The sequence below is a fragment of the Homarus americanus genome, unplaced genomic scaffold (assembly GCF_018991925.1).
Source record: "Homarus americanus isolate GMGI-L3 unplaced genomic scaffold, GMGI_Hamer_2.0 scaffold39675, whole genome shotgun sequence".
In the NCBI taxonomy this organism is placed as follows: Eukaryota; Metazoa; Arthropoda; class Malacostraca; order Decapoda; family Nephropidae; genus Homarus; species Homarus americanus.
In genome coordinates, this window is record NW_024736071.1 from 10,899,335 (window position 1) to 11,043,513 (window position 144,179).

Genomic DNA, 144,179 nt, shown 5'->3' on the forward strand with positions numbered 1-144,179 from the left:
TATCAATACTGCACTGTACTGTACCATCTTTATATAAAACTAAAAACACTAACATTAGGAATCACAAACACCAAGATTAAATCAAATGGGCTGAGAAAGAGATGAAAAGTGCAGGTATTTTAAGACAATTTCTCCAGTGATTACTGTATATATAAAACTGCAATTAATACACAGTATAACCCACTGATGCACACAACTGCTGATTGGGTCAATAAATGGCTGAAAGCGAGCTTAACATACACCTTTACTAAACCCCAGGGCTGGCATACCCATCAGGGCATTTCTCAATTTGCTCAAATTCAGTTCTGTACATATCATAATCAGGTTTATGTTGGAATTTAACAAAAAAAAAAAAAAAAAAGTAATATGTCTACCTGTATACTGTATTGGAAAACAAAATATTACCATGTGAAGAACTTTACCATTGCTGAGGTCTCCAAACCTTTCAATTTAAAAAACCCAACTTTATACGAGGCACTCGGAGCCAGTGACGAATCAACCAAACCCCTATTTTTGTTTAAACTTGTCCACTGAGTATTTCTCTACCATATCAGATGGTAAGGAAAGGGCTTTTCATCTTAGCATAAGGGCCAAATTCTTATTGAAAAGGTAGTGTTTCCCTACCTTACAGGCTGGCACGTGGATGAGCTACCGAGAGGGACCCTTGGAGCCAGACTAACGAATATACAGTCAAACATAGCCAACCAGCTGTGCAGGATGGCATGAAATTACGCGTTCAGCCAATCAGTGTGTAGGGAGTGTTGTATCCTGCTATCTATCGTGTGTTTACGAGTGTTGGAGTACTAGTCCCCCATCCCCCAGTGCAAAGCACATGTGTTTCAACACTTCCTAGGGTCAGTAGTATTTACATTATACAGTAATGTTATACATTAATAATAATGGTAATTTAAATTTTATCACAAATTATGGAATGTGGTGAGGATTTAATTTTGACTTTTTTAAAACTTAGACCTGACTGATTTAAGATATCATAATCTAAAACTAAACTAAATTTCCAATTATATGACATTCAGAACACAATAATCCTAAGGTTAGTTACCGAGATAGGAAAAAAAGTGTGCAAACTTCATATGGTTCTAGCACAAAACATGATTTGGGTTGATTCATTATTCTGGTTTCAAGTGCCTCTTGTGTGAGAACACTAACTGATAACTTTACTTTTTTTTTTTTTTTGACACTGACCCTAAACGGATCTAGGTTTGAGCAAAAAAATATGAGATTATGGAAAAGACCTCTTCCTTATAAGGACATTCACAAAGCCCCAACTGGTATATTTTATTTATGCTCAAAAGTTATTCTGAGAATTTAGGGCCAAGACTAGAAAGCAAGGCAGGCAATGTAACTCCACTACCGCAAGGAGTAACCATCTTCAGTCATTCCTACATCACTGGCTTACCTATTTAGGGCCTGGGATATGTTACAAGGATGGTTCAACTCCTGATTACAACACCAGGTAAAGACTATTCATTTATCATGACCTGAGATACTGGTGTCTTACAGGCCGATATTTCTATACTGCTACTACATTTCAATGACCTTGATAGTTCTGGTATTAAATACAGTAATCCCTGAATATAACACAGCCCCCTCCCTAACACCCCCTTTCCTCCAAAACTCCGTCCATGTTGCATGGCCCTGTTTTCTGTGACATACCTATGTGCTATGATACAGTTAATAATATAATAACTAAAACAGATACTATATTGTAATATTATGCAACTGTACTCGCCTAACAATGACAGAACAATGCCACAAAGAATAAGAAGTTTGGAGTTTGCACCAATGACCTTCATATTTTACATGTCTGGTTTTGAGACTTCTTGAATTTCTCTGAAACATTCCAAAGTCATCATTACTACAAAATTATTTTCAGTACATGACTATTATTATATCACACCAGCAGGGTGACATTAAGGTGACTCTCACGTGTGTGTCAGCCCAGCCACTCGTAAACCATGCCATATGCATGTACAGTAAGTCCACGTTTAATGTTGTTTCGTTATAACATCGCTATTCTTTAGACACCCTTGATTCGGATAGCATCCCGTCGATTCAGTATGTCGTCGTCACGGACTAATTTGTACGGCGCTACACCCTCTCTCATCTTAGTGCACTACGCTCGCACCCACAGAGCGTCATGGTATCCCCAAGCGTCGCCAGTCTTTGTTAAGCTTCCACAGCGTTGGTGAGTGTTTAAGTGTTTTTGCCCTTAATACTGTACTCTAACCATTCAAAATGGTTTCTAAGCGCCCATCAAGTGCTACTGATACTAGTGTTGTGAAGAAGCAATGTAAGACCAATTAGCCTTGCTACGAAAATGGAGGTTTTAAACCGGGAGGAGGAGCCACCCGCCAGGTCTCAGTAACTTGCCACCTTCCTCCTCCCCACTACCCACCACACACTCACTCCACCACCTCCGTCCATCAGTGAGTACAATACAAAATTTATTTTATTTATATATACAGGTATACTATTTTCTATAAAAATGCCATTGAATTTCTGTATATGTAATGTATTTTACGGGACAAAGGGAGGCTGGGGAACGTAACTCCCGAATTTTATCTATTCCTTATGGGGAAAATTGATTCCATTAACGTTGATTCCGTTAGCATCGCAGTTTTCAGGAATGGAACCATGACGTTAAACGAGGACTTACTGTTTCTTACTCTCCGCAAATCTTCATACCTCTTCTGGTTAGTTTTTAATGTTGTTTCCTTTTTGATTTGACTTTATTCCAATAATACAGGTATCCCTCACTATAAGACCATTCAAGATATAAAAATTTGCTGATACGAAAGTCCCAAATTTTCACCTCTTTTTTGTGTTCAAAAGCTTCCCCCATTTATACAAATTTGGTTCCCAGCAATAATTTCAAATCACACGCCACGGGAGTGCAGAGACATCTTTCCTTCTGTCATTCATTGTGTGTGAAGTGATTTCTTTTTATGTGTGAATTTGTGCCATTCTTTCATTATTACTTTCGTAATGGCATCCAAGCTACCCGTACTAAACCGAAGAAAATATGAGAGGCCGTGACTCTTGAGACAGCAGTGATAAAGTGGACAGCCCTCCTCCTTACTTGGCCCACCCCTCCTCACCCCCTTGTGGTGAGCCCAGACAGCCCTCCCATAAGGTAATGTACCGAAGTTATACAGTATTTTATTAACGTTTTTAATGTGATATATAGTAAATTACAATAGTTGTGTACTATATATCACCAGATAGGTAGGTTTTTTTTTGTTATTCATGAGCTAATTTCACGTTTTTGTGGTATGATATTGGTGGTTTCTTGTCATTTGGGAACCGAACTCTATTTTTCCCAAGTGTTCATCTACTTGCTATACGAAAATTCACTCAACAAATGGATTTTCAGGAACGTAACCCATTCGTATAGTGAGGGATCCCTGTACATACAAGTACTGAAGGTTGATTACTCAACATTTATAATATCATCCCTGATGAAGCACACACACACACACATACCACATCAATAACTCTTATTTCATCCACATTCCATGAAAAGTCAAAATCATTTATACCTGACATATTAACATGCCAAAAATAGAAACTACATCAGTTAACTTGTTTATACCCCACAAGATCAAGGTGTAGAGAGTGAAGGGATAGTGGCTTATGTCTCGGGAAGGTTCAGATGGTACAGAATAAACCAAGCTGGAGACGTTCTACTACTTTCAGTTTACCATCACAGATTGCAAGCTTAAGCACTCATTTTCACTTTACACCACCAATTGTCCCTACCATGCATGCTGTTGAAATGGAGAAATACTACACACAGACAAATTGATTAAAATGAGTCAAAGTACACAATCTGCAGAGTAATGTTAGAAGAATGTGTGATGACCCAGTTCTCATCCATATTATTAATTTTCCAATTATCTGTTGGAAGAGTAATTAAACATGTGACATTGATATGAACTAACAAAGTTAATGACTTACTATATGAGAAGTAAAAAGTTTTGCAGATTTTTCCTTAAAAGTAGGGATGGACCCAATAAGATTAAGTTCATATAGATTTCAATTTAAGTGAGTGTCACTTCAGAGTAGACATACAGTACTGTATGTAAAAAACCGATTATTCTGAAACAGAACTAATCTTTAAAATTCAGTTACTCAGAACACCAATAGCATATTAGTTAAGGGAACCTGATCCTTCTCTCCAATTGGTTTGAACTGTACTATCAATTACTGTATCTGAAAAATGGGCAGTTACAGTGCACTTTCAGTCCATGGTTGTTTACATATAAAATGCAATTAATAAGTGCATTATCTCAAAATATTCCCACACAGATAAGAGTAATCCATCCACTTTTGAACCCTTCTTAAGATACCTATGATATGTAGGGAAGTAATCTTCAACAGAAGGCAATCTTTTCATCCATGTTCATTGTTGCTGTCTCTGCTTGTTCTGGGGTCCTGGGTAGGCTGGCCACAAAATATTAACAATATGCTTACTACCTTACCTTGAGAAGAGCTGCAATTAATTTCCTGCATTATATAAAAGCTCATTAAATATTGGTGTATTATATCCAAGGATTGCTGTACTGCATATAACTAGCCACTATACAGCCTTTACATCTGCTTACTGGTCTCATACCAGTAAGCTGGTTTCTGTCATTTAGACAGAAATATAAACATTAAATTTGTCAAACAAAAATTATAATACACTATTGTCCTTCACAGAGCTTGTCACGAAGCAGATTGAAACTTCCAACTAAAAAGGAATCAAACTGCAAGTCAAAAATGCAAAGTAACCACCTCTGTGCAAGTCATGATACATAACACAAAAAACTGTCCGGCTCCTGGGAATGTGAACCTTAAGTGGTACTCACTTTACAATATTAAATGTAAAAGTAAACCTCAAAACTGCTAATCTGGAAACAAAATGAGTCTTCTAGAATCCCTAACACAGAATGATAATATACCATCCCATCAATATTACAGTTATCATACTGCAACACTTGAAGAATTTAAAAAAAAAAAAGTACCTGGAAATGCTTCTGGCTTGTTGATGATACCTAATATTTTATGAGACTATTGGTCTGCACTATCACATCAAGGCAGAGTAAGAAATGAGAAGGCACAAAGTTTATATGAAAACTGTTATATTTCCTTGTTGCATATACGTACACTGGAGGCAGGAAACAAAAGCCGTCCAAACATATGAGACAGATCAACCACAGGTGACCCATCATCATGCTAGTTTAATGATCACAAATTCAGCTATGCTGTCCATTGCAATCCTTTCTTTGTATCCAATCAATGTAATTCTTCATCACATATAAGCAATTAATAAATTTCTTAAGCACCTATTTTTCACATATAGTGTGCAAAATCAAGAGCACTGTATAATAGCTATTACATTAGGGTTTTTTTTACCTCTTGTTATGAATCCCATGGGATTTGTTCAGTATAATTACCACAATCTGTTTATTTACGGCCATCAAACTTTTATATGAGGTGAAAAAAAGGAGACATCAACATGTACAACACAGTGACTACTGTCTCTTGTCCTCAACATTCCTTTTCTTACATTACTTTTCACAGTAATACATAATAATATGTCAGCACTACTCAAAGGCTTGCATGAGGATGGCTAACTCCCGATACATGGGTCCTAGCTTGCCAGGGACAGTCTGTCGCTTGAGAAGGAAGGCTCGTATTGACATCATATGATTGTAGCACTCTATGCATTTGTTGTACCTATGGAAAAAAAAAGTCTCGTACATCATTTGCATCAAGAAAGGATAAAAAAAGGGCATGTTGAGTAATGTATCCTAAACCTCTTCATTCAGTAACAAATGCTTACATAAAACCAAAAATGTAAATTACAATATATCCCAAATCCATGAAAAAAACTGCAATGCAAAGTTAGAAAATTATGAAATAAACGAAATGACTGTAAAGTCATCTTGATAACGATCAAGTCAGAAATTTTTTTCTTTTTAAATTTAATCTAAAAAGTATCAAAACAGTAAGATCCTTAATAAGGCGTGAAAATGGTACTGCGAATAATCATGCACTTACCAATCACATTTCAGTATAACGTTCTATGTGCTATTTCAATAGGAAATATAAAGTACAGGACCGCAGCCCCAATAATACCAAAAAATTTAAGATAACCTTTTCCCACTTCAACACTAATTTCATGCAGTTGTTCAGACTTTAAGTGAATGATGGAGAAATAAAACATTGGGTGTAATATATTGAGTGATCAACATTAATGCTGCTGGCTAGTGCTACAATCTAGTGAGGGTGGGGGAAATTTTAGATGTTCTTCAGCTTGTTGGTTGTCTTACTCATATTAAAGCTTAAGAAAATACTGGTATTTGATGATATACATTTAAAATATCTAATGTTTCTAAAAGAAATGAAACATTAAGCCCTTTGCTACAGATCACCACTTTCAATATTGTATTTGGTTTCTTACACTAGAGGTCACAGCCTCAAGCTAAAGATCCCACAGTACAGAAAACTGTCAAAACTAACTTCTTTTGTGTAAGATTTGTGAACTCTTGGAACCTGCCAGAAAATTTTGTAGCAGTAAAAGTTATGACCTGTTGTAATAACCTGCCAAAGAATGCGGAGACAGTAAGAGTTGTAAATTCTTAGAATAACTTGCCAGAGTATATTGTGACAGCACCAAGTGAGAGCTGATTTAAGGACAGACTTCACCCACACTACAACATGTTTTAGTACATTACTACCTAATTTCTAGATCATGTACATGATCATCACTTGCCAACCACTCAAACAGCTAGCCAGCCAATCAATGGTGAAGAGTGTTATTTATATGAAGGCATTTTGAAAAGAGGGTACAAGCTGTGGATATCACTAGACCCCCTCGGCTCAGGTATAACATTATATCCAATATTTTTCTTATTTTTATATACAGTGGTCCCTCAGTTAACAAACGCCTCGGTTAACGAAATTTCGGTTAAAGAATTACCTTCCATAAGAATCTTCATTTCGGTTAACGAAATTCTTACGAAAACGTTTCGACATGTTTTGGCTTGCTCACCAGCTGGAAGATTAGTCTGCCAATACAGAAATCGGTTCTAGGGCTTACATTCATTAAAATTGGAGTAAATATCAAGAAGGTTGTACTATTCAATAATTTTCCAAGTTTTATATTAAATTTTTTAGTCATTTTAACACTTATTTAACATAATTGCAGTACAGGGAACTAGTTTTTGGTGCACCCATCAGCCACTTCACTCACCCACCAAGGCTTCAGTTTGTGTCTCTGTTCAGTGGAGGAAACATCTTGCTTGTGGGTCTCTTGAACACAAGAGTATTTTTACGTTTTTACAGTACAATTATTAGTCATTCTGAAATTTATTTAACATATTGACAATAAATAGTGCAGTGCAGTGTTGATTTAAAGAAAATAATCTTGAATTACACCTAGTGAACTTAAAATTTTATTGGTGAAATGACAGCATCAAGCATGGGGTGATTTCTCTTCCATCCCCACTTCCTTCTCTTCTCCCTTCTCCTCCACCCCCACTTCTAATTCCCATCATCATCATCATCAACCAGGAGCCTTCTACTGTACATACACACCTCAAAGTAAGTGTACTTTACTGCATTTTTTTTTACTTTGTATGTACTTTTCGGTGAGCTGGAACCAATTACCCAATATCCCATTGAAACAATGGATTTGGTTAACAAAATTTTCGGTTAATGAACGACCTTCTAAAACCAATTGTGTTCGTTAACCGAGGGACCACTGTATATAAGTGCAGTCAGTACAGTCTCTCCTCGACTTATGACGGGGTTCCGTCCTGACGACCAGGTTGTAAGTCGAATTGGTCGTAAGTCGAAAATAATACATAGAAATTCTAAAAAGGGTGTCTCTTTTTCTTCTCAGCACCACGAGAACTCTCACCTTTACGCTTGCCAGCCATTTTAATGGGAATTACGAAAGAAAATTTTGTCAGTACACAGCGCGATCACTAACGTCGGGACTCAAAAATATGTAATGTGAAAAATATTTTATACGTCCATGGCCGTCGCATGTCCGGGTTGTCGTAAGTCGAGGAGAGACTGTATATACAGTGAGTTCTGCTATAACGCGTGTTTTGACAACGCGATTTATGTATTGAGGAACGATATTTGTAAAACGCGAACTCGTTTGCTCTAACGCGATTCCACTCGAACGGTTGTTGTGGCTTCAGTTCACGTTCGACATCACATGTTCAATTGAGTTATGTGTTTTGTTTGTGAACAATTGCAGAAATAATGTATGTAATATTTATGTATACATATACCTACAGTGGTAGCGGAAAGTTTGGGCGCAAGACGAATGTAAACAATTGTGACATTTAAATAGACATTTAAAGGGCTCATGACGTACCTTATTTGCCAAGCGATTTTCCTCTAAGCTTGATGACCTTCTCCAAACGTTGTGGGATGCATCTTGCCAGTTTTTCTACGTGTTGGGGAATGATATTATCCCAAATATCCTGTATTTCTATTTTTAGCTTCGCTACTGTCGAAGCGTCACGATCCTGAAGCTCTTTTTTAATGATATGCCACACGTGCTCTATGGGATTTAGGTCTGGTGAATTCCCAGGCCACTTTTTGAAGTAATCTACACCACAGTCCTCTAACCACTGGATAATAGATCGAGCTGTGTGAGCAGGAGCTCCATCTTGCATAAACCAGCTAGCGTTACACTTTTCAAAGCTTTCAGGCAGGTTATCACACAATAACTCGAAATAACTGTGCTGATTTACACTCTCATTTTTTTCAAAAAATACTAAATTGCCAACTCCACCAAATGCAAAGCATCCCCACACCATAACACTTGGAGCATGCTTTACAACTTTAGCTGTGTAGCGGGGGTCATTTGGGTCCGATCCTTTGGGACGCCTGACACGCTTGGACCTGCAGCCAGACGACACCACAAACGTTGACTCATCACTCCACAAGACTTGTTCCCAGTCTTCTAGGGTCCAATCCTTATATTTCTTGCTAAAAGCAATGCGATCCCGTACATTTTTTGCACTTAAGAGGGGAAGAACTTTAGCACAACAACTGCGATATTGTAAATCTTTGAGTAAATGATCAGAAATACATCTTACAGACACGTCCTGGAGCAGTGCAGGGTTATTTTCCTTCAGTTTTCGAGCTGTGAGTGTTGGATTTTTATCCAACTGCCTCTTTATAACCTTGGATGTACGATTTTGTATTTTCCTTGGCCTACCAGAGCGAGGCTTGGGGGTAGGAATATCCTCACCTCCGCCGTCTCTAAATTTCTTGATCCACTTTTGAACTTGCCGCACTCCTATTCCCACACGAGTGGTTATATCTTTACACTTATAACCCTCCTTATATATATATATATATATATATATATATATATATATATATATATATATATATATATATATATATATATATATATATATATATATATATATATATATATATATATATATATATATATATATGTAAATTGTAAAAATTTAAATAAGAGAAAAACTAAATACGTAGCGTTTAAAGTGTTAAAGTGTACTGTACAGTGTTGTGGCTTGGCTCAATGTTTACAGTTCACGTTCGACATCACTTGTTCAATTGATTTATGTGTTTTGCTTGTGAAGAAATACCTGTACAGTATATGTAAATTGTAAAATTTTAAATAAGAGAGAAAAACAGAATAAGTAGCGTTTAAAGTGTACTGTACATCGTGGCTTGGCGCGGGGTTATGCAGTGTTTACAGTTCACGTTCGACATCACATGTTCAATTGATTTATGTGTTTTGTTTGTGAAGAATTGCAGAAATAATTTATGTAATATTTATGTATACAGTATACCTGTACAGTATATGTAAAATGTAAAATTTTAAATAAGAGAAAAACAAAATACATAGCGTTTTAGACCCGCGCGCTCTGTTTACTCCACACTTTGTTTGAAACACGTGAAGTTTTTAAGTGTCCTCAGTGAATTCTGATTACTGTTTCTCCAATTTTGTGACTATGGAAAAGAAGAATATCTCTGGGAAGCACTCTGGTGATCGCATTTCCGGTGGTGATCGTAAAAGAAAGGCTATAACACTTGAAGAAAAGCTTGATGTTTCATGACTCCTCAGCCTCAACATCACCCTTCTCCCCCATCAAGTTATATTCATATTTTTCAAGGTAAAGTGTAACATTTACTGTATGATTTCATTATTAGATATGAATGTAACATTTATTTAGACTGTGCTATCCTTTGTGTTAGGCTAACTACAAAATTTTTTTTCGATTTGGAGTAATCTGCACCTAACCCTATTTTCTCCATAAGCCCTGTTATTTCTATTACACGAATTTCTATAACACGATGTTTTACAAGAACACTACTATCGCGTTACAGCAGAACTACCTGTACAACTAAATCTCTACTGCTACAGAGGAGGTCCTTCTCACCTGACAAATTGCCATTTCTAATTTGATAAAAAGTTTGTTTGTACTCCATCAAAAAAGTATACTGGTAGGACTTTTATATGTGACCAGTACAAATTAAATATATCTTGCAATTTTCCCCCTTCATTACGGGATGTCAGTTTAATATTTTACTGGTATTTGGCTAATGCCATACAATTTTATTCAGCACAGAGAGACGACTGTAAACAAGGGTTAACAAACCAACACTGCTATTAGAAATTCAACAAAAGATTAATAGCTGCCAAATCATCAATTTAGCCTGAGTAGCCTCATGAATGACCTGTGAGACTACCAATAAGATTTTACTCGAGACTTAACTCCAGTCTCAGGCACATGAGGATAGCTGACACACGTGATAATAAAACAAGGGGAGGAACAGGAGACAGACATCCACACAGGTGACCAGAGTTTGGGCTGTGGGACCCAACATAACCCCAAAGGCTGTGATATCCTCTGTAGGTTTCCTTTGCCCTTCTTAACATTTCTCCTTTGTCATCTTCAGACTTCATCTCTTGGTAAGCAGAGAGAAATGTTAATCCCACACCCTCATACATCTAATGCAGGAACAAAACCACTTCTCTGAGCTGCTTATTCTTTTTTGCCACAAGGGCATATGAATTAAAAGTTACTCTATTTTCTCTCTGCTTTTAATATGATCCACAATATTCAGAGACAAACTCATTTATATTAATCACTCAATAATACTGTCTCAAATTCTAAAACAGAAGAAAACAACAATTTACTAAACTTACCGCTCTTCTCTTGATATGTCGACCCCAACACTGTGTATTGGGCCAGACATGTTAGATTTTATCATGACTGCAAAATTCTTGATCATGAGCTTCAGGGCATTGCATCCACAAGTTACATACCTGGAAATTAGTCATAAAAATTAGTAAAGAATATTGTTAGTTAATAACTAGACCCTGTAAGTTATTATATAATTAATAGATTTTTGTAATGTATAGTAATACCCCGCTTTACGCGGTTTCACTTTCCGCGATTTTGCATTTACGCGGTACCTCGCCACAACCGGACTTTCACTTTACGCAGTGCATCTACTCATATACACGGGAAGCGGCGCGGGCAGGATGCGCACAAGGTCGCCCAGTCATCAAAACATTACCGAGTTCTTCACCCGCCACCCACCACAGCCAGCCCAAGTCAGTAATAGTGAGGATATGGACTTATATAGACTTTGAGGGGTTTGAAAAAGAGGCCCTGCAAACCTATGTGGTGGATAGTGATACAATTGATATAAGTTATACAGGTGAGGGCCAATAATCTGCCCTCTGCCTCAGAACCAACCCCCCATCCCCATGTGCCCAGCCATCTTTTCTACTAATGCAAGTGTTAAAAAACCTAATATTATTGATATTTCTTTTAATTATTAATTGTGTGTGCATACCATTATAAAATTAAAATGTTATTTTTACAACAACGTAGGTATTGTGTCTGAAAAAGTGGAGTTTGGGGGTCGGGCCAGTCTCTATTGGAATTAATCCCATATGTTCTGTTGTTCATTTTACACCGTTTTCACTTTCCGCGTTACCCCATGGGTTCAATTGACCGCGTAAATTGGGGTACTACTGTAATGTGAAAAGATGTAATAATTTTCATAAGTGAGGCAGGGAAATTGAGTAAAGTGGAACTCAATGTAGGGATAATTAATTTATTCACAAAATATAGGATTGATCCTGAATCCTAGTTTAGGCTGAACCTTTGACTAGACAACTTACATATTACAGCACCAGGTCCATGGGTTAGAAGCCAAGTACTATACACCCTCACACATTACTGACTGAGACTAATTCATTAATTGGGTAAACATTTTCATCACATCCAAGTCCCTGAGGACAGTTAGGAGCAAGTTTCACCATTTAAAGTATAAAATAAAGATTCACATATCATGATGGCATGAATGCACTGAACCTATCAACTGGGCTGGCCATATTGGACTCCAGGTTGGGGCCCTTCAGTTCCACCCAACTTCAATGTTACCCAGTGATGGGAGTTGAATAACCCAGTCACTCAATTATGAGCTTAGCCATGAAATGGGATCATGAATTAATCCCTCAATTATGGCCTTACACTCTTCACTAAATGTCTCGGTATCTAATGTCAGCTAAATGATAGGAGGAGGTGGCAGAAACTGCTCAATGTGTTTAATCATGCATCTCTCTAGAGAAATTAATACTACTTTCATTGTAGAATGATAATTAGACAATTCATACTGTATTAAAAGTATCACAGATGGAGTTAATACCTGAAATGATAAAAGTGATATTTTCATAAGCTGTCATGTTACAGTAATGCTGAGGACGAAAGTAAAAATGGAAGAGAAAATGTAAAAAAAACCTCCACTTATCTACACAGTCAATTGGTAAGGAGTCACTACCTACCTCGACATAGTAACCTAACATGAGTAGCACATGGTACAGGGGTTAGTGTTATGAGTAGTGTAGGAGATGAGAGAAAAGTGATACCATATATGGAAAGGAATGAATGATTGGGAGTGTGGCTGGAAATGGATAAAAATTAAAAAGGGAAAAATTGAAGTAGGTGTGGCAATCCTTATATCCTTGTATGGAAGCCAATACTACAAGATGGTGTCAATTGAATCAAAAGAGGGAAAGGTAGAAATGAAAACATTTGAAGATCCACTAAAAATATTTGAATCCAAAGAATCCAGAAAAAATAAAAATAGTGTGATGCAGTTTGACTTAAAAAGTAGAAAAGAAGACTACAGTAAGGTAAATTTGATAAGAAATTGGGGGATTCCTGGTAGAAATGCAAATAAAAATCTTATTAACATTTATGCAAAGAGAAATAGGATTCTCGATAACACTACCTAAAAATAAATATAATCCAGGGCTCAAAATTAACTACTGAACCAAATTTTACAACATAAAAGACACATTGATGTGGAGTACAGTATCTCAAAAAAGTATCTGCCAGGGTGGGTCCGATGACTTCCGAAATGCTACATACAACTCGTGATGTCCCGGGAGGGTTGGTATGTGTGGCTCTGTGGCATACTGATCCTACTATATTTGGTTACCAAACATCATATTAATTACATTGAAATCATTACACACTGAATTATTTATGTTAAACTATACAGAGCAGGAACATGTATATCCCAATAACTATCATCCCTGGTCTCATCATTTTTCACACAGTGTGTGGACAGATATTTTTGTTTTAGATACCTTGATTTTAGAAGAATATATTTAGGAAAACTGTATACAGTGGGGTATGCTATAACGAACGGATCCTACTACGAATATTCCTATAACGAACGGTTTTACCTATAAAATTGAGAATGCTATAACGAACGAAACTCCTACAACGAACATAATTTAATTTTTTTTTTCTAATTTATTGTTTTATTATTACAAATATTAATGATATTCTTTATTTCAGGGGTTTAGATGCATATTTATGTACTTTTTACAATTTTTACAATTTTATATTATATTTTTCAGTGTTAAGTGGTTGTATTTGGGGGCCTGGAACGGATTAATCCTATAACAAACGAATGCTATAACGAACAAGGTTCTAGAACCAATTAGATTCGTTATAGCATACCCCACTGTACTGTGTGCACACACAATATTACCATATTTATCCATTATGGAACAAAACATCAAGGTACCACAAAATGTTCTTATCATCACTGCTATTATTCCAAAACTAATATATACACCACTGTATGTATATAACAGATGAAAATAAAACATGTGCATAACAATTTTACTTTTGATATTTGCTCTGTAACTCATAAAGGATAAAGTTCATATGGACTAAAGTCATTGATTGTTGTGACTGGTTTTAAACTATAGTATAGAGAACAGTATATGGTCAGAGTGGATGGATAACAAGCATCAATATTCTGTACTGTACGTATGGTGTTGCTTTCCTTTATAATTTGAATAGTTATACTGAAGTATTACAGCTGATCATAATCTCTGTTCCTGTCAAGACTGCAGTGGCCTATAAATTACAGTCATCAAAAAGGTTCAACAAGGGGTCCAAATATTTCTAGCCACCCACTTAGGTCAAATATCCTCAATCAGGATAGTCTTCCTTTATCGCAAATTTGTATTGTAGGTTCAACTTATCACAATTTAATTTTTAAAACCAAAATATTCTGCAGTGTTTCATTGTATCACCATGCTATCAGGAGAAAAACATTTAAGTAATGCATGAGAATTACCACCAGTCAGCAGTAATCAACATGAAATCATTAAATGAGTTACATGGCATGGAAGAAACGGCAGTTTTGCTACCGCAGCAGCCATTGTACAGTATTGGCCTTATGTTTACATCGCAAAAGTTGTTTCCATACACAAATATTTCTTTATCATTCGCTCTAAACCATACATATTGAGTTTAAAAAGACACAAAAATTTTTCCCCAAGCACAATTTGTTTCAAGTGAGTCATTTCAGAGGTGAAATTAGATATTATTTAACAATATGAGCTTGGTGAAGGAACAAGAGTTGACAAGCCATAAGAGTGAGAAGATTAAGATGGGAGTAAGTTAAGGTGTCATAAAATACCATGACCGGAAATAATATTGATCTCTTCTGCATAATTAGCTGTGTTTATATACGTGCTTTCACCACGAGAAAAGCAGCCCACCAAATTTGTCAAGGCGGGAATATATAACATCTGGCAACTCTACGGTGTTTCCCGCGCAAATAGAAGTGGGAGAAACTTGGCCAGTGCCCCACTTGCTATCGATCAGGGTGTGCGTTAATTTTCGTTCACCAAGCTGATGAGTGCAAATAAAGACACACCCACAATTAGCCCAAATTTTCTTTCAAAACTATATTCATGGGTCCCAAAAACATGTCTGAGGCAGAGAAGGGTCAGATCCTTGCCGTGCTAGAGGAAAAAGTCACTGAAAGAAATTTCAAGGAGAACAGGACTAGGAATGGCAACGATTAAGAGGCTCAAGTGATCGACACACAACCCTCCCGGCAACGTTATTCCACCAAGGAAATTACCACCAGGAAGACCTAGGGAGACCTCCAAATGCACTGATTCGCTACTGAAGCTTGAGATAATGAGATCCTAATATGAGTGCATCACCATTGAAGAAAGCACACCCCATCCTCCTGCAAAACGTATCAGAATGAACAATTCAACATCGCCTTCAGAAGGAACTTCATCTGCCTTCCCATCAAGCTGCACGAAAACCACTTCCCACGGATCGAATGCTTTTGCAAGAAAATACCAGCACTGAAGCAAAGAACAATGGAATTCTGTAATGTGGTCAGATGAAAGCACTTTTTGCATCCTGACTGCAGGGAAATGAACAGTCAGAAGGCCCACCAACACCAGCGGGTATGATCCTCGCTACACCATTAAAACCGTGAAACATCCTGCAAGTGTGAAGGTGTGGGGAGCGTTCAGTGGAAAACATGGTCGTGCTGGCCTCCACTTCCTCCCCCAAAACACGACGACAATGAACTCTGATCGCTCCAAGACTGTCTTAGAAAAACATTTATTGGATTATTATCGACTTCACCAGTCAACATTCTTCATTCAAGACGGTGCCCCCTGTCACAGGTCAAAAAGTGTGACAGCTTGGCTTCATGAAAGGGCTATTCCATTGTTGGAGTGGCCTGGGAACTCACCAGATTTAAACCCCATCGAGAATGTATGGCACAAGATGAAATGGAAGCTGTCAACACGGGACACTTCAACTGTACAGTGGCAACAAGAGGAAATCAAGCTCATGTGGGAGTTTGAGATGGATGTTGAGTACAGTATTTTCAAATGTTAGGAGAATCCATGCCAAAAAGACTTCAACTGGTAATAAAATGTAAGGGAAATATGACTAAGTACTAAATAGTAGTAGAATAAAACATTTTAAGTCTGTAAACATGTTTTATTCATCCTTGAAGTAAGTTTTTGTATGAATATCATGTGAAAAATTAAAGGGTATCAATATTTTTTGCGGTACTGTATTCGTAATGAAAAAAGTATCAAGCCGTGAAATAACAGGGGTTTGCTACATAAAATTATTAAAGAAATTAGGGGAGAACAGTGGAGTGGCAGCAGAATAAAAGATCTAGAAAGAAGTATTTGAAAGCAACAATTTAAAAGATGGTTAATAAATAAATATCTTGTATAGGAAAAGTCTGTCTGAGCTGTCATGGGATTGCATTGACACTAGATGTGTACAGGTATTTGATGTAGTAGAACACTAAGTTCTTAAAGATAAAATGTGATTAACTCTCCCCTACTTACAGCAACATAAACAAATTATCCCTACAAACAAAAAAGATGTATCAGAACAGTAAACTTCATTATTCATAAACGTATGTTATGATTTCCAACAATGTAAGAAGCATATGTTTCTTTTTGACTATTTTGTAAGATTTAGCCTCCATGGCAAGTCATGTTTAAACCTAAGTTGATTTATAATTACATTCTCTTTTATATTTTCTTCCTTGTTTCAGAAAAATTACCCTGAGTTACAACAAAAAAAACATGGGGTGGATAGAGAGACCATTATCTTACTATAGGGCAAAGACCATGAGGGACTTGCTTAATGCTGTCAAAATTTTGTACTAAACAAGTAATATCTATATATATATATATATATATATATATATATATATATATATATATATATATATATATATATATATATATATATATATATATATATATATATATATATTTCATGTAAATCCACAATGACAACGTGGATAAGATAAATCTTGATAAAATCACACGGGAAGATGGAAACAACTGATCAACTCCTGAGCCCAAATATAACAAATGGTAAATATAAAATACAGTGCAATTCCCTTTATCCGAATCTTTCAGGTATCCAAGCTTTTGGTCCCGTTCCTGTTTGGTTAAAATTCTAATTTAATCCAACAATCTGAACGCAACTGAAGTTATTTGTTTGCATGTCTGCCACCGCTAACCGCTTTGTATATAACTATGTCGGGCTTTTTGGTTGGTGGAAGATGTTTGCTCTAATTTCATGTTATGATAAACAATAAAATTGATACATAGTATATCATAAAATACAATAGCACATATTTTATGTACAAAAAAAAAAGCTCCTTCCACACTCAAACTATTCTCTGGGCGATGGAACACAGTACTGCCAGGTAGTCAACCTGTTGACTCCGAGACGTGTGTGCGAGTGTGTGCTGTGACTTCAAATTAGGAGGAGAGAGCGCGGGCCAGGTGGGTGGCAACTGGTGATTTGACTATGCAGTAACAGCCCACTGCCTCCACAAGTCCACGCATACATTTACTTCCCACACATACACACCCATGCTCTTCATTTTTCTTATTTTATTGTATTATATTATATATTTTTTACTTTTAAGCCACATTAGAGTAGAGTAGAGTATTGTAATGAATATTCCACAACTTACAGGTAGTCCCCGGGTTATGAACGTCCAACTTATGAACGAGATTAAACATTAAATTTATAGTATTTTTTGTACCTGATGACTTATTTTTTACTTTCATTTACTGTATTTTGTCATTCTCTTTCTTCTTTTCTCTTAAATTAAGTGATTTTAGATGCATACTGTATAAGGACTTTGTATAAGGACTTAGGCTATGATATAGTGGGATTTTAAATATTGTTCTGTAAGTACGGTATGCACGTAGCATGTGTTTCAACTTCGTACATTTTCAACTTAAGAACGTCCCCAGGAACGGAACTCATTTGTAACCCAAGGACTGCCTGTACAGTACATATATAGTTTCATTTCATGTAACAATGACAACATGCCATTCCACAGACCACCTCACCCTCAATTGTTTCCCTTTCCCATTCAGTCATGCTATCGCTGAACCAAATTTTGACCTAACGTTAATTATTACATGTTCTTTTAGTCACGTCCAGGTATCTGAACCATTATTGGTCCCGATGAGTTTGGCCAAAAGGAACCGAACTTGACTTCCTATCAAGAGTGCTGCTTTGTATGCTGAAATCCCGAGTCCAGGATACTATAAAATTCTTATATTGCACGAGTCAACTAACTACTATTCTACTTACGTTTCATATTTACTTTGCAGCAGTAAACTGACAGGAGGAAGGAGAGCTGTCAATAAATCCAGGTTCCATATTGACCTGCAAAAACAAAATAATATACATAGTCTGCTTCTCAAAATATGATACCTCATTGTAGTTACAGAATCTTTATTGTTTTTCCACAAAATACAGTACAGTACATTATTACAACGTGGATCTGGTTCCTAGTACCTGTATTACAAAATCTTAAGATTCTACTGTTCTTAGTTATCACAGCAGTAAAACAGGTTCAAATAACAAACACAAGGAGATAAGAATCTGTGAAAGGACTAAACATTTGTCTCAGTAACATATACAGTACAAGGAGTATGTAGATGTAAAAAACAATGAGAGAACTGACAAAGTTAAGGGATAGTGATACATATTTCCTATTTTTCTACTAATTTCTAGAGAATATTATTATTCCAATGAATTATTAGATACTATTGTGACATGCAAAACACAAATTTACTAAAAGTGAGATGAAGTGACCAAAAGAGACTGACTTACGGTCTGAGATTAATGATGCCCAAGAGATCCACGAGAAGAGCCTGGTCACCTGTGTTGAGGGCGTGGTCCACAGCAGTCTTGAGATCTTTTGTTTGCCATAACTTGTGTGTAACCTGCAGGCCCCTAGATCGAGCCGTTATGACAGACATCATAGAGGAGTGACCACGCATGATGCTGGATAACACTTCCTGTTCAGACATTTCATTGCCTGCAATGCCTGTTAGACCACTTCCCCCAGAGCTAGAACTTCCATCTAAGCCCAAGCTACTCAGTTTATTCTGTTAAAAGAATAAAAAAATCAAATTTGTACATATTGTAAAAATTATTACACTGTAAAACATACTTATTTTCAAGGAACTGTACAGGATGTAGTAGACATCATCATTATCATCAAGCAAGTAGTTGACAAAAAATCAAGATCAGTCTAAATTACTTAATGAATCTACAAAATTCAAAGGATGGGATTATTTTTTTTTATCGTACTAAAGGAAGATTATCAAATCTCAATGAACCATGAAAACGTAAATGAGGGCAAATGACAGAACAGTCAGCAATAAAATAATGTAAATCTGCTTTTATACATTAAGCACAGACAATAATTTATATAAAAATATTCTACTTCGTTTGTCCTTTTACTTTTATACTACTGTATGTACATCAATACAAAATCCCACTTTTTATTTTTTAATAGGAAATAACCCATCCAGGCATAGGTCATCGACCCACAAGGGGCTCTGGGGGGCAAAAATAATGGGTAGAATCGTCTCTTTGGAACTGATAAGCCAATTGCATGCCATCTTTTCACCAATAACTTTTCAAGACATTGTCTGAGGTGTGAAAACCCTTTCTCTGGGATGATACACCATTCAATAGTAATACTGTATATACAAAAAAAGACTAAAACAAGAACCTTTAAAGTTCTCACAACATCTGTCATTAATTAAAGAAGTCAAAGCCCTGTGGTAATGAAAAGCTTTGTTAAGGATCCTGCAGGACCCTCATTCATGACTTTACTGTATGTTATACAAAAGACAACTACATTATTCAATCTTCATTTTTTACACATCTACTGTAGATATCAATGCTATTGTTATTTTACTCATCTTCTGGGATTTTACTAGTTTTATCCTTTGCCATCTCTAACCCAAGCAAGAATGGAAAAAGACTGTAAAATGTTGATAATGATAATGATGAGCCATTATTAACTTGATGGTCATGTCCCATTTAGTAATTGAGTGCTTTTCTACCTTCCTAATTTGGATATATACATGGAACTGCATCATTCATTCAATAACTAAATCAGCATACTGTTATCTTAAAAATATAAAGAAATTGGAAATCCTGTAACCAGTGAAAATTGCACTCTAAATAAATTCTAATAGCCATGTTTAAAATGCTGTTCAGGATTTTTGTTAAAAAAAGTAAAACCATAATACTGCACAAAGTGTCTTCAAAATTAATGATAATATTTGAACCAAAGGATTTAAAATTCTATGGTAAACTCCTTGTGCAATAACACGATCCATACTGAAACTTACTGGCAAAAAGTCATCAAAGTTAATACTCTTATCAGGTGGTATGTGTGAAAATGCAGATGGATATTCTATATCTTTCAAACCATCCTGACGATAACCATAATCAGGAGGTTCCTTTGCAGTGCCCATGTAGGAAATTTCAGGGCTGGTTGTCTTAGGAGTGCCCATGTATGACATTTCTGGACTTTGGGATGGATGAGGACGTGGTGCTGGCCTGACTAGGGCTGGTCGATCCATTGGCTTGGAGTGTGAAGTGAGGTCAGGTTTAGATGATGCCTGAGTTCGGTTTAGGTTGGTGAGATCTGGCCGTGCTAACTGTGGTAAACTTGGGGCTGAGTCATGGTAAGCTGGTGAGCTTGATGGGGGGCCTGGAGATGATGACTGTCTCACTAAATGTGGTTCCGATGGACTATGTCTGATGTGGTACCTGGAAAAGAGTAAAAAGATCTCAAATAAAAGACATGGTATATAAATAGACATAATTGCAGATTACATTATATCATGTCTATGTTTGGATTTCGTTTGTTCACCCAGTGAATTATATTTTCAAAAATTAAAGTCTTTAATCAAAATAAAAGAATAAATAAGTGTTACTATAAGAAGCATCACATAGTTTTTATGCTCAAGCAATCAGCTGTGTATAGTACAGCACACTGATATGATATGTCCTAATGAAAATTATGGGCAATAGAACCATTACTAATTATTTAGAAAAAATAAAATATATAAAATTAAGATAAAAATTATGAGCATCCACCTGTTTCCTTCAGCTTCATAGGGAGCACTGGAGGATTCTCTGGTGTCTCTTCTGCTCTCTGACACAGCACGTGCTCTATATGGTTGACTCATGTTTGGACTGCTACTGCCACTTAGTGTGTAGTCTCTGTTCAGGTGAGAATATTTTACAAGTGGTTTGTATGCAAATTATAATATAGCTTAGTATAACATTATGGGAAGCACTGAGACAGTCTGAAAGTGACCAGGGGAAAGATGTACAGAACAGTACTGCTCAATAAACATATACAGTAAGGAAAAAAAAAATTTTCTCAACTTTGATCTCAATGGTAAAAATATAAGAAAACAATTAATATAATATCAAATACACTACCTGTGAGGAGAGGCATAAGCAGACTGCTCCTGATTAGAACTGCGTCTCTCATACAGACTTGGAAAACTGGTGGGGTTTAAGGGTGGCGTCTGTGGTTGGTTACCGTTATCATACCTATGGATATTATCATTTTTGGTTAACAGTAATAAATAAAAATAAAATAAGAAATTATTACATTGCCTAATTAGAGGGAATTTTTAAATTACATTTAAATTAAAATGTAAATGGCATTAATATGTAAAGTAAATAAAGAATAACATACTTTACAGTATTAACTAAAAAGGATTGATCCTGAATTCCCATTTTATGGCCTGGCCCAAAACTGAGTGATTCACATATTACGCAGTCAAAAGGAGGCTTTAGAAATAAGAGCCACCATTTAAATTAAAATAAAATGTGTCATGTCTTCAAACGATTGTAGTGTGAACAAAAAAGACTGAAGTTATCAAAATTTGCCATTAATATTTTTCAAAAAATATGATCACATGATGTGACATAGGAAGACTAAAATACAATACAGTAGTTATAATTGAGTTTCTATCAATTGTAGGAGAGTAAATTTGGTTTTAAGAAAAAGATCTCCTCTGAACTTGTTCTGTAAGAGGAGTGAGTCTGCTGCACAAAGTTCTTCATCACCATGAAGTGGGTACAGACAAGTTAAACAATAACAATGACCTTGTCTTTTGACTTACTGTAATACACATATCCATGAAACTACGCGGGTTTAAACATCACTGCCCTTGCCCCTCCGTAGATTGCAAGGGAGGCTGTGTACGTGCGTATGACAACTTCCACTACTGGCCGTGAATGCATTGTTACGAGTGCTGTCAGCAAGACACTGCATTTTAAGAGACACAGAATATGCACCCATGCTCTTCATATTTCTTATTTTACAGCTTTATATTATATTTTCTTTATTTCTAGGTCCCATTACAGTATTGAAATGATTTTTCCACAACTTTTATAATTTCATTACTATATGCAATAATGGCAACATGCATTTTCAACTCTCGCAGGCCACAGTTGACTCTTGGCACATGTCTCAGAAAAAATTATTTCTTTGACAATTATAGTATTCTATAAAACAATGTGGCTTAGAAATAAAGAAAATATAATATGTAACTATAAAACATGAAAAATGCAGAGCATGGGTGTGTACGTGTGAGAAGTGAACGCGTGTGTATGTGGTGGGCTATAACTATGTTTACGACTCATCAACCTAGCCGTTGTGTTTATTGTTGCTTGTAAAAAAATAATTACAATACTGTACTATAATGTGGCTTAGAAATAAAGAAAATATAATAAAAAACAAGAAAACGAAGAGCATGGGTGTGTATGTGTGAGAAGCGAATATGTATGGAAGCCACCTTGTAAATTGTTACTTGTAATGAAACCATAAAAGTTGTAAAAAAATCATTACAATAATCTAATGTGGCTTAGAAATATAGAAAATATAATATAAAACTATAAAATAAGAAAAATGAAAAGGATATGCGGAAAGTACATGTGTTATGGAGTAGGGTTTTCTTATTTTTTTGTCAATTTTGGCTTCCCGCAGGTGAACATTGCAGTTTTGGGTCTTTATAGGGTTTTCATTAACCTAACTCCCGTTGTTTAAGAGATACGTGTACAGTACTCCCAAAGTTGGAAGAGAACTCACCCTCCCAAAGAGCAAAATACATCAGCAATATAAATTTTACAAGTGTATCAAAATTCATATTATGCTTTACATATTCAAAATGCTGCATAATAATAGTTTTAACAAAAGTGAGACCTTTGACCAAGTGACCCCAAAATCACCATGGAACTTCCTCTCTTAGGGACAAGATACTTCTGTAATACAATGTTCATTGGTGCATGTAAACTAATATTTAAAAACCAGAATTCTAAATCTAGCTACAATGACCTTGACCTTTGTACCTAGAGACCCCAAAATTAATAGGAAACATCCTCGTCATTGGGTCAATATACCTATGCAATACCAGCCTGAGGTTGGCACTTAACCCCTTATGAATGGGGTTCCCTCTGAGCTGAAAAAAATTATCTGGCATTAGCCAAATAAAATATTAAAGGTAACATCCTCATAGTGAAGGGGTTAACCCTAAGTGTATACCGGTACCAATCATCCCCACCTCAAACATCATACCACTAACCCAAAATGAGGGATTTTGGTACAACAGTTTCCTCAAAAGACTAGGGACCTGTTTGTAGCAATGTCTGACTAATTATTGCACATGATGTACAGCACTGCAAAAATGCTATGGCAAACCATCTTGGTTTGGTCCAATATGCCATCTTTAATTCAGTTTCTAGCCAACTAAGTAAAACATCCAAAGAAGAGAGAGGATGTCCATGCTGCTGGAAGAAATGAATGGAGGAGGAAAAAAGTCTCCTTCTCTCCAGTTGGGGATAGCAATAATAATAGCATTAATTTGCATACATGAACCTCAGTTAGTAATGCTCAAAAAATTTAACCCTTTAAAACAATTGAATCACTTATTGATATGACCGTGTACAAAGTCCAGGGGGAAAGATGGATATGTATAAAATTGGACAAAAAAAAATTTAAATGACAGTAGAATTAAGGTTATCTGTCATCTATGGGGACTGAGAAGTGCCGGATAAGAGGTTTTCCATTTCGTTGAATCTCACTCTTAAGATCCCCTAATAAATCCCAGTGCTACAGGCTGACCTTGCAAATTCGTGTCTCAGAAAATGGATTTCTTTAACACTTATTCCACTCTATATAAAAGATGTGCCTTAGAAACAAAGAAAATATAATATACAGCTAAAACAATAAAATAAGAAAATGAAGAGCATGAGTGTGCATGTGTGGGAACTGAACATGTGTGGAGGCGATAGGCAATAACTGTGACGCTGACTCATCAGCCCAGAGACGTTTATTGTTACATGTAATGAAATTATAAAAGTTATTGAAAAATCAATGCAATACTGAACTTAAATGTGGTTTAAAAATAAAGAAAATATAATATAAAACTATAATAAATGAAAAATTAATAGCTTGAGTGTGTATATGTGGAAGAGAATGTGTGTAGAGGCAGTGGGTTACTGAACTACAGGAGGTATAAATGTGTGGCTGCACTCCCTCCCTATGTGATGTTATGACATACACACAGCCAGCATGGCAACTACACATCTGTGAGTTAGCTGTGGTGACTGCCTGAACTTCGTCATGTTGCCCAGAAGATGGTTTGAGTGTCGAAGGAACTATTTTTTGGGGCATAAAATATGTGCAGCTCATCCCCAATACATGCAGTGTCTAAACTTACAATTCTAAATGATTTTGAAGGAATTTTTATTTTATTATTACTATTTAATTTTGGTGCCAGTGCTGCGAACGTTTAGAGTGGAGGAATGTGGTCTCCAACCCTCAGATATGAGGGCAGTTCTCTGATTAATTGAGTTGAATCTGCTGGTTGTATGGATTCTGGATACCCTAACCAGAATACTACTGTATACTGTAATAACCCACCAAGGGATATAATACCAGTATATGAAAATCCTATATGTCAGCTCAAAAATAAAAGCCTTGCCCAGAGAGACAATACTATTGTACCAACCTTGGAGTGACAGTCTCTCTGGGGGTGGCAATTGGCCGTGGAAGGTGTGAGACACTTTGGGACGATCCTCTACGTGCAGCATCTGGAGTAGTAGGTCTAGCTGCTGTAGGTGGACTGGGTCTTATTGGCTCTGGTCGTATCACATCTGGACTGGTCATCACTTGAGGCACCATAGGATCTGTTGTCAAGTATCACATAAGAGAAACATAAATTCCTTAAAATCACTAAGAAATTGGAGAAATTTACAGAACTCATATACAATAAAAGTAATAATTAAAAATTCCATTAACAATAGATTTATAATTCTCAATAAAAATAAAAATAAACCATTCGTGTAATCAAAACAAATTACATGGGAAACCAACACATCAGAATATCTTTAAAAATCTATGGCTTTTCTACTGAAATCCTACTTTATAACCCAGCATGGCTCACGTTACTCATGTACAATCATCACAATTATGGTTCAGAGCTCACCAATGAAGGTGACATCCTTAATAACTCAAATCATTGTATCATAGCTTGAAGATCATCATACTCGTTTCTGAGTGACAGCAAAGTATTACAGCAATATCTCCGTTAGCCGGAATCCTTCAAACCTGGAACTCTCTGATAGCGTAAATGAGTGTAGGTTGTGAGGTGCAGCAAACTGATACGATACACATAAAGGCAGGACTCAGAATGAGACATGTGCAGTGCGAGACCCACGCACAGTCGTTAACCACACATACGAACACCCAAATCTTCAAAGCCTCTTCAATCTCTTGGTACAGTGGCAGCCTTAAATGCTGGATGGTCTTGAACATGGATGGTTGTGTTCATATGATGCACTAATTTTGTCAACCTTGAGTCTGATACTGAGAATTATGCATTCAATTACCCCAATTCAGCATCCCATAATTGTTGCACTTTATAATCAGCTAATAAAAAGAATATACCTGTGTATATTTTTTTCTAATTTAAACATTTTTCTCTTCTTTTCTCACTTGAAATGGAAGGAAAAACAGGTGCTGAGCATTTAGACATCTTGGCAAGTGGTGTACTGTATGTGGTAAACTCTAAGGAAATTACAGTACAGTAAAAGTCCAAAAATCCGGATGCCAGAAATCCGGACTTTTCGAAAGCTATTTTTTTTTTAGCGGGCTTTTGTGTGTATGTGCGCATGCGTGAGCGCCACAGCTGCACAGCGACCTCGTGGTCGCCACTAAAACGAGCAATCAAACTGTGACAACATACCGTATATACTCATCTATAACCCCCCTCGTTTATAGGTCGACCATGATTTTTTGACCAAGAAATCGTTAATTCATGATATTCCTCGTTTATAGGTCGACCCACGTTTTTGAGGGTAATGGAACAACAAAACCTTCAGTAAAAACACTACGTCCTATAAACCGAGGCTCGCCGTGCCTGAAACACGAGTGCCGAAGGCAAATTGTTTACCATTTATTATTACGACACTTTACACTGAAACTCGGGTAGTTTCAACAAAAATATTGTATATTTCCATTCAAATATTTATTCAAGTCAATTAGGAGGGAATATTATTGTAATACAGTTTCTTAACTAAACCATTCGAAAAGCGATTACGGTAACATCTTTTGAACGAAAGAAAGCGAAAGTCATTGTTTTCGTCACGATTTGATCCCACTTTCCACTGTAATACGTACGTAATTTCAGCAAAAATATTACATTTCCGTGAATGTATTATATCAAGCACAGTATGAATAGAATATCATTGTAATATAACAGAATTTTAACCGAAAACTATTAAAAAAACGAGTAACATCTCAAGAACATCGGAAGCTTAGGTAAAGTCTTTTGTTTTCGTCATGTATTTTATCCTATTTTACATTGAAATACATCACGTTTCAGCAAAACTACTATTTATTTCCGAGAATATATTCATTCAGGCGCAGTTTAGGTAAAATATACATGTGATGTAATAATTTTTTAACTGAAAACGATTCGAAAAACACGTACCCTCTAGCCCTGTTCAAGGAGAGGACTGGGAGAAGCTGTTTGGTGCTGCAGACGATGAAAAGGAAAATGATTTTGATGTATTTTAATGAAAATATTCAGAAATATGGTATCTTAGTATTTATTCAAGTCAATTAGGATAGAATATTATTGTAATACAACAGTTTTTTAACTGAAAACCATACGAAAAGCGATTACGGTAACATCTTTTGAATGAAAGAAAGCGAAAGTCATTGTTTTCGTCACGATTTTTTCCCACTTTCCACTGTAATACGTACGTCATTTCAGCAAAAATATTACATTTCCGTGAATGCATTATATCACGCACAGTATGAATAGAATACCATAATAATATAACAATATTTTGAGTCCTACTCTTTCCATTTACAGAGTACTGTACAAGCCCATAATAATGGCTCCTAAAGTAGATAAACTTCGTTGTGTGAAGAGAAAGAAGAACACGTTGAAATTGAGTGACAAACTTGAAATAATTAAGAAACTAGAACGTGGTGTGAGCAATACTGTTCTAATGGAAACATACGACATTGGAAAGTATACAATTTATGATATAAAAATGGCAAAGAATAAAATTCTAGAATTCACAGCTTTTTCATTAAAACTGCTCGTTTTGATAAATGAAGCATGCTATATTTGCTAATGAATAAACTATCAAAATGTACCTGTTCATCTCTTCTTTATTCCTCCTTAAATTTGAATTTTAAAAGTACTGCCTGAGAATCCGGAAAATCCGAAAATCCCGACAAACCCAATCCCCAAGCAGTCCGGATTTTTGGACTTCTACTGTATACAGGAATAAGAGCAAGTGTTCTTGACTTTGAATGAGCACTGGTTGAGTGATGCCATGACTACAGCTGAGGAATTTTGCATGTGTGGTGGGTAATTGATAAAAGATTCCAGCCTGGCTCTTCTCAAGAAATTAAAATACAGTACAGTATTCTCATTTGAACAACAAAAACTTGCTTATACAAATTTTTTATTCTTACACCTCATTATTATTATGTATATGAAAGCTACTCTTGTTTATACGAATATGATCCCTTAAGATAATGTACCAAATTTATATTAGAGGATATTTTTTTTTAACGTGTTACTCTAAATTACAGTACAGTAGTTAGGCATAAAATTACAGTAGTAGTTTGGTAGTAATTTACAGTAATTTGGCAAAAAAAGAAAAAAAAATAATCATTTGAAAACCAATTTCATTTTTCTAGGTACGATATTGGGGTTTTCTTGTTATTAAGGAGCTGAACCCTATTTTTCCCATTTATTAAGTACAGATTGACAATCCCTCTTCCGAAACCCTTGGGGCCAGATGTGTTTTGGATTTCGGAATTTTTCGAATTTCAGAATGGTTAGGTTAGATTTTTTATAAATATACTGTATATATATATTTTTTAACAGGGACTAGCCCACCCGGGCACAGGTCACTGACCCACATCGGGGCATGGGGGGCAAAAATGTAATAATAATAACAATAATAATAACAATAATAATAATTATAATAATAATAATAATAATAATAATAATAATAATAATTCATAGTAGGCAGCTACCAAACAGGGAGTTACTACTGCCTTGGAAGGTACTGGAAGCATAATGTGTTGTCTAATGGTAAACCCTGCTGCCATATGAAATCATGAAAATTGTGACCAAGTCCCAGGTTGCTGATCTGACTTTCTGCCTCATTCACATACAATTGCAGGGTCTCAATAAATTGTTTCTCTTTCTTTGACAACACAACACACTGTACATATATCATTTCTCACTATTGATCCTTTTTTTCATTTTTTTATAACTTTATGATTCTTTATTATTATTATTGTTATCAGTGATATTATTATTATTGTTATTATTATTTACAGTATAGTCTGGGTTTACGCGGATATTTTATACACGGACGGTTGTTTACGTGGCACCTGTCCAGAAGCGATAATTATTATTTACGTGGTAAATGCCATCATATAAGCGGCAAGCGGAAGGGGCAAGGTCCTGGGCGCTGACGTCAGACTCACGCCGACGATGTCGCGGACTGTGATTGGGCCACGTATCCTTACCACCCACGCACCCCCCCCCCCTCCGCCGTGCGCTGTGATTGGTCTATTTAACCTTGCCAGCCCTGCCACCGCGCTCTTGACCTTGGCCGCGCTAGTCTCACTGTCCCCGTGCATATTCACTTGTGCCCAGGAACCATTTTTTTTTTCTTTTTACAGTGGCTTCCGCTAGACCCCCACCACCCCCGAGAAGCCCTGAACTACCTGGCCCAAGCCACTCCAAGCCCAAGAAGGTGAGACGCATCATAAGCTATGAGGTTAAGTACAAGATCGTTCAGGAGTTAAAAAAGGCACGAGGCAGGTGGATCTGGCCAGACAATATGGAGTGAATGAATCGATGATCCGCACGATCAAGAAGGATGCCGGCAAAATCAATGAACGCATGAACATTACCAAGTCTGTAGGTGCCTTACTGGTGAAATATTGCCACAATAAGGTGCTGCTGAAGACCGAGAGTTGTTTCGTAAGCTATATTATGGCGGTCGACACTCGGGCAGTGCAGGACTATGCCCGAGAACTCTATGTAGCAGTAGCAAGAAAAATGGGTGTTGTAGAGCCCAAGTCCTTCAGTGCATCCGCTGGGTGGCTGCAAGGTTTTAAACGATGCAACAAGATCACGAATATTGAGATAGTTGGAGAAGGAGCAAGTGCCGACCGGGCTGCCGCCATGAATTTTTCCCCATTTTTACGGAAAATTATGGAGGAAGGACAGTACACCGACGACCAAGTGTTCAATATAGATGAATCAGGGTTGTACTGGAAGAAATTGCCATCCAAGACCTTTGTAGTCAAGTCTGCGAGCAAGTGTCAGGGGCGCAAAATGCAGAAGGAGCGCATCACTGTAATGTTCACCACCAATGCCTCCGGCACTGCTAAGCTGAAGTTGTCTGTGATCCACAAAGCCCGCAAGCCGCATGCCTACAAGAATATGGACATGAGCAAGTTAGATGTCCACTGGCTAACCTCATGGAAGGCGTGGATGTTCTCTGGTCTGTCCCTCTCCTGGTTTGACAACTGTCTCGTTCCTGATATCAAGAAATTCTGCGTGGAAAATAATGTGCCATTCAACATTTTCTTGCTCCTCGACAACGCACCAGGACACTCGCCCCTTTTGTTGGATCGTCACCCCAACATAAAAGTGGTCTTCCTTCCCGCTAGCACTACGTCGTTAATCCAGCCCATGGATCAGGAGTTGATTTGCAACGTGAAGGCTGCTTTTTCCGCCAAGAAGTTTCGGCTCCTAAACAACTTCACCAACACCAAGGATGAACTGCAGAACCTAGAGAGTGGCACCGATAGCGAGAGCGAGGAACACGAACAAGATTTGGCAGACCATGAAGTGCGGGTCAAGCAGTTCTGGAAGCTGTTTAACGTGAAGAAGGCTGTTGATTTCTTGGTGGAGGCATGGGGGCAGCTATCTGTGGCAACGATTCGGCACGCATGGCAGCATGTGTTGGAGGGTATCCCAGGTGGGAGGCAGAGGCAAGCGGCAACCTCGATTAACCGAACACATATGGGGAGAAGGGGCCGACGGATAATCCAAAAGGTCGGTTAATAGTACATAAAGTCTACGGAAATAAAACATACATTTTCAAAGTACCTTTCCCTAACCTACCTCATTTAAGTCCCTCTATTCAATTTTTTTCATTTGCCATTCATATTTCAATAGAATTTGCATTAAAACATTAACCACTTTAGTAAATAAATATGAACCAGCACAGAAACTGTGAATAAAAAATGGAAAAGTCAAAGAACATATGTCATCACAAAAATTGTGACCAAGTCCCAGGTTGCTGATCTGACTTTCTGCCTCATTTACACACAATTGCAGTGTCTCAATTTTTTCTCTTACTATTGACAACACAACATACATACAGGTACATTGTTTCTCACTCTTGATTTTTTTTCATTTTTGCATTTCTTTATGGTTCTTTATTATTATTATCATTATTATTAATATTATTACATTATCGCCCCCCCAGGCCCCGATGTGGGTCAGTGACCTGTACCCGGATGGGCGTGTGTGTGTGTGTATATATATATATATATATATATATATATATATATATATATATATATATATATATATATATATATATATATATATATATATATATATATATATATATATATATATCTATCTTTGCACAAGGATTTGCAACATTTTAATTATCTTTTGAATTTATGCTACATTCCACAAAAGGACCATATTTACTGCTGCGTGGTGCATAGGAGAGCTGCACAGTGCATTGTTTTTCTCATCTTTATGTTTCTAGAATGTTCTTGAGCGGATGAGATGCTGCCCCGAGACTGACCTTGTGAGTGCTAGGATTTGTAGATAACAAGGGCTTGGTGTATAACCTATCTGAGACTCCTGTTCATATTTTAGTTCATCTCTTTTTTCCAATTATACCTATGTACATATACTGATGTTCAAAAAAAATGTGTCAGCCAGAAATAAACTTGTCTCCATAAGCACGTAAAACAAAAATTTATTTGTATTTCTGCCTAAAAATCACTCTGCAGTTTATAATTAAGGCAACTTATAATTGTACAAATATGGTACCACAAAACATGGTGGGCAGCCAACAGATGTGTAATTGATGGGTGTAAATTTTAATTCTTTCACCCACTTTCCTGGCAACAAATGGGTTATTAACATATTGCCTTCCTATTACCACTCTGGAAATCATCCATAGTTAATACCCCATTTAATTTCACAGATCAAACACATTTGGAATGTAGCCTCCCAGTCTTATGTTTCTGCAAAGAGTAAGAATTATTAATGAGCTTTTACACACATCCTGTTTAGGGCTCAAAACACTACAGGTTGCTCAAATTGGAAGAATGTTACCTAAATACCTACCATTATTATTGTTAATGGCAGGTTTGGGCTCGAGCGGGGGTGGTGTTCTCTGTACTGTAATAAAAGCACAACAAATACAACAGTTATGATTAATATCAAAACAGGAAGCCACACATTAATTAATAAGCACTTGCAAAACTACATGTCAGAAATCCTCTTAAGGTCTCCATAGTGCTTTTAAACTTAATTGTTAAAAAAATAAAATAAAACAGCATTCCATGAATAAATGAGTGTGTTAGCACATTTGAGGTGGCTTTAAGAATTCATCTGAGGTGAGGGCTGAAGTGTGATATAACTACACATGCAGAACCTACCATCTAACAGACTTAAGGGATACATGCTTAACTATAAGTTAGATTGCAACACTTAGAAGATTTTTGTAACACAAAAAGGGTAAGAAATAACTCATCTTTCAAAACTAATACATCAAGCACGATTTATTTGGATACAGTAGAACCTCGATAAATCGGACTAATTGAGCAGACCCCAACCCGAAAAATAAATAAATAAAAAATAAAATGGAAGGGGGGGAGATAACACTGCTTATCTGAACTGTTTAAAGAAAATCAGTTGTTGTTATGTTATTACTGCACTTCAACAACTAAGTTCTGTAAGTGCATAACAAGGTATTAAAAGAATACTACATCAACAATAAAAAAAAAAAAAAAATGAAACAGAACTCTCTGGGTTGATAATCAGACATATAAAGTAAGTCTGGTTGTCAACAAATGTTTCACCAGATGATTATAATTTACTGTAAAGTGTTATATGTAAGTAACCACAGAATTTGTCTTATGAATAAAGAGAAGACTGTATGTATATTGTACAGTACTATAAAGAAAATAATAAGAACAAATAAGTGTAGGAGTATATTGTAAGTGAAAGATGCGTGTTTATCTGGTAACAGCTGGCAGGGGGTGGGGGGGGAGCACGGGTGGGTACTCCCTACCCCTCTCTCCCACAAGATTCCTTTAACACATCTTTATGCAATTTCACCATAATTCTCATATAATTTAGGTTCATTTGATACAATATTATGCTAAAAGAATCAGTTTTCCTGAAAAAAGAATCCTACACTGAACACTGAGTCATTTGTTTACAAAGGGCAAACAGCTGATTGGTTTACCAAAATGTGTGTTAACACTTAGTAAATTAGTACAGTACAGTCGTGTATTTACCATCACTTAATAAATACTATTGTAGTGTATTTATCATCACTTAAGTAATATTGTAGTGTACAATATTGTGTATCTGCATATACCCTGGTTTATTCATTAATCATTTGTCTAAGTATACAAGTAGCCAAACTGAGCCATCCTATAACACTCAAAGGTGGTAAATAACGTTTTTAATTAAGTACTGTATCTTCATATCAAATACAGTACTATACAGTAAAGCCTCGAATAACGACGGTAATGTGTCCTCCAATATTGCAGTGTAAGGTGAATCATCGTACCGTGAATCATTAATTACCATTAAAATAAAACAATAACAATGAGATGCGTTCCCAAGAGTGACCTTTTCATATCTTTCGTGCGTTTTTTTTACCCTCATTTCCCCAAAACAATAAAGTTAATGAAAACTACAAACTACATTATTTAAATAATGTTTCTGAATACACCTTATGCTAGGGTTGCCATGTCTGAACATTAAAAAACGAGGACGTTCCCGAACATGTTCTGCCCCCCGCGCGCCCCCAACTGGCACAGATTTTGGCGCAATGTAACCTTGATGCAGCCGTGACCGTTTTATGCTCTGGAAAAGTACAACAAATCGTAAGCACTAGCTGTGGCAACAAGCGACAAACCCACAACAAAGACTAAGATCAAACGCTGTCACTGCAGGTTAAAGACTGGCCAACCACCGGTCACCGTCATAGTTGTCAACACACGTAAATAATATAGCGAAAGTGGCTAGATTATGGTTGAAGATTGATAAAATGCCTTAAATGCAGGACAAGAAAAACAAGTGCTACAGTGTAAGAAAAGCCATAAGAAAAAATGGTATACTTTCAACATTTCATTTATGGCTGTAATAGCACTAAATAAAAAAAAATAAAAAAAATGAGCATGACTAAAGAACAAGGAAAAGCAGTACATGGCACTACATGCTAGCCCAAAAACTGCTAGCTGCTAAGTTGACAACACCGTACAAGCGTACACGTGACTTATCAGCTGACGAAAACTGAACAAGATCTCTAGTGTTTCAACCTCCCCTCTCTCACAGTCTCTCTCTCTCTCTCTCGTCATTACAGTTACATATTTCTTTCCGTGGAGAAAATGATGGAAGCTGAAATTTCGGACTTTTGAAGAATTTTAAAAATTACTTCCGGATGAAGATTTCGAGACCTAAATGGAGGACATGACCGGGAAAATACGGACGTATGGCAACCCCCACCTTATACAATATAAATGAATAATAATATGGTCACACAAGAGATGGGACACCATTGTTTTCGTTAGTGTTTACAGCCGGGAGTCCGGGACGGTAGTTTTACGTAAGAAAATAAGACCCTGGTTGTAGCTGTAGTAAAATTAATGTAAAAAAACAAGAATATATAGTATATGTTTTGAGGAATGTTATTTAATGTTAATAAATGGAACAATAGAAGTAGCTAACCACTAATGGCAATGAAAAAAAAGTGAGCATATGTGCGCATTTAAGGAAACAGCTCATTTATCTTATTAAGAATGTGTACAAAAGATACATTATTGTTTATTACTGAATTTGATTGAATTAATCTTTATATATACAAAATGAACACTACAATTCATTAATACTACGTAGAATATTAAAACACACAAGAGGATAAGAGATGGCATTGTTGTCAGTGTTTACATCCATAATGTCAGTTATTCACCTGAAACTGAAGAAATAAGACCCTGGTTGTTCTTGTAGTAAAATTAATGTAAAAAATATGTATTTTTTAATTACTGTTATTTAATGTTCAGTAGAAGTAACCAATGATATTAAAGAAAAAAAGTGAGACTGATAGTGGAATGCCAATGTACACGTGCGCACTCAAGGAAACATAGTCATTTATCTTAAGAATATGTACAAAAGATTAATCAATGTTTATTACTGAATATGTATTAGATTGAATTAAATGTTTATGTATGTGAAATGAACAATGCAATTCATTAATAATACATAGAATATTAATACACATAAGTGGAGACAAGACGGCATTGTTTTCGTGAGTGACAATGGTTCTACATAAGAAACTGAATAAAATAGACCGTGGTTGTAGCAGTAGTAACTTAATGTAAAAAAAAATAATATCTGTATGTAAGTTTTAAGTTATGTTATTTAATGTTAATAATTGGAACAATAGAAGTAGCTAACCACTAAGGGTAAAGAAATAAAGCGAGACGATTAGGAACGCCAACATAAGTAATTGCATATACTGTATGTGAAAACATATCGCCATTTCTCTACCTGTACATAAGAATATGATAGCAACACTTATTTACTGTTCATATACGTTTTAAATAATATTTACGAATGCAAAACAAAAATTCTACTCACCAATAGTGGTAAAGTCTAAAACATAAGGACAGCCAATGATGTTGTGTGAGTTTCTACTCAGATGACGAAGTCATCAGGTTAAACTCTGGCTGAAGCTGTAGCTTTCCATAAAGCTGTTGCTGAAATTGTTACTGAACCTGAAGTTGTTGTTGAAACTGCTTTTGATGCTGAATTTGATGGTGTAGCTGAAGTTGATGGTTTAGGCTTTTGAATAATAAAGCTGTCGAAAGAACCTTGCACAGCTGCTTTCTTTTCTCATTATACATCTTTATGTAGAGGTCATTTGCATTTTTCATGTCCCTGTTAATTTTAATGCTTCGTTCTGTTAATGGATCCACTTCAGAAAATATGTCCATTGTTTGCTCCATATAATATCCACAGACCTCTCACCTTTTTCATATCGTTTTAACACATCTAGTTTCTGGGCTAAGCATACACACTTTCTATTAGCTTTTGAACCAGCATTACCACCACTTGCTCTCTTGCTCATGTTGAATAGGGACTCAAAAATACTGGCATCACCACTAAAAAGCCCGGCAGCCACCATGCAAGGCTTTTTTTTTTTTTTTTTGCATAATACTGTACATATCAGGATTTTGTTATTATTTATATGAAAATGTATTTTTTTTCTAATTCTGTCATAAATATGAAGAAAATAATGGCATAAATTGAATTGGGTCCTAAATTAACCAGGGTCTTAAATATGAATCGTCATTAGTAGAACTGTCGTTATCGGAGGCTTTACTGTACAGTGTGTTATAGTGACCCCTGTTGTAAGCTGGTCTGTTGAAAGCTCTCACATGAAAGCATCTTGAGTAAATAACCTTTTGATACAGCTTATCCTTTTATTTTCAAGCCATATTACAAATTACATACTGTACAGTATTGTATTTTTTATCTACTGTATTACTGAAGATGTTATATTAATCGTAATGAGCCATAAACCATAAGACGTCAATCATATGAGAATATAATACCGAATCAATAAATAAATAAACCTGACGAATGTGGCAACACTTGATCAGCCCCAGCCTGCTTACATACTCAAGTGTCTTAGTTCTCAGTAGGCCTATAGAAAATCTGATTAGACCACTCTACAGTATTCAGTAAGTGTTGTTCATCTCATAAGATTTTTTTTATTAATATTCCCTATTTCTTTTCTTTTTTTTAATATTTCTGATGATCAGAGCCTCTACGTGTCCGAAAAAAGGAAATTCTGATTTATTGAAGTCAGATTTATCAAGGTTTTACTGTAGTTATAAACCCCCCCAAAAAAAAAAAATAAATAAATAAAAAAAATAAAAAAAAAATAAAAATAAAAAGTGATATTAAGATGATAAAAAATAAAGGCCACTGGAAGACATACACCAGGAAGGCCTTGGGATTTCAGCTGATATAGCACGACATTATTTATAAAATGAGGAAACTCTGAATATGAAGCTCACACAGCAAAAAGTTCAATTTCTACTACAAAATAAAACTTAAAAATTTGAAGTATATTACACAAAACTGATATGACAAAAGTTGTTCCAAAATCAATGAGAAACTAACATTTGCAATGCTTCTTATCAGACATGAAATCCCTTTTTACCTAAATTATAGATACAACATTCATGATGGACATAACTTACGTTCCCGGTGGGTCTTAAATATTCCATTGTAGTCATTAAGGTTGGTGATCTCTGGAGGGGGATCCTCCTCCTGGGGTTCCTCGCCCCCAGTATCGGACGCTTCTTCAGTCTTCATGGACTCCGCCCTGCAAAGTAGAGGTACATATTAATTGACTCTTTAGTTTAGCTGTGTTCAGGGGGACTGCACAATTGTCTGCTAAATCAAAGACAGTCAATTGACTGAAAACATCATAAGAGGGATATCACTTAAAACACTAAAACATCAATAACTAGTGTTTCTTGCCATCTAAGCCAGAAATCTGTGCAAAGGATAAGTAGAATTATCTGTATTGTAAAATTAGCTTCCATTAACACAGGTGGAAAGTACTGTCCCACAAACTGACAAGCCACTTGAAATATCAGACTGGATCACTGTGTATAGAAATGGAGCTGTTGGACCCACATATGTGCTAAACAGGAAGGTAGTTGGACTGAATTGACCTGGCAATTCCGATGAGGCTGATGACAATGGATTATCACAGTATGCACAGCTACAATGCAATCACAACTTTTCAGCCCTCAGTGGCAATTTTTTTTCCACATATCCCTTTATGAGGATTATTGTTGCAATGGGAAGATATAACCTAATCACTGCATTAATCCCATCCATCAGTGCTGTGAGCTTGCCTGGTTTTAAATTTGTAAACTTGAGTGACAATACACAAGTCACCTGGGACAGACATTAGATTATAGTACAGTAAAATAGAAAGTGATGAGAGTTTATAGAAAATAACACTCTCCACAGCAGCTTCAATTGTATCTTACGTGGCTTTTCCTGAATTTTTATCTTTGCTGAAGCTCTTGCGTATGGCTGCACCATATCTAAAAGTTGATGGCACATCTTGTTGTGGCCCTCCAAAAGGCTGTACACGCTTCAAATCCACTACATACAGAGACACATGCACACCATGGAAGCCTGCACCAATCTGAAAATCAAAACAACATGAAACATGATGTAATCTTCCACTAATCAAAGAACAGTAGTCCTATAGTACATCTTTTTATACCAATTTTATTCCCTCCTTAACTTCTACATATCTCCACAAATTTATTACGATATATTATTAAGAAATTAATTTAATCAGTTGCATTCTACAAGCAAAATTTTTGTTACTCGACCTGTTTCTGAACGACTGGTAGTTCTGCACCTGCAACCTTTGGGCATGAATGAGAATATACAACTCCCTCCCCCCAATCTGTAGCTGTTGCTGATATGGCGAGCAGGCATACCAACTTATGATGATGCACTGGGGATCATATCAAAGCATTTCGTCTAGCGTTTCGAATTATGGCGACAGAAATCTACCGGTAACGATACCTTTTGGGGGACTGTACAATAGTCTGCTCCACAATTACTCCAAAAAAGAGGTCTGTACAATAGTCTGCTCCACAATTACTCCAAAAAGGGGAACTGTACAATAGTCTGCTCCACACACTTGCAGGGTTTCAATTGTTTCTCTTACTTTGACAACACAACATACATATATCGTTTCACACACTATATATATATATATATATATATATATATATATATATATATATATATATATATATATATATATATATATATATATATATATATATATATATATATATATATATATATATATATATATATATATATATATATATATATTTTTTTTTTTTTTTTTTTTTTTTTTTTTTTATGGTTCTTATTATTATTATTATTTCGCCCCCAGGCCCTGATAAGGGTCATTGACCTGTGCCCTGGTGGGCTAATGTGGAGCCACTGTACATACTTGTATGGGAGGTGGCAGGTGAAGTGGTATGTGTGTGAGAGGCTAGCGGGGATTGATGGTCTCGAGGTGTATTACCCAACAAATCTTATACAGGCATTACATTCAAGGCAACAATTAATGAGAATTAAAAAAAGGGAGGGACTCTGGTTGTAGCTGAAAATATAACTCCCCCTTTACTATGGAAACCCATTTGTACTGGTCTTGTTTATGCCAGACTTTCCTAGGAACAAAACTCCCAGCATAAACAAAAGTAACCTGTAAAGGTTTTCCCAAACATGATGAACATTTCCAAGGAAAATAATCTACAGAAGGCTATCTTCTAAGTAACTCTAGAATCTGCTATGATTTATGAAGGAGCAGGATGCCAAACAGGAAAGGTTCCTGACCCTTTGAAACTTGTAAAATTTTATTTTTCCCTGAATAATCTGAATACCTGTATATCAAACATGTATTCTGTCATTTAATCAATCTATGATTTGTAATGTAAGGTGATTAACAGTTCAGGTATTCCAACATTATGAAAAAATATTCAAACAACTGTACAGTACTAATTACTGGTAATGACTGATAAATAAAAGTACACTTAAAACTTAATTGTTGAACTCACCAACTGATTTTGAGCAATGGCAATATCCTGTATCTTGCCCCAGCCCATAGCCACAGTGTCAAAAGTGCGTGCAGGCTCCCACCCATACACTTTTAAGACATCAGGAGACCCCGCATACACACAGTCACCATCAGGGTGGAAGGCTATTGTTCTGCAACATGAACATGATGTCACCAACAACAAATAACCACTATCTAACAACTTGTACCGTATAACTTTACATATTCAATTATGCTATGGAGGACCTTAAATGCAAAAATATATAAAAATCACAAAACTACATACACTATAAAGGTTGGAATGATTAGACTCCATGACCAGGACAAAGGTAAGTGGCATTTGAGACCCTATAACATAGTATAACAGAGATGTCAAAATCATAGGTCATAACAGCTCGGGGGATGTAGACTTTATTCATGTGAATAATGCAACCATGATCAATTAATGTAAGTCTCTGTGGGTTGTCTTGCCAAATTATTTACTGAAGAAAGTCCAGTCCATTAGAACAGGGTAACTAGGATCTGAAATCTTGAGCCATGTGTAAACATAATTTTTCTTACACAGCTCCTTAATTACTGTATATTATTAGTTACTTATCTCTGAGAAGGAGTTGCACTCATTTTAGACCTTCAAAAGGCAACTTATGGCCTTTCTTTCTTGAATAACATATGACCTTGTTGAATGTGTAGTAAATGAAGAATAAAGAGGAGTGAATTTTTTTTTAATAGCTGTTGCTGTTATAATTCCAATGCTAAATAATTGTCTTTCTTGTTGGTCTTTTAAACATTTCTGTATGTTGAGCACTTGTGAATGTTTCTTCCTTACAAAGAGTTAGGTCTTTTGAGAAAGACAACACCCACTAAATATATAAGGTATATACAGTACAGTATACTGTATACACATCTCCATCTGCTACTATGATTGAGGTTGAAGGTATTGCAGGTGGGCTAGTACCTTTTAAACAAATAATCAGAGTACACTTTGCTTGAATATAATGTTTTCATCTGCCCACAGCATGACTAGTCTTTTCTTCGAAGTCAACATACTGTACAGTAGTTGCAAATGTAACCGGTAAGCTGTTCCATACATCCAAATTACAGTCAAAATTATTTTGTCTCTCCTTGGTATACAAACAAGTGTTGTAGTGAATAATTTAAAACTGCAATACCTGGTGTCCATTACAGTTATATTATTATTATATTCCTTGAATTATTTTGAAAGAGTCGCAATTCCTTAACTGTGAAACTGCACAAAACTGCACAAAAAACCATGCTAATTGAGGATGATTGACTGTATGGATGAGTCAAACACTATTCAGTACCTTATAATATACAATATTCAGCATGGGGAATTACAGGAGATGCAAATTTTATATTGTTGCTTGTTAAATGTCAAAGCCTTATACCTGTACTCCAGTGTTACAACACATAAGTACGTAATGCTGTACCGGGTATTGATAAACTGTGATATTATCAATATAAAACTAATCTGACATTTTAAATATAACATCAAACTGATAAGAATAAAATATGCATGAGTAAAAAAAAAAAAAAATAGACAATAAAGTTCTTCTGTATTACACAAGCAATAAAGTGGTGTTTGAATAATCAGCCTTGATGTTACTGTGAAACTGAGTACTGTACTGTATTGTATTGTGATAGTTTCCCTTCAACTATCTGCACAGAAAATAGGTACAAAGTGTTTACATAGTATGTACAGGAAAATCTTACTAACCTGATGGGTCCAGTATCAGCATCAGTAGCTGACACCAGTGAGAATTTTTCCAGATCCCAAAAATTGACAGTTCGATCATGAGAGGCAGAAGCAAGGAGAAATTCATGAGGGTGAAACTCCACATCACTGACTGGCCCTGTGTGCTGAGCAAACTCCGTCATCATCTTGCCGGCACGAAGGTCCCACAACTGGTACCAAAGGATGAGTTAGTAATCCAGATATACAGTATACTGTAGTACAGTACATATCCAGTAAAAAATACTTATGTGAAAAGATGATAGCCTAAAAAAATTATTCTTTTTACTGGGACATGAATCACAGTTCATTCACTTCACCTTTACAGAGCCTGCAAATGGAAACCCAACAGACCAGCACTTGCATATGTTTATGGAATAATTCCAAAAGTTAACTATTAAATGAACAAGGGAAGCTATACTGCACAGTACTTTACTTGCACTAAATTCTATATTTGGTACTGTACAAGTACCATAGGTATGGAATATGCTGTATACAGTACGTGTACAGTAAATCCTCTCAATAATGGACTTCTCAATACTGGATATTGCCAATAACAGACATCTTTTAGTTTGGTACAATTATCAGACTAAGCCAGTACTGTAGCTAATATCTGTTAATAGTTAAAAAAAAATCATTTTCTATGTACCAAATACCCCAGTCCACGCTCTATAATACTAGACTGACACCATGCGGTGGATTTTTGAATTGATAGGGGTGAGCCCGCCACATGATGTCAGTCTAGTGTTATAGAGCATGGACTGGGGTATCTAGAGATACAGAAAATGAATTTTTCAAATCATAGCAAGCTCGCCCTTGTCATATAATCTCTGCAATCTTTAAAATTGTATTTCTATAGTGCATTACAATTGTATTTAGTGAAATGTTGAAGGTATCCAAAAAAAAATTAATGTTCTTCATATTGTAAAACATCAAAGAAAAATATAAATAGATAAAATGGCATGCACAAATAGAGCCTTCTAGTTACAATGCTTGTAGCACAAGTTGTCTATATATGTACACAATTACTGTATTTCCTTAATAATCGCCCAAAATCGTGCATAAAAAAAAAAAACATCAATGCAAACCTTGTACCCTGTACACTATTAAGAAACAGTGTAGTTTGAGACAATAATAAACTACAGTACATGAAGGAACAAGTTGATGATCAGCTCTGAGAGGGAGAATACCTTGCACACACACACTTCTCAAAAAATCATTCATTACCGTAACTTATACAGGGCGTTTCAGAAAACCTGTTCGTTTCATAATTCTGGGGGTGTATCCCTGAGATATACTGGTACATAAGGATAAATGACTCCATGACCATAGTGTCAATACTCCATAAGTTTGGAATTATATTGTACCACAAAATTGGGTAGGGGAGGACTGCAAAAGGTCTATGAACATGCTGTAAAACATAAAATACCAAGACCTATTTAAAGTAAGTGGTAATAATTAGGATGAGGGCCGGAACTTTGAACATTTACTGTAAAATCCATATCAGATTGTGTATGATTGAAATAAATTGTATCATACTAATAACAGTAGATATTTCATTTATACACCATAGAATATATCACATTCCAACCCCAACTGTCATGTGTTCTAACTTTGAAACTACAGTATGGGTATTGACACTGGGCATGGAGTCATTTATCCTTATGTACGTCTCAGGAATACACCCCCAGAATTTATGAAAGTCAACTGTTATAACTCTCAAATTTTTTTGGCTATCACCATACCTAACAATCAACAAGAAAATGATAATGGACTTTCACACCACTGAGTCTACCGTATGAAACTACTTTATCAATTTGTCAAGAAAAAATGGACTGCATCATTGTTATACATATCCTGCAGATCACCAGTTGGGGGATAAAGCAGATGGTTGACTGATGCAAAGTTGTGTCATAAAATTACTCATAAAATCTATTGATTTATGTCTATTGCTGTACAGGTACAGAGTACTGTAGTAAATAATAATAATAATAATAATAATAATAATAATAATAATAATAATAATAATAATAAAAATAATAATAATACAGGTAATAATAATAATAATAATAATAATAATAATAATAATAATAATGCAACAAAACCATACATTGTGCACATGCATTTCACTGACCTTAACATTGCAGTCCTCCCCAGCTGATGCAATCCACTGTCCATCAGGAGAGAACTTGAGACTGTTGACAGTAAGGTTGTGGCCTTTGTAAGTGAAAATACAGCCTTTCCGCCGAATGTCCCATAACTGCAAAATGAGTCCAAATAAGTTGATTATGTTTAATAATATGTGAAACATGTACAATACAGTACAGAACAGAACAGAACAGAACAGAACAGAACAGAACAGAACAGAACAGTACAGTATACTGTACCTAAATCATTTTTATAGCAGAACTAAGCAACACAGAACTTAAACAAGTGGACAATTTTGTGTACAGTATTTGGGAAGTAACATTAGCTGTGATGGTAGATGCACAGAAGAAATCAAAACAAGATTAGGGCAAGTAAAACAGCATTAAATACTCTAAAAGAACTAATGAAAAGGGATACAGTATTAACTTAATTTTGAGGAAAAGGCTGGAAAAGTTTTGTATGGCAAGAACTGGTGTATGGGTCAGAAGCATAGACACTTTCAGCAGACACCCACCAGTAAGTGGTTGGAGGCCTTTGAAATGTGGTGTTAGGGGTAAATGCTAATAATAAGCTACACTGATAGGAAAACAAATCAAGAAGTACAGTACTAAGATCAGCAAAAAAAAGAAAAAAGAAAAAAAGAAAAAAGTTACCGGTAAGGGTAAGAGGGCCAGGGGAAGGCAGAGACTGGGATGGATGAATGAAATTAAAAACTGGGTCCCCAAAGATATTCAACACACTGAAGGTTTGGTAAAAATCATGCCAATGAGTTTTTAGAGTGGAGGAATGTGGTTGCCAACCCTCAGATGTGGGGACATTACTCTGACAGATTGATTGATTGAGGCAAATATTTGTAGGTCTGCAGTTTATACAAGCTAACAGATGTATCTTAAATTGGCACCTGGCACAATATGATGATTTCCCAGAGGAATTACTGTATTTTTGCTATACGTATTATACAATAATTCAATGTGTGTGACCCTGTAACAGAATATATCCTGTGACATTTGTCTGGAGTACAGAATCTGGGATGGCAGTGAAAACCTTCTTATGGAATAACATGAACATTAATAAATCACTGTAAAAATAATGTAATGCTAATAATAATAATATTACTGTACTGTAATAAAGATAATACTGTACTATTTGTACTTTAAAAGGTGTACATTTTTCAAGAAAAAATACAGTACAGGTATTTCCCAATTAACCATATGAAATAAGATTATATAAAGGCTATACAATTTGAAAACCACTAGATTATTTTATACATACCTTACTGGATTTTTTGTCATTAAGAAATGGCTGGACAGCTGACTGGATATCAAACCTAGAGTTCATTGTTTGACTTACTTTTCAGCAACTTCACTTATGGTACAGTCCAACTTGGTCACGTTTGCCAAAACTATGTAAGTAGTCTTATTGTTTGTTACAACACTAACCTTAATATTAGTATCGAGGGAGCCAGTACCAATGAAGTCTCCATAAGGGTGGAAGTCTATACAGCGAATGTTTGCCTTGTGACCTGTGAGTGTACGGACAATCTTGGTAGCCTCCAGGTCCCATATCTTGAGTGCACCACTTAGTGATCCAGCACACACCAGATCTTCAGAGCCACCAAATCGTACACACTCCACGGGAGTTGTGTGTCCTGACAAACTCTGTTGAGAAAAAATTAAAATAAAATATGCAATGTGAGTATTATGGCTTCAACAAATACTAGTGCTGTTGTCATATAATCCAAAGCTATTATCTATACAGTAGAGTAATTCTGAGATCTTCACAGCAGCTGATGGAGTAATCAAGGGGTCAGCAACCTTTATAAAACTACTATCTAGTAGTATCTGTAACTCAGGGGTGGATCCAGGTGGGGTCCGGACCCCCCCCCCCCCATTTTCATAGAAAATTCCAGTACTGTATTATACTGTACTCAGGCATTTTTGTTTAGTAAAAAGTAATTACCATTGACCTCAGAATGTCTCCTAATATCAAGTGCACATGGCTTCAAAATGGTCTCCAAATGCCCAAGACATTATTCAGATTAAAAAAATATATATATTTTTTGGGGGGCAGGGGCTGCACTCGCCATGTTCCCTCACCCACAACTTCTTGAACCCCCCTTTGATATTCCTGGATCAGCCCCTGTATTTAGCTACTTTGCTAGCAAGAAAACATTACTCAGCCACTGTACAGTATACTGTGTATAGGTACTAAATTAATTGTAATTCAAAAGAATAAAACATATAATTGGGCACTCAGAAAAGTAGAAGAAACCAGATAAGCACTGGTACTGTACAGGTATATATAGAATAAAAATCAATGGCCTTCTAGGTAGTAACAAATACTGTATTATATTGATGCTAAATAAATATATTCTTAAGGATAGAAAAATTTCTCACTTTTAAACAATACAAAGACTAAGGCAAAATTTGAGTGTAAATACAGAATGCACTTTTGAAGAGATTTGGCTTACCGAGTAAATTTAGCACGTAACAGCTACTTTCACCAGTACCGTTGTGAAAATATTTGGGAGCTCTGAACGGTCCTTGTTCTTTAAATAAGTGAGTACAGTGAACACCGGAAGCATTATGAAAGCTACTCGTTACTCATTTCAATCCATTAGTGACTGCAGTTTTGTGAGTGCCAGGATATCATCATTCTGGAGGTCCTGGAGCTACAAACATGTCCCACCAATATTTACCTCATCAAAATGTGACTGACAATACAGTACTGAACTCATTTCCTTAAACAGAATATGATTGAAAAAAATAATAAAAATCTTACCCTAAAGCTCAGAAAAACTCTGTGAGTTCAAACTGGAATTGTTTCAAACATTTTATGTAGTATTATATTTGTGTGACTGCTGGGTGCCAGGTAATGTTTCCCAGTCTTAAAAAGTGTCTCACGTAAGGTATTTGCTACATCAAGTTTGTATTCAAAAAGCCTCATCTTACCCTATCAACCTAGCTGGTTGCTCATCGCAAACTTGGATGTGGTCAAACTGGCTGCAAACAAATTTTCCATATGAGACTTGGGGCTCCTTGGTATGCTGTTCTAATGCAAATCAAATACTTTATGTAAAAGTGCAGGACCTAAATTGAATTTTATAAAAACCAATACAGTATACTCACGAACTTAACACATTCCTGTTCAGCACTCAAGAGCAATTTTAACTACACATTCATGGACTACAGAATTTGATTTTTTGGGGGGTTGATTAAATAAAACTATTTAGTCGAAATCAAAAGACAAAATAGGCTGGCATATCTTTGGGGTAATGAAGGCACATGTCAAAACATAACATACTGTACAGTAACGGTCCGACTAATTACCCAAATGTACCCAATGTAGCAAAATGTAGCCGCAATGAAGTCAAATAATGGTCCTACATGAATAAATCGGACTGCTAATCACTTCTCGACTAGTATTTGGTGTCACAAAGTCACAAAAAATTGGAAAACTTACTTTAATCTGAGTTAATAGATCGCGTGCATGTACAGAGGGAGCGAGTAATTACCCAAATGTAGCCGCAATGAAGTCAAATGATGGTCCTACAAGCGTAAATCGGGCTGTGAATCACTGCTCGATTATTATTTGGTGTCAGTCACAAAAAATTGGTAAACTTAATTTAATCTGAGTTGTGTTAGGTTAGGTTAGGTTAGGTACATGCACTCGATCTATTAACTCATATTAAATTAAGTTTACCAATTTTTTTTGACTTCGTGACACCAAATACTAGTCGAGGTTAGGTTAGGTACATGCTCTCGATCTATTAACTCAGATTAAATTAAGTTTACCAATTTTTTGTGACTTCGTGACACCAAATACCAGTCGAGAAGTGATTGGCAGTCCGATTTATTCATGTAGGACCATTATTTGACTTCATTGTGGCCACATTTGGGTACATTTGGGTAATTACTCGCTCCCTCGGTACATGCACGCGATCTATTAACTCAGATTAAATTACGTTTTCCAATTTTTTTTTTACTTTGTGACACCAAATACTAGTCGAGAAGTGATTGGCAGTCCGATTTATTCATGTAGGACCATTATTTGACTTCATTGCGGCTACATTTGGGTAATTAGTCAGACCCGTACAGTAATCCTTTAAGTAACAAGAATATACTGTGCATGAATGTGACACACACTGATTACAAACAAAAATACACACACTCAAGCTAAACAAACAAAAGTTTGGTAAAACATGAATTGTTGAGATGGCACACCAAAATACAAAACAATATCATACGAGCAAAATACAGTAACTGAAATGACAGCGTGTCGACCATTAAACTGCAAGAGGAACAGGTCGACCCTCCACTTGGGCAATCCTTAACTGTATCCCATATAATATGAAAACATTTAGAAAAAGACAGGTTAACAGACAATCAGATGAAAAAGGGAAACTTATGGGACAAAACACAATAAAATAGAAACACAAAACAACATCTTAACACACATAACAACAACAAACATACACAATAAAATAAAACCCAAAGAAGAATGACACAAACACACACAAGGGAACAAAACTCACGACAAATAAGAAATGACTCGCACAAGCAAAATAACACACAGCACAATCAAGCAAATAAAGCAACAAACACAAGACAAACAAAACAAACCACACACACACTAACACAGGGAGATATAAGCAATGAGTGTCCTTGACGAAATACAAAATAGTTGTGAGCCTTATAAATTTTATCCCATAACCACTCTGCTGCTGAAAACACTAACCACAGAGACGATAGGATATGGTCCATCTTAAGGCAGACTATACCAGCTGTAAGTGCTAGATTATTATGAATACTTACAGTCCTATGATTGCGACTCGTACCAGAATAAGTCACTGAACTCTGCAAACTGGGTGATTTACATAATGTTATAGTGCAAATTAAAGATTTAACCACGAACACTGAAAAAAGACGATACAGAGTGACTCATCTTGCAACACGCACACACGTCAATGCCTTCAAATTCCTGTAAACTCATCTATCAATGAGAGTTCCGAGGTGATGCCTCACTCAAATATGGAGATTCTATTACGAACAGTCAAGATATATATATATATATATATATATATATATATATATATATATATATATATATATATATATATATATATATATATATATATTGACCGACAGAGACAGAGAAAGGAACGGAGACCTAGACTGATAGATACAGTATAGGCTTAAAACGAGAGGCCTAGATAAACACACAGAGGCAGACATATAGATATATGAACACATCAACAACACACACAAAGGACATATGGACAGACAAACAGATGGTGCCGGAGCAATAAAAACAGACTGAAAGCGACGGTGGCAAGAGCAGCATGAGGCGGCGCCTGTGTCACGGGGAAACACACACAGGAAACCTGGTGAAAGCCTCAGCGCCTCCCCCAAGTGACCCTACCCCACCACAGCCATACCCCGCCCCACCACGCAACACCCCATCCCGCCTCGAGCAACACAACACTGTCACCACCACCACAACCACGAACGTCCTGGATTGGTACCCTGGGGCTACTGGACCTTATACTCACTCTCTCTCTCCTTTTCCGCCGACAATCTCACTCATAGCTACCTAGTTATAGGCAACACCTTTTGGCAATGTCTCCAAAGGGGGATTACCGTACCTGCGCATTATACCTCCATCTGCGGTTGTACTGATAAATCTGAAGAAGGAAAACAATATTGACTTATGTGTAAACAAAACATCAATGAGAACAGTGCAGAGCCTCAGTACTACATAAATAATGTTGCACAGTTACTCGTGTCCTTCTCATAAGCATTAACATCTTTTTTCACGTTATTTTGTGCACCCCAGGAGAACTGTACTGTACTCCCTCGGGTACACCTTAGGTTATTATACAAATGCAGATTATTACAGTTAATGTACACTTTCAGGTTATTGTACACCTTTAGGTTATTGTATACCTACAGGTTACTATACACCTGCAGGTTATGTACACTTAAATGATATTAAATGTTACAAAATACTTCCTTGAGATAAATGCACAGTATATATCAGGTACCTACAAGAGAGCTCAGGCTCTCACTAGCTCAGCCATGTTATTAATATTATGATTTTTATCGACTCTGTATCTGTGTTTTTCTGACTCTAATAATAAACTGTTTCAATATCAACACCTGCATGTCACTGTAGACATGCGTGTTATTGTACAGCTGCAGGTTATTGTACACCTGCATGTCACTGTAGACATGCGTGTTATTGTACAGCTGCAGGTTATTGAAAAATTTAATATATCTTAATAAGGTGTAAGAGAGTGTTGAGGTGCCAGTGGCAGCCATGGATGACACCCGCTATAACCCCAGGCACGACTCTGGTAATTACCATGACGTATTTAATTTGCAGCTCATCTTTATAATAAGAATTGATAATGCGTTTGTGTACAGGAAATGGTGAGTGTCAATTATCACCGCTTCATCTAGCATGTGTGACCCGCTTTCGAAAAATTAACTTCTTAAAATTATAGTTTAAAGAATTGCGAGGTCATTTTCTTTTTCGGCGTTAGGATTCAGCATCATCAGGAGCGAATCATACTGTAAACAACAGGGCCGGCCGGAGGGAAGGACGGACGAACACAATTATAATACCCTGTAATCATCATCAAGATATCAATTAGTCGTTTCCGGTTAGTATGTGAAACATGATTTAAGTCCCGTGATGTTAGATACTTGATACCGGAGGTAGGTCAGGCTAGTACTGTATTATATATTAGGTATACATAATAATAGATATGTGTACAACGCATAATGTGTGTTGTACACATGTATACCGTAGTAGTTTTACTTCGTAGCGTGATGTGGATGGAACCCAATTTAATGATATATATATATATATATATATATATATATATATATATATATATATATATATATATATATATATATATATATATATCTTTAGTCCACATAGCACGAGGACTTTCTATTCAAACGTGTTCACACGCAGAGATCCAGGGTTCGATTTCCGACGAGAGTGAGGTATAATTTGTATATGGAAGTCCACGTGCTATATGAGATATATATGTAGCCTCGTGTTCCTAGCTGGATTCGGTAAAATGCTACTACGACCACATAGATGGCACGGGCAATCCCCAATGGAGGTTCACGTTGCTTAACAAAGACGAATGAACAGACTTTGTGTGAAATAAAACAAAGCCTAAGATTACTTTTGTTATCCTTGTAGCGCGGTGGTAGTGATCCCTGTTCACAGACAGAGGTCCAAGGTTCGATTCCCCTAACGGGGAGATTGGCAGAGACCTTGTTGTTCACATAACATCACACACACATCACTGTGGCGAACTAAATCTCTCTTAATACTGTTTATCAGCAGGAACAGTAAGGATACTGTACCTGGAACCCAACCCCACCGAAACAATAATAATAAAAAATAAATAAAAATCAATAAATAATCAAATAAATAAATATTGAAATGATAACCATGGTAACATTATGAGATGTACTTATTACTACCATGCTATTGTACTATTCCAGATGATACTAAATGTTACATAATACTTCCTTGAGATAAATGTATAGTATATATCAGGTGCCTCAAAGAGAGCTCAGGTTCTCAACTGGCTCAGCCATGTTAATATTGTTATTATTATCCACTCAGTATCTGTATTTTTCTGGCTAAATAAACTGTTACAATTCAATTCAATTCAATTCACAGTGATCCCGCTAACACCTAAAAAAACCGCCGTCCATTTTTATGAATAACTTACGACTAAGTGAAGATGATAATGCAAATAATAATTGTTAGAATGTCAAGGCAGCAAGTAACGTTAACAGAAGGTATTAAACCCTCAACACAAGGTATCACAAAGTACCATACTATCACTCAACTGTGAACTCAAGAGACAAAACATTAGGTGTACTGTAGTTTCCGGCAGAGACAACCTTCACTCACGCTACCTGCTAACACAACTTTCTGACAGGTCACGAAAAACTACGGCAGCTTTTGGTTACCTTTAGCATCTCTATGAACGCCTTTCCTGACTGATTGACTGACTGACAATTTGACTACATATCCAACATATGCGATCGCGCTACGCTACTAGGATGCGACCTAAAGGAAGTTTATAATGAAATCTTGGTCAACTCCGTTTATAAGCTAACGACCTTCATTTATAAATATACACCGATAAAGGTTTACTTAAACTTTTTACGAAAATAAAAGGTTCAAGTAAGCATCCTCTTTACACTACAGCGGTAAAGGTACATGGTGGAGGGATAAAGGTTTACTTAAACTTTTTACGAAAATAAAAGGTTCAAGTAAGCATCCTCTTTACACTACAGCGGTAAAGGTACATGGTGGAGGGTAGAGACTTAACATCAACTTCTTTGGCTGTAAATATGGGAGGGGAGGGGGGAGGGGGTGAGGGATGAAAACGAGGAGGGGGATGGAGGCTACAGATGGTGAGGGGGGGTTACTTTAAAGGAGATAAGATGAAAGTGTGATTGCGATTTTAACTCGATTAACTTAACTACATTAGGAAAGCAATCATTACTGAATATACTGAACTATATAGCTGTATCAAGTGTTGTCCTACAGTAATGTGTGTGTGTGTGTGTGTGTGTGTGTGTGTGTGTGTGTGTGTGTGTGATGGACTGGTACAGCTACACAAATATAAAAGGAGAAAGAAAAAATTATTGGCATGATTTTCACTCTACAAGTTTGACGGCACCCAAAAGCTTCACGTACTAATAACACTACAGGTTTAAGCTGCCTCAAAACCTTTTCTGAAAAAAAAAAGGTTATACTCCCATGTGAAGACTAGAGCTGTGAACTAAGATCCCTGAGGCAGCCTAGACGTGATCTGTGTGCCAACTGTCAACCCTCCCTACCTTCACCTCCTTGGTGTGGTCCTCAAACCAATCTTTTAACAGACAGACAGACAGACAGACACACACACACACACACACTTTTTATAAAACCACACAGGAAAAGGGAATTTCGTCTTTATTCAAGACACCTTCAGAGACCCCTGAAGATGTCTTGAATAAAGATGAAATTCCCCCTTTCCTGTGTGGTTTTATCAAGATTTATCTTATCCATGTTTCCCTTGTGGATATATATAAAATAAACTGCGGTTTTTATAGTTGAAGGTTTAATTTTGATATGAGAGAGAGAGAGAGAGAGAGAGAGATTGTTCTTATTGCCTTCATCATAATTTCGTCGGATTTCATCAGCAGGTCAAGCTGGATTAATTGAAGAATGAATATCATCTTGAGACAAATACTTGGGAGCAGAACTTTAAGTTAGGCAGTGACGTAACTTTTGTTCAACCTTAAGTTAATACAGATTGCGTCACCTGAGAACTTGTGTTTGATCTCCATTCTCGTCATAACTGATGCACAACAATTAGCTTGAAGAATAAAAATAATTGTGTTTATACATTTTATAGTTGTCTTTACACTTTAAGCTGATCTTATTTTTAATCATCATGTGACCGGCAAACTTCGAGGCAGCAGTGACTGTCAGTTATGAAGTACAGTTAAGTCATCCGGTAGTCAAGGTTTTTATAAGTTAGTAGGAAGTGACTACTGGGTGGTGATGGAGGAACAGGTTATGAGTGTTGTACAGTACAGGGAAGAGGATGCTGCTCACACCCCCTACATTATTTAAGGCAGCCCTCTACATACCCCACACCACCCTTGTCGTATAAGGTGTTGTGGTCAGGAAGAGGAAGGTTGGGTTAGGATTAGCTGGACCACTCTTGTCTGCTACTGTCGCACCTCATCATCCCACCACTACCTTGTGCCTTCTACTGTCTCGTGACTATCTATACTACACCCAACCCGGCCATCACGATAGGCAACCCCCCTCACACAACCTTACCCCTGCTTCTTCGAGTTACTTCTCTTCCTTCAGCTTAACTTGACCCACCAGAGAGAAAAGAATGAAAACGTAAGTGATGTTGAGGACAGCGTGGTGTAGAGGGGGCGTCCACATGCGGTCGTTACGGGCCACCCCCATCATACTACTAGTGAACACTGGCAGCGTGGCGGGCCTCTCACCCCGAGGCAGGCGGCAGAGCCCAGTGTAGGGTGCCAAACATGGATGGCATGTGGGCGTGGCAGTCACCCTTCTGGCTAGGTGGGCGGGGCCGGGTAGAACGCACCGCCTTCCACGGTACTCCCCGCCCAACCACTTGCCCTGGGCGTGGTGGACTCGAGGGTCGTCTCTGAAAACAAGATGGATATCACCTCCCTCCACTCTTGTGTGGATCCGCCCCCTTTCACCGCCACCACTGTGCCAACCACGCCACCATAATGTGTTAGCAGCACCACCACACTGTCAGCCACACTACCAGACTCGCTCCACCAACAATACTGTAATAGTTGCCAGGCTGGTCAGTGTCCAAAACAACACCTGCCCAACATGGTCACCACTTAAAACCACTACACTCTAATACTTGATACACTCTTTACAGCCTTCACCCAGAGCACCACACTACACATCCCTTCCCCACCACCTATCCATACTTAAAACTACCAGCTTAACCGTACAATACAAACGTATCTACACAAACATCCATTAATACCCAAACCTACAAATATTCATAACCAAACAACCAACGAATTCACCCATGTCACCCTCCTAATCAACCAACCAACCACCCACCTAATCCAACATACATAACAACCCTTTCACTCCTAACCACATATATAGTACTGTACTCAAACAGCACAGTTACCGTACTCAACTACTCACCTAAAATTACTAACACACACAGGAGAAAAGCTGTAGATTCCTCGGGGCGACGGAATGAATGGCACGATGATTATTATCCTTGGAAGTTGCAGCTGGAGAGACCGAGGAAGAGAAGGAGGAGGAGAGAGGAAGGAGAGAGGGTAATCACAGTACAGGTGGAGGGCCCTAGGCACAGTAACATCTACCCGGCCACCTGTGTTGTAACACTAGATAACTCCTTCACCACACTCCACGACCTCGCTGCTTGCTTGTGGGCTGACTGGTTGACAGTGAACCACAGCAAGTCATAGTGCACTGAAATAGGCTTGTGCAATGAAGAGTGCTGGAGCAGTGAAGACCGTGGAGAACCAGTGAGGATATAAAAAGTGGTGAAGCAGTGAAAATGGGCCGTGGGGCAGGTTGAAGAGGAGGCGTGGAGATGTGAAGGAGAGGGGCACTACGCAGATGCACTACCTTATATGAGGTGCCTCGTGCCCGCCACCTGCCCTGCCACCTGCCCCACCACCTTCACCAACACTTCCACATCCTTCGCCTCCACCAACAATTCACAACACTGCAATAACTTGAAAGTCATCCGAATGACCCTTGACCCCTCTGGCCTTGACCTCAAACAGATCTCGATCACACGAAAAGAAAAGTTTCCGTGATAACACCGATGAAAGTTAACTAAACTTCTGAAGACAAAATGTTTCAAATTAACAGGTAGAATTCAAAATTTTTTGTGACCTCGATAGTTGAGGGTTAAGAGTACACAGGGATACTTAATCTACTCAATGACAGGAAGAGTCCACACATGGAGGGTGGCGGTGGTGCCCTACATTCTGTGGACACTTTGTACAGCAAACGCAGGGAGAAATGGGGGAGAACCACTGAAATACAGTCGCAGCTTGTCCCTAAACACACACACACACACACACACACACACACACACACACAAGGCCCCGAACCCTGATAACCAGACATTGTAATTTTATAATCAGGAAAAATGAAGAACAACGACAAAGTGTGTTAAACATGGTACAGGATTGAGAAAATGAAGCTGTCGTGTTAGGCTTAAGGAGTAGAGGGTTGAGTAGGTATAAGGAGCATAATACTGTATACTACTGTACTGTCAGAAGTACCCATGAACCCAAGATTATCTCTGAGGACGGATAATAAATGTTGCCAGAAGCGGTAAATACTGGGAATGATGTGACAGACACAACTAATGAAGTCAACACATTAAAAAAAAAAAAAAAAATCCTGGACAAAACGAGGGAAAAAATGGCGGCACAAACCCAAGCACATTTTTTTTACCAACACTAAGGTAAAGTAAAATATAATCCTACTGTGTACTGTGCACTATGTTATATGATGTGGGTCAAATTATATCCCATCTTCCTATCTAAAGGAGGAAAGTGTACCACGTCAACACTCTGTACACGGGATTACAAGCCAAGAGTCATTGTATAACCGGAGCATCTATTACACGTATGATAATAAGTCAGTAAACAAGTAGTAAACAATACTTGAGGGGCAGAGTTGGTAGACTTAAACAATTGGCAAACATTGTCAGATCCTTCACGTACGCAGCACCCCAACACACCAAGTGGAGGTTGAATAAGCGGTCCACTTATCTTGCTATTTTAGCAGAGACTGACACACAGCTGCGTCAGTGAAGTATAGATTAATGCACACGAAGGGAGGAGTTTGAAAAGTACAGGTTGTGACCTGGGAGCTCCTGCAGGTGTGGTGGATGAAAGACATGAGGAAGCACGGGGCAAGCAGGCAGGTACTGGCTACAAGCCAGAACTACTCCAAAAGACACCACCACTCCCTGAAACTGCAAGAAACCTCCTGCGGGTGTCTGGTAAATTAGGCAGCAAGATAGTGCTTACCATGACCGTATACATATACACAGGCACTCCTGCGTAATGAAGGTTTAATTACAGAGATAACACACACGTTGTAAATGTACTAAATCAAAATTAAGGTAAATGTATGTCCAGTATATGTACAGTAAAAGCACATCCAGAAAGTTGTGACTGTAACATAAAAGTTACAGCATTATGTTCATAGTCAATGCGCACTTGTTCATCTTGAAGCAAACCCGTCTTTTACTCAATGACATGTAATCCACACACACACACACACACACACACACACACACACACACACACACACATATATATATATATATATATATATATATATATATATATATATATATATATATATATATATATATATATATATATATATATATATAAACTTGAGACTAGACGAGGTATTTAGAGAAAACACCTGAAAAATATTAAGGTCCAGTCCCTCCTCTCCCACAGGATATAATTCGTTTATAATGGAACGAAAGACACACCAACAGACCCTGTGAGACATAATACATCTGTCACTATCAGACAAACAGTTTAAATTAACACCAAGGCTACAGAATTTTTAGTTCCTCACACAAGAAACGAAAAATTCACCCTTACCATTGTTGGGCGAGACAAGTGTCTTCAAACAGCACTACATAACGCTGGGTGATATGACACCTGCAAACATAAACAACTTTCTCTCTCCTCACAAAGATAATCTATTCCAACACTCGCCCACAGCAGCACACCCGAACCCCAAAGCCAAATATAAACAAACACTAACAAAATTATATATCTAACACAAGACATTATTTCAGAGCCAAGACAAAGCCTCTGTTGGTAGGGTCCTCAGCACTCCACAAGCCTCTGAGCTGTCAGCGTCTTCAGGGATTACTATTTTTTTCTTAAAAATTTTTCACCTATATATTGCAAACCCTCTTCTGACCCCTTATCGTACTTTCCTTCTTCCGCGCGCACACACACACACACACACACACACACACACACACACACACACACACACACGAGTGATATGATGACATGTATACTTCTCCGAAATAAAGAAATAATAATTATTAGTTTATTATTATGATTATAATCATCTTATTGTTGTCCTTGTTCTTGTTGCTATAAATATAGTTATTCTATTACCATTATATTTTTGTTATCAAGTATATTGTAGTAGTAGTAAAAACAACCCGAATCATGCATCAGTATCTGCCTTCAGGTATACATCACTAGTGTTGCTGCAGAAACTCCAAACAACATCTGCGTCTGTAAACCTGTAGCCTACATAGCCCCCGCGCAGTGAGCACCCCACCCTGCCTCAGGTGTGTGTGTGTGTGTGGAGGGCGGCTCCGGGGCAACTCCACCCATGACTTGTACACTCCATAAAAAACCCACGGAGGAAGTTTCCATTACAACACTACCTGCCACCACAACACACCCAACACACTCTGTTACTCTTCCCACTCACTACCACAACAACAGGAAACAACACCACTCACTACCACAACAACAGAAAACAACACCACTCACTGCCACAACAATAGAAAACACCACTACTCACTAACACAACAACAGAAAACAACACCACTGACTACCACAACAGTAAACTACACCACTATCAGAAGAGCCTCTGTGTAGTGTAGCACCGGGATGGTACAGCAGTAGGTGGCCGCCCCAGCAGATAATGGCGACTTTAACCTGCCGGGTTAAAGTTACTCTGGTGGATAATACGAAAATTCCAATATTTTTAGTCACTCCCTTCCACTATGAATACCAATTGGGCAGCAAGGGGTGGAGGTACAGTAACACCACTAGAGGCGGCGGGTTATGTTTAATGGCTGCCAGCTAATGAGTCGTGAGAACTAGTGAGTGCAGATCACAATGTTATTTACAAATTCTGGAGACGGCTAAATGTCAATAAATATACATTATGGCCGGAAACCTCTCGAACCATCAGAACACTTGCACGAGATCAGCTAGATGTTAAACCGAGGTCCTAAGGGCGGCAGTACCTGGGGGGAGGGGGGTCGAGAAAAGTCCCCCCTTTTTAGTTTCTAGTGAACGAGACCAACTCACTGTAGAGAAAATGGTTGGGAAACCTCTGAACCAATCAGCAGCCAGAAGGGGGTCTGCTTGTCATCAAAAAAGAAAAGAAAAAAGTTTTCATGTTAATCAGTTCTACGTGTCGCAAGAGGAGTGTCCAGATACGGGCGGCTGTGTAAAAAAGACGCCCAGAAACCTTTCAACCAATGAGAACTTGAGAAAGCAGGATCGAATGACGAGTTTTAGAAAAGTGGCCAGAGGAAAAATGTATAAAAAGATTCATGAAAGGCGTGTCTAGTTTGATTTCAAGAGATTCAGGCGATTAGTTACAAAGGAAATAAATAAGAAAACCACGTAATGAACCAACGGAAGGTAAATTACTAAAGAGTTACTGTTACAAACGAAGCTCTAAATAGCGAGGTGTGACTGTACATACTTTACTATTATATATTTTGCCTAACAATGTGTGTTATTACTTTATGGCCTCCAACCACGTGATGTTGCAGTCACCTGGTGGAGCTGGGGTGATGAAAAACGGTACAGGTGGTGGCTAGGGTGGTGAAGGCTGTTGAGGTGGAGCTGGGGTGATGAAGGCTGGTGCAGGGGTGGTGGGGGGTTCAGTGCGCCCCAGACACAGCATGGCACGGGCCCCAGGGGACGCCCCGGGCACTTACCCTCACACCCCGAAAACCTACTTCCTACACCACCACGTTGCACACACACACACACAGGGAGACAATGAAAGTCGCAACAAAAATAACAATGAACAGACCGACCGGCTGATAAATGGTAGAAATTATAAAATAATAATAATGTAAACAAGATTACACCTGCCCCCTCCCCACACTTTCTCTGCCATACCTTGTAACCACCCCACCACTTCATCCTCCACCCACTATTACTACTACTACTATTTCTATTTTAAAACGTGGCCTCCAGCCTCCCCCAATAGCCACACCGCCGCCATTGTATTACCTTAAAATTAAATATCCTATTACAAAAGTAGCTACCCTAGCTGTGTTGGGTTAGTTGAGCCGCAGACCTGGTGCGACATTCAGTGACTGTTACCTCAAAGTCAATATCTGCGACCGTTGTCGGCTTTGGGGCCGAAGATCTCCACCCACTACTATTTTGCTGTCACTCGGAATAGAGTATGACGATCATCCAGCTATGATACAATGATATTAAGGATGTCACCGTCGTTGGTGAGTTCTGGGGTGACTAAAGAGGCCGATACGGGACCGGCAGTGTCGTCGACAGATGTTGCACGGGCAGCGGCAGCGTCTTTCCGGTGTTGGCGCTTGTCTGCCTCGGTATGCAGTCGGGCTAACTCGAAGGTATTGACACCTTGTTTGGTGCTCCTCCAAGCGTTACTGTGTGGAGTAATCGTCTCCCAGGTTGGGGGGGGGGTCGATTTGGCACTTTCTCAGGTTTGTCTTAAGACTATCCTTATTACTACTGCCACCTCATCCTCCACCCACTACTACTACTACTACCACCACCACCACAGCAATCACCCACTTCACTTCCTTCACCCACTACCACCCCACAACCTTCACCACCCCCCCACAACCTTCACCCACTACCACCCCACTGCTTTCACCCACCCACCGTTACAACATCCTCATGGTATCAACCTTCACTATCATAACCACCACAACCACCATTGCATCCCCATTGTCAACAATCAACTCCCTCATTAATAACACCTTCACAACCAGGTTCACCTCCAGTCTCCCCAGCTTATTTCACCTCAAGATTAACCACCCTAACGCTAACCTAACCTACCGTAACCCAACCTTACCCCTCCCAAGTAACGTTAGGAGGATTAATATTTACGTGAATCTTCAGGTGCTCCCACAGCCACCATCGCTAACACCACAGACACAACCACAACCCCGTCATTCAGCTGCACATCACTAACAACTCACCACTACCGTACCATAAACACCAACAATACAAATATCGCGACCAAAATCACAGTTTACCTGGACCCATCATCTCAACTTTGTATGTGTGTGTGTGTGTTTTACAAGAGCTCCTCAAGTGAATAATAAAAAAAATGCATCGTTTTTTTCGGACATTCTTTGGAAGACTTGTATAATTGTTATGTTAATTATTCTTAATGTTTTATTTGAAAAATAAAATTGTTTCGTCTTGAGGAAGAATACTCAGATACTCAAAGTATTTAAAAATATTCACATTACACACAGTAACACAGACAACATACACACCATATGTTTGTCAGAGTTTAAACGAGTTTTGTACAATCACCGCCATTCAGCTTGAAGATGATAATGCCACTTCTCTTGTATATATTACGTAAAGTAACAACAAGTACAATAGCAAGATGCCACACCTTCCCTGACTTCAGAGACGGCTGTTCCTCACATAGTTATTCTTACAACTCACAAATCATTACTTTGTCTTAGTTCTCTTTTACACAATATTGACAGAGGGTAATATATATATATATATATATATATATATATATATATATATATATATATATATATATATATATATATATATATATATATATATATATATATATATATATATATATATATATATATATATATATATATATATATATATATATAGATAAAATCACACGGGAAAATGGAAACAACGGAGTACCTTAGCTTTAGTCTTTATTCATATTCATATTTCAACTAGTCATTCTATCTATTCAATTACTTGTTTCCAAATCCGAGAAGTCATCTGAAGAATAAGACCTGAACAACAGGGAGGAACAAGAACAGTAAGATACCTGCACGACGCTGGTGACCGTGATCACTAGCAGCAGCGAGACAGCTACACTCCCTTCACTATGCACAAGAGCCAGTAGCCACTTTGCTCCAAATTCACGATACAATACTGTGCCCAAACATAAAATAGAGCGGTATTTGTGACACGAAGACCCAGCCCATAGTAGTGATCGTTCAAAGAGGAGCAGGGAACGGTGAATGGATAGTTGGCCTCACAACTTCAACTTGTTTGAATTGACTACAAATTACCTTAAGTCAATATATAGGGCAGTTTTCTCTAAGTTCGAAAAAATTCGCCCCGCATTTTATTGCTTGGGGCCTCTTTTGAAGCGTTCAAAGACAATTTCGGCAGCAACCATCACCACAACAATTAACAACAGCTAACACCACCATCAGGCGACACCAGCACCAACAGAGGTACTTCTGGCAACCGTCTAGAGCGAGTCTCAGCACGTAGCGCCTCCACCCCCGGCACTCACCCAGCTCTCCGGCCCCCAGCTGCCGGTCCCAGCTGGGCACAACCTTCCTGGTGGCGGGTTGAGCGCACCGCTTCTTGTCGCCAGTACCTTCACCCTAACTGTATACTGTGGTAGTATCCCATAACACGTACAGTATCAAACAACAGTATGCGATGATCACAGGATACCGTATATATCTGACTCAGTCGACATCACATCAGCCACCTTCATCATACACATGACTTTACAGTATTACCACAAGAACACCGCCAAGCATACCAAATACTTTCGCAATCTTTTTCTTCTCTGAATTTACCTACACTACTTCATGCCTCATCCCTTAAGTTTAATTTTGCCTTGATCCGTCAAGTCATTCAACCCATCAAGGAGAAGCGGCCGGCTACTTGGAAGAAGCGAGGGTAATAACTAACAGATAGTGATGGACCGAGCTATAAATCATACTTAACTACGCACTGAAACTGATCTGATCATTAAAGGCAATATCAAGTTCTAAAGAAAAACCAAACTTCTGGCATCACAACAAGGGCCATCACTCGGTCAAATATGGACACAGTATTGAAGTCATCTAACTCAATCACAATACTGTACTGTTATTTACAGCTATTAAGTACACTAAATTTCAGTAAAATCAGACGAGTGTTTCATAAAGCTATTAAATGGAAACCTTAGCTAGAAACCTTTTTAAGTGGGAATACACTATACTATACATGCGGGTGACACACCATAGTATACGTATATTATACACACAAAACCCCGCCTAACCTGGCGACACCATCAATGGAGGATGATACTAAAGCCTTCCCCAAGTGTCGATATATGCCTCGGCATAAGACTTGCATATAATATTAAAAGTGTCCAGTGGCATGCATGGAGGCACGGCCACGGATGTCAATATGTAACAACCACAGTGGATGTACTATTAAATATTCAATAAATCAATGAAAGTGTTGAGGTGGTCGATATATTGAGTAGCGCGCTTTCATAACGGATTATATGATTCTTTTTAACCCAAATTGATTACATAAACTACATCAACGCTTCTAATAATATTTACAACCCAAAGAGAGATGACAGCCGTTTGTCTTCATAATTATTGACCACAAAATCATAAGGTAAACAAGGTTAGCCAGAACTTGGTCATTAGCTGCGTCAGTGTCCGGTGCAGCGTGCTTAACTCTCCCTCAAGTGAACCAGACGACGGCTGCCAATTTACTAAGAAAGTATTGTACTGGCCAATGTCCCATTTTGTTACTTTTAGCGAAAACGGTAAAATGAATGAAGTTATTAGACATGAACATCATAGGTCTTTACGGTGACAACTTGAATTTCTGACCAGAACTGAACATACCCTGTATTACGCCCGGCACATCACACGAAAGACCCTGGACGAACGGAAGAAAAATTTTCGGTCTGGGCCAATTGCAAGAACAGTCTTGGGGTGTACGATGCCGTTTACGACGACCTTCTTGCCCTGATCTTGTTTCAGTTATACCACCCTTTTGAAGCTCTGGAGAGATCTCGAAGTTTCGATATTTTGAGTACACTACTAGCTAATAATTCCTACCAGGAAACTTGTTTCGAGACTCCTCCAAAGCTTCGTAAAGTGCAGAATTTCATGTGTTAAAGGCGATATTGCTGAAAAAAGACCAGGGCAAGAAGGTCATCGTAAATGGCGTCGTACACCCCATAACCGTTCTTGCAATTGGCCCAGTGAGTGAGTACGAGGTAGCGTCCACTGACTGACGAACGCAGCCAAGAATACATAAAACGTTCACTGACAGCAAAATTAAACAGTACCTTCAGATTATTGCTGGAACAAAGTAGCTACTGCACTCTAGTGGTTACTGAAGTATAGTAACTAAATGATAAGAATCCCAACTGTTGCCTAGATACGGTTACCTTTTCTCCTCACGCTGAATCTGAATTCAAACCAGGGTGATTACCTTCTGGAAAAGTCTGTATTTCAGTTGGCGGTATCTAGCAGTAATGGTAATTCTGTACACGTGTACAGCAAAAGTGAGATACGGGTACTCAGCGCACCAGATGAAAACAGTGTTACTATTACTTAACTAATATTTACTCACGTATAACGGGATACTGTACTCAGCCGTGACACACACTCACCTGAAATAAATAAGAGACAAAAGATAACAAACACTGAAACACCTACACACTGACAAAACCATTACATGTATGACAAACCTGGGACGAGTAACCCTTATGTGATAATGTCCACATTATTTACCCACACAGTGCGTCAACACTCACTACTTCCTTATAATAACTATCCATGTATTCTTCTCACCACACACGCAACTTGTAATATATCTCAACCCAACTCCAACTGGCTACTTTATCGTGCTGGTCTAACACATTACCTGCTGGTTATTACAGTATAGGCAAACAAACAAGATTATTCATTTTTCGAGGCCCTGACTGACATTGACCTCTGACGCTTTTGTTGTAGCCACTTACTTGCGAAGACGGTGCTCCATGGCCATTCATATATTTATCTATGACACACACACACACACACACACACATATATATATATATATATATATATATATATATATATATATATATATATATATATATATATATATATATATATATATATATATATATATATATGCAAATAAATCACTGTAGGTGCGCGTGATCCAGGTATATGCTGATAACCACTTCGTGTTTTCTTTTTCCTTGTGGTTATCAGCTAAGGTGCTCCGTTGTTTCCCTTTTCCCGTGTGATTTTATCAAGATTTATCTTATCCACGTTTTCATTGTGGATCTACATGATATATATATATATATATATATATATATATATATATATATATATATATATATATATATATATATATATATATAACATTTGTTAATACCGACTTTCTAAATGAATTACTTTAAGAAGGATTACAATGAACAGTATGTAAACCACAACAACGCTAGACTAACTAACGACGCATACCTGTGTCTTAACCAGGACACACCAACACATTAAATCCCCCAGTATTGTAGGCCAAGGTGATACTAACCCCCCATCCACGTATGCTTGTTTTAACAACAAACATCTCCAGTGTTGAGTTTACAACCTCACACCTTTCACCACTGTTAAACTTTAGCTCTTCATCATTCTGAGTTTATGACAGAGATAACCTCCCTCGTGTTGTGAGCTTATAGCGAGGCATTATTTTAAATATGAAGACAGTGACGCCCGTATTATTAAACATCTTCCCTTGAAGAGGGCAGTCGTGTTTCAACCCGAGTTTTAAACTAAATGAGTCCTGAGGGACACCGCAGTACAACTTAACGGGGTGGTGTGGCGGTAAAATTAACTAAATCCAATATAATAAATTAATTTGATTGGAATTACTGTAGTTAATTTTACCGCCACACCACCCAGTTAAGTACTGTGCTGCGGTGTCCCTCAGGACTCATTTAGTTTAAAACTCGGGTTGAAACACGACTGCCCTCCTCAAGGGAAGATGTTGTTTAATAATACGGGCGTGAGACTCCCGATACGTCGTAAAAACGTGGTTGAGGCATTAACACCGACCCGACCCCACACGGTATAGTGGAGCCTCAGTATTCCTAAAACAAAGATGCGCCTCGTGTTACTTATGGCAAGATGGAGGCGCATGTACAGGAAGTACGCGGGTGGAGAGTTACATGTGCTCCATATTACACGGGAAGGTAGATGTTTGTAGAGATAACAGGAGGTGGAGGAACGGCAACGCTTATAAAAAATCATGTTTGTTCTTTTAACACAAACAGATTTAAGATTTACCGTGAAAATGTTTTAAATACATATATATATATATATATGTATATATATATATATATATTTTATGTAAATTTACATGACATCAGAATACACTATATAAAACCAATTTCACATCTCTAAATTTAACTTCCGGTATAATGTTATAATAATGTAGAGGGAACACAATCAACGTGGTGCCGGTGACATATGAAGATATAAAGCGGGTGAGCACATGCAGGGACAGGACGCTGTATCATTGGACAACAACAACAAGGCTGGTAACAACACAATACATCACCCGCAGAAACTGGTCGATCACACCATCCCTCTACTCACACGCGGGTCGCTGGCCTCAGGTCACGCACCTGGGGTCAATACCACACCTGCCACCCACAGCTGACACACACACACACACACACAGGTGTGTTAGTAATGGGGGGGGTGTACCTATTGTATTAGCAAGGACATCGTCACCACTCGGGGAAAGAAGTAATGTGAAACACCACCGGTGGTGCTGGGTGGTGAGGTGCGTGTTGTGGTGTGCATGATAACACGCTGGTCTTCCGGGTGTCACTCTTACCCTGCCATAACCATCCCCCCTCCACACCCTAACCTTGCTTAACCTCACACTTCTTACGCCATCACATACCTGTCCTTCCTACCGTTCTCTTCCCAAATTACCTTTGCTATCCATTACCGACTACCCCTACACTACCACCTCCCCCTACACTACCACCCATCACTACCACCTCCCCCTACACTACCACCTCCCCCTACACTATCACCCACCACTACCTCCGTACCTCTACAGTACCACCCACCCCTACCTCCTTCCCTACACTACCTCCGTACTTCTACACTACCACCCACCCCTACCTCCTTCCCTACACAACCACCCACCACTATCTCCGTACCTCTACAGTATCACCCACCACTACCTCCTTCCCTACACAACCACCCACCACTACCTCCACCTCTACACTACCACCCACCACATCCTCACATCACACCTGAAATACCAAGAAATAATTACCCGTGGTTATTCCCATAATAATCCAGCCAGAAAATATGAACTGTCTGTTATATTTAGCGGTGCAGAAATAACCCCGTCTACTGGGGTCTTCTCTAAAACATGACATATTTTTAATGTCACAAGATAACGAGACATTTACGTCAAGGTGGCGTCCGTTAGGGTATATAGGGGCATGGAACGCCTTCCAAGTATATATTTTGTTAATATTTCAGTTAGAATTCTTCTCCACAAGATGTGAAACACATTTTAAATCGCAACGAAAGTCAAGAAGTAGTTCACCTAACTTCATATCACTATTTACAACACACATTTAGTCGGATACTGTCCAAGTCTATTACCATAAGGCTACCGCTACCACCAGTTATTGAGCGGGTAACCTTCTCGTGACGTTCAATAGAGCCAGGGACGACATAATGGTTCGGGTTACCGTGACTCCACGATTTTACCATCAATGTATGAACTAAAACTAAACAGAGCACCGCGCTTGTGTTCTGAAGACGAACTGAAGGCCAGTAAATAATTCCAACTATACGAGTATGTGTATTTTTTTAGGGCTTTGAAAAATTTTGCATTTAAAAAACGACAGAAAATTTCAGCTTAACAAAAACTTAAGGTTGGTTCATGTATCAGACATGTGCAGCGGCAACACTTAAAATGGAGGTTGGTAGGCCAGACCAACATAACCAACATTCTTATGAGATTGTTGAACACGTGTGAACCATAACCTCGCTAGGTAGGTGCCAGACCTCCTGCAGGACACATTAAGGGAAAACTCTTCACATGAATTAACACTTCATCAGGAGAATTCCGCCAAGTTCGTGGTTGACGAGGATTACTCATTATCTTCATACTCATCATGGGTCCAGTTTTTAACGTGGGTGAGGTCCTTCCCTCCCGTCTGGTGCCAAAAAATATTTCCAGTAGACTTTATTAGTGCGAGGCAACAGATGAGGAGGAAATATCTATAGTGAGATCTTCTAACGTGTCTACTAGCTGAGGGAGTCTTTACGGCCTATCTCGATTAACCCTATTTTATTGTGGTTAACGCCAGACGATTTTATTCCGCTGAGAGAAACCCTCTGCCCTCTTAAGATTAAGGCACATTATCGATTAAGGGATTTCTAACATCAATTATTTTATGGAGTAATAAATAACAAATGAATTCGTATATGAATACTTAAGAATGGCGACGTTAGAAACTATTGTACTATAACTAAATAAAAATTACAGCCAACATCAACAACTTTGTTAACTTCCTCATAATAAGAACTTACCCATTGATGTATTTCTGTGAGAATTTGCTCCCAGAGTCACACGTGAAAAGTTAGTGAAGCATTTCTGTACTAAAAAATAAAAAATCAGTCTATAACGGAACACGGACATCAATATAGTGTCACCCAAGGTCCCTCCACAACCCGCAACACAACATACTACTACAGTAATCATAGTGTTTACCCTGAGCCACACTCACCGGGATCATATTTTGAAAACAAAATAAATAACAAGCGAAGTAAACAACTGTTCACAGTAATAGGACTTAGTGTCACATTTTCTTGTCACACAAGTAGACTTGTGCAATATATATATATATATATATATATATATATATATATATATATATATATATATATATATATATATATATACTGTATATATATATATATATGTGTGTGTGTGTGTGTGTGTGTGTGTGTGTGTGTGTATTGAGAGCGGAGTTTCAACTGTCAATACGACTGAGAGTGAGGAGAACTTTAGAAACGTCATTATAGATCTTCATTAATGCTATGCTTTAGCAGGAGACCAGAGAAATTACAGTAAATATTGATAATTACAAAAGGTCACATTGTCAGGTTAGGGCACACGGTCTGGCTACACCATGGACAAAACTATTTTAAGACCATCATATCTATTAATTCCGGTACAAAAATAGGACGTGTTATTAAATCTGACGAGGTCTCCGCAAAACTACAGGAAGAGCTAAACAAATTTTTCGAATGGTCTGAAAAATGGCAGATGAAATTCAACGTGGACAAATGTAAAGTACTCAGTATAGGAGATGTAAACAGGGAAACCAGATACCAGATGAACAACGATGCCATAGAGAAATCCGACTGCGAGAGTGGTTTAGGAGTAATGATAAGTAGGAACCTTAAGCCAAGTAAACAATGTGTTTTTGCTCGTAACAAGGCTAATAAAGTACTTGGGTTCATACAAAGGAGTGTTAATTACAAGACTAGCGAGGTCATCCTAAAACTGTATCTTGCGCTTGTGAGACCACACCTGGATTACGCAGTTCAGTTCTGGTCACCCTATTACAGGATGGATATAGAATCATTGGAAAGAATTCAGAGGAGAATGACAAGCCTAATCCCGGGCATTAGGAACCTTGAGTATAGAGACAGGTTAAAGCATCTTAATTTGCACTCCCTTGAGAGACGTAGAGCAATAGGCGACCTGATAGAGGTGTATAAGTGGAAGTCAGGGCTAAAGAAAGGGGACATTACAAAGGTACTCAAACTATCCAACCAGGATCGAACTCGTAACAATGGTTTTAAATTAGACAAATTTAGATTTAGGCGTGAAATAGGTAAACACTGGTTTGGAAATAGAGTAGTGGATGAGTGGAACAAGTTACTAAACATCATCATTAACTCGAACACGGTGGATAGCTTCAAACACAGGTTGGGCGGATATACAGTATGAGCGATAGGGGTTGGGTGTAAACGGGACTGCCCAGTGTGGGCCAATAGGCCCGCTGCAGTTTCCTCCATTCTTATGTTCTTATAACATTTAATACATAATTTAGATGAGTCTGTTCATTAATTATCAGTTGATGCTGATGTTGACAAAATATTATCAATGTCATAATTTCCCAAAACATGCTGTGGTATGGGCGTAAGAGTACGGGTACTGGTATGGGCGACGTGGGTGTGGGTCAAGGTATCTTTAGACCGAGGGTGTGAGAATGGGCGTGGAGGTAGTTAAATGGTGTACAGAGACAGATTAAAGCACAGGTTCATCCCCCTCCATCAACACGTTCTCTGGCTACTCCACAAGAGACGCACAAGGTACTTCAGGTGGAGGTGTGCTGGGCCACTTGATCAATGCGGGCTGTTCTCGCTAACACACACAGGCAGGGACTAAATTAAGAGTGTGGCGGGCCATAGAACACGTAATGGAGGGACGGATCTTGCCAGCAGGGGCCATCAGTTGTACACAGGGGTGCTATGTACCCAGTAATTTCAGTATTATCAACGTAATAAACCAAGTACCACTTAAACCCGTTCAATTGATGAAGAACTAAAATTCTTCAGGTACCATTTTTTTTACAGGGAATAGCCCACAACGGGGCCTAGGGGGCAGTAAAATAAAGTACACTAGTTACATAGATAAGAACACAAGCTGACGAAGCAGCAGTACACACCTGTAAACCATAGACCACAAGCTGACGTGGCAACAGACACACCTGTAAACCATAGACCTCAAGCTGACGTGGCAACCGACACACCTGTAAACAATAGAACAACCTGACGAGGCAACAGTACACACCTGTAAACCAGAGAACACAAGCTAATGAGGCAACAGTACACACCTGTAAACCATAGAACAACCTGACGAGGCAACACAAAAACACCTGCAAACTATAGAACACAAGCTGATGAGGCAACAGTACACATCTGTAAACCATAGAACAACCTGACGAGACAACAGTACACACCTATAAACCATATAACACAAGCTGACGAGGCAACAGTACACATCTGTAGAGCCCTGAGCAAAATTTTTACGAGTAGACTACTGTACCTTAATAAATGTGTCAAAAGTTCTCGGCACCAACGATGGCAACACGACCATCCATAAATAAACATGGGAGTGTATGAACGTGCGTGTACCCCCCCCCCCCTCACCACTACATAATAAACTAAAGGCGTACACCCATTCGTTAACTTTTTTCATAAGTTAATTACTACTGACACAAACAAAGTCTATTGTACCTTATGGCTGCAATAACTGCGGCTTGTTCTAAATTAACCCCCGGGAAACATTTACATAACAGGAACCGGAAAAACGACGAAGCTTAACAGAACGATTTTTGTTTATCTAATTCTAACATCTCTATAATATTGTTTCCATATATTATATCCATTACTCCATCACGTGTAAAAAAGGTTTATGGCAAATTTCATATAAAACCATTGAATACTGTAGGAGATATACTGTATACTGTACTGCATATATACGGACGAACAGACGATGGGGGTATGATGGGACGGGAGGGCAGGAAGTAGGTGTCATTAAATTACTGAACGTTGTAAGCTGTAGTAGTGAAAACCATCAAGAATTACGTGAACTAAACCTACAAATCAGGTGAAGGTCAGTTGTATGAGAGAGCGAGGGCTGGAGGGTGCAAAGACGAGATAAATCACACAGCAAGAACCTGGTGAGCACCATTACATCATGATATACGCTAAGTGGCACGAACACCAACAACACAACTCTACCTGCAGCACCACAAGCGTTCTTACCTGGTGATATAAATAGCCTTAGGTAATATATATATATATATATATATATATATATATATATATATATATATATATATATATATATATATATATATATATATATATATATATATGTTTAAATAGAACTTACTTAACTATTGCGATGCGATATAATGAAACGAACACATAATTGTAAAAGGACAGACAAAAAAGGTAACTGCTGAAAAGTACCTTTGTCTGTGATGTAGACCATAATATATTGAGCAACACGAATCGTATAATGTCATAAAAACATGCGAACCCCAAGAGTGTACTGTAGAGATCTACAATAAAGATTACCTCAACCCCTTCCTTCCACCCTCTAGGTATCCTGCACAAGCTCTATTGTGGGTATTGTAATACCATAGTAATCTCTGTACACACATTCGAGTGATAACAAAAGGCTCATCTACCATCATAAGGAGGGACACTACATATAATTATAATTTTCAGACAATATGTCAGTGGTTATAGAGGTATGGAAGCTGGAAGACAGTGTGTAGTGAAAGAGTGCTAAGATTGTCACTGGTGACGCTTGATGCTACTGACACAACATAACACAACTACCAACACCATTCGCCAAAACAGAGGTATTCGCCACGAGCCAAGTAATCGCCACAAACAAAACTACCTTAAATATACTGTGTGTGGAGGAGGCGGCGGCAATATTACAACATGACACTACGTATAAAACAATAAATGCGAAAAACAAAAGAAGAAGAAATAGTGAATGTAACGACACAAAGAGCAACACCAGGTGGCGACCACAATAACAATCACACTAATGTACACGACACCAACAATACACAGGTAATGACCCAACGAAGCCCGCCACCACCACCGCTCACCCACGGGACTACAGTATAGAACAAAAAAAAAACAAAAAAACAAAGGTGAGCTCTATAACACGGAAAGCAAAGAGCATAAGTGGTGGTATACAGGGGACACATATATAGTACAAGAAACGAAAGCTAAACAACATTAACAAATGCCAACAGAACAATAGTGAATACATCAGCGTATACACCTTGGTGAACGGTACATGACCCTTCTACACTACACTACTGGCCTAACTGTACCCTCTTACAGTAGGTCCATTAACATTTTACGTGACGTGTAGTGATATGCAAGTTATTTCCACACAAAACACAGAACACATAAGTTATTGGAACAAAAATGTTAACAGGAAGAACAGATTATGTACTTAGAAACCAGCACACGGGGGCAGGATGGACAAACGGTCACCACCACACAGTCGGATAAAACGAATGGCCAGCACCACCAGTTATATTGGATGACTCATAACTTTAAGGCCGGGTAAAAACCTGGACAACGAGCAAAAAACTAAAGTAATCACTAACGGAGAGCACAACAACTCCTACAACAACATCATCATGGTGACACAACTGAAGGAGGTCACGCACGACAACACGACCGTTAGTTATGTCCAGAGAAAAAACAATGTGGCTCACGTTACTGGAAGAGAAAGATTGGTGTAGCTCGGCCGCTGTTATATTATTATCACTACAAATGTATTTTATAAACTCTTATTAACACATGAATCATCCTCACACTAGGTGTACACACACACACACACAGTATATTCTTCCCCCCCCTTTTTTTTTACTTATTCTGCATTTCTGCCATAAGGTAATCTATTAATCTATTTACCGTTGTTATTATTATTATTATTACTGCTAAAGCTGTTGTTATTATCATTATTATGTTCTTATTGATATTTATATTGTCGTTTCCCATCATTATTAATATAATCATTATGAATAAATATAATTTTAGATGGGTGGGCAAAAAGCAAAGCGTGTATTGTCCACCCCCCCCCCCTTTATGGAGATAGTTATTAACTGAAAACAAACATAAGAACATAAGAAAATAAGGCGTCTGCAATAGGCCGGTTGGCCTGTGCATGGCAGCTCCTGTCGAGAGTTACTACCACTCTCTATCATCCATGAATCTATCTAGCCTCCTTTTGAAACTTTCCAGAGTTCCCGCACTTACTACAAAGTTGCTAAGCTTGTTCCACTCGTCCACCACCCTATTTGTGAACCATTTTCTTCCTATCTCCCTCCTAAACCTAAACTTATCCAACTTGAATCCGTTGCTCCGAGTCCTATCCTGCTCGGATATTATAAGAACTTTATCTATATCCCCTTTATTGATTCCTTTCACCCACTTAAATACTTCTATCATATCTCCCCGCACTCTTCGTCTTTCTAGGGAATGCAAGTTAAGTTTCTTTAACCTATCCTGATATGGAAGGTTTCTAAGTCCCTGAATCATTTTTGTCATTCTTCGCTGCACCGACTCTAGTGAATTTATATCCATTCTATAATAGGGGCACCAGAACTGAACCGCATAATCGAGGTGCGGCCTAACTAGCGCAAGATATAGTTGCAATAATACCTCTGCACTCTTGTTACTTACACTTCTAGATATAAAACCCAATACTCTGTTTGCCTTATTGCGAACATTAACGCACTGTTTTCTAGGCCGTAGGTCCGGGCTTACAAGTACCCTAGGTCTCTTTCACAAGTCGACTTCTCTAGGTTGATGTTGTTCAGGATGTATACATTATAAGTATTTGTTCTTCCAATATTAAGTACGCTGAGTACCTGCACCAAACCTTTCTGATGACACGACGATCATCAGTTCAGTTCAGTTAGGTTGGGTCAGGATAAAATAGGAAAGAATAGGTTAGGTTAGGTTTATAAAAAAAGACGACCGACACAGCAATCGAAGGTTGGGTTAGGATGTTAGGGTAAGTTGGTGTAAATCTTCTGTAGGGTAAAACGTACAATATCTTACAATGGCTTACTCTTGGCATTGTTTGCTCCCCAAAAAGCCTGAACATTTGAAATTTAGTTCATGGAATCTCGAGAAATCCACTCGTCTTTAAACACGACGATAGTCATCACTGTGACTACTGATATGGTAGTGATAAAGAATGACAAGCAGGTCTCTCTCTCTCTCTGGTAATCTCGGCCATAGATGCATTACAGGATAAAATAGCTTTAAAAAGGGGCGTTATCATTATACAGGTCAGTACAGTATTATTCTCAGCCTCAAGTGGACGGAAATACCTTCAACCATGGTGCCTTCGTCACACCATAAGTACTATTTAATATTACCTGCAGTCATTTTCATATAATAATTTCCGAGGGTTGTATATATTACTTACTACTCACAGGACTAGTCGTCACCACCTTCACCTGACCAGTAGATGTAGGTGCGTCACCATCACTTGGTTCTCCTGTGACTTACCACGACCTTCACCTGGCCTTTGTGTGAAGGTGAGTTACCATCACTTAATTCTCCTGTGTAGGTGAGTCACCACTTGATTTTCCTGTGTAAGTGAGTCACCATCACTTAATTCTCCTGTGTAGGTGAGTATCACCTTCATGTGGCCCTTGTGCAGGTGAGTCACCATCACTTGATTCGCCTGTGTAGGTGAGTCACCATCGCCTTCACCTGGCTCTTGTGTGTTAACAAGGAAGGGATCATGACGGTGGTACTCCATGAGGACGGTGGTGGGTGAGGCAACATTAACACACAATGCTCCAAACAGGACACACGCTCAAACACACAACATTCCGATGAAGGACACGCGCCTGAGTATGGTAGACGCCCACGCCCACACCCGGTACGTGCTCATATATTATACTCCCACGGCCGAGCATGTTATACAACTATACGCCCACGTCCAAATTTGGTAAGAACTAAAACAGCACATATTCATGCCCACATACAGCGCATGCCGATACAATACATCCCCATGCATATTTATGGTATACACCCATACAACACATACGCCTGGAATCACTTATACGCCAATGGTTAAGTATGATAGACGCCCCTACGATACACAAACCTACGCCCACACACAAACCGGTTACACGTCTATAAGGTATTTTTGCCATGAAGGGCACACGCCTACCAATAAGCACGCCCACGCAGTACACAGCCACAAATCTTCTTATCCAAGGTGGCGTAGCGGCAACAGTAATGAGGCGGAAACCCGGAGGTGGCAGGGTCGACGCCTCCTGATGGGGTCGACGAGTGGTGAGAAGCTACACCACAAGTAACACTACACCACCCCGTCCTAAAGCACACTACTGGCCACAACACGAATATTCCCATGTTCTTGCCTACTACTAGTGTCATTAACTCCAGGGCCTCGGGTCAACACAAGCAACTAACCTCAGCCACCAACGGGCCACTTAGAAGTGCCTATAATAATGTGTCGAATTATATCATATAAATGTCTTTAAAAAGTTAGAAAAAAATACCACGATATTAAATAAATTACAATGCTATTTAATGGTTCTCACAGTTTTAGAATACAATGAACACCAGACGGCGGAAAAACCTCTAGAAGCCAAGGCAACAAATATGTTAGTCGTACACTATTCATATTCACTAACGTATGGAGGAAAAGGCGGATGAGAGTAAGACGAATGACCATGAAGTAAAATACTATCAACAGAAGATTAGGGAAGAGGAACATCTGGTTATAATAACACGAAACAGGAGAACAAGATGGCTGACACTAACATAATAACAGAGAATGCATATTACTGAGCCCACTTGAAAGCTGACTGACATATTGTATTCGCACACCGAGTTTAGCTAAATATATCACTATTTATTTGAGGTATCGAGGTTTTATTCCGTCTCAAATACCAAGAATAGTTTTCATGACCACTTCGGATAAAAAAAAAGTCAAGCTTCGTAGGTCTGTTAAGTAAGCAGTAAATATGAAATTTCAACTTCCTGTCATTTAATTTCAGAGATACAGCATAAACTCTGGTCCTAATTTAGATAAGAGCTCATTCACCTTGATCTTCTAACCTTAGCCTTTGACATTATTTTATGAACAAATGCATTGTCATAATTTTCTTTCTTTTTTAAGCTTCGTAACCTAACCTAACCTAACCCAGCACTGGTACAGGACAAGCTTCAGCTAACCCTTCAGTTGGTTCTGATGAGGTTAAGTGCGTTTCATTCTCTGGTGTTTCAGGCATACTGTTATGTGCACAAATAAATAGTTTCTTCCAAGTTTAAAATGATAGATCACCTATAAGTTGGCCACAAATTATAGTGCATTGACAAGTGGCATTCTTAATCTGCTGATAATAATTTCATCCAAGTAGTCATGGAAACTGATGTGTTGATTTGGCGTGGAGTGAACCCAAAGCAGAAATGATGCTTGATTAGAGAGACTCGGGAAATCCCCCAACACTTCCGGATAATCAAAAAATATACTGCCATTCCTGTCTCAAAAACAAAATTTAGTCAAAGAAGTTTCAGAGGCAAACACCTACAATACTGAACATAAAACACTACATTTACTACAAGCAATACGAAGCGTAGCAAGCGGAGGAGATTTACAGGTATCATAACTTGTGAATACGACGGAAAGTGCTCAGTTACACTTGTCTTCAAAGTCAATGACAGTGAAATTCAAGGAACATTTTTGTATTCCTCCGGCCCATCACAATCTTTTACTATCCTTCACCTCCAGACAGCTTGTGGGTTCCAGCTTTAAAAGGGCTAACAAAGGTAGACCCAGAAACTGCAACAGGTCGCATATACTGTACTGTATAGCACCAGTAAAAAGGAATCACAATGTGCAACTGAGAAATTAGAAACTATGCTCCACAGATTTTAAATAACTCTTCTTTTGCATTTTTTGTTGGTCTAAGGCAGTATCGCAGGTGAACCAGGCACTTTAGATTTTTTTTTCTGTAGACGACAACTTTTTCTTACGCCAAGAATAACCTAAAAAATGACGAAGATTTGCATTTTTTTTACACTGTACAGTATTAATACTGCTATTTTTTTCCCGTCATCACAAATCTAGTCGACCGGAAATACAAAAATTGCAAATCCTCACCATTTTGTGGTAAGAAAGAAGTTGTCTTCTTTTGAAAATGTTCTTAAGTTCCTGGTTTACCGACGATGCTGTTTCAGCGTATTATAATTCTCATTGATATTGAAACAGTTTATTTATCCAGAAAAGCACAGAAACAGGTGGACAATAAGAACAAATATGACCAGGCTAAGCCAAGGGAGAGCCTGAGCCCTAGCAGTGGCACCTGATATATACTGTACATTGTCTCAAAGAATTATGTAACATTTAGTATCATATGGATTACTACATGTAGCATAGTATTAATAAATACAGTATACACATTTTTATAGTCGAGTTCATATACAGTAATGTGATAGGTGAGTGGGAGCGATACAACATTATTAGGGTGAAAGAAAGGGACGGCGGTCAGGATCATGCCTTGACGACTATCTATATCATTATTGCGATGGTAATTTTATTAACGTGACAATATATGAAATAATAGTTCTTTATATAACTTGCACTTCCATAAAATTTCCTACAATAATTACAATATTTTGTGATACATTTTTCATTAAAGTAATGTTAAAAGTCAAGCTAAAAAAAGGGTAAATGGAATTATCAAACGAAAACCTCATTAAGAGCTTTACAATGGTGCCAATAAGAGCTCTCTGTCATAATTAGGAACAGTTAGGCTATATACGTTTCAGTGAATAAAAAAAATAAAGGTAAATAAATAAAACTATCTCTGAAAGTAACTGACATAGAAAGGCCAAATTTCATATTTATCGCTTACTTATCGGACCCAAGAAACATGACTTATTTTACTGAAATCTGAGGTCGTGTTACTTCTTTCTTCAGAATTGTGTTACACTGACCAAGGGATGACACCACGTTCATAAATCATGGATGTAACGGATAGAGAGCAGGCCTTCCTGTGTCCTCCTCCCAAAACGACGAGACAAAAAAAAAAAAAAAAAAAATGAGGGGCAAAAAGGAGGAACAAAAATGCTGGAGAGAAAATGAAGAGGTTGCTGAGGCCGCTAGGATGATATCAACGAAGGCTACACGATACTGACCACGAGTGACGTCAGCACGGACAAGGAAAACTGACAGTGATGTGTAGTGGCGACAATCATCCTCCACACTCATGCCACCTAGGATGACCCAAAACGTCTACAACCAACTCCACGCTTTGACCTTGACGTTGAAGAATTAACAGCGAGAGAGAGAGAGAGAGAATACCCGGTCATGTGGTAGGGGTGAGAGGTAATGGAGAGAGAACACACATTAATACATGGCGTAGCTGAGCTCCTCCTAGAGATAATACTAACAGTGTTTTCAACAATAAAAACACCGAAAATATATAAACAACATAAGCAAACTTATTGTCAGCAGCAGCAGCAGGGGAAGCGGCAGCAGGAGGGGAGAGCAGCAGCAGGAGGGAGGCAGCAGCAGGAGGGGGAGGCAACCTTGGTAGTCGGAGGCAGCAGTCAGGAGGGAGGCCAGCAGCAGGAGGGAGGCAGGAGCAGGAGGGGGAGGCAGCAGCTTGGGAGGGAGGCAGTAGCAGGAGGGAGGCAGCAGCTTGTGCAGGGAGGCAGCAGAAAGCAGGAGAAGAAGGCGGCAGCAGGAGGGAGAGGCAGCAGCAGGGAGGGGTGAACAGCAAGAGAGGGAGGCAGCAGCAGGAGGGAGGCAGCAGCTTGGGAGGCAACAGCAGCAGGAGGGAGGCAGCAGCAGAAGGGAGGCAGCAGCAGAGGGGAGGCAGCAGGAAGGGAGGCAGCAGCAGGAGGGAGCGGCAGCAGGAGGAGACAGCAAAAGCGGGAGGGAGAGCCAGCAGCAGGAGGCCTTAGGGGGGAGGCGGCTTGGCAGGGGAAGCAGCAGCAGGAAGGGGAGGCAGCAGGGAGGCCCGGCTAAACCACTTACCTTCGTATAACTCTTTGGCTGGAGGACTAAGATAAGAGGATGACCAAGGAGGAAGTAACACAGGGTTGATTCATGGGTGGAATGAAAAGAGAGGAGGAAGGGAGGAAGGAAGGGAGGAAGAGGAGAGGAGGAGGGGGAGAGGGAGAGGGAGGAGGGGAAGGGAGGAGGGAGGGGGAGGGAGGGGAGAGGAGGAGGAGGAGAGGAGGGAGGGAGGAGGAGGGAGAGGAGGAGGAGGAGGAGGGGGAGAGGAGGAGGAGGAGGAGAGGAGGAGGATGAGGGGAGGAGGAGGAGGGAGGAGGGAGAAGAGGGAGGAGGAGGAGGAGGGAGAGGAGAGGGAGGGAAAGGTGAGAGGGAGAGGGAGGGAGGGAGGAGGGAGGGAGAGAATGGGGGGATAAGGAGGGGGGTGTGTGTGTGACCTAATATCCGAGACGTGTTAGCTGTGATGTGGGTCAATCAATGGCCGGCGGAGTTTGGTGGTGGAGGAGCCTCGAGCTGTCCACCGCATATCCCCTACCATAACCCCCCCCCTCCCAAACACTAGCATCTCCGACCAATAGCCCCTCAAATTCCCTACCACCAGACCAGCCCCAACCACCACCAGCCTCTACCTTCCACCACCACCATCCTATACCCACCACCACCGCCTCCTACACACCCCCACCACCAGCCCCTACATGCCCACCACCACCAGCCTCTACATACCCACCACCAGCCCCTACATGCCCCACCACCACCAGCCTCTACATACCCCACCACCACCAGCCTCTACATACCCAACACCACCAGCCCACATACCCACCACCAACCCCTACATCCTCCCACACACAACATAGCCCCTAGAGAGACCAACACCTAATCCCCCACAAACCCACAAAAGTACCCCCACCACAACACATAACTAACCATGCTCTTCCCTCAACCCCGCGCGGTCACTGATCAGATAAGGCCCCGTACACTGGACCCCAGCCTAAGCTCACTTAACATCACCATTGGATGGGGGCAGTACTGAGACCCACAAAGTAATCCCAAAAAAATAATAATAAAAAAAATAAATAAAATAATAATACGGTATTGGTTAAGTCAGACTGTGGCCCGTTTGACCCGTGCCATCTCACTCTCTCACACTACTGACCGCCCTCATCCCCCACAACCCCAGCCTAATCCTACACCACCTCAATCTAACCCATCCCTACCCTACCCTAGCACATCCCTGCACCATCCTTTCCTGTCCCTATCCTTGTATAAACCCCCCATCCCAGTCCAACCTAAACATGCTCCATCCCAACCCCACCACGAAAAAAAGAGCCACCAACCCGCATCACCTCACTCGACCAAACCCACACTCCCTCCACCCGCAGCACCTCACCACGACCAAGCCCATACTCCACCCGCACCACACGACCAGGCCGCCGCATATACACCCACCGCGGCCAAACCCCACTCCTCCACCCGCACCACCTCACCCACGACCAAACCCGCACACTCCACCCACATCCCACCTCACCCACGACTAGAAACCCCACACACCTCCACCCCACAGGCAAACCCACACTCCTCCACCCGCACCACCTCACCCACGACCAAACCCGCACACCTCCACCCGCACCACCTCACCCACGACCAAACCCGCACACCTCCACCCGCAGCACCGTCATCATGGTTCCGCTCATAATGACCCGCATGACACAACACTTCCCCGCGGGAATAAAAATACCTCCAAGGATCAATCGTTTCAATAATGCTTTTAAAAGTGCGGGAACAAAGCAGCACCCGGGACTGTTAGTGAGTCTCCACAAGTCTCCTATTATTATTATTCACTCATACGTCTCCACCACCCAGGAGATAAGGTGTGTCCTGGCTCTGATCTGTGTCCCTGAGAGAGAGACGTGGTGACCACATAACAGCACACTGACTCAACCTCCTGTACTCACAACGTTGACTCACCCATTCACTGATAACCGGTGTATTGACCTTCCTGACTCACACCACGCCATGCTGTCACACTACACCACCCCTTAATACCTACACCCCATCCCTGCCCCCACTTACAACTACCCCCTACCTTTACCTCCCTCTAACCACCAAGTCCCTCCCTCTACCCTCCAGGTCCCTCCCTCTAACCACCAAGTCCCTCCCTCTACCCTCCAGGTCCCTCCCTCTACCCTCCAGGTCCCTCCCTCCATGCCAGTCCCTCCCTCTACCCTCCAGATCCCTCCCTCTACCCTCAGGTCCCTCCCTCTACCCTCAGGTCCTTCCCCTCTAACCACCAAGTCCCTCCCTCCTAACCACCAAGTCCCTCCTCCACCCTCAAGGTCCTCCTCTACCCTCCAGGTCCCTCCCTCTAACCACCAAGTCCCTCCCTCTACCCTCCAGGTCCCTCCCTCTACCCTCCAGGTCCCTCCCTCTACCCTCCAGGTCCTTCCCTCTAACCACCAAGCCCTAAATCATCTGCTTTATTGACACTAATTTTCTCACGAAGTTTTCTCATGAATTTTAAAGTTACGAAAAAACCTTAAATAATAATAACCTAAAATGAAGATATATATATATATATGAGAGAGAGAGAGAGAGAGAGAGAGAGAGAGAGAGAGAGAGAGAGAGAGAGAGAGAGAGAGAGAGAGAGAGAGAGAGATTTTTCACAACTATTTTATCGTGTTAAGGTGATAGAAAGTGTACAAGTTAAGTTACTCTGAAGGGAACACACGCCCAAGGCCAAGAGCGTATTGAAGATCATTGACTGCTTGTGTCAGCTTGAGAACACTAAGGGCTGACTTTGTTATCTTAGAGTGTACTGAACATTATTGACTGCTTGTGTCAGCTTGAGAACACTAAGGGCTGACTTTGTTATCTTAGAGTGTACTGAACATCATTGACTGCTTGTGTCAGCTTGAGAACACTAAGGGCTGACTTTGTTATCTTAGAGTGTACTGAACATCATTGACTGCTTGTGTCAGCTTGAGAACACTAAGGACTGACTTTGTTATCTTCACCTGTACAATTATCTCGTTCACAAGACAGCCAGAGTTTTTTTTTTTACATGGGGGCAAACATTAATAAGCTGAAAAGCATAAATACTGAAATTACCTAATTACCTAGTTCACCTAAAAATAAAACTCCCTAAAGTTGACCTAGTTTAGACCAATCTGATCTAACCTAACCTCCCTCCAGGTAATGTTTACATACAGATAAGAAGGAATGCCATGTGTACAGTATATTTCAGTCTCTAGGTCTTCACATGACAGTCAGTTGTAATAAGAAATTGGATAATAAACTAATTAGCCTGGCTTAGGTACACTGCTTATATATTACTAGATTATTTTGTTAGATTCATTTTGTCCCGCAATAACAAAGAGGAGGAAGTGATGATACAAAGAAAGACGACCACAAGGTAAAGATCGGAAGAGAGAACATGCGACACAATTTTGTTTTTCTTTTCACATCTTGTTGTTGTCTTTTTAGGCGAGACAATGTTAGAACACCCGCGACAAATAGTTTAGTGAAAATCATTCTTATTTTTCCTATCTAATAAAAAAAAGTTGGAAAAGTGTTTTAGACGGGTCAGCTGCAGTACCACAAGGCTTCATATTATTTCAACAAATGATAAAACTAACGCCACCATCAAATATTGAAGTCTTCAGTTCGTGGTAAGTAATACTATTTCACCGGCACTTCTCGTGTAACTTGCCTGCAGGGCCTCTGTATACTGCACCGACTCTCACTGACTGTAAAGTGGTATTTGGAAACTCTCTCAACATACGGTATATAACTATACATTGATTGGTAAGTCATATAACATTCTAGACTACATCCACAAGCCCGTCACGTGACCTATAATGTTTTGTTAACCCTTCTATATCATGCTGCCCGTGTTCACTCCTATCTCCCTCCCCTCCTTTCACCCTTCCTCCGAGTTTCCGTCTATTCGTTCTTCCCTTCCTTCCTATGTGTGTTCGTCCCTCCCCCCCCCCCTCCCTTTCCTCGTGTGCCCTTCTTCTGGGGCCTGGTCCTCTTCCTCTCTGCCATTCTCCTTCCACCCCTCCCACCCACAGTGAGCCAGGTGTCACGTGCTGACCTTGTAGCGTTATTGCTCAGTCACCACAGTTCCGATACTACCTTGTGTTATGGTGCACCCCACACATTTCTACCCCTCCCTATCCTCACACCTTGGCTTCCCACATCACCACCCATTCCCCTTCCCTATCCCTCACGTGGCTCCCTCACCTCCGCCTCCACCTCCCACACAAATAACAGAAAATGTCCTCATAAAGATATTGAATTGCATAAAATATAGTTTGTGATTCCGTCTTAACAGCTCTAGTTCACTCAGGTCTCACACTTCCAGGAAAATTATAATAGTTTCACGACAGGTTTACCGAGAAGCGTTTCAACACCTGGCCGCCGAGGTGGTGTCCGTACAGTTATAAATCCTCTCAGGGGCGAAGTCCTCAAGGATTGCTGACGACGCTGTAAAAGGAACGGAGAGGAAATGGACACTTACATTTACACAGAAAAGTTAACTTCGTAAATTTACCTTTAGGTTTGGGAGTTATGTATTATAGAAGGAAATGTTTCAACATTTATTTCTAAATGAAATTCCTGGCTGTGACTTTACTGAGACCTCGTCCAAGATAAAATTTTGCTGGCTCTTACGACAATGTAGGTATTAAGTACAGGTACAGTACTAACCACGATTTAACAAGAAGTAATTCTATACACTCCCCAGCAGGTGTGGAAGTTGTACATTAACCCAACAGAAAGAAACTTTATTTACACACCAAGTGACAAAACAATCTTCCCCAGAGAAGGAGTTTTGTACACAGAAAACGTAAACACGCTGTAAAATCATCAAGACTCACCAAGTGGGGGCAGGAAATGCCTTCAAAATTCACTTTAAATTAAACAGGCAATTCCTATACACGATAAACCATCATAGTACAATTCTACAGGGAGAACGGACATGGAAATTCACCCCAAATATTTATATTACAATACAAGATTACATATTCAAGTTTTAATGTAAATTTTAGGGCATGACAAACACACTAAAACTGGAGACAGATGATAACAAGTCTGGGAACTTAAAAAAAAAAAAAAAAAAAATCAACATATTGGTCAGTTTACCCAGTACTTCTGAGACAGTGGAGAAGTACTGGGTACTCTCAGGCTCAATAATAAGCAACAATATATATATATATATACTCCCCATCAATAGTGTTATAGTAGCCCCAGTGTTTGGCCCGGGTCAGGACACACCTCCAGACAACACCGACGCTCACACTTGCAAAATGCCACCACCTGAACGTAATTTACTACCGTGTTCACAACCCTCCCGTGTTTACAAAGTCCCTTGATGTCTAGGTTTACAGAGTTCCTTGACGAAGTAACACATCCTAAACCTGGGTTTATACTTCATCATTTCTGAACCTAATTGTCTTCTTCAATGTAAAATTATCCTGGACTTGCAGGTGAAAATGTAAGGAATGCATCATAATTGTCCTTACAATTACACATACAAATCTAAAGGCGGCGTCACGATAGTACTTTTTCCGTCAACTTTCCCGGTTTCCGTCGGGTTTTTTTCCTCGAATTGTCAAATTTTCTAGCAGGGTTCTCAACCAGGGGAATTCAGGTTTTCAGGGGGGGGGGGGAAACTGATTCGGGAGCAAGAGATATGTTCGATGAGAAATCAATCACAGAATTTTGGCCCTTGATGTGCGATTCCTACCCAAAAGTGGCAGAAAGAGCTATCCGTGCATTGCTTCCGTTTGTGTCGACATATCTTTGTGAGTCAGGCTTTTCAACTCTGTTGCAAATTAAAACGAAGCAACGTAGTAGATTAGAGGTAGAAAATGACCTGCGTTGTGCCCTTTCAAGCACTCCTCCGCGTATCCCAGAATTGGCGAAGAAAAAACAATCACAGGTTTCTCATTGACTGTAATCTTCATCTGAATAAAATTAATTACAAATTTACAATATCCTGGTATTCTATTGAACTTTTTGTTTATTGCATTATGCTTCAGTTTGGTCTGTTAAGTAATTCATTATAAATAAAAAAACTATTTTACTTTTATTCAAGTTTTATAAATCCATCAACATTTTCAATTGGCATTTAATTTGTAAAACTCCACTATAAAAATAATCCATGTAAAATTGTAAATGTATATGTACTAATATGGAAAAATAAAGGATTTTCAGTATTATATGCATATTATTTGGAATGCACTTTTTGAGGCAGACAATCTTGGAAAGGAGGGGGGAATGACATTCTGACATATGGTGAAAGGGGTGCATGAGGCAAACAAGGTTGAGAACCACTGGTTCTAGCCCGTCTCGCTCAGACGATGCGTATGTTTCCGCCTGACTGGCTTGGTGGTCAAGACCAATACTCGACAATGACATTAATATAAAATAAATATCGAACCACGTATAACTATATTTAATTTTAAAAGTATTCAGTATCGCATTTTTAATAAATTGCTTAAATCATTTTTATTGATGCTGATATTCGCACAGGATATACATCTGATGTTTGTTTACATTGAGCCATATGTTTAACTTCTTCATGGCCTCTATCTATACCTGTGTGGACAAGGCTGTCCGAAGAATACACAATAGACAATATTTGGTCTCATCGTTGCCTGTGGGATCCAAGGGGCGATAGATACAGTAAAAAGAGGAAAGCATATAACGCCATCTTTGTTTACAGTTGACGAACGCAGATATATTGTGTGACAGGGCGCGCTCAGAAAATTACTATTTTTTTATATAATTGATACAATGAAATGAAGGAAAAAGTATTTGTGTGACGTCGCCTTAAGCCACAGCGAATATGATGACACGTGCAGCAGATGGAGTACGCACCAATGTTCTGGATAACACAAATATATTATACTGTACAATCGTTAGGGAAGGTTTGTACCATTTCCCCCTTTTTTCATGTCTAAAAAATATTATTTGTATCTATTTTAAACTTGTTGATAAAAAAAATCGCGCCAAGGGTTTTCAACTAAACTATCGACAACCATTTTGTATGTAAGAGATGTGTGCTGTGGACACATGATGAGCGGGTGTTGAGGGAACCTTCCACACACACACACACGCGCGCACACACACACACACACACACACGCGACGACACAACAAGCACCCCTTACTCAACATCACAGGGTAAAAAAACAATAAAATTATGGGTTAGATTTTTTAAGTAATAAAAAGGCTTTAATTATATAATACACTCCTTTCTAGTGTGATCACTGGTGACTCTTAAAGGCGAGGAAGTACTTCAGGGGACCAGGAGTGACGTAATAAACTACAGGTAGCTAATAAGATATGAATGGCTAAAGTCTACGTCCTCGCTACACACAAGCGTCTAAACATACTGTATATATGGTTGTTCTTAATGAAACCTGTAAAATTAAGCAATTAAATGTTTTCATGTAATTACTGACCAAGTAGGAACGAGGAACAGTGAATTATGAAATGCTATAACTGCAGATAATAAACATGTGTAAATAATGTTCTGTGGCGAAAATGATGGTCCCATTAATCAACGTCGCCCTTGACAACCGTTATGAGGCAACATTTGAGTATCACTGTTCGAGATACGCTCGTTGTCAAATTTGACCTTTGGCCTTCAACTGTGACGTGACCAGTTGACACAAGCATGATATGGTGTTCTGCACTTTACATTTTACCTAGCGATGGTATATGTTCGGTGAAGTGTCATCACAATATCTATCAATAGAACCATTGTTTGTTTTTATATACGGCTTATTAGAATTGTAGTATAAAATTCATGGTAACACAAAAATCCCAAATGGGGCGAGAACAAACACTTGTACTGCCACAAACGCCGGTGCTTGTTGGCTGTGTTTGAGAGCAAGTCTAGACGCAACAGTAATTTGACACCAACAACTCTATCTAACCCCAACCACCTCCCAGCCATTTACATACAAACCTAACAATCTGTTCATGTGAGCTACCAATTCCCACTACCTGTACCCTGTAATCCTCACCAAGTAACACTCCTACTGTACCCCGTAGACACATCTGTATGGTAATAGTTATCTTTCTCTACCCACAAACACGTAGATAATAATAATAATGATGATAACCCAAGCACAAGTATATATGGAGGGTTTGCGTAACAGGGGAACTCCCTCCCGCCAGGCTTAAACTCAAGGTTATAATGGGAACAAGTGGGCAGTGTAGAGGTGGAGGAGGATATGAAGGAGGGTTAAGACGTGCACATACCTAACAGTGGGATGTCCTCCACGGGGATACGCTCGCTGACTCTACAGGATATCAAGACTTCAGGTACCTTGTAAGTTATATGCTAGCCAAGCTGCAGCCAACTTAACATAATGAAGTTATACTGACCGCAGTTTAAACATCAGAGTTATACTGACCCAAGTATAAACATCAAACTCAAGTTCTGAACGGAGTCAACAACTTTAAGATGTTTAAGAAAACAGGAAACACATCTTGGCACGGTACAAAAACAAAACAACGGCAAGAAGTTCTGATTCAGAATGTCGAAATTTAAATCCCATAAAAAAAAACGCATATGAGTCCGAGACATGAGGGTGTTACTAGGTGAGACAGAAGCCCTCACTACTGTAGGTTCCGCACCCAAAATCTCTACATATAATACTGCAATTAAAGTAAGGTTTTCTCACCCAGGTGTTAACATCAATTGGTAGAGGTTACGGTGATGACTATCAAGTAAGGTAGACGGTGTAAATCTCTGTATCCCCGCTAAAGTAAAATCTGACTCAAACACACCAAATTATTCGCCATAACAGCCACCAGACTTGACACGCTTGGAATACTGTACACCTAAATACAATCCATGCGTCATATAAAAATAAAGCACATATTAACAATAATATCATTAATGATAGTTTCAACCTATGGCATAATATTTTACCTGTTTATCATTAACTAGTTGAAGAAAAACATAAAGTTATTAATCTTTTGTAAAATTATTAGATTATCGCGAGTCCTCCAAAAATTACTTTCAAGTCACATGTGGGGAAGCTATACCTCACGAACATAAAACAACCGTCAGTTTAGAGCCCAGACCACGCTCCGTGTGAGTGGTGGTGGTCACAAGGGGCTGTGTCCCTGGCAGATACGTGGTACAGTTGACTGGGCACCTCCTTGTATCCCGTAAAAGGTGAAGCTACAATGTTCATGAACCAGATCGCGGAGGAAACGTCATACTTGTGATACACATGTGTCACTGACTGAGTTGTGGACGATATGTGCAACACCAGTCACCTTGTTTGTCATACCGAGTGCAAGAGCACTAGCATTTACTCACAGCTGTCCACTGTACACACACTCAACAACATATGAATGTGATTACATACATGATAGACGAACGAAAAGTTTCGAAGTCTGGTCAGTATAGGTGAGAAATGACTCGAGTGAGGCTGAGTGTAGGCGAGAACCGCCATTATGACGTCATCTGACCACACAAACATCCCAGGTGTTGCGCCAAGTGGCGTATCAAATTACTGCCAAACTCTGCTCTGATACAGAGAGTTGGCAGCCTTCACGATCACGCCAAAACAAGTTTAAGACAATAATATCATCATAAGACACTGGCGGGTCAGCAGCCTCAACAAGGTACAGCATGAATAACAGCAGTGGTTATAATAACAGCAGTACCATCAACAATGCTAATACTGCAGTAAAGTCATCATCAGCAGCACTCATATGGTTGGGTCGTTGTTTATGGGCATTATTTACTATGCCAGGGAGGAGGTGAGTGGTTCTTCTTATGGCGAGCCTCGCCGCCGCTCCCACAAGGTCCTCATCTCCAGCTAATAAAAACAAAATCCACACGTATGCGGTTAAACCTTCAACCACTACTGATTCTCTTGTATATCAATCTCATGCTCCCTTCCAGCACATTATTAATTAGTTTATTTGTGATGATAGTAATCAGTTTCCCCTCAAACAGAGCGTCACTTACTAATAAGGACCATAAATTGCGAATTAGGGAATATATCTTTAGATCTAAACCTTTCTGTACAGTATACTGGAAATGTTAGTGTTTAAGGATGAGCAAAACACCAGTATATGCCTTGGGGTTGTTGTTGCCGACCACTTAAGCTCAGGCTTTCAAATTGGCTCAGCCATGTTAATATTGTCCACTCTGTATCTATATTTTTCTGGCTAATTATCAATAACAAACAAGGTGGCATCTTATAACTGTTCACTAATACATGTCTACAATACTTAATTTACTACCAAACACAGGGGCGTGTCGAGCACCAGAGTAACACAACCTCTGGCTACTACCCGGAAGTCCCCCCCCCCACACACACAAAAACAACCCGGAAGTGGTGTTGCACAGTATTTATAAGCTGCAACTTATTGTTGTGCTTTTTTTTGTTGAATACGTGATCGTGAATGACTACTTTCCGTCCCGGATAAACGAGAAGTATTACTTACGAATCCCTGAGCCACGCCACGAGTTCTTCCATAAAACACTATACGGTACTGTGTATGTTGTGAGGTGAAGGTGTGAACAACACGCCCTTGACGACACACTACAGCCCATACTTTTTTAAGCATCTCTTAAAACATACACTGAATAGCTGTCCACATTATCCACATATATTCTTAGTGGTGTAAAATTTTTTCTATAAGGTTCACACTTCTAAGATTGTGTTTGCCGTTTCTTATAAAATAATTTGATACCAAGTCCCTGTACCGCTCCCTTCCTTAATTCAGAAAACATTAACAATAATTTCAAATATGAACATGTCCAATTATACATTATAGATTTGATAAACACCACTGACTATGAGCCACAAAATACTGTATGCAACTGACTGTTTTCATCTGTATTTGTTCACTGTCTTTTCTAGAGTGATATACAGCCCTCAAAAGGTTCAGCTATGTCAGTAATATTACGACTGTACGAAGCATAGGCGTAACTTTCTTGCTATATGAAATATTTCAATCAATTCAATTCAGTTGGTCGTCGCGTTATCATGTGTCCCTCTCGCGACTACTACAGGTATACACAAGGTTAGAGATAAGCCAAATTGGTGTAGGTTATGAGCAATAAGTTAACAGAGTCTTGACCGAAAAGGATAAAAGTATAAGTAAAACCTCTGGTGAGTCAGATGGTCAACAGAAGCTGGTAGTGGTTGGGTTCTATGACGTCAGAATGAAAGATGCAAGAACCAACCATCACATGCCATAGTCTCAGTGTCGTGGATCTTAATAAATAGAAGGTAAAATATGGCAGGAGTATATACTTGATAGGAGGCGGAGGAAGCAGGAGCAGGGAGGGACCCACCATCCACTCAATAATGTAAACAACGAACCTGATGGTAACACACACACACACACACACACACACACACACACACACACACACACACACACACACACACACACACACACACACACACACACACACACACACACACACACACACACACACACACACACACACACACACACACACACACACACACACACACACACACAAAATCCATACCCGTAATACAGGGTGACACAACACCACACAACACATCTATAATGCACAAAACAGGAGGCTTATACGCTACGTGTTGTGAACTGGGTAACGGCTGGCCGGAGGCAACAGACATGAATACAGGGCTCAGGTTCACGTGTTAGTGGTGATGAGGATCACACACACGTCACGAGTTGGAGGAATCAGTGTGGAGAGGTACAAAGGAGTGTCAGTTACAAGACTAGCGAGGTCATCATAAAACTTTATCTTGGGCTTGTGAGACCTCACTTGGATTACACGTTCAATTCTGGTCACCGTACTACAGAATGGATATAGAATCCCTAGAAAGAATCCAGAGGAGAATGACAAGTCTAATCCGGGCATTAGGAACCTTGAGTACAGAGACAGGTTAAAACATCTTAATCTGCACTCCTCCGGGGGAATGTGAGTGAGGGGCGATATGATCGAGGTTTATAAATGGAAGTCAGGGCTAAACAAAAGTGATATAACAAAGGTACTCAAACTATCCAACCAGGAGCGAACTCGTAACAATGTTTTAAATTAGACAAATTTAGATTTAGGCGAGAAATAGGTAAACACTGGTTTGGAAATAGAGTAGTGGATGAGTGGAACAAGTTACTAAACATCATCATTAACATGAACACGGTGGATGAGCTTCAAACGCAGGTTGGGCGGATATACAGTATGAGCGATAGGGATTGGGTGTAAACAGGACTGCCAGTATGGGTCAATAGGCCCGCTGCAGTTTCCTCAATTCTTATGTTCTTATTTAGGATTTGGTGGAATGGAGGGCGCGAGGGAAGGGAAAAGGGAGGGAGGAGGAGAGGGAGGAAAGGGGAGGGAGAGGGGAGGCGGAGGAAGAGGGAGGGCGAGGAGAGGGGCGAGGGGAGTGAGGAGGGAGGAAAGTGGAAAGGGAGGAGGAAAGTGGGAGGGAGGAAAGTGGGAGGGAGGGAAAGTGGAAGGGGGGGAGAGGGAGGGGGAAGGAAAAAGGCAGGGGAGAAAAGAAAGAAGTGGAAAGGGAAGAGGGGAGGAGAAGAGGAAAAGAGGGAGAAAGAGGGGGTAGGGTGGGTGAATTGGGAAGGGAGGGGCGCAGAGGAGGAGGAGAAAAATGGGAGGGAGGAAAAGAGGAAGGAAGAAAAATTTGAAGGGAGAGAGTGAAGAGGGAAAAAATGGGATTAAGGGACGGAGGGAGGGAAGGAAACTTGAAAGTGAGAAAAGGAAGCAGGCAGATGACGGGGAAGGGAGAGAAAGAGGAGTTGAGGAGAACACCAGAGAGGAAAGAAGAGGAACCAGAAGAAATGGGGAGGAAACGGATGGGTGAGAGACGAGGGAGAAAAGGATAAAAGGCAAGAAGGGAAGAATTTATAGGGAGGAGAGCGGGATTGATGGGGGCAAAATGCGTAGGAAGGGTAGGTACACGGTGAGAGGGTGTCGAGGGATGTTGGTGTGATGGGACATTGGGTGTACACAAGGGGATATTGTAATTACACGAGGGATATTGGGTGCAAAGGGGATATTGTGTACACGAGGGATATTGGTGTACACAAGGGATATTGGTGTACACAAGGGATATTGGTGTACACGATGGGACATTGGTGTACACAAGGGGATGTGGTGTACACAAGGGGATATTGTAGGTATACACAAGGGAATATTGGTGTCCACGATGGGACATTGTTGTACACGATGGGACATTGATTGTACACAAAGGGTGTGTGGTACACGAGGGGATATTGGTGTACACAAGGGGATATTGGTGACACGATGGGACATTGGTGTACAAGGATATTGGTGTACACAAGGGGATATTGGTTGTACGATGGGATATTGGTGTACACAAAGGGGATATTGGTGTACACGAGGATATGTGGTGTACACGAGGGGATATTGGTGTACACGGGGATGTCTGGTGTACACGATGGGATATTGATGTACGGTGGGATATTGTGGTGTACACGAAGGGATATTGGTGTACACGAGGGATATTGGTGTACACGAGGGATATTGATGTACACGAGGGGATATTGTTGATGTACACGAAGGGATATTGGTGTACACGAGGGGATATTGGTGTACACGAGGGGATATTGGTGTACACGATGGGATATTGATGTACACGGTGGGATATTGGTGTACACGAAGGGATATTGGTGTACACGAGGGATGTAATGGTGTACACGAGGATATTGATGTACACGGTGGGATATTGGTGTACACGAAGGGGATATTGGTGTACACGAGGGGATATTGGTGTACACGAGGGATATTGATGTACACGAAGGGATATTGATGTACACGAGGGGATATTGGTGTACACGAGGGGATATTGGTGTACACGAGGGATATTGATGTACACGATGGGATATTGAGTGTACACGGTGGGATATTGGTGTACAGAGGGATATTGGTGTACACGAGGGATTGTGGTGTACACGAGGGGATATTGATGTACACGAAGGGATATTGATGTTACACGAGGGGATATTGGTACACGAGGATTGGTGTACACGAGGGGATATTGATGTACACGATGGGATATTGATGTACACGGTGGGATATTGTGTGTACACGGGGGATATTGGTGTACACGAGGGATATTGGTGTACACGAGGGATATTGGTGTACACGAGGGGATATTGATGTACACGAGGGGATATTGATGTACACGAGGATACTGGTGTACACGGTGGGATACTGGTGTACACAACACTACCAACACTGCTACTACCTGTGATAGCTACACCTGAAGGGAGGTAGGAGTTTCTCACCAGTACAGTACAGAGCATGACCGTTGTTGTACTTCAGAGTAAGGAGCCGGAGAAACATACAATACTACCTGCCACCAATACAAGGTAACACTGGAGTAGAGGGTCTACAAGGTAACACTGGGTAGAGGGTATAAAAGGTAACAATGGTACAAGGGTACTCACCAGTATACAGTTGGGCTTGTAGCAGCCACAGGTTGACCTTCTTGTCATCGCCGCCGAACCAGCACCGGCCAGACTTGTGGCCCAGCGCCAGGCAGTTCACATTGATCATGCGCCTGAACTCTTCTGCAAAAATAATATTTCTCTTAATTCACGAAGACAACTGCTAATGTCTCACATCTAAACTTTACAACTACTTTCTGAATTGAAAAAAAAAACCTCCCAATTATAATACCATCATCTGCATACCGAAGGAGGTGACTCACTCAGTGTTGTGGCTCGTAGGTCCCCACACCTACAACAAGGTTTTCACGGAACACACACACACACACAACTACTATAATTACACAGATAGCTGCACATCACCACCACTGAATAGAACAACATGTATGATTATCTTGGTGTTGAAGCTATTGTAATAATAATTTTAGGGATCAGGATTCAGGACCTGAGTTTCATGTAAATTGTCGCATGGAAAAAAGCAAGGAGTTGACAACCTCTGCCCTATACTTTGATGGGGGTGAGACTATGTGAAATTTGTTCTAGACAGGAGTTGTAGTTGAACTCTTCTTCTGAACTGCCCACTGACTACACGATGACCATGTTCAAAATTCAGTATAATCATGATTTCCGATTTCAAACGGCCAAGGACAAGTGGCGTTCCCATCCAGGTGGTGGTAGTAAGCACAACCTCAGGAACTGCCCTCCTAGCTACTCATTGTAGCCACAACACATTCACACAGCACTCCTCTCCTGGCTCAATACTAACGGTCCGATATTTCGCCAAACTTCCAAGTCCCCTCTCGACTCCCCTCCACAGTTTAAACCACGGTCGTCCTTAAGGTCGCCTCCTCAGCTCCTGCCAACCCGTCTCCAAGACACTCCAGGTCCACGACCAGGATGGACTCGCTAATAATTTACACCTTTGAAAAGGTAGAGCTAAAAAGATGAGAAGTGTGTAGCAGGGTGCAGGTGAGGGGTTAATGGTGCCCCAGTGGAGAGTGAGGGGTTGTGTTGCCCCCGGTTGGAGAGTGGGGTTGTGGTGCCCCGGTGGAGAGTGGGGGTTGTGGTGCCCCGGTGGAGTGGGGTTGTGGTGCCCAAGTGAAGTGAGGGTTGTGGTGCCAGTGGAAGTGGGGGTTGTGGTGCCCCCAGTGGAGAGTGGGGGTTGTGGTGCCCGGTGGAGAGTGAGGGGTTGTGGTGCCCCAGTGAAGAGTGAGGGTTGTGGTGCCCCAGGTGGAGAGGTGGGGTTGTGGTGCCCCAGTGGAGTGGGGGGTTGTGGTGCCCGGTGGAGAGTGAGGTTTGGGGTGCCCCCGGTGAAGAGTGAGGGTTGTGGGTGCCCGGTGGAGAGTGAGGGTTGTGGTGCCCCGGTGGAGAGGGAGAGGTTGTGGTGCCCCGGTGGAGGGAGCAAGAGAAGGTGCGTGATGACGGCCGTCATTACTACATTCCAGGAGTATTGGCGGTGTGCACACCACCTGCTCACACCAAGCCCCAGCTGGACACACCACGTGTCGTGGGGCTGGCGTCACGTGCAGTGTCCTTACACCACCTGCCATTCCCACACCACCTAAACTCACCCACACGCTCCCACAACACCACCTAACCTTCCCCCTTTCACAACACCACCGCCTACACCTTCACCCTGGGTAAGGCCGCTGCCCTTCACAACCCACACACCAGACACGTCACCGTAACACAAGTTTACCAACAAAGCTTTTGGGAGGTTTTATGACCACTGCCAGAGACGCGGCCGCTGCCAACCTTCCCTGTAAGACTTTATGACCCAGCTGGATAGTGCTGCTGCTCACACGCCCTGGCACTGCATTCTTATTTTACGACTGAAAAACAAACCATCGCCTTCCTACAATTATCAAAGCACAAAGAAGAGAGTAAGGGTGATATCGTTAGCTCTATGGGAGTTCAAGAGTCTTGATTATCTGTCCGGAAGGTCATGTGTCTTGGTTATCTGTACAGAAGGTTACGTGTCTTGGTTTATCTGTATGGGAGGTCATGTGTCTTGGTTATCTGTACAGAAGGTTACGTGTCTTGGTTATCTGTATGGGGTCATGTGTCTTGGTTATCTGTACGGGAGGTGTGTGTCTTGGTTATCTGTACGGAAGGTCATGTGTCTTGGTTATCTGTACAGAGGTTACGTGTCTTGGTTATCTGTACGGGGGTCATGTGTCTTGATTTATCTGTACAGGAGTCATGTGCTTGGTTATCTGTACAGAAGGTTCATTGTCTTGGTTATCTGTACGGGAGGTCATGTGTCTTGGTTATCTGTACAGAAGGTTGCGTGTCTTGGTTGTCTGTACGGGAGGTCATGTGTCTTGGTTATCTGTACAGAAGGTTACGTGTCTTGTTTATCTGTACGGGAGGTCATGTGTCTTGGTTATCTGTACAGGTTACGTGTCTTGGTTATCTGTATGGGAGGTCATGTGTCTTGGTTATCTGTACGGGAGGTCATGTGTCTTGGTTATCTGTACAGAAGGTTACGTGTCTTGGTTATCTGTACAGGAGGTCATGTGTCTTAGTTATCTGTACAGGAGGTCATGTGTCTTGGTTATCTGTACAGAAGGTTACGTGTCTTGGTTATCTGTCGGAGGTCATGTGTCTTGGTTATCTGTACAGGGAGGTCATGTGTCTTGGTTATCTGTACGGGAGGTCATGTGTCTTGATTTATCTGTACGGGAGGACATGTGTCTTAGTTATCTGCAGGAGGTCATGTGTCTTGGTTATCTGTACAGGAGGTCATGTGTCTTGGTTATCTGTACGGGAGGTCGTGTGTCTTGGTTATATGTACGGAAGGTCATGTGTCCTGGTTATCTGTAAGGAGGTCACGTGTCTTGGTTTATCTGTACGGAAGGTCATGTGTCTTGCTGTACGGGGAGGTCATGCGTCTTGGTGATCTGTAGGAAGGTCATGTGTCTTGGTTATCTGTACGGAAGGTCATGTGTCTTGGTGATCTGCATGGAAGGTCATGTGTCTTGGTTATCTGTAAGAGGAAGGTCATGTGTCCTGGTTATTTGTATGGAATGTCATGTCTTAGTTATCTGTACAGGTCATGTGTCTTAGTGGTCTGCATGGAAGGTCATGTGTCTTGATTTGTCTGTACAGGTCATGTGTCTTGGTGATCTGTATGGAAGGTCATATGTCTTGGTTATCTGTACAGGTCATGTGTCCTGGTTATCTCTGCTGAAGGTCAGTCGTCGAGTCCCACGGGTTGTGTATTGACCAATGTCTGGCTCGTCTACCAAAGTAGCCTTGCGTGAGTGTTGGGGAGCCTTCCTCCACCACTACACCCACACCCCATCACTACACCCTCTACTCCATCCTACCACTACTATCCCTCACCCCATCACTACACCCTGTACACACCCCTACTATCCCTCACCCCATCACTACACCCTCTACACACCACCTTCCTCCCCCATCACTACACCCTCTACCCCACCACTATCCCTCACCCCATCACTACACCCTCACACACCACTACTATCCCTCCCCCATCACTACACCTGTACACACCCCTACTTCCCTCACCCCATCACTACACCTCTACACCACTACTATCCCTCACCCCATCCTACCCTCTACACTACTTCCCTCACCCCATCACTCCATCCTATACACCACTACTATCCCTCACCCCATCACTACACCCTCTACACACCACTACTATCCCTCACCCCATCACTACACCCTCTACACACCACTACTATCCCACACCCCATCACTACACCCCCACCACACCACAGTCAACGGCCGGAAATAAACCACCTCTAATACCGAGACAAATTTCTCTTAAACCCGTGTCAGAATATACTTTATAAACCCACAGTTAAAAAATAAACCTCGAGATAAAAAAAAGAGACTATTATTCCAGAGACTGTTACCCTTCACGTCCACGAGATAACAAGAGAGTGTTGTGTAATTATGAAGAGGTACGGGCGTATAGGTGCGTTTACCATAAAGGTTTAGTATTGGGTGCTCCTCCTCCTCCTCCTAATTACAGTATAAGACTCTACAATAAAACCTTAACCCAGCCACAACATATTTATAATACTGAAATAAAAAGTAAGCCACATTAATTGCGACCTTGAGGTTTTACTACTTAATTATATACTGGAATTTAAGGATTATTTTAACAAGTCGCATTCTAGTGTATAATGAAAGAGTTACCATAAAAAATTCGCTATCAACAAATTTGGTGTTTTTGGCAGTGTTATCTTTATGTTTTTATTTATATTGTTACTATAAGAAGTTTTTATTTATTCTGACTTTGTTTGTAATGTGTAAGTAACCTACCAAGAGTTTTTGAGAGAGAGAGAGAGAGAGAGAGAGAGAGAGAGAGAGAGAGAGAGAGAGAGAATACCCGGTCATGTGGTAGGGGTGAGAGGTAATGGAGAGAGAACACACATTAATACATGGAGTAGCTGAGCTCCTCCTAGAGATAATACTAACAGTGTTTTCATCCAATAAAAACACCGAAAATATATAAACAACATAAGCAAACTTATTGTCAGCAGCAGCAGCAGGGGAGGGAGGCGGCAGTCGGAGGGAGGCAGCAGCAAGGAGGGAGGCAGCAGCAGGAGGGAGAGCAGCAGCAAGAGGGAGAGGCAGCAGCAGGAGGGAGGCAGCAGCACTTGGGAGGGAGGCAGTAGCAGGAGGGAGGCAGCAGCAGGAAGGGAGGAAGCAGCAGGAGGGAGGCGAAAAGCAGCAGGAAGGGGAGGCAGCAGCAGGAGGGAGAGCAGCAGGAGGGAGGCTGGCAGCAGGAGGGAGGCAGCCTTGCTTGGGAGGAGGGAGGCAGCAGCTTGGGGAGGGAGGCAGCAGCAGGAGGGGAGGCGGCAGCAGGAGGGAGGCAGCAGCAAGAGGGAGAGGCAGCAGCAGGAGGGAGGCAGCAGCAGGGAGGGGAGGCAGTATTAGCAGGGAGGGGGGAGGCAGCAGCAGGAAGGGGAGGAAGCAGCAGGAGGGAGGCAGCTTAGCAGGAAGGGGAGGCAGCAGCAGGAGGGAGAGGCAGCAGCAGGAGGGAGGCAGCAGCAGGAAGGAGGCAGCAGCAGGAGGAGGCAGCAGCAGAAGAGAGGCAGCAGCAGGAGGGGGAGGCAGCAGCAGAGCAGCAGCAGGAGGGAGGCAGCAGCAGGAGGAGGGAGAGGGCAGCAGCAGGAAGGGGAGGCAGCAGCAGGAGGGGAGGCAGCAGGAGGGAGGCGGCAGCAGGAGGGAGGAGAGCAGCAGCAGGAAGGGAGGCAGCAGCTTGGGGAGAGGAGGCAGCAGCAGGAGGGAGAGGCAGCAGCAGGAGAGGGAGGTAGCAGCAGGAAGGGGAGGCAGCAGCAGGAGGGAGAGGCAGCAGCAGGGGAGGAGGAAGCAGCTTGGGAGAGGGAGGCAGCAGCAGGAGGGACGTAGCAGCAGGAGAGGGACGTAGCAGCAGGGAGAGGGACATGCTTGGCAGGAGGGACGTAGCAGCAGGGAGGAGAGGCAGCAGCAGGAAGGGAGACAGCAAGAGGCGGGACAGCAGGAGAGGGAGACATGAGGGGGAGACAGCAGCAAGGGAGACAACAGTAATGGAGGCAGCAGGATAGGGAGACAGCAGGAGGGAGAGGCAGCAACAGGGGAGACAACAACAAAAGCCTCCTCAGAACAAAAAGTGAAGCGTGGTCAAGAGCTGTGAGAGGAGTATCAACAACACGAGAAGAGGTTCACCTTCACCAGGTGGTGACCAGGTGGACCTCCTTCCTGTGCAACAACACTCCCGCCTCTCATGCCCTCCACACACCCTGATGTGGGCGGCACCCACACCTGGGCGTGGGTACCGCCCACGGCCCGCCCACACAGTGACGATGTAGAGTAAAGGAATCCACGAAAACTTGCTTTTTTGGACGTGTCTGTAGTATGGAGGGGTTAACGTGAACACAAAGAGTGTGTGTATCATGCTACTCCTACATAGGAATTAATAATAGTATAAAATATAAAATATTGTTTACCCGAGTGCTTGTTAAGTTACAGGTACCTTGTTATTCAAGGTACTGTATGTACTACACCAACAACACAAGAAATTAAACAATTGCATAATAGTGTATACCTTCTGGGCCAAGAAAAATATATTAATATATTTTAAAGTAGCTAAGGTTGATTTGCATTACCAAGCTATTCACATTTCATCCTGGGTGAATGAAGTAGTAGTGATATAAAACGACTGTGTGTATAATACTGTACAAGTATAAGGCCAAGTGACAGTCAAGAAGCACCACCTACACCCAACTAAAATAAACTATTCTTTGTCCTACATATTGTACAGTTCATCTGTACTACCAAGCACACCACTGTGAATTATATGACAGTGTTGAACCATTATACAGTCAGGACAAAGTTCCATGCCCCACAATAAATATACTGCATATCATCATAGATCCTGTATACATAACATAAGTAACAAGCTTATAATGGACAAATAGCCCCTTCTTAATCCTTAAACGCACGCACGCACGCACACGCACACACACACACACACACACACACACACACACACACACACACACACACACACACACACACCCCGATAACAACAACAAAGCTCAACCAGGATACGAGCTGGTATCAAGACAGAGGATGTTCCCTAGATAATAAAATAAACGTCAGGAAAATAACATTACATAACCAAGAGAAACACAGTCAGCTACTGTAAATATGTTGATAATATAACAACATGACAATACAAAAATAACAAGAGAAGGACGAGTGATAACAATGAAGAGGAAAGTAAATAACTATAGAACATAAATAACAAGGGTTAGAATAACGCTGAGGAAAGAAAACACATTTATTATGCCAGAGAGGTTAAAGGTTACACAGTATTCAGATATCAAATATAATGACAACTGTTGAGACAATTATTACCACGAAACAGACAAGAAGCAGGAAACATATTAAGGAAAACTTGAAAGAAATTGCACCCACTAAAAAGAATCACACACGAAAAGAGGAAAAAGAGACGCGACAGTAAAAGTAAATGTGTGGAGAGAGAGAGAGAGAGAGATCGGCATAAAAGACAAGAATGAGACTGAGAAATGAGAAGACAAACTTTTAACACAAGGGGCTGAGGGAAGGTGAGAGAAGAGAGAGTACAAGAGACAATAGTGAGAGATCCACTACAGGACACAATGACACCACACGATGAGACACACACCACCAACTGTGTCATGAGTCGCAAGTGATGGGAGAAACGAGGTCACTGTTAACTGATGACTTATGTAGTGGTAAGTGAAGATAACACGAGGTCACACTTAACTATGACTTATGTAGTGGTAAGTGAAGATAACACGAGGTCACACTTAACTATGACTTATGTAGTGGTAAGTGAAGATAACACGAGGTCACACTTAACTATGACTTATGTAGTGGTAAGTGAAGATAACACAAGGTCACACTTAACTATGACTTATGTAGTGGTAAGTGAAGATAACACGAGGTCACACTTAACTATGACTTATGTAGTGGTAAGTGAAGGTAACACGAGGTCACACTTAACTATGACTTATGTAGTGGTAAGTGAAGATAACACGAGGTCACACTTAACTATGACTTATGTAGTGGTAAGTGAAGATAACACGGGGTCACACTTAACTATGACTTATGTAGTGGTAAGTGAAGATAACACGAGGTCACACTTAACTATGACTTATGTAGTGGTAAGTGAAGATAACACGAGGTCACACTTAACTATGACTTATGTAGTGGTAAGTGAAGATAACACGAGGTCACACTTAACTATGACTTATGCTTCACAACTATGACTTATGTAGTGGTAAGTGAAGATAACACGAGGTCACACTTAACTATGACTTATGTAGTGGTAAGTGAAGATAACACGAGGTCACACTTAACTATGACTTATGTAGTGGTAAGTGAAGATAACACGAGGTCACACTTAACTATGACTTATGTAGTGGTAAGTGAAGATAACACGAGGTCACACTTAACTATGACTTATGTAGTGGTAAGTGAAGATAACACAAGGTCACTGTTAACTATGACTTATGTAGTAGTAAGTGAAGATAACACGAGGTCACACTTAACTATGACTTATGTAGTGGTAAGTGAAGATAACACGAGGTCACACTTAACTATGACTTATGTAGTGTTAAGTGAAGATAACACGAGGTCACACTTAACTATGACTTATGTAGTGTTAAGTGAAGATAACACGAGGTCACACTTAACTATGACTTATGTAGTGGTAAGTGAAGATAACACGAGGTCACTGTTAACTGATGACTTATGTAGTGGTAAGTGAAGATAACACGAGGTCACACTTAACTATGACTTATGTAGTGGTAAGTGAAGATAACACGAGGTCACACTTAACTATGACTTGTGTAGTGTTAAGTGAAGATAACACGAGGTCACACTTAACTATGACTTATGTAGTGGTAAGTGAAGATAACACGAGGTCACACTTAACTATGACTTATGTAGTGGTAAGTGAAGATAACACGAGGTCACACTTAACTATGACTTATGTAGTGGTAAGTGAAGACAATAAAGGGGTCACACTTAACTATGACTTATGTAGTGGTAAGTGAAGACAATGAAGGGGTCACACCTAATGAAAGACGAGGAGAAACGCGTAGAGACAGAGGATGACGACGTGAGGAGTAGAGGGCGTCTGAGTGGAGGTGTGTGAGCAAACTGGTCCCCCTCCCCACGTGTCCTGTACACAGACAACAGGTATCTACCAGCTGAACATAGGCATCCGATTCACTGGCCACTTCGCTAATAAGTTTGAAAGAAGAGTTGCAGTCAATAGTTTATAAAAATGTGAGTGTTACAAATTAAACGCGTTTGCCTTTCACCGCCATGTTTGTTTTGACTGCTCCTTGTCACTCTCAGGTTAACGATCAGTCAATCAAACCACGTCCAGTCCCCCCCCAGTAGTAAATACCTGTTGTCTCTCTGTATGACAACAGGTTACCAGTTTAATAGGCGAGTATCTGCAGGTGAACGGAGTAAGAAGTGGTGAATGAGTCAGCGAGAGGTGAGGGAGGGAGGTGAGGAGGTAAGGGAGGGAGGGAGGTGAGGAGGTGAGGGAGGGAGGTGAGGAGGTGAGGGAGGGAAGGAGGTGAGGAGGTAAGAGAGGGAGGTGTGAGGAGGTAAGAGAGGGAGTGAGGAGGTATGGGAGGGAGGGAGGTGAGGAAGTAAGGAGGGAGGGAGGGAGGTGAGGAGGTAAGGAGGAGGGAGGTGGAGGAGGCAAAGGGAGGAGGGAGGTGAGAGGTAAGGGAGGGAGGGAGGTGAGGAGGGAAAGGGAGGGAGGGTGGGGAGGAGGTAAGGGAGGGAGGAGGGGGGAGGAGGTAAGGAGGGAGAGTGAGGAAGTAAGGAGGGAGGGAGGGAGATGAGGGGCAAGGGAGGGAGGGAGGGAGAGGAGGTAAGGGAGGGAGGAGGTGAGGAGGTGGGAGGACAAAGAGGAGGGAGGGGAGGAGGTGGGAGGAGGGGAGGGGAGGGGGAGGAAGTAAGGGGAGGGAGGGAGGGAGGGGAGGGGAAAGGGAAGATGAGGAGGTGAGGAGGTGGGTGTAGAGGAGGGGAGGGAGGGGAGGGCAGGGAGGAGGGGAGGTGAGGGAGGTAAGGGAGGGAGGAGGTAGAGGTAAGGGGAGGGGAGAGGCAGGAGGGAGGGAGGTAAGGGAGGGAGGGGGAAGGAGGGGAGGGAGTTGAGGAGGGAGGAGGGAGGGGGGGGAGGAGTAAGGGAGGGAGGGGGGGTGAGGAGGTGGGAGGGGTGGGAGGGAGGTGGAGGTAAGGGAGGGAGGGAGGAGGTGGAGGAGGTAAGGGAGGAGGGAGGAGGAGGAGGAGGGAGGAGGTGAGGAGGTAAGGGAAAGAGAGGAGGAGGTAAGGAGGAGGTGGGGTGTGAGGAGGAGGGAGGGAGGCAGGGAGGGAGGAGGTGAGGAGGGAGGGGAGGAGGGAGGTGAGGAGGTGAGGGAGGAGGGAGGGAGAGGCAGGCGAGGGGAGGGGAGGGAGGGAGGTGGGGAGGAGGTAAGGGAGGGAGGGAGGGAGGTGAGGAGGTCAGGGAGGGAGGGAGGGCGGGGCAGGTTGACGAGCTGGAAGAGTATGTCCGGAGTTACTTCACAACCACCTCCACCACAGCCCGCTACACACAACGCTCCTTGCCCCGCTACACACAACGCTCCTTGCCCCGCTACACACAACGCTCCTTGCCCCGCTACACACAACGCTCCTTGCCCCGCTACACACAACGCTCCTTGCCATTCCTCTACCTACCACACAACTCACCCACCTACCTCCCCTACCATCCGCCTACTTCGCTTAACCAATAATCTAAAATATTTACTAAGATATACCTGGAGTATGATCCTCACCTTCTTGGAAACACATCTGACTCACACATCCCTGCCCCACCAAGCTCCACCCCTTCCCTCCCTGCCACATCTCCCCTTCCTCCCCTAACACTCCACCCGTTCCCTCCCTGCCCCTTACCCCTTCCATCCCTAACCTTTCACCCCTTCCCTCCCTAATCCTGCACCTCTTCCCTCCCTACTTCATCATCCCGTTTCTTTCAGCCCCTCCAATCCCTCCCTCCCTACCCACCCCTCTCTCTTCTTCCATCTCAGGCCATCCATTCTCTCCTTCCCTCATCATTTCTCTCACTGCCCCTCCACTCCTCCCCTTCTGTTTCCTTGCCACCCCCACCACTTCTCCCTCCATAACTATCCACTCTCTCTACTACCTCCTTCCTTTCCTTGAACACTATATTATTGAATGTGACACTGTCAAAGACTTCATGCCACCTGGCCTATTGTATCATGAACTTTGTAATTACTACATTGAATCGGGGGTGCTTGGGGACATTCTTGCTTTTTATCCCAAATTTGCTAGCCCACAGTGATTAGTCTTCAATTAGAATATGACGTCCAATGTATATGAACCACTGTCCCGCATGGCAGTGAACAGTGACATCACCCACATGAATCTGACCTATATATACTGCTAATGAATATGATGTATTTCTTTGTGTACGAACCTCTGTCCTGTGTGGCAGTGAGAAGTGATACCACCCTCAGTGTCAAGACCTGACTGAATTACTCAGAATAGGCAAACTGTACTCCAAGCTTTGTCGATAAATTTGTTAAACTAAAAACTCCCTAACCATCCACTCTCTCTACCTCCTCTTCCTTTCCAGCCCCTCCAACTCCCCTTCCTTTCCCTCCTACCTCCCTGCCCCTCTATACCACCCCCCTTCTCCATCCTTCCCCTCCCTGGCCCTCCACCCTTTCCCTCTTGGTCCCTCCACCCTTCCTCTCCCTGCCCTGCCCTCCCTGCTAACGTTCCACCAGCACACAGGTAATAATCCCCCCTTACACAACCCCGAAACCACCCCTCCTCCCCCACCATGACAAAGCAGGTAGTAAGTACGGGAGAGCCAAGATCAGGTGTCCCCCGCCCCGGCCCTGTTGTGTTTGTTTCACCCGCAGTAGAAAGGACGTCCTTCCTCAGCACCTCGCTCGTCTTCCGGGGTCGTCACTGGCACAACACCATCTGTCTCTCTCGCCACACCTGCAAGACTCACCACATGTGCACACTTCACCATCCTGCACCACACACGGCATCTTCTGCATCATGCAGTGTTCTGATATACTGTGACGGCCTCATCGCCTTGAGTTTTGTTTGTTGTTTTGGGTAAGCTGGTGAGAGGGCAGACTCAGGGAACGAGCGAGGGTTGGCGGGGTAGTCTATGAGCAAGGGCAGGCATGTACACTGACAGCCCAGGTGGACAAGGACACACATCAGACGAGCAAGGGCGGTGAGCTGTCCCACGTGGCCACCACACCTGCGACATGTTGACAGACAGCGGGGAGGGTAAGAGAGGCTGATGCATGACCTTTACACTGCAGAAGATAAACACAGACGACTTCTCCCTGCCACCTCCATAATACATGAAGCCTTAAACACGTTATCTTGGGCCCACTATTAATATGCTGGGGGAGGTACACTACACCAGCTGGAGGAGGTACACTACACCAGCTGGAGGAGGTACACTACACCAGCTGGAGGAGGTACACTACACCAGCTGGAGGAGGTACACTACACCAGCTGGAGGAGGTACACTACACCAGCTGGAGGAGGTACACTACACCAGCTGGAGGAGGTACACTACACCAGCTGGAGGAGGTACACTACACCAGCTGGAGGAGGTACACTACACCAGCTGGAGGAGGTACACTACACCAGCTGGAGGAGGTACACTACACCAGCTGGAGGAGGTACACTACACCAGCTGGAGGAGGTACACTACACCAGCTGGAGGAGGTACACTACACCAGCTGGAGGAGGTGGGCTGCCACACCAGCTGGAGGAGGGACTACACCAGCTGGAGGAGGCACACTACACCAGCTGGAGGAGGTACACTACACCAGCTGGAGGGGAGGCACACTGCACCAGCTGGAGAGGAGGTAGCACTACACCAGCTGGGAGGCACACTGCACCAGCTGGGAAGGGAGGCATGCCTGCACCTGAAGCTGGGAGGAGGCACACTGCACCAGCTGAGGAGGTAAGACTCACCAGCTGGAGGAGGTACACTACAGCTGGAGGAGGTACACTACACCAGCTGGAGGAGGTACACTACACCAGCTGGAGGAGGCACACTACAGCTGGAGGTACACCAGCTGGAGGAGGTACACTACACCAGCTGGCGGAGGTACACTGTACACCAGCTGGAGGAGGTACTGGAGGAGGTACACTGCACCAGCTGGAGGAGGTACACTACACCAGCTGGAGGAGGTACACTACACCAGCTGGAGGAGGTACAGGAGGTGCACACTACACCAGCTGGAGGAGGTACACACCAGCTGGCGGAGGTACACTACACTAGCTGGAGGAGGCACACTACACCAGCTGGAGGAGTGTACACTGCACCAGCTGGAGGAGGTACACACTGCACCAGCTGGAGGAGGTACACTACACCAGCTGGCGGAGGTACACTGCACCAGCTGGAGGAGGTACACTGCACCAGCTGGAGGAGGTACACTGCACCAGCTGGAGGAGGTACACTACACCAGCTGGCGGAGGTACACTGCACCAGCTGGAGGAGGTACACTACACCAGCTGGAGGAGGTACACTACACCAGCTGGAGGAGGTACACTACACCAGCTGGCGGAGGTACACTACAGCCAGCTGGCGGAGGTACACTACACCAGCTGGAGGAGGTACACTGCACCAGCTGGAGGAGGTACACTACACCAGCTGGAGGAGGTACACTACACCAGCTGGCGGAGGTACACTACACCAGCTGGCGGAGGTACACTACACCAGCTGGCGGAGGTACACTACACCAACTTTGGAGGGCAGGAACATCTGGGTCAAGGTGGTAGGAGCGGCTGGCACTCGGGTGAGGTTAAGGGAATCGATGACCTCAAATGTTGGCATCTGTGGCGTCTCGTGCCTGCCCCACGTGGTCAGTATGTCAATTGGCCTGTTATTAGACATGTCTGTATCATCATATGTTGCATGCCTCTCCCTTTATTGCACAACTTAATGTCCCAGGGGAGGTTCGTGACCTTCAATACTCCTCGTAGCTGTAGAAGTAAGGATGAACCAGATTGTTTTTGGCTGAAACATAAATGTGGAGTTCAAAATTTTACCGAGACTCTTATATTAACTAGAAACATTGACTCAACACCATTATAAGACAAAATTCTGGTTGAGATTGAGGTGGGGGGAAGTAATGTGCCTAATTTTGTCTCCGAACTGGTGCTAGGTCAACATCTTTAAGTGAGGTACAATCTTGGTACAATTTTGCGACGCTCATTTTTACATATTAATTTTGTTTTATCTTAAGAGAGCCAGTAAAGTACATGCAACCATCTTCAGTCAGCAGGAATGTTCATCGTACGCTCCTGTGAAACCCGACGCTGGTGTTGGTCATGTTAGAAGACTCAGTAACATCAACCACAGGTATACTGTATATGGAGACTGGACTCGTTCTTCACTGATGCTAGATTTTGAGAAGGTGTAAATCCATTAAAGTTATCGGATTATGAGGGATTCATTTAATCTGAACTAACCGTAGCAAGTGACAAGAGATACGTTGGACCATAAGCGTGTAGATAAGGTATGACGACTGATTTTTAATCCCACATTCCTTGAATTGTTTGGCACATTTATTAAAATTCCTGCGTGCCTCGTTTCAAAATTCTTAAAACAATTACATTTTTATATTAATTAGCGATAACATGAGATAATTATTTAAATCACAGAGTATCAGAGGACACGTCAGTTAACGAGTAGTGAACGTGAGGTTGTGTGAAGTTTTTATCTGCCACGTGGAGATAATACGCTTGTTATATTGTCACCAACCTTGAGGCACCGATGGCACATAGCAAACAATGACACGTGGGTATCACCATGGACACTTGATCCGGGAGGAGGGGATCATCTTATGGGAGAGGGGGGGGCACAGAAAATCAGCTTTAGTTCATCTTCCTTCTATTGTTGTTATATAATAATTTCAATTGTTTATTGCAGTTGACTTTGATGTCATTATCATTCTACCCATCCTATCATGCTTCATAAATGAGTCACGTCAAATATAATTATACAGATTATGATTTATCAGATCTTCGGTCACAAAGTGGATTTTGAGGTCATGCAGCTGATAACACTGGATATTTCAACCTTCAATCCCCCTAAAAGCCTCATTTCATTTAAACTACACACTGGGGGGAGCTTTATAGGGGGTGTGGTGGGGGGTGAGTCAGGCTAGGAGGCGCTGGTAACTTCCCACGGTGCACCATATTCGACAGAGCTGTGGCAGGCGCCGCCTACCGGATACTATCGGTAATTCCCTCCACCAATAATTACATTATTTCTTGCTGGTCGTAACACACACCATATTGGACAATTATTCATTTGTGACGGTTTTCAACCCTCAAATAACAGCTTGATGTTTGTATCGTGGTCTGTCTGTACACAACTGTTAGAATGAAATAACGTGTAGCATTAGTCTTATACGAGATATAAGAATTATATAACAATTCCCCGAGTAAAAAAAACCCAGGTATTAAACTACCCTAATTGTTTTTCTCACATAAATTACAAAACTTACTCCCCAAATATGTTTACAGTGAAAGAAAACGTATTTTTTCTCTTATAATCACTGCACCAATTATGTTCTATTGATGTTAATTAGGTGAATCAGGAAGTGAGTTTCCATCAACTTCCACATCTGGACAAAGGTTCAATTAGTTTGCTGGTAGTTAAGGGGAAGACAACGCCTAAAATTTCAACCTTCTGAATCCTCGAGTACACTTTTCACTGACAGAAAATTTTCACAAGAACCAGACACTGATTTTCCCCTCCCATAAACTGTACCTTAATGACGCACAGCTGAGGGAACATAAATACATTCTCCCCGAAAACCCATGAAAAAAATTAGTTTGTAATATTTTATGCAGTTTTAGCAGTAATATTTAAATATCTATCAACTAATTCAATTAGAGGTAATACATTTTCTTAAAACTATTTCTTCTAATTCTCATATAAACTGTTTTTATAATACATTCCTCGAAGGCGGACCGGATAAGAGAGCACTAAAGTGTATACACATGGGGTACAGGGCAGATGTGTGACTGACTGGCCAGGATGATCAATAACAGCACAGATGGAAGTCAAGGTAGCAAGACAGAGGTGGAGGAACTAAGGTAAGTCAAGTTGCGGGGGTCAAGAGGCGTCACGCTCAGGGCTGACAACTCTAAGAAACCCGTCAACAACAAGCAGGAAATGTCCACACCAGAAAGCCCCCCAAAACCCCAGGATTTTCTTGCTTATTTAACTTTCATTTTATAACCACTCTTATTGTCTCAGGTATTCACGTATGATGAAATAAAAGGTTTTCTATACCAGGACACAAATACAATTACAGTACCTCGTCTTTACGGTACAGTGTGAATAACAGAGAGAAAGATCCAGTAATACCCAAAGTAACCTGAGTTCTCTCCTACCTTGACTATTATTCGACAAGCAAGCAATACCTACAGCCTCCTGACCTACTGAATCCACCAGGTCACGAGACGGAGCCAGGCAGTACACACCAAGAGGAGCGTGGTGGGTCAACTGTGTCAGTGTGCCACATTCTCCCGCGACACACACACACATACTTATACCTACATCAACAGTGAAGAACATACAGCAACAGTGAAGAACATACAGCAACAGTGAAGAATTTGCATCAACAGTGAAGAACATACATCACCATTGAAGAACATACAACAGCATTGAAAAACACACAACAGTGAATAACATACAAAACAGTGAAAAACAAACATCAACAGTGAAAAACATGTATCAAAGGAACAAGATACATCAAAGGAACAAGATACATCAACAGTGAAAAATATTCTTTAACAGTGAAGAAATTACATCAACAGTAAAAGAAACAGATCAACGGTATGGAAAAGTGCAGCAGTAAATAAAACTACGTAACATTGATGAGAAATAAGAATAAAGCAACAAAAAGGTAAAAGGATAAATATTGAAGAAAACAGAAATAAAGGCAAAGATGAGGAAGATGAGCAAGTCTGGAAAATAAAGAAAACAGTGAAGAAAATAAAGCAAGTGAGAATAAAGTTATAGTGAAGAAAATAAGTAAGATAAAAAAAACAAGTGAAGAAATAGAGGAAGGGAAAAACAAATGAAGCAAATAAAACAAGAGACAAACAAAAGAAAATAAAACACGTGAAAAACATCCCCCAAAGAAATAAAAGCACAATCTAAGTAAAAAAATAAAACAAACAAAATAAAATCAAACAAGAAATGAAGCAACGGTGAAGCAAATGAAGCAACGGTGAAGCAAATGAGGCCGTGAAGACCACAAAGGAACAGGGAAGGCAAAAAAAACAAAAAAAAAACAGCAAAGATCAGAGCAATATTTATCAAGACGACAACGGTACGTGGCATAACATTGAGAAATAACAACAGTGATATAACAAGGGTGTGTAAGACAGGAGCAAGATAAAACAAGAGTGAGTAAGACAGGAGTAAGACATAACAAGGGTGAGTAAGACAGGAGTAAGACATAACAAGGGTGAGTAAGACAGGAGCAAGATAAAACAAGGGTGAGTAAGATAGGAGTAAGATAAAACAAGGGTGAGTAAGATAGGAGTAAGACATAACAAGAGTGAGTAAGATAGGAGTAAGACATAACAAGGGTGGGTAAGACAGGAGCAAGATAAAACAAGGGTGAGTAAGACAGTAAGACAGGAGCAAGATAAAACAAAATTGAGTAAGACAGGGTAAGACATAACAAGAGTGAGTAAGATGGGAGTAAAAGACATAACAGATTGGAGTAAGACAGGAGCAAAAGATAAACAAAGGGGTGATCAGGAACCCCAGGAGTAAGACATAGCAAGAGTGAGTAAGATGAAGATGAACATAACAAATTGAGGCCGAGAACTGGGGTAAGGCATAACAAGGGTGAGTAAGACAGGAGTAAGACATAACAAGGGTGAGTAAGACAGGAGTAAGACATAACAAGGGTGAGTAAGACAGGAGTAAGGCATAACAAGGGTGAGTAAGATAGGAGTAAGACATAACAAGGGTGAGTAAGATAGGAGTATGACATAACAAGGGTGAGTAAGACAGGAGAGATACATAACAAGAGGTGAGTAAGACAGGAGTAAGAGCATAACAAGAGTGAGTAAGATAGGAGTAAGACATAACAAGGGTGAGTAAGATAGGAGTATGACATAACAAGGGTGAGTAAGACAGGAGTAAGACATAACAAGGGTGAGTAAGATAGGAGTAAGACATAACAAGGGTGAGTAAGACAGGAGTAAGACATAACAAGTGAGTAAGATAGGAGTAAGACATAACAAGAGTGAGTAAGATAGGAGTAAGACATAACAAGGGTGAGTAAGACAACAAGGGTGAGTAAGACAGGAGTAAGACATAACAAAGAGGATAGGAGTAAGACATAACAAGAGTGAGTAAGAAGACATAACAAGAGTGAGTAAGATAGGAGTAAGACATAACAAGGGTGAGTAAGACAGGAGTAAGACATAACAAGGGTGAGTAAGACAGGAGTAAGACATAACAAGAGTGAGTAAGACAGGAGTAAGACATAACAAGAGTGAGTAAGACAGGAGTAAGACATAACAAGAGTGAGTAAGATAACAAGGAGTAAGACATAACAAGAGTGAGTAAGATAGGAGTAAGACATAACAAGGGTGAGTAAGACAGGAGTAAGACATAACAAGGGTGAGTAAGACAGGAGTAAGACATAACAAGAGTGAGTAAGATAGGAGTAAGACATAACAAGGGTGAGTAAGACAGGAGTAAGACATAACAAGGGTGAGTAAGACAGGACGACGATAAGATGTAACAAGCATAGGAAAGGTAAATTAAAGATAGATATAATAATGATAAGACGTAACAGGGGTGAGGGAGACATGACAGGGGTGAAGGAGACATGACAGGGGTGAGGAAGACATGACAGGGGTGAGGAAGACATGACAGGGGTGAGGGAGACATGGCAAGTTAGAGGGAGACATGTGGGGTGAAGGAGACATGACAGAATTGAGGGAGACTTATGACAGGGGTGGAAGGAGACTGTGGGGTGAGGAGACATGACAGGGGAGTGAAGGGGGCCTGGCAAGGGGTGGGGAAGGAGACATGACAGGGTGAAGGAGACATGACCCAGGGGTGAGAGAGAGACACTTATTGGGGTGGGGAGACATGACACGAATTGAAGGAGGCATGACAGGGGTGGGGGAGACGCAGGCAGAATTGAAGAGGAGGACACGCATGACAGGGGTGAGGGAGACATGACAGGTTGAAGGAGACATGACAGGGGTGAGGAATACATGACAGGGGTGAGGAAGACATGACGGAGTGAGAGAAGCCTTAGCGGGGGTGGGGAGAAGACATGACAGGGGTGGGGAGACATGACAGGGGTGAGAAGACATGACAGGGGTGGGGAAGACATGACGGGGTGGGGGGAGACATGACAGGGGTAAGGGAGACCTGCTTGCACGGTTAAGGAAGACATGACAGAATTGAGGAGACATGGCCACGGGTGAGGGGAGACATGACACAGGTGGGGATGTTGACACGGGTGAGGGAGACATGACAGGGTGAGAGACACATAACAGGGGTGAGGAGACATGACGAGGGGTGGGGAAGACATGACAGGGGTGAGGGAGACATGACAGGGGTGAGGAAGACATGACAGGGGTGAGGAAGACATGACAGGGGTGAGGAAGACATGACAGGGGTGAGGGAGACATGACAGGGGTGAGGGAGACATGACAGGGGTGAGGGAGACATGACAGGGGTGAGGGAGACACAGTAAGTCATAACAACATGCAGTATATACAACAACAACAAGCAGCGCAAGAGTTACCTATCCTGTCGAACTCTGACTGTCGGAGCCTCCAGGCGCGGGGTCGTGCGGGAAGACTCTTGTGTCTGCAACATGACCTCACCCGCCGCGTCTCGCCCAAAACCACCATGTCCGTGCCTCTGCCCCGGTGGCTACATGATCTACGGTTCTGCCATGGGCGTCGCGTGGGCGTGAGGGGCGGGACGCGGTGAGGTGGGCGTGGCCTGGAGATGATGATGGTGGCGGAGGGGCGGCAACCCAGCACCAGCTTGCATCACATGGGGCGCCACCACCGCCGCCACGGACACCCTCGCTCAAGATCACCACAGCTCTACCCCCAGCCGCCATCCACCCGCCATCATTACAAAGCACTTAATCTTTACCACACTCTTACCCCTTATTCTAGGGGATTTCACCCTTTACTCTGGTAGGCTGATACTCTTTATTCTAATGGGCTATTAAACCCTTTACTCTTGGGAAGGATGGGGACTGTGCCTGCGACACTCTTAATAACTGGGGACGACTCAACCCCTTTTCTGAAAAGCTGGATAAAAAAAAGCGGGGCGAAAGTTGGCCTCGATACACGACACTTGATCTGGTTACTTGTTCATTAAAACACACAGGAGGGCTGTAGTCTTGCCGTCAAGCGGGAGGGGAGGCTCACTAGTCCTGTTTCTCCACCACCTATCACTTCCGCTGTAGTTGACGGCCAGAGCAGGGCGGACACTCAGCTGGGCTCTCGAAAAGATTAGTGAACTCACTCACTCTATCATTTCCTTTACTTCAACTGTTTATTCCTTAAACTTAGATTTTTTTTTTCGGCAAGAAATTAGACACGTTAAATATCCACTAAAAATAACGCCAGAAAAATAATTCAGAAACATGATGAAACAATTACCATTTTAATAACACTGGATTACGTTCATGAAGTGCACTTAACAGTGTGTCTGGTGGCACAGGGAGAGGAGTTCATTACTGGTCGGATACCGTGAGCTTCTTGTTACCCCCCCACCTCTCTCTCTCTCCAACCCTAACAAGGTACATAAATACACATAAAAATTAAAATAATTACGGCAAGAAGCAGGAAAGTGGGTCAGCCTAAGGTAAATTTCATTCTTAAACCGACACCCCCGTGCTGGGTCAAGTGTAGGTGTTCAGGCCTGCTCAGGTGACCCCATCCCCTCTACCCGCCGCACAGAAGTTGTTTGGAGGTGGCGTGAATAAATGAATGAGGCACCACCAGGGGCGGCAGAGTGAGTGTGGCTGTCAGGGGCAGCAGAGTGGTGTGGCACCACCAGGGCAGCAGAGTGTGAGTGTGGCACCACTGGGGGCGATAGTGTGAGTGTGGCACCAGGGGCAGCAGGCGAGTGTGGCACCACCAGGGCGAGTGTGGTGTGGCACCGCAGGGGCGACAAGTGGTGTGGCACCACCAGGGGCGACAGAGTGAGTGTGGCACCACCAGGGGCGACAGTGGTGTGCGCGCAGGGGCGAACAGCAGGGTGGACAGTGAGCGTGGGACATCAGGGGCGACAGTGTGAGTGTGCTGACAGTGGTGGCACCACCAGGGCGACAGGTGAGTGTGGCAACACCAGGGGCGATAGTGAGCGTGACGCACCATCAGGGGCGACGGTGTGAGTGTGGCACCGCAGGGGGACAGTGAGCGGCACCACCAGGGGCGACAGTGTGAGCGTGGCAACACCAGGGGCGACAGTGAGCGTGGCACCATCAGGGGCGACAGTGTGAGTGTGGCACCACCAGGGGGGACAGTGAGCGTGGCACCACCAGGGACGACAGTGTGAGTGTGGCAACACCAGGGGCGACAGTGAGCGTGGCACCACCAGGGGCCGTAAAGAACATGGTGACTCTCAAGTGTTGGCGTCAATTACTTCGAGTTCTTTATGGCGCACCTCACCCACCTGGCGTCACCTAGAACAACATTACCTGTCACTGTTGTTTCGCTCAATACCTTAGTGACGTTAGATTAAATATATAAATATTAAGTACTTCTAACCATCATACTCTTACTTTACCATACAAACTATAAATTACAGTGTTCCTACATCGTCCGAGTAAGTGCGTGGTATATCCGCGCAGAGCCTCGACTCCCCCTACCCCCACTTCTGACCCAGTTACCCCTCACCCCCTCTTCTCCCTATCCCGAATCCCCTCCCACCTACCCGCACCTCCCTTCTCTTAGCCAACCCTCCATACCCGCCCCCTAGGAACAGGAGCACGGCGTGAGTATCGACCTCGGGCGTGTCTGGACGTCTAGTGATTATTACACCTACACGCTTCACCAGCCGCCAGCGCCCCTACAACACACGCCTCAATACCCCCTTACACGCCGTCACAACCATCTACAAGTCATGGTCTCTTGTAATAACTATGATATTAAATGTGTACAAGCTGTACGTACTGTCCCTCCAGTACTTTGAAGTCACACTCTTCAAGACAAGATACGTTCACGATGTTGTGCTTACTGTTACATCTAGCTTTAACTTCCCGACATTACCCCATTACCGGATAACTGCTGTATATTCATTTTTGTTGATGGTGGCTGTGTAGCAATCCAGGACCACATCAGGTGGATCTGGGGATTGTACTAGACCTCCAGGGCTATACCTAAAGGACCTGGGGTTCTGCTTGGTGAGTGAAATTCCGGCAGTTTCTTGGTATTGAATAGGTCAATAGACGTATGCAGAGTATCTCGTAATAATTCTCTCTATACAGCATTTGAGCTGTGGTTTACATATACGGTGGTGCTGCTACGCACGCGAACAGCCTAACTTAATAAGAGGAGCACCAGAAGAAGCTGATGGCCCACAGCTCAGCTGAGGTAGACACAGTCCCCGCCACTGACTCAGGTTCCAGGTCCCACTACACAGCGAGGCAGATAAAAAAACTTGTTTCTAAGCGATAAAAAAAAATTGTGGCACGTCGAAAAATCTTTCTACAGTATACAGTACAGTATGTAAGTCTAAAAAATTTTCAAATCTGCAATCCATTTCTCAACACATAGGCTACCATTCTAGTGTTATAAATTCTTTAACGTGCACCCTCTAACGGGTATAAAAATTCAAGTCATACGTGCGTATTTAACGCAGCTACGGTAACTCAAATATTCTTACCGACGTGTATTTATAATCTCTCTCTCTCTATTTATATATATATATATATATATATATATATATATATATATATATATATATATATATATATATATATATATATATATACTTCAATCAATTACCAGATTTAACAAATTCAAAAGCACATTTCCGTCGGATACCTCAAATTGACCCTGTATGTAACTTGTAACCTTTCCTTTTAGTTTTTTGTATATGTAGAGACCACGAAGGTACAGTTGCTCCCAGGTAGAGTTCCACCCCTCGGTGACCTTACCGAATATGTGGCACGTCGGAATTATAGTGAACCTTTTTCGACTCGTATTACATCTATCATATCTCTTAACAAAAACACCGAGTACAAATATTATCGAAAAAATATATTGTTGCCACATGTTGGGAAATGGCCACCGAGGTGTGGAGCACTGTACCTAGCAACAGATGGAACACCTTAACAACAAGATAAATCTGAGGCGCTGTTTACACCACCTAGCAACAGACAACACCTTAACAACAAGATATATATACCTGGCACCATGCTTGTACCAGTAGTCTGCACTACCACATTTTCTGCAGCGTGTGGACCAAATAAAGAGCACCACCACTGGTACCATGTGTCAAGAGATATTTTTAGCAAATTATTTCGTTTTGAGGACCATATCTGATGACCTTGACTCCCTCCTCTTCAAACTTTATAAAAATATCGGAGATTTTCATCAAAAAGTAGATGCTTAGTCTGCCAACTGACGCCAGACAGCCCGAAATTTACTGCTTTCTTAAACTCGGAGAACCTATCTTAGACGGCAACACACTGCTCTCTCAACACACAAAAAGGCTACAAGTTACACACCAAGATGACTTCGAAACTTGTACGGCAAAACAAAGCTTATGTTGTTGCTTGGGTCTCTAAATCTCCATAAAAGCCGAATAAAAGGCAAACTTGTAAATTCTAACATTCCAGACAACCATATATGTGCCGTGAGTTTGAGAGACATTATACTGATGACAGTGATCCAACATTACCACTATCTGACACATCTTAAAACTATACAAGAGGACACCTAGAATGTTTCACACCAACATCGTCTACCTGGAGTCTGGGAGCAGGGAAAAGGGCACCTTATGTTACAGAAGAAACGAGAGTACATTTTTGTCTATCTTGTCCTGTATGTATTTGGCATCTGGAAGAATTAAAAATAATTTCCAAAATATTACTAATGTATCTTAGTATCTGAGGCTCTGATGACTATTTAAGATATCAAGGAAGTTTGAACTCGTATACAACAATGTATTAAAAACTTAAATCTTTCACAAATAACGTAACAAAGACCAATTTACGAGGTCCAAGGTGAAGCATCAATAAATCAAGAACGAAAACACAGGGAAACATATTGTATTTATATTTTTACACCTATAAAAACACTCCGTCACATTCTGTGCGACAAACTATATTTTCAAACTCTGATCAGGATTTCTTTGTCTATTTTACACCGAGTCTCGCTCGTCTACCTGGAGGTGATTCCAGGAGCATCACTGTACTTTTACTGTGATGGATCAACATTCCTAAATTACCTTACAATCCAGCCACCTTCATCACTCCTAATCCAACACCAAATTAATGTGCGGAGTAACGTGCAGTTCACCAAAAAGTGTCGTTACCCACGAGGTCGACGTGGTTCGTGGTTTTGTGAGCAGTGTTATTCAAATAATTTCAGAACGATTGGTACAGTCGACCACAGGTATTGGTATACACCTTTATCTATGTGGATCAAATTATCTGGTAACACGTTCGTGCAGAAAATTGCCAGAATTTAAAAATGACCCTCACCAGTAAAATATCCTGCAGATATTTCATAATACATGTTTCGTATATTTGAATACTTTTACCAATATGAGCAGCAGGTATACCAACATGGGACGATGCAGTGGCAAATATATCAAAGCATTTCGTCCATAATCATAAGATTGGAACAAACGCATGCAGTGGCATCAATAGGCAAGTGCAACCTTAGTTAATCAGATAACACCTTTTACTGTCTCACGTTAAAGATACCGTGTTATTTTTTTCCAATACTAGTGTGTCTCACTGTTACACGTGAGGTGTGACTCATGGTCCACAACAAGCACAAGTAGTGACGTCAACACACAAGCGACGGTAAAACCAGTTTATCTTCCGTCAGAGATATACCAAGAATACTTCACTAGATTTATGCTATTTTTTCTATATAAATATCTATGATCTTGTAACTGTGTGGGAGACAAGAAGTGGCAGACTCAAGGAAAACTCTCCAAGTCTTGGTAGTAACCATCACAACGCCCGCCACCATCGTCATTATTATTAAACACAGTCAACAACAAAAAATAACGCTAAATAGCAACAGAACACCAAACTAAGTACCATCATTATTTATTATCACCATCATCACCATCATTACCATCACCATCATTACCTACACCAGCACATGACCGGTGAGTGAGTAGGTAAGTGGTGGCTGTGGTTTAGACCCCTGCTTCCAACACCCGACACCTCCACTCGAGTCTCAATACCCGGGGGCTCCCAACACCACCTGGTCGACTCCACCCACTCACTTTCTTCAGTACTTCAGGTCCCCGCCTCCAACCCTCCTTCCCCATCTCACTTTCACTTCACCCAACACTGTTCTATCAGCCCTCTACCTCTACCCCCTTCACCTAACACTGTTCTACCAGCCCTCTACCTTTACCTCCTTCACCTCACACTGTTCTACCAGCCCTCTACCTCTACCTCCTTCACCTCACACTGTTCTACCAGCCCTCTACCTTTACCTCCACCTCACACTGTTCTATCAGCCCTCTACCTCCTTCGCCTCACACTGTTCTACCAGCCCCCCACCCATTTCCACCCCACCCCACCAGCCCCACCTCCTTTCCACCCCTCACACTGTTCTACTCAGCCCTCTACCCTCCTTCCACCACACCCTGTTCTACCAGCCTCTACCCTCCTCTTCCACCCCACACTGTTCTACCAGCCCCACCTCCTTCACCTCACACTGTCTCTACCACCCCTCTACCTCCTTCACCCTCACACTGTTCTACCAGCCCTACCTCTACCCTTCACCTCACACTGTTCTACCAGCCCTCTACCTCTACCCCCTTCACCTCACACTGTTCTACCAGCCCTCTACCTCTACCTCCTTCACCTCACACTGTTCTACCAGCCCTCTACCTCCTCTCACCTCACACTGTTCTACCAGCCCCTACCTCTACCCCTTCACCTCACACTGCTCCCACCAGCCCCACCTCCTTTCAATTTCACACTGTTCTACCAGCCCTCTACCTCTACCCCCTTCACCTCACACTGTTCTACCAGCCCTCTACCTCTACCTCCTTCACCTCACACTGTTCTACCAGCCCTCTACCTCTACCTCCTTCACCCCACACTCTACCTCCTCACCCCTTCTAACTTTAATAACTAACCTCCTCTCGTCACAGTTCCCTTCTTCTTACCCACACAACCTCCCCTCTCCCGCATTCTCTCCCCACTCTCCTCACCAGCTACACAAATCAGTACCCAATTACTTCCACCACTCAGCTCCCCCGCTGCCCATTCCCTCAACCAAAACACCTAAGCTCCTCCCCCCCCTTCCCATCTCACCAGGCGTGACGGATGAAGGTACTGTGACCTTTATACACTCATATACTAATCATACTGTATATGTAAATGGCCTTGTGTACATTTCCGTTCGCCTGTCTGTCTGTGTTGATAGGTGCCTTGGTTGCCGTCACTTGGCTGCTTATCTGTCCATCTTGGGAGTAACCTTTTACACCATCTCTGTGTTCGTGTATGTTTATTGTCTGTTTTTTTTCCTGATCTGTCAATCTATCTGTCTCAAGGATACCTCCCCCGTCTGTGGGTGTGTGTGTGGGTGTGTGTGTGTGTGTGTGTGTGTGTATTCTATTGATACACACTGGTCTTACCAAGCCACACACACACATATATATATATATATATATATATATATATATATATATATATATATATATATATATATATATATATATATATATATATATATATATATATATATATATATATATATTTCATGTAGATTCACAATGAAAACGTGGATAAGGTACCTGATAAATGGAACACTACACATCTTCAGAGGCCTCTGAATATGTCTTGAATAAAGACGAAAGCTAAGGTGCTCCGTTGTTTCCCTTTTCCCGTGTGATTTTATCATATATATATATATATATATATATATATATATATATATATATATATATATATATATATATATATATATATATATATATATATATATATATATATATATATGAGCCACAATACACCCATCCTAGGTAAGACAAGTGTGTCAATAGAACACCTTCAAGCGCCACGATGACGTCACGTTGGGTCAAATAAGGTGGTGACGTCACGGTAGCAGGTGACCCCAATACTAGAGGTTTCACAGTGGGCCCTAATGCTAGACACCCTTGGCACTCGGCCCCACGTACCAACTGGCCCTGCAAGGACGCTGCTTGGCACGGTCACTACACACACAAACACCCCACCCACGCTCACACGACATGAACACCTTCTTAGTGCAGGTGGTGCATGTGGGGCAAATGAAGTGATGGTGATACCAAGAGAAGCAGAGGTGATGGTGGTGGTGCAAGAGGCCGCCGGGAGTTGTTACAAGAGCCGAGTACAAGCTGCCGAGTGCTTTAAAGCATATGGACCAGGAAAATACCCCACACGTAAGGTCGAGGAGAAGACAGAGGAAGTGAGGCTGAAGTTCGTGGAGGTCTGGAAGGGAGGGAGATGCTATGGAAGGTGTGGTGCTGCATGTTGAGGTGGCAGAAAGTGTGGGAGAAAGTGGAAGGTAATTTACAGGTGGAGGAAGGTGACGGAAGTTGTCGAAAGGAGAGGCTGACGGAGGTAGTGAAAGACTTGATACATGTGGAGGTGGTGTAAGTGTTGGTAGAAGGTGACACTTAAGGAGATGGTGTAAGTGTTGGGAGAAGGTGACACTTAAGGAGATGGTGTAAGTGTTGGTAGAAGGTGACACTTAAGGAGATGGTGTAAGTGTTGATAGAAGGTAACACTTAAGGAGATGGTGTAAGTGTTGGGAGAAGGTGACACTTAAGGAGATGGTGTAAGTGTTGGGAGAAGGTAACACTTAAGGAGATGGTGTAAGTGTTGATAGAAGGTGACACTTAAGGAGATGGTGTAAGTGTTGGGAGAAGGTGACACTTAAGGAGATGGTGTAAGTGTTGGTAGAAGGTAACACTTAAGGAGATGGTGTAAGTGTTGGTAGAAGGTAACACTTAAGGAAATGGTGTAAGTGTTGATAGAAGGTAACACTTAAGGAGATGGTGTATGTGTTGATAGAAGGTAACACTTAAGGAGATGGTGTATGTGTTGATAGAAGGTGACACAGGTGGTGTTGTAAGTGTTGATAGAAGGTAACACTTAAGGTGATGTTGTAAGTGTTGATAGAAGGTAACACTTAAGGTGATGTTGTAAGTGTTGATAGAAGGTAACACTTACGGTGGTGTTGTAAGTGTTGATAGAAGGTGACACAGGTGGTGTTGTAAGTGTTGATAGAAGGTAACACTTACGGTGGTGTTGTAAGTGTTGATAGAAGGTGACACAGGTGGTGTTGTAAGTGTTGATAGAAGGTGACAATACAGCTAAAGATTGGAATAAGAGACGAGTATATATACCACTAGTACCAGCAGTGGGAGAGGGCCAGTAGGGAGGGGGTGGCGGCGACCTTGCCCGTTCTGCCACAGCGAGAAGAGTGAAAGGGTGAGTGGGAGAACGTGCCCAGGTGGCCGCTGACCCAGCCATCTGCCCACACACACAAACAACACCACCACCACTACCACCTTTACCCTTCACCAAGGTTCTACTTCCCAATGATCACAGTATTCTTCCGGGAAACACTGCAGTCTTGGTGAGAATATAAAATTAGCAGGTTAAACGCTTGCCACACGCATTCATGGAACGTGTAGCCAAAACACTACCATAGAAAATGAAACAAATACAGCTATAAAAAAGTATGGGCAAAAGCTATAACATGGAATAAGCAAACAAATATCCCAAAGTGGTTAAATATCTTCCCTAATGCCGCAGATAACTTCGAAGAGAGAGATTTAGTCAAAAAGTATCCTTCACAACTCACTACCTGTTTACCTGTTTATACAATATGAACCAGAACAACCAAGGCAAAATTTGAGTTGCTGTATGATGAGTGAGACCCTACCTAACCTACAAGGAAGTACTATTTGGTCTAAGACATTCTCTAATTGATATTCCTGAACGTGGTGGTGATGCTGAATCATGTAACCTGGCTGGGGCGACTGATACAAACTTTCCCTTGGTCAACTTGAAGCAATATCCAGGCACCTCGCCACCACACCATTATACCAGGTAGACTTGACATATCAAACCCAGATTATAAAATCCAGCTCCCTATTAAGTCACCTCCAGATACACCCTAAGCCAACCCCAGGTAATCTCATGACTAACTTTAATAGAAATCAGCGCCCATGACAACTGTTTACAAAATCAACTACGAATGTCGATGATAATTCCTTCGCTGACTTTACAGTGACCTTGACTTTTGACCAGGCGACCGTAAAATTAATAGGAAACTTCCTTTCCCAAGTACCATGTTCATCGGTGCAAGAGAACTCAAGATCTTGTTAGAAATCCAAAATGTCAGAACACAACATTAATGACCTGTTTTACAACTCACTAACCCACAGGTAAAAACACATCAACTTTCCAAACTTTTCTTTGTTTGAAGACAATTTTGTATAAAATTAATTATTCACTTTTATCTCTTATTTCGAAGAGTTGACGCCATGTTACATGTCGCTGGAGGATCAACTGTTTTACAAGCTGTTCATGATTCCCGTAAATAACCTCACGAGAAAATCAATACTGTGGTGACCCGGACAGTTAAGTGTCTTGGCCCATGGAGTATATAGAGGGTAAAGGAGAGGCTGTGTATACCATGGTTGGTGGTACAATGACTAGACAGACAGGCGAGTTGTGTCCACGCCGCGCCAGCTAGGACACACCCACCCCACCACTCAATATAACAGGGTGAGCGGCTAGAGCTCCTCCCTAGTTAATGGTGCTGTTGATGGATTGGTGAATTAATACCATATAAGAAAGTTAATGACGCCGATAGCACGTTAGTCAAATAGTTCCTCATGGGGTGGTTATCAGGTTAATGGTGTGATTGATGGAATGGTAAATCATCAGTATTGGGTTGATGATGCGATCAATCAATTTGTATTCAGAATCCAATAGAAGCAAATAAATGTACGGCAAAACCATGGTATAGTTGATAGGTTAGCCAGTACCAATAACTTGGAGGATATCTAACGTAGCCAGAACGGTTATTAACGTGGCATTTAACATAGCTGTAAAAACTGAATGATATCCGTCTCAGTTTAAGCACTGGAGAAAGTTTAGTTAATGTTAGTGAAGGCAATAAGGGATAATTACCGATTTGTTAATGGGATGGCGGAAGGTAGTTAACAAGAGTAATTAACATGACAGCAAGACACGAGGGAAGCGACCTTGATGCTATTCATACTACGACACTTCGGTATAGTGACCAATGATACAATAACAGCGGTCACAGTGCAGAGTGTGGTGATGATTGCCTAGAGGGTCAGTGGCGGTCAATGGACTATAGTAGTTAGTGAGGCAGTTAACATAGGGAGAACAGCCTAGAATCAAATTGTGTGGAAGCTGCAAGAGTGAAAGTGGGGTTGGTGTGGGCGGGGAGGGGATGATAGTGCAGCACGCCCCGCCACCCACCGCCGCCCACAACACCTGTCATCCCGGGTTGACGCTCTCTTATATCCTGTCTCTCCTCCACCACAACACACTGAAAGCATCCTCACTGGCTGCGTCTTCGCCACTATGTAAGCCTCACTGCCTCAGCAACGCGGCAGAGCTTGATCATGAGCGTGGCGCGTTGCGGCACGTGAGCCATAATAAAGGAGCGACCATTGGATATAACAGAATGTAAAACTGTGGTGTGAGTCACTGCGAGGACGTATCCTGCCAGCACTCAGTACCACGGACATCCCGCGTGTGTCCTGCAGAACCGTAGCTACATGACAACATTCCTTTCATAGAACAATAACATACTTGAGGCAGTATTAAGAATGACATATCCGGAGCATTCTTCTCGTGGAATTATAGGGAGAGAATGGCAGGGTCATGTTCCCTCCTGAACCACGCATGAGAGACAATATGGTGACATGACAGGTAGTTTATGCAACCCCAGCAGGACAGGTGACCCATACAACAGCTTCAGCAGGACAGGTGATCCATACAACAGCCTCAGCAGGACAGGTGATCCATACAACAGCCTCAGCAGGACAGGTGATCCATACAACAGCCTCAGCAGGACAGGTGATCCATACAACAGCCTCAGCAGGACAGGTGATCCATACAACAGCCTCAGCAGGACAGGTGATCCATACAACAGCCTCAGCAGACAGGTGATCCACAACAGCCTCAGCAGGACAGGTGATCCATACAACAGCCTCAGCAGGACAGGTGATCCATACAACAGCCTCAGCAGGACAGGTGATCCATACAACAGCCTCAGCAGGACAGGTGATCCATACAACAGCCTTAGTAGGACAGGTGGTCCATACAACAGCCTCAGCAGGACAGGTGATCCATACAACAGCCTCAGCAGGACAGGTGATCCATACAACAGCCTTAGTAGGACAGGTGATCCATACAACAGCCTCAGCATCACGAAAATTGTGACCAAGTCCCAGGTTGCTTATCTGACTTTCTGCTTCATTTACACACAATTGCAGTCTCAATTGTTTCTCTTACTTGGACAACACAACATACATAATGTATATAATTTCTCACTCTTGATTTATTTTTATATTTTTTATTTTTTATGGCTATTATTTTTATTAGTTTTATTATTTTATTTGTATTAATTTGCTATTAATTTTATTAATTGTTGTAATAATAATAGATATTATTATTCTTATTATTATTAATTATTATATTTTCGCCCCCCAGGCCCTGATGTGGGTCATTACTTGTACCCGGGTGGGCTAATGCCCGTAAAAAAAAAAACCGCACTTGAGTCACACTAGACCTGCACTGGACGAGGGAAACACCAGTACCACAAGCAACCACCACATCAGGAGGGCATATAACAACAAGCCGTCACGCACCACCAGTTGGCAGTGGTGCGTGAGCTGGGAGTATACACGCTCACTCACACACAACAACACACTCCTCTCTCGTGTACATAAGGTGTGAAGTTTGTGTCAATTTGTTATCTAAGTGAGACTGTAACTTACTCCTCCCAGTGTCTCTGGTGTTAACAAGCCACCTCTCAACACCTTGTAGTCCCCTCATTTACACTTCCACTTAACACCGTCTGCTATATACTCATATTCCCACATTATTATCTTGTTTGATTACTAGAACGAACACACACACACACACTCACACACACACACACACACACACACACACACACACACACACACACACACACACACACACACACAGGTAAACATTAACTAAGTGAAGGTAAGAAGGCCCCCCCCCACACAACTGTCCCACTACCGGTATAACAGTGGCCGCCTGTCACCCTAGGACCCATAAATAAATCACTTAAAAACAAAAATAATAATTATATTAAACCTTGGTTCTTCATGAATGTTAAATCACCGAGTAATTTAATTCACCGTAAACAACAAGTGGAACAAAAATAACTTTCCACTCCGTACATTTATTTACGTATTAACTAATTATTCTCGGGTCACTAATTTCCATATTTATTCTTAGGTCCTTTATTTAGTCATTATGTTCTAATTTCCTTACTTATTTACTCTTTATGCACAGTACTAATTTATTTACTTATTTGGGGAGGGGTAATGATCCTGATCCTAAGCTAAGCTAAGCTAACCGAACCCAACCTAACCCTTCCCCAAGTAAAAAATTTCCCCCAGCCTCAAGTACAGTACAAAGAGGCAATACTGACAGATTTTTTTCCGTATCTGCTGAACATCTCGGGTGACTCACTTCTCACCTTTACTTCCTAATGGCGACAGCTACAAGTTTCCTACACTATATACAGTAATCTTCCAGTTCACCACAGCAGTGTTCACACGGAAGTAACATTTACATCAAGATGCCCTTTATTATTAAGGCCCTTCCGTAAGAGTATTTTAGGTACCGTATATTGTATTATAACACGTCATGATCACACACACACACACACACACACTCACACTCTCTTTGTCATAATAATAATAATAATAATAATAATAATAATAATAATAATTAATGGTTTATGTAAAATAGTGACAGGACGAAGAGGGTCGTTTATCACAGACCTTCAGTGCAGTTAAAGTACAAAAGAGAGAAGAGGCAAGGAGTCACAAGTTACAGTATCTACGAATCAATCATGATTTTAACAATGGTTGGAATGTGACTGTTCTTCTAGCAATCATTATGAGAACACAACACTGACCAATTAACTACATATGCATGACCCTAAAGAAGAAAAAAATAGTGAGCAGCAAGACACGACCAGGGAGAGGCGAGCACTAGGCCGCGTGTGACTGAGACCACCACCAGCGTGAAGCATCGTTCATGCTCCAGAAGCATGAAATGTCCGGCTCACCAACGCTGCCCCGACCACACAAGTCTAACAACGCTCATATTCACGATTCTTCTTCCCTCTCACCACCTTCCTTCAACCTCCACATGTTTAGATTATTCAAAGGTCAAGTTATTTTAGTGTTCAATGTTGCAATGGAAAACTCTTGACACAAGGCGTTGTACAAATAGTTGACAATTATTGATCAGTTTCCATTCTGTGGCAGCACCTCACCTCACCTCCCTACTATATATGCTTCATATTATTGGGGCAAGAATCGCCCACCAAACACCTCTAAATAGAAATGACTGAAAATGAAAACCGAAAAACCACCAACTGTCGCACACCATTATAGCTTCCCATAGTTGTGCAATTGGCGGAGTGTACGATGACAGTGGTTGAGAAACTACTACTCCATCTACAGCGTCACCCTGATAACATCCCCCTCAACACTTGTCTATACAGTACAACTATACATTTGCTTCCCACGCTCAAGTTAACAAGCGCTTCATCGTCTGTGAAGGTCAGTGCGACAGTTCAAAGCTCGCACCTCGAGATAGTGACCGTCACACACTGGTTACGGTCACTCACACGGCAGAGAGCAGCGGCCGTGCACCACTACCAGGGAGGAGCCAACCCACACCTTCATTATGTGACTCACGAGACTGTGATGACCGGCGGTGAGAGGGAGAGTGAGGTAATGTGTGTGTGGAGATGAGAGGGAGAGTGGAGATTAATGTTTAGTGGGGAGGGTGCCGGGTAGGTGAGTGAGAGGGAGTGAGAGGAAGGAGTCAGAATGGTGTGTGTGTGTGTGTGTGTGTGTGTGTGTGTGTGTGTGTGTGTGTGTGTGTGAGTGAGTGAGTGAGTGAGTGAGAGTGTGTGTGTGTGTGTGTGTGTGTGTGTGTGTGTTGGAATGAGATAAACGGGATGGAAAAATGAGACTGGGTGATAAGTGAGAGGAACACAATTGGACTGAACAACAGGAAGGAGAACGATGGAGGAGGAACATCAGCATCAGGGTGTGAGGAGGAGGAGGAGGAGGAGGGGGGAGAAGGAGAAGACATTAAGGAGGGAGAGAGGTGGAGAAGGTAGTTACCGCCCTTTCCCCGAGTAGAACCTGTGTGGGAACGTCTCATACCATTACCCATGAAGAGCTGACTAACTGAAGGGTTAAAGCAGGTTGGGTTCCATCGGTGCTACTGGACGCTCACACCAATGGAAACAACAACTTCCTCGGGAACCAGAAATTCTGGATTGTGTTGTGACCTGCGACTCGTTAGGGTGTCTCATCACTATAACACAGACACGATAATTCAAAGTTCGTAATGGGAACACGTGGGAAGACTCGACCCAGAAGTACAAGAATCATTCGCAGTAGTGGGAAGGTGATGCAGCTCATCTTGCTCCATACAGAGGATTAATTTATGACCAATACACATCCACATGAAAAACTGTTACCTGAAAATAGTATCATCAAGACCTGAAAAACCATGTGGGACGAAACCTGCCAGAAAGACACCCTGAGTTCGTCGACAACAGATGGATCCTGCACCATAACGACGCCACTCCTCACAATACTAGTCTTAAAAAAAGCAATGGTCCATCCCCCAGTCTAATCTGACTTGGCTCCCTGTGACTTTTCTATTCCTTAAAACAAAATAATACTTCGCGGTCACCACTTTCAATCCGACAACGAACTTAGCAACACTCGGATGGGTACGTCAACTTATTATCAACAAAAAGTTTCTTCAAAGTGACTCAAGACTGACTCAAGTGGTGGCACCGATGAGCTGAGAAGGACGGCTCTATGGACCTGTAAATAAAGTATTATACCACAACCTTTTCTTTTCTTTCTGTACCCTTAGACCCATTACAGTACTTATTAAACAACCCTTGTTCACACACAAACACACACACACACACAGAGTAAAGCGTTATTAAGCAGTGATTGGCATCACGGCCAAAATATCTAGCAATGATAAAAACACCAATGTTAAATTAGGCATAAATCCTCCTCCAACCAGCACCACTACCCCTCTCCACCACCACCATCCCACCAGCAGTACAGTAACCACCATCCGGTATCACCAAGCAGTAATTAACAGTACTACCAACACAACCACAACAACCATAACCAACCACAACTCCCACACACACCCTCATTACTAAAACACTGTCACTACCTCTCATCCCCTACACCGATGGTCAACCACGCCACACTATCACTCCCTCATGGCCAGCTAACTTTAGAAATAAATTTGTCATTACCAATTTCATCATCACCACAACACCACTGTTATTACATCACCACCAACTAACTATAAAAAATATCACCATCACTAACAAAACATGCCATCACAGTCATCGTCACCGCCTGTCATCTATTTTCAAGATTAACGACATGAAATACCGTGGTGAGGATGGTCGCCTCGTACGTCACGACCTGGTCGCTATAAGAACAGCCCAGTCCCAACCACTGTAAAAATTATTAATAACTAGCAATCAACCAGTGTACAATTCACTCCCAGCCAATCTTACTTTTTGTACTGTCACTATGTTGAAATGCCCTGTAGTTTGAGCTTCCCCCTACTTAGTTATTATGTATCATATTTGTATCACTTATGTTACTTGTACATTATTTGTAAATCAAGTGACCCATTCCCCAATTATGTAACTGTATATTTTCAGCCTTCCGGCTGCCATGCTCTTTTAATAAACCATTAATTATTATTATTATTAATGGTGATGATGGTGACGGTAGTGATGCGTGATGTGGTCGTTGTTTACGTCATTATCAATGTTATCATGTCATTAGTCATTACAGCCAAGGACATCATGTTCTTTATCCCGCCATTGAAACTTCTGCAGGTCCGGCAGTGACGGCGACCGACCGCCCCTGACAAATCTGGCTTCCGCTTGATAACTTTCCACACATTCGTTACAGTGATACCAAGTGTGGTGTGACAAATGTACCATGAACAGTAATACCAAGTGTGGTGTGACAAGTGTACCATGAACAGTAATACCAAGTGTGGTGTGACAAGTGTACCATGAACAGTAATACCAAGTGTGGTGTGACAAGTGTACCATGAACAGTAATACCAAGTGTGGTGTGACAAGTGTACCATGAACAGTAATACCAAGTGTGGGTGATAAGTTTCTAGCACGGCGTATATGTTATAGTTATGTCCATTTTCCGCCAAGGGAGATGCGCTCGTCATTGGTAATAATGGCGTTGGTGTAGTAGTAATAGTAGTAGTAGTCCAACACAGGTCTTCAAACACATCTAACGAAGCCCGTTTTGACGTCAGTGCTCGAGGATTCTGGACGCGGTGACAGCGAGCTCTTCGACATCAGGATTTTGATCCCATGGCCGCATGTCACCGTAACCTAGCTCTCGATGCTGCACATAGGAGGAACGAGAACGACAAGAGAAGGGCATATGGGGAGAGAATTCAAAACGTTGATCAAGGCAGCTTCACTCCTCTAGTGTTCACAACCTCTGGTGGGATGGGCCCAAGTGCAAGATGTTTCTACGCCAGACTCGCGGAGGTGATCTCCGAACAGAAGCAGCAGCCCAGAAGCTATGTTACAGCCTGGATGAGATGTCGACTGTCTTTCTCTCTCCTTCGGTCGGCTTTGCTCTGCCTCAGGGGAACGAGAGCTTCTGCCCTAATTCCGACAACTGCTGCAGATATTGACTATGAGGCTACAGTCACTGAATGCCGCATAGATCTGTGGCTCAACTAATTCAACACAGATAGGATAGCTACTTATGTATTAGGATATTTAATATTAAGGTAATTAAATGGTGGCGAAGGTGTGGCTATTGGGGGAGGCTGGAGGCCACGTTAAAAAAAAAAATAAATAAATAAAAGTAGTAGGTGTAGTAGTGGTGGTGGAGGTGGTGTTAGTGCTAATGGTGGTTAGTGGCGTGATGCTCATAACTGTGGCAGACCGTGGTTAGGAACGATAACTTGGTGGTAGTAACGATGGTGGTGGTGGTGGCAGTAACGATGGTGATGAAGGTGGTAGTGAGCGTTTTAAACAACTAAAGACCCGCCCCTGTGCTACACTTCCGCCACCCTGCTGCTGCACCACGCTAACGGTACTCACCACACAATGTCCACACCCTTACACACACAGCTACAGTACACACAGAGGCCCGAGACAGAGGTAACCACCAAGAAGATAAAAAAAAGTCCCATTAACGGAGGAGCCGAAGAGTGTCACCTTAATGGTACCTCCGGGTAAGTGTTGTAATAACCCCCAGATTACAGGTGTTACAACCATTACTTGCTGGTGAACCCTGTGCTTGTGTTAATAACCAGTTTCACCCGAGGCTGGAGGGGGTTATCAAGGCCCTCGTTAATATAATTATAATTTGTTGATGGAGCTCAGGGTGAAGGGGGGGGGGGAGGAAGTGAAGAGGTGTGGAGGTTGTTCATGAGGTGTGGGGCATATTGTTACAAAAGGAGGTCAGATATGAGGAAGTTAAGATGTGTTGGGCTGAGAGCAGAGAGAGAGAGAGAGAGAGAGAGAGAGAGAGAGAGAGAGAGAGAGAGAGAGAGAGAGAGAGAGAGAGAGAGAGAGAGAGAGATCGGTCCTGAAATAAGTGTTTCTGGTGAGGGATGAAGTGTTGTTGTAAAAGGGGGCCAGGCATGAGCAATTCAGACATGAGGTGTTGCAAGGAGAGGTCGGGTATGAGGTGTTGCAAGGAGAGGTCGGGTATGAGGTGTTGCAAGGAAAGGAGATCGGGGAATAAGAGGTGTTGCAAGAATAGGTCGAGCATTAAGAGGTGTTGCAAGGGAAGGTCGGGGATTAAGGGGTGTTGGCAAGAGGTTGGGCATGAGGTGGTGTTACAAGAGGAGGTCGAGCAGGGTGATGCGTGAGTGAGGACGGAGGGAGTGGTGGTAAACGCCAGTGTTACGCTCCCACTACCTTGATACAGTTATGACTGACTGTCCCGACACAACGTGATGCAGGTGGGAGGAAGTGGGATGGGTGGGGCGGGGAGTGGGTGCGGATCTAATTGCGTGTGGATATGTAGGCTAGTGGTTGCGTAGAGGGGATGTAGGCGGCTTAGGTGACCTCTAGGTAGTGTTAAGTGGTGGAGGTGTGGGGAGTTGTTGGTGTGAGTGAGGGCCATGGCACACCACCTTCCGCACGCTGCCGTAGCCCCGTCACCCTCAAGTGTCGCCAGCAGTTCGTCCAGTCCCGCCCACGCTGTAGCCTACCTGTCTCACCACCACCGTAACACACTACACTCTAGTCTACATCACATTACCAACTCAAAACTCTTTCCCACGCTGATTTTTCACACTGTCCTTTACACTCATCATAAGTACATAACTGATCCTCACGTTAGTTGTTTTTGTTCCTCAGTCTCCTCACGTTAGTTGTTTTTGTTCCTCAGTCTCCTCACGTTAGTTGTTTTTGTTCCTCAGTCTCCTCACGTTAGTTGTTTTTGTTCCTCAGTCTCCTCACGTTAGTTGTTTTTGTTCCTCAGTCTCCTCACGTTAGTTGTTTTTGTTCCTCAGTCTCCTCACGTTAGTTGTTTTTGTTCCTCAGTCTCCTCACGTTAGTTGTTTTTGTTCCTCAGTCTCCTCACGTTAGTTGTTTTTGTTCCTCAGTCTCCTCACGTTAGTTATTTTTGTTCCTCAGTCTCCTCACGTTAGTTGTTTTTGTTCCTCAGTCTCCTCACGTTAGTTGTTTTTGTTCCTCAGTCTCCTCACGTTAGTTGTTTTTGTTCCTCAGTCTCCTCACGTTAGTTGTTTTTGTTCCTCAGTCTCCTCACGTTAGTTATTTTTGTTCCTCAGTCTCCTCACGTTAGTTGTTTTTGTTCCTTAGTCTCCTCACGCGAGTTATTATGGATCTTGTGTTAACACTGGTCCTCAATACGTCCAAGAACCCATCCTTCACCCTTAGCCGTGGGAGCCAGCGACACTTGGGTACGTCAATGTCATTCAGTGAAAGGGAGAAGGTGCGGGTCCTATTCCGACCCTGGTGGCATGGTGGTGCAGGTGCCTCGCGTCCCACGCCTGCATGCCACGCCTACACACACACACACACACACACACACGCCTGCTCTCCTAAACACACCTACCAAGTCAATGCTGCCCACACACATCTCGAGGATTTTTTTAGAAAACGAGCGTGCCAAACTAGTGCCACAATAGTGCCTGCACATTAATCGAACCCCGGTATGGCCGAGGCGGACACTCGGCCACCCTGTAATACTCACTCAAACAAAAGGCGTGGAGAAGTGATCCTGCGTGTACATTAACATCAGCTGCGTAGCATGACGGGCGACAGCCTTACTCGGCTTACCGTGGTAAGCCATACCCGGCCTACCTGCGTCATCAGCACCTTCTCCACGATGCCCATCCTTTCACCACGCTCACGCCTCACTGGTGGCCCCGTACAGGAGCACACACACCTCGCTAACCTTCACCACCACCAGACTCACACTCAAGTCAATATTAAAATCATTATGGATACTTGCATCACTTATTACTAATGTATGATCACTACATCTACTAACCATAAAAGTATTTGGGTTCTCCAACGTATTTAAAGGTTGAAAGTTCCCTCATAATAAAAGTAGGAAGAATACAAGGGATTTTACGCTTTAAAAATTTGGTGCCAGAAAGTTTCAGACACTTCTGAAGTCAACTCCACTATGTGCGTTCCCTAATATTTGCTTTGTTTTATCACCGAGAACAATGACTAACTAGAACTTATGAAAACGGTAATATTGTCGGCCGACGGTGCAAAATGAGAATCGTGAACCTTGTTGTTATCGCTGATATGTAGCACCACCGCCCACAGGTACCACCCTCAGGACACCTACCCACCCGCCTACAGAGGCCTTGACCACCAGGCTATGGTTTCGAATTACAAGTGTTCACATAAACGGTCTCGGCTGGAGCAATGACCTGTTTTCTGTGTGACCTTTTAGGTGTTGTGGCAGAGGCACCTGAGAGCAGAACGTGCGCCAACTCACCCTTAACCCCGCCAACATCCCACACCCACGCGAGATGAAGGGCCAGTTGAGGTGTGGGCCTACAACTCTGTCACAGGGGCCAAGTTCTGTAACTGGATGAAATGGCAAGATATGACGAAGGACAAGAAGTTTGAACGACAGTCTAGTGTTGTGATGTGCTCGGGGCGAGGGGTGTCCACCGTGCGGCACTGCCCTCCATCTCCCACCAGGAGACAACCCCATCAGTGACTACCTCTATTAAAATCTAAATTCATATCTAAATAGTTATATTGATATATCATCGGTGAGAATATGTGTGTGTGTGTGTGTGTGTGTGTGTGTGTGTGTGTGTGTGTGTGTGTGTAAATACAGTAAATCTCATTATCGTAATCAAACAGTGATAAGTAAAATTTTATAACCTTAAAGTATATCATGTGTGCTTAATTACATGAATATTTACCTAGGATGATTTAATCTCTCACATTAGTTCGCCCACTCCTGCCAGATTGTGGACAGTCGTGATGATGAACAAACTGACAGTTTAATATACAAGTACAGGCACGGTGAACCTCTAACAAGTATCACGAGGGTATCAAGACAAAAATACCCATAAAATAAGAGTTAATTCACACGAATCTCTTTAACACAGACTGACTGAACTGCTGACAAATTCGGGCCTTCAATGAAAAACGCCACAGTGGAGTACCAGAGGGTTGTATGTGTACCGCGGTTATTTTTTCTCCATCGTGAGAATTATTTACACTGAGCGACATACTGTATACGTATAGTATACCTTATTATCCATCAGGTGGCCTCAGCCCCGTACAGGAGACAGCACCAGATGAGGACCGCTACACGCTGGGCTCATCATAAGGACACGCAGGACTACATCTTACAATTGTGATTAAAAGAACGTCTTTGACGTAATTACAAGACCATCTGGCAGGAACTTCACACCGGAAACATTACTTCTACAACCATTACCTGTACACCCACACCAGATGAACCACCATCACTACCTGTACACCCACACCAGCTGAGAGCCTGGTGACGGCCTGGTGAAAAATCAATGTGACCGTGAACCGTTGCTACCAACAAAATGGTCAGCCAACCTTCCTACTCTACCACCATCACTACCTGTCATTACATCTCTACCTGACACCATCAAACACCACTACTACCATCTGCCACCTCTTCCTTCTTGATTTCACCCCTACCTGTCACCACTATTTACTACCAAACGCCGATATCTGACACCACCACGACCTGACACTAATACTACCACACCACCACTACCTATAACACCACACACCGACACCAACACTCTCTGGCCACAATCATCAAAAATATAGCCTCAGAGACAAAACTTTAACATCACAAACCAAAGAAAGAAAAGGAAATACATAAGACCCAAGAGCTCCTACGAAGACTATTATTCATAACTGTACATTAAAGAACGTAAATATATAACTAACTCCACCATGTTTCAGCGCAAAGAATACAAAAATAAATAAACCACTGAGACATGAAGACAAATGTTCCTCAAGTTAAAGTAGAATCTCAGTATATGTTATTCGGATGTGATTTATAATTTTTCATTTGTAAATCTGCTTAATTCGACCACTTTGGACTTAGCAAGGCATATTCTTTAAATCTTGAAATACGAGGAACATTCACCTTAGGAACCCCTCCGAATCTGGAACCACTTGGGGGCAAATCTGAAGGGAAAAAATCTGAGACCTTAAGGCGATAGCGTTTAGTAAGTAGTACCGGGAAGTCTGGAGCCGTGTAACATGTTGGACTCTTGAGGTACTGTAAAACGAGATATAAAGTTACTGTTGAAGGTCTCTGGAATACTGTTGAAGCCCCCCCCCCCCTCCAGAGATACTATATCTGAAGTACTGTATCTCTCTCGGGTTGGAATATGGTCGTGTCCTGGTGACTTCTCACAGCCAGAGAACGTGAGAGGAACGTTTTGCTACTTTCATTCCCTCCCTTCCTCTCTTCCTTCCTTCCACACCACTCGGAGCGCCTCAGGCCACACCGACACTGCTCATCACAACGTGCGGCTCACAGCTTCACTATAATTTAGCCCCGCAAAATATTAGGCCCGGTCACACACACACACACACACACACACACACACACACACACACACTAATGACTTGCCTGAACGAGGCTTGGTAGAATGAGATAAGATAGAATAAGGGCCCGCTGACACGGGCCGGAAGCAGACATATTGTGAGCGCCAATTGTCTGGAGACCGACGATACTGTATGTGACGTCGCGGCGGGTATTGCTTAGCTAATACCAGTTACACGACTCGCCGTCTTTCTAGGGAGAGGGAAACTGTCTTCCCTCTAGGATACAATTTGGAAGAATCGAATTAGATGTTATTTTAATATAGTGTGAGGTATGTGTTGTTGACTTTACTCTCTCGTTCGGACAATTTGCGTCAAACTGTGTCTGTTCGGGCCTCAGTGTAAGCGGGCCCTAAGGCATGGTAGAACGAGAGATATGGTACAATGAGAGGCGTGGTAGAATGATAAGCACGGTAGATCGACACATGGTAGAATGAGGGGCATAGTAGTACGAGACGTATAGCAGTACAAGATATGACAAACAAGAAGCATGGTAGAACTATGTATAACGAAACGAGAGGCATAGCAGAAAGGTCAAATTAATATCTATAGTAGGTACTGTAAACAAACAAAAACACACACAAACAAACAAACAAACACACACACACACACACACACACACACACACAAACACACACACACACAAACAAACAAAAACACACACAAAACCTGATCAGCTGAGGCTTTCTCTCTGCCAGCACTTATGGCCTAGTAGATGATGAGGCCGCCACTATCAGGGAAGCTTGTGTGCCGGGGTGATGAAGAGCACCCCCCTCCCCCCCCAAACCCCCACCCGGAACTGATGTCTTAGTACACGGCCCATCCATCAACAGTGACAAAAAGTTCATCATAACTATCACCATCGTCACCATCATCGTCACCACAACCACTTACCATCACCACAACCACCATCAGTTACCATCATCACCAGCTCCACCACAAGCACCAGCATCACCCCTCCATGTCTGCACTGCAAGTAATAATAAATCCCCCTCACAAATATACAACACTTGAGCCTACATATCACCACACACTAAGTAACGGTAATTATTTAATTATCTTAATTTGCAAGACTAAAAAGACCACTTCGACACAACGATTATACAGTCATATTTAATATAAATTACTATATCATACACAATTACGCAACATTACCAAGATGTATGAACAGTTTAGTCAGTTCTTTCTTAAAGAATATTATTTTCAACCTGGTGTTTGATCTCTCTTGGTTGATTATGGTGGTATGTATGTATATAAACACACACACACACACACTGGTCATGCAGCTGGAATAAGCGTACCTACACGCATACAAAGAAAAACGAGAGTAACCAAGGCCGTCTCTAGCACCACAATAGTAACAGCTTGCCCGGGCGTGAGTCAATATCCTCCCCACCAACACTGAACCTCCATTGCTCCAAAATTTGAAGGTTAGTAACACTCACCACCTTGGTTCATCTGCCACCACAAAGTACTGCAATAATACATCAACATAAACAATGGTGGCGACGGTGTCCAATGGTGGTATATCTAACGATGAGAAAAGTACAGAGCATAAACAATTAAACTTGGTCTATCCTATTGGTACACATACACAAGCTGAGTGATTGGGTAGACTGGTTGAAAGGTGTGGACGCCAAGAAGCCCTAGACACGTGTCAGACAGAGAGCGGAAACAGTGGAACAAGTGCCGTGCCCTTTCTCAACACTCTCACTGCCATTATTGCCATTATCAGCTTCATCATTATCATCATCATCAATAGCGTCGTCATCATCTGCGTCATTGACTTTCCACTCCAGCCTGGCATTATCAATAGTTTCTCTTTCCTCTTGGGGCGTGCCGGGAGTAGCGGGTTGGTGGTGGAAGTGGGTGAAGACTGGAGACGCGGGTGGGAGGAGGGCAGATAGCTGGTGTGGGTGACTGGATGGAGGGAGGGTGAGGTGGCGGAAGGGGGTAGTGAGAAGCAGTGGTTGGGGGTTGTGAGGTACAGCGGGTGAAACAGATCGTTACCAGTTATCCGACACCTGTCTTCCATCAGGTACACTTAAAGTTCAACACAAACTTTTCCCAATAAAGAAAACAAGACGAGGCAGACGGGGAAATACGGCCACTGCCACCACCACAGGTACGGGGGTGTCAGAGTACTTGGCAAAGCACACACACTATTCTTTTCAGCAGCTATTTAATAACTCTACGATATCAACACCAATACCTCAGCGGCTCGCGTACGTACTAAACAAGCGGCCACAACATGAGTGAACTGAAACTCTTCTAGCTGTCCACTTCCTGTTTCCTAAGACTCCTTCATACCTCTTTCACCCGTCCTCCCAGCTCTCCATGGGACCTTACACCATCCCACTAATCCTTAACCCTTCCCCACTGTAGTTTTTCCTTTCCAAGTATCATACCCCAAATTCTCTCTCTCTCTCTCTCGTCCACACAATTCCCCGCTCCCTTCTCCTCCCTCCCGCCCCCCAAACGACTAGAAAACCCCACGTTCAGTCAGACGGGAGGGAAACTGTGGCCTAGAAATAGAAAGTAACTAAAATCCGAGAGAGAGCTGGTTTCTTTCTTTTCCTGGGTGGTGCGGGCGGCCCCAGGCAAATTCACCACCACACCACCATAAACTGTGGTGAGGCTCCCTACTCCCACACGCCAGGGGGTAGGAGGGGTTTATGAGGCCATGGCCCTAAATGTAGCACTTGTTGATCTATGGCCCTCAATCTAAAACGTGTTGATCCATGGGCCTAGATCTAAAACTTGTTGATCCATGGCCCTAAATCTAAAACTAGTTGATCCATGGCCTTGGGAGGTATAAATAGTGAGTTCGTCGCCCAAGGTGGTACAATGAAAAGATTCGTGGTTATGGGTGTGGAGTCAAGTGATCATATCTGCAATTTGTACCCTCCAGGTGCGGCACCACTGGCTAAGGTTTTGCCACAAGAGCGCCAACACGTCACATAGTGGTGCACACACCACCAGTTGTACTAACTTTTATGATCTGAGGACAGAGGTTTTATGTTCTCTCACGCTGGGTAACAACCATTAAGAGTGACAAACATTTTCCAGCAGTTGGACAACACAAGCGTACCACAAACAACACACACACACACACACCGCCATGACAGCCGACGTACAGTACCCTACACAAGACTACACAAGCCACCCACAATAGTACTGGAACCTTTTACTTGGATTGGATTGTTTCATCTCTTGATTTAAGTGACATTTTTCGTGAATTTTTTTCAAGAAATATAGTAAAAAAAATCTTGAATAATAATTTGATTCTCTGGAAAATAAATAAGTTATATAATTAATTATCCATAATGCATTTTTCTTGCTCTAGAAATGATTTTAAGATGTGTTAAGATGGGCTGTTGGTTATTTCTTCAGCAGGTGACCTTGATGTGTCCTGGTCACTTGAGTTCCGTACTTACCAGTGGGTTGACCCGGAGTCTTGAGGAGCGAGGCAGAACAACCCACCTCAGATATGTTTTCCTTCACCTCCGGATATTAATGACCCAGGAAGATGTTATCGAGGAGCGGATGACATCCATAGTAAACATCGCTAATATTACTCGGTGACTCAAGCCGCTGGCACAATAAACACTAACTTAACCTTAGCACACCCTCACGTAAGACCCAAACACCTTACATAAAGTCATTAAAAAAAGTTTTTCCCGCAACGGCTTAATTATTTTTTTTTTAGGTCGGATTCTTTTTCCAACCACTACCACGACTACGGGTCCAGAGAAAAGATTGACATTCATATGCCTTTTTCCTCGCGAATATTTTGTTAAAAAAAATGTCTCTAGTTTTCGGGATCTGAGTATGGTACATTAAAACAAAGATTTTCATGTGAAAACAATAAATGTGTGAAATACCAGATAAAATTTGGGGTCGACCACAATTTTCTAGCTAAGGTTCGGGTTACGGGAAACACCTGATTTTTTTTACGGGAGGGGGGCGGGGGTCCTATTGTGATATTATTGCTGTAACTCGTAACAGCATTCGAAGACGCAAAAAGGATTGAAAACAGTATTTAGAAACAAATAAAGAAATCTACCCTAAACGCCATGAAATATGACCGAACAAAAAAGTGATGTCACCAAAAATTCTCTTATTTGTAAACAAACACATATAAAGTACTGTAGCAGAGTAAAGTGTTCTCTTCCACATCGTCTCCCCATATATCATGAAGACTGGTAAGGTGGTTTGTGACTGATCCACAAGATGATAACAACAATAAGACGTAATAATGTTAATTATAATTACAATGAATGTAGCGGTTGAGAGTAATTCTTACCAACCGACGGTCACCTCAGACTTAAAATTGGAATGCAGTAAAAGACACAAGTGCAACCTACACGCAACACTTGTGAACAACCTACAAAGGTTCAGAAAACGCAAGCTTATCAAGTGTTTTGCATTACCTTAGTATCCTCTCTATACGACCATAAACAAATGTTCACTATGTAGACATACGGTATGTAACAACTGAGGCCAATTTCAAATTAATTCTCTACACTCAATACTGCAGTGGAAATTGATTACACACACACACACACACACACTTTTATCCATATATACAAACATACATGTATACGTACAGAGGAACAGCTATTCTTACTCTTCAGTACAATCACGAACAACTGTCCCTTTACGCGCTAATGACTTGGAACTGCTGGAGTGAGTCGCCGACAAGTTCGTCTACCTTGTCCTCTAATATCTCACCTAAGTTTGGTGTAATTTCAAGCACGTGTGTTTGGGAGATTTTGTTAGGTGACTGTTCATACAGACATAATGTATATACAAATACACATTACATACCAGACACACACACGTGGCATACGTCCAAAAAAAATCAACCCAACATAATTTTCCAAGTGCGGTGAGCAACTGGAGTAAAGACCGAGGAGACAAGAGCCGCCACGGTCAAGCCAAGACAAACCTCCCTCCCTCCCTCCTTCACCCGGGTGATGCACACGGGACGGTGACTCCTCACCCGCTAGTTCATGAGTTTACTTCAACTAAGGTATGTTCTTTGTCTTCAGTGACGTCACGTTACCGACTCTAGGGAAAATATGCTGTAACTAGATTGAGGATTACATAATAATATTGTAATGTGGATGCTATTTCTGCCACCGTACTCTTCTAGGTACAATATGTCAATATTATTACTGTACCCGTATTTGTATCTAAATTTTGTATTCGCTCTATCTATTAAATCATAGTTATACCCGTATCTGAATATGATAAACAGTATTGCAGTATTGTCACAAAGAAACGGCAATACACAAAATATCAGTGCGTGTACTCTACCAGGACCAAGTGCTGCGTCTGATACAACCAAATACTTATTTTAACACAGTAACAATGCACATTAAAACATTTTAATCCAACTCAGCAAGTTTTCATGACATTTTCCTTACTTGCGAGATCACCTGACACATGAAGAGTTTAGTAAGAGATTCTTGGTAGATCAAAGATGAGTGTTAGATCATGGCATCATAGTTAAGATTTATCCAAGATTACAGTACCGGCCAATTTCATGACCTGACCTCACAAACATTATCACAAATATTAGTTTTTCCTTGGCATACAATTTAATATTTTCACCGTATAATCTTTATTCCATTTGGTTCAATATTTAGCCTGGTGCACCTTCGTTAACAACTCACTATAACTACTCCACAATTAAGTAAAACCCCCACATATATCTTACAGGTACCACGTATGCACAAAAAGTCCGCAAATGACAACCTTACAGTAAATAATAGGTAACACTAAACAACACCTTTGAGTCCCGGCCAATACAGTATTTCCACAATCTTGATAACCTTGGTAAAACTCGTAATATATCACTCGCGGCGGACTACACCACACTTCACCGTATTTTACTTTAGTCCCAACAGTCTATTTTTCAAGCATAAAGATAATTAAAATAACAATGTGTGGTATCAGAGCTTCTCATTTTTTAAATATTTTTTTACATTAGTGAGGATCCCTCTGTGTGTTTTTGTATGGTGTTGCCCTGCTGCCAGGGTCCTTACACCCCATCCCCTCACTTCCCTAAACACACACACACAAACGAGGACCATGCGTTACTGATAACCTGCACTGTATATCCTGTCTATACGTCTTTCTCCTGTTCGCACTTAACCCTCGTCCACTGTTCCTTTCCTCCTGTCACAATTCTTTGTCCTCCGCAATCCAGTACCCCCCCACAATCCCTACGCGGTTTCCACAGTCCAGAACCCAACGAGTACCTGCCACCAGCAGCCCAAGTAGTAGTAGCATCGGAAGCAGCGACATAAGTTGCATTAGTAGAGAGGAGCAGTAGCAGGAAGAGTAGCAACAGGAGGGATGACCCCCAGGTAACAGCCACCACCTACAAAAGGTAACGGTGAAAATCTTGGTGAAGCGTGAGCCGGGACGAGCCGGCCGCCAGCTTTCTACTGTCGTAGAGGAGGCGCCCCTCCACCGCACCTTCCCACCCCCCTCCCCCACACAGCAGCAGCAGGAGTTTCCCCAGCAGACCAGCCAAACCAGCCAGCCACAAGCCTGAGGGTTTCCCATGGTAACTCTCACAACCGCCCAGTCCTGTTCTTCCATAATACTTCCTCCCTCCTGACGACGCTCTCATTATGCCTAGATTAAAGAGAATATAGCTTATCATAACGGTTGACACTAGCGGTGTTGTGGTTAACAAACGGGCTTCTCTTGTATTACAACACCTGTTACTGAACCGCCGTTTCTGTCAAGGGAGCTGTGACTGTTATCACTGTTCCTCTAAATATAAAAGTTTGTTAGGGTGGTAAGGAAGGCTGCCCTCCCAAGTGCTGTACCACTCATAAGTGAGCCACAGCTACCAGCGTAAACACTACTGTACTTAAGCCAACAACCAACCAATCACAACCACCTTAACTGCCACCAGTAAACTCGCAGACGCACTAAAAAATATCAATAATCCTACCTAACTCGGTAAGGATGAGGAAGGAAGAAAGAATGACTTAGAAAAGGAAGTTAAGAGAAAGAGAAGAGCAATATACAGACGTAATCAACGAGTATTCAGAAGGTAGTTAGCAACACCGAAGCTGAGACACAAAACAATAAAGTTGTGTCCTCACTCACTCACTCACTCACCCTCAGGCTCCTCGTTCTACCCCACACTTTGTTTCCACCTCCTCACCCCCCCCCCCACCCCTCCCTCGGGCAACCACGGTAGTCACAACAGGAAACCGATGTAAGTTACCGGCGAGACAAGCAGCTAGCAACAAGAGTGTGGCACCATTAAGCAAATGTCTCAAATGTGCCTCTGACACAGATGGCCGAGAGAGGTGCGGCAGGTGGGTAATAACACCTACTACACTAGGTGAGCTGGCGTGAAAGAAACTCTAAAAGGAATCAACACGCTAATGACGACGGCCACTTGGACCAACCACACACATCTCTACTCCACTGCGTGTTTACATCTTCTCAAGTTGTTAAAATGAGTGTTATCCCACCTAGTCCATTTATTTGACAAAATATCAAATCACTAGAACACCAGACAAATTGTATTAGTTTTCTAGAAATGTGGAGCATATTTATGTTAACAATTTTCTTGGAATATATAAAAACTTTCCAACATGGAGAACGCGACACAGTAAAGTGCGTTAGTTGATACCCAGCAAGAATATCCGAGTCTCCAGGTTTTTTAAACTTAAAAAATAGACATAATAGATGATGGAAATGGGAAGCAGAAGTGTTCCTGCACAGTGTACTTGATGAGCTGCGCCACGATAGTTGTTGGGTGTGTCCGGAGGCAATGTGGGTCACCTAGTCTCAAAGTTTCTTGTCCTAAGATTCCCTTAAAACAGGAGATGTAAGAACGCATCGAACCGGCTTAATTAAGTTAGTTGCAGCACAACTGTGAACTCGAAAGTGGTTTAAAATTTTTTACTGGGACTAAATGATTTTTCTTATACCGAGTTACGAGATATAACAGTAACAAACAAACCTTTGAAAACTGGGTCTCAGCCTAACACCTGAGCTTGACACATTCGAGAGTTAATAACCATAAAATAGTCTACAGGCAAAGGCAGCCACCATAAAGGACAACAACTATACCAGACACTCCCCCACATACAGGGTCAAGACGGAATGCACAACACAACTCTTATTATCAACTAACTAAATGCTCACATGTTAAAACCCTTCACGAGCTAGTCTTTTTCCCCCTACACGAACCAGTCTTAAATCATCCCCCCCCCCCAAAAAAAAACAAGGGGTCACGGTGGACCTATTATCTGCATGACCGACCATCACACTAATCCACTTGCCCCCCCCCTCACTCTTCCCCTTCACCCCGCGTGTTCTCTTTCCACAATATGCTTCACTTGTCTCCTGTGTCCCAGATACAACAAAGCCGCTGTCTCCCACCTTTTGAATCCTTCTTTCCTCTATTGATCCACTGCTCTACTTATACATTAAAAAGTAAACACATGCTTACACTTTTCCTTATAAAATATTGTCATAATCTACTTTTTTTGCAACAAGAATATTACAGGGCAGCAAGAACTGAGTTCCTCCGTGTGACGACTGGCAAAATACAATGTTTATATCAATATATACGTCAGTGTCACACATCATCGTGATAGTCATTACTTAGATTGAGCGTCACACAAACATGGCTACACACGGCTACCAGTACCACCACGAATAAGGGTCTGGTTTCCTTGGCTACCTTCACCAAAGAGCCAAACAAATAAGCACA

At 41.4% G+C, this 144,179-nt stretch overlaps 1 protein-coding gene across 1 annotated transcript; it reads right to left on the minus strand.

Moving 5' to 3' along the window:
- Window positions 1–5,126: 5,126 nt before the first annotated feature.
- Window positions 5,127–96,057, minus strand: LOC121871704 (katanin p80 WD40 repeat-containing subunit B1-like). The gene is given in 20 exon segments (XM_042374115.1): window positions 5,127–5,742; window positions 11,222–11,341; window positions 18,516–18,590; window positions 19,041–19,318; window positions 20,579–21,002; window positions 21,333–21,458; window positions 21,684–21,797; window positions 25,265–25,442; window positions 32,183–32,236; window positions 37,342–37,466; window positions 38,146–38,306; window positions 39,748–39,898; window positions 41,482–41,669; window positions 43,631–43,756; window positions 45,084–45,302; window positions 93,140–93,158; window positions 93,160–93,262; window positions 95,287–95,355; window positions 95,717–95,786; window positions 96,019–96,057. Coding segments are annotated over 20 exon segments (2,772 nt in total). The 3' UTR covers window positions 5,127–5,609.
- Between the last annotated feature and the right edge of the window lie 48,122 nt (window positions 96,058–144,179).